Source organism: Cupressus sempervirens, chromosome 1 (assembly GCF_028749045.1).
Source record: "Cupressus sempervirens isolate cs-2001-9-10 chromosome 1, ASM2874904v1, whole genome shotgun sequence".
Lineage (NCBI taxonomy): Eukaryota > Viridiplantae > Streptophyta > Pinopsida > Cupressales > Cupressaceae > Cupressus > Cupressus sempervirens.
The window spans coordinates 629,189,703-629,333,881 of NC_143118.1; the positions used below are offsets into that span (position 1 = coordinate 629,189,703).

General features: G+C 34.5%; 2 protein-coding genes and 1 pseudogene across 2 annotated transcripts; 1 reads left to right on the forward strand and 2 right to left on the reverse strand.

The window, feature by feature from the left end:
• The first annotated feature begins 49,515 nt into the window (after positions 1–49,515).
• LOC149579494 (uncharacterized) lies at positions 49,516–51,148 on the forward strand. Its single transcript, XM_089801922.1, has 4 exons — positions 49,516–49,805; positions 49,980–50,107; positions 50,475–50,771; positions 50,925–51,148. Exons 1-4 carry the CDS (start codon positions 49,516–49,518, stop codon positions 51,146–51,148), a joined length of 939 nt encoding a protein of 312 aa, XP_089658048.1.
• Positions 51,149–60,847: 9,699 nt separating this feature from the next.
• Positions 60,848–61,571, reverse strand: LOC149579495 (V-type proton ATPase subunit D pseudogene; annotated as a pseudogene).
• Positions 61,572–61,914: 343 nt separating this feature from the next.
• LOC149579496 (multiple organellar RNA editing factor 8, chloroplastic/mitochondrial-like) lies at positions 61,915–101,075 on the reverse strand. Its single transcript, XM_089833217.1, has 5 exons — positions 100,581–101,075; positions 63,518–63,615; positions 63,357–63,422; positions 62,445–62,642; positions 61,915–62,321 (listed from the first exon to the last, which is right to left on the reverse strand). The coding sequence occupies exons 1-5, from the start codon at positions 100,934–100,936 to the stop codon at positions 62,314–62,316; spliced, it is 726 nt and encodes a 241-aa protein (XP_089689343.1). The 5' UTR covers positions 100,937–101,075; the 3' UTR covers positions 61,915–62,313.
• Positions 101,076–144,179: the final 43,104 nt, after the last annotated feature.

Sequence of the window (144,179 nt, forward strand, 5' to 3'; positions counted from 1 at the left end):
TAAGCATTAGTTTTGTTTTCCTTTCTATTCATCTTATGTTCTTTCTTGAGAATTTGTCTTATTTTCTTCTTTGATTGTCTTGTGTTTCATTTCCTCTTTGTTCCTGGCGTCATTAAAGAATTGGCATATTCTTCCAACTTTTAGCCCAATGTTTTTGGAGGGGGTACCCTTATAACCTATTATGTATGAGTCACCTGTTAATGCATTATTTTTTTGTTTTTTCTTTAAACATCATCAGAACTACATTGTCTCAAAGAAGGAAAAAACGCAGACACTAAAAAATGGTAAATGCTTGCAACTCCTCTTTTAATGTGTTGTCTGCCTAGTCTTGGTTGTTTCTTTGCATTTTATCATTTTTATTAATTTTTAATTTTATGATTTTATTCTTTATTTTTTATCTTGTCGCCTATTCTTAGTCATGTCGTCGAATTTTATCCTTGCAACTTATTTGACTAAATAATTTTGACAAGTATATAATTAAGGTGTTTTGTCCTTAGGGGACTAATCATTTAATTAACTCCCCTTTGTCCTAGCATGTCTCCCTTGGGCATAAATAAATCAAGTTTGTTCATACTTTTGTCATTTTGTTTCACATTTAAATTTAAGGTGTCTTTTAATATTTTTGTGGGAGTTGGGAAACAAGTCTTAGTAGTCTCTTCTATTATTGTCCTTTATCCCTTATTCTTCACTCATCCTTTCACATTATTTTCCTTGATTCCCCTATACAATCTTGTATGTCAATTGTCCTTGATCATGACCATCAATTTTGAGTTTGGAGTCTAAAAATTAGGCTTTTTTCTCTCATTTTTGGGCAACCACAAATTCTATCATCCTCACCCATATATCGAAATCAATCCTTGCATTTTGGCTATTGTTTGTGAATTTGTCAACAAAGATAAACATATGAAATCAGAGGAGAAATAAAAAGCATTGAGACACCATCAAAACAATACTTTGATTTTTGTATGAACTAATTGTCTTTTTATGCATTTATTTTGATAGTCTTATTGTTTAGTTTAGGATTTCAATTAACATGATTGTTAAAGCATAAAAAGTTGGCTTAATAATGTATATGTACTAATTCCTTTGATTTTTATTGATCTACAACCACCACTCATCTGCATTCATCACACATTAAACATAAAGAGTAGTACAACTATGATATTTTTAAGAAGCAAATTGACCAAACTCGATCAAGACAATATTTTGACTTTTTTCATATATATATATATATATATATATATATATATATAAATTCATTTTTATTTTTATTTTTATTTTTTTTTCTCTAAATGTAGCCTTGTAACAAGTGGTCACCTATGCTTCTCTACATGATGTCACCCTCCTTAGCAATGCAAACATCTCCTAGCTATAAAATATTGACAACAAAGTGTATTCTAAACAAACTAATTATTTGTTTATGCATTTCTTTTCATAGTATTATTGGTTAGTTTGGGATTTGAATTCACATGATTGATATAGATTTCAAAGTTGGCTTAATCATGCATATTTACCAATTCCCTTGATTTTTCTTGATCTACAACCACCACTCATCTATTTTCATCATATATTAACCATGAAGAGTGGTACAATTGTGATGTTTTGAAGAAGAAAATTGGGCGAACTCATTCAAGACAACATTTTGATTTCCATCATTGTCATATATATGTGTGTGTGTGTGTGTGTGTGTGTGTGTGTGTGTGTGTGTGTGTGTGTGTGTGTGTGTATGTATGTATATGTATATGTATGTGTGTGTGTATATATATATATATATATATATATATATATATATATATATATGTATATGTATATGTATATATATATATATGTATATATATGTATATGTATATGTATATATATATGTGTATGTATATATATATATATATATGTGTGTGTGTGTGTGTGTGTGTGTGTGTGTGTATGTATATGTATGTGTGTATATGTATATGTATATGTATATGTATATATATATACATATACATATATATATATGCATATACATATACATATATATATATATATATATGCATATGCATATATATATATATATACATATAAATATATATATATATATACATATACATACATATATATATACATATACATTCATATATATATATATATATATATATATATATATATATATATACATATATATACATATACATATATATACATATACATATATATACACATATATATACATATATACACACACACACACACACACACACACACACACACACACACACACACACATATGTAACCTTTTAACCATTAGTAACCTATGCATCTCTATATGATGCTACCCTCCTTGGCAATGCAAGTATCTCTTGGCTATAAAATATTGGCAACAAAGTGTATGTTAAGAGATATAGGAGGGTGGTCTTTTGTTCTAATTGTTAACTATAATTTGTTCCAAAATTTTGAAAAATGGATCTATATATTTCTAACCCTCTATCATTATTCTTTTGTTCTCCACCATGGTGTCCATGCCATCATAAATTTTTCACAAATATAGAAAATAAATATGTTCTCCATAATGTTGATGACGAGCTCATTGAAGTTAATATATTTTGAATAATTCCACCACTCAACATCAAGGATCAATGTTTTATACTTTTGGTTTATTTCTATGTCTAATTGTGTCCATACACTCATGTAGAGTGTCGATAACCATAGAAGTCATCTTGAGACAATTGCATGAGATGAAAATCATGTTTTGACAACCTAATATGACATAAGAGAACTTATCATATATCATTTTTAAAAAAAGTTAAATAAAAGTAAAAATAAATAAAATAATGTTAAATGACCTTCAACAAATCCAACCTAGAGAGTCTGATTATGGCATATAACATGATGATTAGTCACAAACATTTGAATATCCTTGACCTCTATATAAACTTGTTTGACCCATCATTTTTTTATGTCAATCATATGCATGATTAAATTGAGTGACTAGAATAAACACAATATCCAAGAAATATGATTATATTTGGCCTCCATTATAGACCTAGTTACCATGCAAATTTTTGCATGGTTTTCATGACATGAACAACATTTGTATGTTTGACCACCTTAATTTTTTATATGAGGATATAATAAATGAAACTTATTATTTTTTCTTGGCCCTCACAATCCATTTCCTTCAAAAATATCACCCCTTCAAATGCATTTACAACATAAAATTGACCAATTGCCTTAGTTTTTAGTCTTCTTATCCATGAGAAATGGACACTCCTATTGATGACCATATATCTTTAATGACACTCAAATTTGTCTTTGTTGAAGCTTTTTCCTTTTCCTATAAAGGTAATTCACATCTTTTCTAAGGGTGCATTTGAACACATGAAGCAAAAAATTGTAAGATAATATACCTTAGCTCCTCTAATTCACAAGGTTTATAAAGTGTAAAACAACTAAACTAAAAGAGAGACAAATACTTGTCTATCAAACCCTTGGTTGAATGATGACTACAATTTAACAAAAAGAAAATTGATAGAAGGGATGAGTAAACAAAAAAAAAAAAAAAAACGTATAAAAAGTTATTAAGGTGAAAAGAAACATGTGTGTGAACAAGAAAGATAGAGTTGATTACTTTTTAAAAAATCCAAAAATAATTGGAAATAACTACAACAAAAGAGGAAGCATAGGAAACAACATCACAAGTCTCAATGCCTTTTAAATATGCAAAGATGTTATATGAGTATAGTATGATAATTAAAGGTTCCAAGTAATCAATATCACAATGAGATTTTCAAAATTCAACATATATTCTAAGGCACAAATATATTGGAAGGGGGAATCCCAAGATACTTATGGGGTAAAAGCTAAATAGTTGAAATGGTCCATTCATGTCCTTACACCTCATATCAATTATATATTCAATGATATCAATAAAGAAGGGTTTTCTAAAAATTGGAAAATTGGCATGGTGGTTCTTCTCCACAAGAGTGGTGACATAAGTAATCTATAAAATTATCACACTATCATGATTGATCCCATCCTTGGTAGCATAATTGAAAGTAAAATCAACAAGTAGGAAAAAAAATAAGGTAAAAGAGCTAAGGGGTAGAGTAGTTTCAAACAAAAACATTTCATTATTGATTGCAAGTTACACTTATATTCCTTGTTATAAAAATATGGAATGCCCAAGTTGATGAGGCCTTTTCTTTATTTCTTGAGTTTAAAAAGACCTTTGACATGGTACCACATGAAAGAGTTTGGGATCAATTAGAAGAAATGAAAATTCCTATTAAGCTTAGGCTACAAGTACATAGACTATATGAGTATGTCAAGGCTAAAATAAAAATTATTAATGATATGTCAAATTTCTTTGGCATTAATATGGTGTGAATAAAGGATGACCCATCTCACCAACCTTACTTGGGTCATTTAACGATAAGTTAGAAATATGGTTAAACATGACAAATAGTGATGGGATTCAACTAGCTAAATGTGTGATAAAGTTGCTTTTTTATACAAATGATCTCATCTTAATTGTTAAAATGGCTAATGGTTTGAGGGAACACCTGAAGGTGTTCATACATTTTTTCATGAGATTGGGATGCAAGTGAACATGAGAAAACTAAATTTAGTATCTTCTCTTTGAAAAATAATAAGAGAACACAATGCACTTTTCTTTTCAATGACAATCCTTTTAAAGTAGATAAGTACAGGTATCTTGAAATCAATTACCACGATGAACTCAATTGGGAAACATGTAGAGAAAAGAGAATTTAGGGAGGTTGGATAGCACTATAGTCTTTACAAAATAGATGCAAGAATGTTGAGCTATATTATTGGAATTTAATCAAGAAGATGTTTTTGAATTTGTTGGTTACATGTTAATCCTTTATAGTTGTGAGATTTGGGACAGAAATAGGTTAGGTCAAAAATGGAGGAAAGTAGAAAGAATCCATAAACATTTAATTGCCAATAACCTCAAAATCAAAATTGTTGTCACCTTGGAGATATTATTGGCAGAAACATACATATTTCCTTTAGAAGCTTCAATAATGGTTCACTTGTTAAGCCATCTAAGAAAAATCAAGGTATGAAAAAATATTATTGGCCTAAATTAATCATAGAGGAAAGACCTAATAGATGAAAGAATATAGAGATGATGAAAAATGTCAAATGAATAATAAAATGGGGTGTTAATATGCATGAACGTCTGTATAACATTAAAAATTTGTGAGGGAAAATTTAGAAGTATCATATGGTCAAAATAAAATGGGTACAAAAAAGACTACTATATCAAATAAATATAATCCCATGGGAGATCATTAGGAGAAAGCATACATAGGTGCAAATATTGAATGGAGAATAAAAATCCTTATAGCACAAATTAGGACAAGTTCTTATCATTTAAGGTATAAAATAGGTAAATATATGATACCAAAGGAAGAATGGGAAGAGAAAACATGTTTATTTTGAAATATGGTAATGGTAGAGATAGAGTTGAAGGATTTGAGAAATACAAATCCACAAAGCCCGAAGAATACCTGCATGTAAAAACTACTTAGGGAGAAGAAAAAGACAAGAAGAGGCAAGGGTTTTTCTCTGAAAATATGAAAATTGTATTCTCATAAATGAAAAAAATAAGAGATAATTACAAATGATCTATCCTTATATAAGGAGATCAAAACCCGAAAAAAGGGTAACCTAGAAAGTAAATGCTATTTAATAATTACTAATTAATTATTAAATGAGAATGCATAAGTGCATAAAGTGAAATCTTAAGAAGGGAATAAAAAAAATTAATAAATTAAATTAAATTAATGCTTTACTCTAACACCCCCTATTAAGATGAACAACAATGCAAAAAGAGCAAGGAAACTACAATGCAATGTTGAGAGAAAACTTGGGTCTCGGCAACAAGCCTTGATGATGTACCCAATGACAACCAAATCTCTATGAAATGAAGAAATAGAGAAAACCCAGTAGGAAAAAATCTACTCCAAAAAGAGATAGCATGAAAAAGAAGGAAGGAAAGAATTAATCACTAAGACCCCCAAGGACAACTTCCTTCACCCCAAGCATAGAACACAATTCAAGATGCCATGGGGATGTAGAAGGTTTATTGAAGATGTTTGCAACCTCTTGAGCAGTAGGAATGTACTCCAAGCTAAAAGCATCATCCTAAATTACATGCATAATGAAGTGCATGTGAAGCTCGATGTACTTGGTCCACTGATGCTCAATTGGGTTGTGTAAAATGTGTATAGCACTCTGATTGTCACACCACAGAAAGGTGATACTATTAGGAGGAAATCCAAACTCTGTCATTACCTGTCAAAGCCACAAAACCTCCTAACTAGCCAATACAACTGCCCTATATTCTACCTTTGTAGATGATAATGTGTGAGCATGCTGCCTCTTACAAGACCATGTGATAGGACCCCCTGATGTGTAGTGAATGTTATAATATGTTGTACCCCAAATGTACCTCAAGATAAGTTTGGAATCTTGCCAATGACTCTCATGTGGACTATGGGAGAATCAAGAGACAAGTCTGACTGCCAAGGGAATATTAAGACAAGTGTGTGTGAGGTACAACAAACTACCCACAAGCTGTCTATATAGAGTGGAATCCACTATAGGAGTAGAGCAAGTGGTAGATAAAATAATACCTAACTAAAAAGGTCTGGGAGTAGGCTAGCAATCAAGCATGCCAAATCTCTAAAGCATATCTACTGGAGTATAGCTATCCCATATGAAGATTGAACAACCTGTAGGCCCAAAAAATAGTGTAGAAGTCCAAGATATGTCATCTCAAACTGCTCTCTCAATGCTTGTTTAATACTTTGTATCATGGAGACTGAGCTTCCTATGATGATGAGGTCATCAACATAAGGCACAAGTATCAATAAGTCAGCCCCATGAAATTGAATGTAAACTATAGGATTGGAATGACACCGAGTGAACTATGAAGCAAGAAAGAAGGAATCCATCTTCTCATACCAAGCCCTAGAGGCATGTTGCACACCATATAAATACCTTTGAAGCCTACATACTAATGAAGATTCCTACACAAAACCATGATGCTACTCCATATAGATCTCCTCATGAAGGTCTCTGTTAGCCAATTTTGCCTCCCATTTAGCCCATCATTAATGTTGCAAGGTAGTTATTTCATGTGACATAGCGAGCACTTGCCACGTGGCAAGTGGGTCCTTTCCTTTTATGGGTCACAGTGTGGCTGATCCTTATCATTCTAGGTTGTTGTTAATCAAATGGTGGTCATATTTTCGCATCATTTCTTGGCTCTCTTGCGAAGATACAATGACCGTTAGATTGTAAGGCATCTCATGGGTTGATCATACGGTAGTCCTATTTTTGCATTTCTTCCCTTTGCTCTTGTGAAGATACGATGGTTGTTAGATTTAGATACATCTTTGAAGATTCCTTGCTTCATCTCAGCCATCCTTGGTTATAAAGAAAGATCTTGGATCTACGATTGGGTTTTATTCATCGGTTGGGGATATTTTTTGCAGCACATGAGCTGTCCATATTCAAATGAAGATCTACATCGTTGGTTCACATCTTTTCTAGGAAAAATCAAATTTATTCCACGTGGGTCAACTCTATATTTTTGCGGCGGGTTAACTTGTGTGTTCTCATCCCACATTTTCTTTTACAACAATGCAAAAATATTTATTAAGGCCATGACACATTACCAGGATTGTTTCTCTAATGCTAGTCAACATTTTGGGCCTTGTTCCATGGTGTTAATGCATCTCCATGCCTCTTTATTACATGTAGTGATCAGATCTTTTGGATTTGATTTTCTTGCAGGTGGATGCATTGATTTTGGTTTTCTTCCTGTCATTGTTGAGTCTGGAGTTGTTCCATAATCAGATTTCTTCTAGATTTGTAGTAACTACTAGGTGTAGTGGTTGAGTTTGGTTTAGGGAAAAAAATAATTCAGTTATGCTTGAGCTGTAAAGGAAGATTATGTAACTTTCGTTAAAGGTTGAACCCTCTTTATTTATCTAGCATTGCTCTAGCTTGCTACTATAAATTTCCTTTGCCTCTAAACTATATGACATTCTGCCTTATCTCCTTCATCCATTGATGTATTGTGTAAGAACTATTTGCCTCTCATTGGTGTATTGTGGATATCTGCAATCTTGCATGCCTATATCTCCTTTTGGCCTATGAATGATATATAAGTGAAATATCTACTTCCTTGTGTCATTTATTTGGGTTTTTTGATCTGCATGTGATTGTTTGATTAAAAAAGGTCTAGATGTGTATATCTTTTGATGTCATGATGTTCAAATATGCATATATCGGTAAAGATTGGTTTGAGCATTCTATTTTGGTGCAAAACCCCTTAGGTTACAATAGGTAGATTTGCTTTTATGAATTTCTTCTCCCTTTTCCTCTCCAAGAGTAGTCATCTTGATAGCAAAAGAAGCTAACCTTCTCCAGAGATTCAACCTCATAGTGCAATTCCCACACTTCGAGGTCATTTCCATGTTTCACAAGGTTCTCCTTAGGTAAAAACTTTGGACTAGGGTGCAAACTATTGTGACAATAGTTTTTTGGCATGCTCGGTAGGACATAGATTTCAGCCTCATAAGTCCACTAGTTATCTAGTTGCAATCTTATTCACTAAGAATTTGGGTGTTATTCTTAGTGTCATCAGCCTTTGTAGGTATTTATCTAACACCATGGTGACTCTAGTGAAAATCTCCTAGTTTTAAGATGATATAGTGCTGGTATGTAAAGATCATTCTTGATCTTTTCGTGATTTTTCAAGTTTTCTATGAAATTACAGTTTTTATGAAGCTCTAACCATGGACTCATTTCATAGAAATAGCTACTATCCCCCCCCCAATATTGTGATATTTTTATTCCTCAGCCCTCATATTATCATTTTCAATCTCAGCTCCAAGTTGTTTATAGTCCTTCTGCTGAAAATCATTACTCTTCTCCTACCCCTACTCCATCAGTCCCAACATCCTCATTTACAGAGCTTAAAGATATTTTGTTGAAATCCAAAAGGAGGATGAATGCATGGAATAGGAAAATGGATGAAAGCCATGAGCATGTAGTAGACCTTGATAGGTAGCTTGATGAGGTTGCAAGGCAACAAGAGATTCAAAGATAGTAGGAGGAGATGGCATACCAGGCCTATCTCCAAGAAGGAGAAGAAGAGAGACAGAGACTGAGACATTTTGAGGAGAATCTTGCAAGGCAAGTTGCTACAACAAGAGAGGAAGAAATGAGGCTCTAGTTAGCTCACTTTCAAACCAAGGAAGCAAAGGCAGACCCTTCTCCAAGATATGGCATCCCAAGCTTTAAGAAGCCCCCTCCATTAAAAGAGCCTATTGTTGTAACTTCTCCACTCCCTATGTGAGAAAAATGGTTGCATCATGAACCTTCCACACTTTTCAGTATTTCACTCTTTAAGGGCCGACTGGTTGTATGGACTCCTCATGGTCCAAATAAGGAGTTTTGAGAGAGTGAAAACAAGCCCACAAAACTGCCAAGGGAGGAGTTATAGCCAGCTAAGGATGAAAAAGAGGTAGTTTTTGAGAAGAAAGAAGAGGATCCAATCCTCTTATTTGAAGAGCTTCCTTCTTTTGTTGAGGAAGAAAAAGAAGAAAAGATTGTTCCTTTCTTTGAGGAACAAAACATGGCTTTTGAGCCTTTACAAGAAGATGAGGATCTGCTACTGGACAAGGAAGAAGACCATTTTTGTAGCACAAAGTCCTCCATGATATGGTGTATGGAGAAGAGAACCTCAAGGATAGCCCTATCCTTGAAGAGGAACATGCTGATATGCATGAGGTTGCCCCTCAACCTATGCATTTTATTGCAATAGAGCAAGAGGATTCTGATGAGGAGACTTTTTGGGATGAGCATTAGATGTTTTGTTTATCCTTGGACATGAAATAGTTCGCTCCTTTATCAAATAATCATGAGTTGCAACAACAGCAAGTGGAGACTCACACCATACCAGTAGCTCTAGAGGAAGTGGTTCATGAGCAGCATGAACAAGAGATGGAGATTTTTTCTTCACAAGAAGAGGAGCCATTTCCAAACTAGCAGGATACCATCAATGCAGAGCAAAACAATGTGGTCAAGGTTGATTTCTTAGACCTAAAACCATCAAGAGGATACCTCATAAGGCATCTTGCTCTACAACAAATTAGAAATTTGTCCTTGGTCCTACTCATTCTAGAGCATGAGGAAGGAGATCACAAAGAGGAGCAAGTGTGTTCTGCTCCAAAAAGTAATGCCCCGGTGTTGGAAGGATTCATTATTTTTTGGCATTGAGAAGGAGGTATTCCATGCAGCAGTATGTTTGTTATGCTTGTTGTTATTTTCAACTACCCTCATGCATGGAAAGAAAAATTAGCTTGTGAGAAAGGGCAGATATTTCAATAAGCCAGTCAAAGGCTTTGTTTAATTTTTTTCATTATAAATAGCTTGTGCATAGTAGAGTAGTTTTTGTTTTCGGTTCTTCTTATTTTCCAAGAAGTGAACGAGCACATTTGCTCCTTTTTTGGAGTTATTCTAAGCTTTTCAGAGCTCCCCAAAGTTTTTTGCTTTTTGCTAGTTGCAAAATTTTGTGAAGTTTTAGGTGAAATAACGCATCAATTATTACTAGTGACTCTATGCCCAATGGATTGCTTAAGGCTACTGGTCTATGCTTAGAAAGCAATCATCCCCTCTGAGTCACCAAGAATGTTGGCCAATTTTACCCCCCATTCAGCCCATCATTAATAACTGATCTAAGAGATCTTCAATGGGTTGGATTATTTCATGTGGGTTAACATGCTTTTTGGTCAGGTTAACATCTTGTGTTAACTCATTATCTTCATATGCCGAGCTAGTTCATTTCCTTCATGTGCCTAGTTGGCTCACTTTTCCTTCATGTACCAAGTTGGCTCTCTTTTCCTTCATGTACTGAGTTGGCTCACTTTTCCTTCATGTACCAAGTTGGCTCTCTTTTCCTTTATGTACCGAGTTGGCTCACTTTTCTTTCATGTGTCAAGTTGTGGGTTAATGTATTTTTTGCCAACGTTAACATTTCATGTTAGCCATTTTTTCCATTTTGAAGAATGACTTTTCTTCTCTTTCCAAAATTGTGAAATCATTGTTGCCTCTTCAACCATGAGTTTGGGAAATGTGCCAACAAATGAATTAGTGCCAAGTGGTGGGTCAATTCCTTTAGTGAAATTACTCACTGTCAGATCAAGGATCATCTATAGTTGTCGATATGTCGCTCTGCAAAGTTGCAAGGTAGTTATTTCATATGACATAGCGAGCACTTACCATGTGGCAGGTGGGTCCTTTCCTTTTATGGGTCACGGTGTGGCTAATCCTTATCATGCTAGGTTGTTGTTGATTGGATGGTGGTCATGTTTTCGCATCATTGCTTGGGTCTCTTGTAAAGATATGATGATCATTAGATTGTCAAGCATCTCGTGGGTTGATCGAATGGTGGTCGTATTTTTGCATTGTTGTCCTTTTCTCTTGCAAAGATACATTAGCTATCAGATTTAGATGCATCTTTGAAGATTCCTCACTTTATCTTAGTCATCCATGGTTATAAAGGAAGATCTTGGATCTATGGTTGGGTTTTATTCATCGATTGTGGATTTTTTTGTAGCATCTAAGCTATCCATATTTAATTGAAGATCTACATCGATGGTTTGCATCTTTTCTGGGCAACAAATCAAATTTATTCCACGTAGGTCAACTCTATATTTTTGCAGTAGGTTAACTTGCATGTTATCCCATCCTGCATTTTTATAACAGTGCACAAATATTTATTGCAGCTATGACATGTTACAAGGATTGTTTCTCCAATGCTAACCAACATTTTGGGCCTTGTTTCACGATGTTAATGCATCTCCATGCCTCTTTATTACATGTAGTGATTAGATCCTTTAGATTTGATTTTCCTACAACTAGATGCATTGATTTTTATTTTCTTCCTATCATTGTTGCATCTGGAGTTGTTCCATGATCAGATTTCTTCAAATTTGTAGTAACTACTAGGTGTAGTGGTTGAGTTTAGTTTAGGGTAGATAATATCTCAGTTATGCATGAGCTATAAAGGTCGATTTTGTTAATTTTGTTAAAGGTCGGACCCTCTTTGTTTCTCTAGCATTGCTTTGGCTTAGTATTGTAAATTCCCTTTACCTCTAAACTGTATGAGATTATGTCTTATCTCCTTCAGCCATTGATGTATTGTACAAGAACTATTTACCTCTCATTGGTGTATTATGGATACCTGCAATCTTGCATGATTATATCTCCTTTTGGCCTATGAATGATAGATAAGTGTATTCTCTTCTTCCTTGTGTCATTTATTTGGATTTTCTGATCTGCATGTGATTGTTTCATTAAAACAAATCTGGATGTGTATATCTTTTGGTTTCATGATGGTTCACATGTGCAGATATGGGTAGAGATTAGTTTGAACATTCTATTTTTGTGCATCACCCCTTAGGTTAGAATAGGTAGATTATCTTTTATGCATTCCTTCTCCTTTTTCCTCTTCAAGAGTAGTTATGTGCATCCTGATAGCAAACAAAGCTGACCTTCTCCAGAGATTCGACCTCGAAGCGCAAGTCCCAAACTTGGAGGTCATTTCCATGTTTCACAAGGTTGTCTTTAGGTAAAAACTTCAGACAAGGGTGCAAACTTTTGTGACAAAAATCTCCATGCAAAAAGTCACTCTTCATGTCCATCTAAAATATTGTCCATCCCTGTGAAGCTGCAAGAGAGAATATAAGGCGAATAGAATTCTTCTTGGCAATAAGGGCAAAGGTTTTAGAGTAATCAATATCCTCAATCTATGAAAAAAAATTTACAAAAACACATGCCTTATACCTATCAATAGAACCATTTGCAGCATACTTGGTACGGTACACCCATAGACACCAAACCAACTTTCTTCCTTTCAGAAGAGGACAAAGATCCCATGTGTGGTTCTTCATCAAAGAAGAGTACTCCTCATCCATAGTCCTATCTCACTTTGAATGTCCTATTTCCTATGAAAAAATATGTGGATTGTGTGAAACGGCATGACTTTAGAGGTCACGACCTATGGTCTGAGCACAAGTCCAACAAGGATCAGTAGGATCACCTACCAAAGGTTTAGCTGCATCAATAGTATCACAATCCCACTTGGGCACTTGCAGAACATCTGGTGGAGGTACTGAAGGGGGATCAACATCTAGATCTTCCTCATAGGATGTGTAATCATATAGAGGAGTCAAGGAAGTACTAGGTAGTGAGGAAGAAGCTAGAGATGGAGGATCCATCTGAGGATAATGCTCATCAAACTGAACATCTTATCAAAACAAAACATCTCTAGAATTAGGATCAAACAACCTATATGCCTTCACATCCTCATAGTAGCCAACAAAAATGAGTGGTCGACTCTTCTCCTCCATGGCTTTCCATTGAGAATCTGGCATAAATGCCCAAGCCTCACTACCAAAAATGCAGAAATTAGAAACGTCGGGCTTGACATGAGTCCAAGCCTCATCGGGAGTCAAGTTTCATAATGCCTTGTGAGGCATCTAATTATGAATATAGTTAGCACAATCAATAGCTTCAGCCCAGAATGAAGAACTCATATCTCTACACTAAATCATACAATTGGCCATCTCCCATAAAGTCATGTTCTTTCTCTTTGCAACCCCATTCTACTGAGGTGTATAGGGAATGAAGAACAAATGTTGTAAACCATGCTCAGTGCAAAAATCATTGAAAAACTAATTCACATCTCCCCCCCAATGTCAATGCATATATACCTGAAAAAAGGACCGTACTGCTTCTCCATAAATGTTTTAAAGATTCAAAAGGAATCAAAGACATCAAACTTGTACTTCAAAAAGTACAACCATGTGCATCTAGAGAAGTCATCTATGAAAGTGAGCACATATCAAGCACCTGAAAATGATGGAGTGGAAAATGACATAAGATCACTTTGTATCAACTCCAATGGTGCCTTAACATGTGTGGATCTACCTATCAGAAAATGATCTTTGTGATGTTTTCCAAGTGTACAACCTTGACACACACTGTCAGTACAAGAGATATGAAGAAACTTAATAACTAGCTCCTATGTACTCATCTATTGTAGATATTTGTAGTTGACATGGCCAAAACACTCATTTCAAATTTTTCCCACTATGTCTACATGAGAAGGGAGAGAAAAACTTATAGAATTGGAGCTCTCAAAGCCATCAAACTAATATAAGTGAGACTAAAGATCAACACTCCCTATAGCAATAACCAAGTCAGGATCATGGAGGTCTTAAATAACCACATCATGTGGTGGGAACTCAACTATCTTTCCAGAGCCTGAATGACAAATTTGAAAGATAGATAGGAGGTGAAAAGATATGGCTAGAACCAAAAGAACATCCTTCAATGAACGATCTTCTAAAGAGATGGTTCTTGAACCTGTGACTAAAAGTTGAGAAGAATCACCAACTACAATTTGTGTAGTAACACTCTAAACAAGTGATGTAACCAAATCAGGTGAGTATGTCATATGATGTGAAGCTTCAGAATGAAGAATACAAGAAATTGTAGAAGACAATGCTCATGTAGAAAGAGAAGATCATTTCCCTGTAGGAGGAGGTGGAGGCTTCAGAGAAGTAATACTGGAATGTTGCATGCCCTCCTGTAAAGCCTCAAGACATTTCCAACACCTGGAAACTAGATGTCCTTCCTTGCCACAAAAACTATAAGGATTGCCTATGTACTTCTTAGTCTTGGAGGAAGACTCACCAGACTTAGAAGAATTACCCTTCTGAGAGGGCTTTCAAGTATCTAATTTGGGAGTAGGCTTGGAGGAACTCTCACAACCTACTAAATCTGACTTTTGCTTCAATTTCTACTTTAGGTTTCCTATAGATGTCTAAGCTACCAATGCCTTCGTCTTAAATCCATACATAGTATCCAACCATGTAAGCTTTGATTTCTCTCTAGCCAAGCGATCACAAAAGACCTCAAAAGTAGGCATAGAAAATCTATTACCCAAAGCATCTTTGGTAGAATAGAAGGTAGAAGCAAAAATTTGAAAGTTCCCTTGAAGCTTAGAGAGAATCAGATAAGTGCACTCAGTGGTAGTCTTCATCTTTCCACAACCCTACAATAAGGATCTCTATTGATTAAACTTCATCAAGAAGTCATCAATGGTTAGAAAGGAATCCAATGCAAGAGAGGTAAGCTCTATCTCAATCTGAAGTGTGCTAAACTCATTCACACTACCAAACAATCCATGAAGCTTGGTCTGTATAGCTAGAGGAGTATTGCACCCGTCTAGATGAAACTGTAGATTTTCTAATACCTATAAAGAAATAAATCCTATTGACTCATCCATCATGTTCATGTTTTGTATGACCTCATATGGCCTCTAAAAACTAGTTGCATGACATCTAAACTAAACCAGAACCCTTTTGACTGGAGAAGTTGAGTCATCATTATCTTCCAAGTGTGATAGTTATTAGGAGTCAGCAGTTCTAGATAAGAAGAGGTCTTGTCCATTGTTTCAAAAGGTGTTGAATTTTTTTTTAATGTAGTTCTAGTTTACATAAGTAAATAACATAAAAAAATATAACAAAATACCCCCCAAAATGCAAAAAACCAAACCATGGTAGCTAGAAGGAACGTGTAAATGAGAGAAGAGAAAAAAAAACTTCAGATATGAATCACAAATATCTAGTACAAAATACTGGTGCAATGATAGAGAATATGAAAAGTTGTTGAGAACATCTTTTCAACACTTTTTTTGGAACGAAAAGTAGAGCTATAATGAAGTTATGCCCCCCAGAAGATAGAAGTCATCAAAAAACTTCAAGTGCAAAAAAAGGTATCAAACTAGAAAAAATCTCAAAAATACATGATCTATCATCTTTGTATCCAGACTAGCTTTCTACCACTTCTTTCAAATCAAAAAAAGACCCCTGTATGCTCAAGATATTGCAAAAAAATGAACAAGGCCCACTAAAGCACATTAAAAGAAAAATCTTCTTTTTTTAAATAAATTCAAAAAAAAAACCCAAGCGGAGTAGTGGTGGAGCCTAGGTGAAGGGAGGGTGGCTCAGCTGCAGCAGCAGTGGCAGGTAGGAGGCATCACTAGCGAAGGTGGTTGGCGAGAGTTGCTGCAGTTAGCAAGACCACTGGCAGTTACCACTATTGTTAGCAATTTTGCTTAACCGTGTCAGCCTGAGAGGGATTTTTTTGCAATTTCTTAATTAAAAAAGCATGCCTCAGAGTGTGTGCAGAGGTTGTACAACCCTACTATGCAAAAAAAAATTGCCTCCTGAATCAATGTTATCCAAAATCGACAACCTTTATATGAAAAGGGGGGTTTTGACACCTTCTGAATCCAACTATGAGATCTTGTTGGCCTCAAAGTGCTCCAAAAATTAGAGACCCCCTGTTTTCATAAAAAAAATCTAGAAAATATCAGATCTGTTCTATCAAACCCTTATTCTCCTTTTTCTCCAAATATCGAACAAACTATAGTAGATCTAGCTCTGATACCATGAAAGATTTGACTAATATAAGTCCACAAAGCCTAAAGAATACCTACATGTAAAAACCTATCACAAAGAAAAAAAACAAGAGGAGGCAAGGTTTTTTCTCTAAAAATATGCAAATTATGCTCTCAGAAATGAAAAAGATAAGAGATAATTAAAAATGATCTATCCTTATATAAGGAGATCAAAACTTGAAAAAGGGTAACCCAAAAGGTAAATGCTATTTAATAATTACTAATTTATTATTAAATAAGAATGCATAAGTGCATAAAGTGAAATTTTAAGAAGGGAGTAAGCGAATTTAATAAATGAAATTAAATTAACTCTTTATTTCAAGAAACACAACAAGACAAGACAACAAATCTAGTGATCAAAATTCATTGTCAAAGATCAAACTCAAAGAAGTTTCTAATGGATTAAATTTTTAGTGCCCTATTCTAAGGTGTATTATATTTTAGGGTGGCCCCATAAGCTACTTTTCCCTCATCAACTTTTATAACATATTTATTTTTTCATTCATTCATACTTGAGACTAACATAATCATAAAGATTATTGTAAAGGTACTCACACACTCTCCCACTAGTTATGTGATCTAACAATGTTGGAAGAAATCCCCTTGGCATAAATGCAAAAAGAGAAACTCTCTAACCTCTTTGATTTTTTATTTTTAAGGCCTTACTGAATGGGCCTCTTTTTCATGTAAAATTTTGTGATTTAGATGATGGAGCATTGACATGAAAGAAAGTGGTCTAACCAATTTTCCCAAGCCACTAGGAGACCTCATCAAGCTTTTGTTGGTAATGAAACTATTATTATTTTATTTGTTGTTTCTCATATTGGCTTCATCTTCTTTAATAACTTGCAAGATCAGACCCTGTCTAGCCTCTAACAAATTTTCATTCCTTTTTCATGGATGACAAAGAGAAATAGCTGCATGGCCGAAGATAACCCCCAAACTAAGTTTTTTTTATCATTGTTCTAAAACACCAAAGTGTTTAAGCTCAACAATTTTAAAAGGGTTCTCATAGGTATCTAAACTTGAACTTCCACTTCCAACCAATATGCATAGTTAAAAAACCTAAATTAAAAAGAAAAGTTGGGACATTCTTTAAAATAATTGAAAAAGAGGACATTATGCCACCCTAATATGCATGCAAAGCCTAAAAAGGTGATTCAAATCTTCTTTTCCAAAGTATTTCAAAAACTAGAAAAATATTGAAAAAATCATTGAAACATTTTTAAAATGGAAATTCACTAAACTTTAATTGCTAAATATACCTTTTCCAATAATCCTTGTATCTCTCACTCCTAGTGTTGACCTTAGAAGAAAAATGCAACAATTATAAGACCAAACTGAAATAGTGAAAACTACATGATTTGGTACAAGATAGGTGAGTCTCCAAAGGAGATGACCAAGCCCCCAACAAATACAACACAACAGAAGTACACAAGATATAATTGTAAGAAACCACTTTATTAGTAATAGATATTCAGTTACATCCAACATTCACCATACATTCCAAAGAAGATGGCACAACTTGCATGATAAACTATACCAAATGTCAAGTTGTAAGGCCTTCCTAGTTATGATTAATTACAATTCTAGATTACAGGCTGAAGTTTTATATCCAAGCTTCCTCTAAGTGTCTCCTTGAGAATACTACATCTTGATACCTCCATGCTTATACAAGGACATTACATGTATAGCCATCAGGACAGGCATGTCATCTTTGAGTTCAGAATCTCCATTAATAGGATGTTTATTGGATTATAGAACTAACCCTCAATGAATTAATGACCAAATAAAAAATACATCAAATAACCTTATGAAACATTAGGTATAGATCCAAACTTAACTAATTTCCTACATCCAAGAGCACAGAAGCTAATTCTTAATTATAGAACCACGTCAAATTGAATACCAAGCATTGCATGAAGAGAAACAAAAGAAATCAGCACCTAAGAAGATGAAGCATAACTTATGCTAGTTGTTACAGAGGATTATGTGCACTTAGGTCATGATCCATGATAGGTCCCCAATATGAAGCCAAGACTATAGAATCTAGAAACAACAAACAAGATTTTTTCAATACAAACCATCACACAAAAAACTATAAAATAGAAAACAAATATTTTGGGTGATGTAAGGTTCCCAACAACCCAAGGATGCTCATGCATCAGACATCCAAGGTGACAAAGATATGTAATGTAAAAACTTATTAACATTTGCAAGGAATCATAATATAAATCTCATGATGATTCTTAATCCATAAATCATTTTCATCAATCAACGTAGAAGTATGTCCAAACTTACTCCTGTAGTCAAGTGTCATAAAAAATCTCAGATCTGTTACTATTACTGCAACTATCAGGATCAAAAGAATCATACCTATTTGATTCCTTAATTTGATTAGAAAATTTCTTTATTTTTTATGTTCTCTTAATCACAAGATTAGGTAACTTCAAGACAATCTGTCTAGGAACCTCAACTACGAGTTCTATTGTCTTGAAACTAAAAGTTCTGAAAACACTCAAGTTCTTTGTTTTGACAAAAGCATCATCCTTCAAAGGAATCAAAAAAAATTCTTACCACCCTTTTCAACTATAACAATAGTATTCTTGCAATCATGTATAGATCCTCTATCAAATTTCCAAGGTCTACGAAGTAAAACATGACAAGCACTCATGCCTACTACATCACAGAAGACTTCATCCTCAAAAGGTCCAATACTAAAATTAACAAGACACTATTCTCTAACATGCACACAATAATCATCTTAAAACCAATTCATACCACAAGGAGTAGGATCTTTCAATCTTTGTAAATCATGTTTCCTAACCATGTATTCATAAATAGATTACAAGTATTACCTCCATTCATAATAACTTTACAAAATTTACGTCCACACTTACAAATAGTTTGAAATAAGTTCCTTCTTTGCACTAATTCAATGTCATGTCTTGCCAACATGATTATCCTCATCAAAAGAGATTCTTCAACTTCTGGTGAAGCCAAATCAACATCAAAAGGCTCTATTTTCTATTATTCACGTGCTACTAAGTTTTGTTTGTCAACTTTCACATCTGGACATTCAAAATCTTGGTGTCCATCCTTTCCACATTTCAAACCAAATTTAGTTTTAAGAAATAAGTTTCTTACCCTTATCAACTTTAGTAACTTGCTTATCTTTCTTTCTTCCCAACTTTTCTTCAACTTTCAATGCATATTGATAAGTATCTTTAACTGAACTAAGTTTCAACATACTCAATTCATCTTAAACATTGGATTTCAAACCATTAACATAGCTTGCAACCTTTACCATAGACGATTCACAATGTCTAGATATGATTTATATTTTTTAAAATTCTTTTGCATAAGCCTTCACAATCATATCTTTTTGTTTTAAATTTTGCAACTTCTTAAACAGTTCAATTTCATAGTCTTCAAGAATGAATTTAGCCTTTAATCTAGAAACTATGGGTTTCCATCTACTAATCTTAGGTTCATCATTATCTTCTCTATAATTTTGTTGGTATTTCCACCATAAGGAAACATGACCTTTCAACTTATTATGTGCTAGCCTAACTCTTTATGGATCTACAATATTTTCAAGCTTCAAGTTTATTAATCTGATCTATTAATTCCTTGGGATCTAAAGAACCAGAATAAATTGAAAGTTCTATTCTATGGCTCTTACCCACTTGTGTCGTAGCTTGACACAATCTTTCCTCTTATATAGGGATCTCTACTTTAGTATTTCTTCAACAACCATTCAAGAAATTTTGGATCTCATTCTTCATCTCAGCCTCGAATTCTTCAAACATATTCTCCAACCTCCTAGGATTCATTCTTATAGAAATAATTGTTTTTACTCTCCACAAGGTGTATCTACCTCAAACTTCAAAGATATTTCCACCAACAAGGATCAACATGTTTGTAACAAGATTCCAACAAAACTTGAACAAGTCCTCTGTAATTATGAGCTAGAACTTCAATCTGCTAACTCATAATCAAGGATTCAAGCCTTCACAAGCTCTTCAAGCTTAATCAAGATCAAATAAACAACTATTAGATCCAACCATTTCTAATAAATTACCAATAAGATCAACCTTTTCTAAAACAACCAAATTAGAAACCTGATCAACAATTATCTCCCATTAGATCTAATTAAGTTCTGATGATCAAATCAAACAACCTTCAGCTCTGATACCACTTGATACAGTACAAGGCAGGTGAGTCTCGAAAGGATATGACCAAGCCTGCGAAAAATACAAAACAACACAAGTACACAAGACATAATTGCAACAAACCACTTTATTAACAACAAACATTCAATTACATCCAATGTTCACCATTCATTCCATAGATGATGACATGGCTCACATGATAAAATATACCATATGCTAAGTTGTAAGGCCTTCTTGGTTACAGCTAATTACAATTCCAGATTACTGGCCAAAGTTTTCTATCCAAGCTTCCTCTAAGAATCTCCTTGAGGATACTACACCTTGATAGCTCCATACTACAAGGATATTACATATATATCCATCAGGACACATAGGTTGTCTTTGAGTCAAAAATCTCCAATAATGGGAAACATGTATTACATTATATGACTAACCCTTAATGAATTAATGACCAAATACAATATACATCAAATAATCCTATGCTGCATTGGGTATAGGTCTAAATGTTAATTAACTACCTAGATCCAAGTGTATGTAAGCTAAATCTTAAATATAGAACCATACTCTATTAAATACCAAGATTCGCATGAAGAGCAATAGAGGAAATCAACACCCAAGAAGATGAACCATAACTTTTGCCAGCTATCACATAGGATTATGTGTACTTAGGGTCATTATCTATGATAAGTCCCCAATATGAACCTAAGACCATGAAATTTAGAAACAAAAAATAAGAGTTTGTCAATATAAACCATTAGACATATAATTGTAAAACATAACACAACAAATATATTTTGGGTGATTCAAGATTGCCAACAGCCCAATGATGCTCCTTCATCATTGTAATAAGGGTTAATGAAATGACAAAAAATGAGAAAAGAAGAAGTTTATAGGTCAAATGTAGAGTTGCAAGCAAATTTTTAGAGTTCAATTTTTTTTTATGGTATCTTAGGCCCTTTTGGGAACCCACAACCATTAATGCAAGTAGATGTAGAAAAATTCACCTTAGGTTTGACCTATAGTCCAAGCACCCTAAGAAAACTAGATCCACATAGAAACCAAAACTATAAGAATGCTTTATGACATGTGGGCCCCTCATCTATATGGTAGTTATGAAGTTGGTATGGGATTTTCATTCATATAGTTCATCTCATTCTTCATGGCACCTTTGTCCCTCTCCTCCTTAGAATCAATACAAATGAATCAATGGAATCCTTATAAAAGAGTATGCACATGGTCAAGAAGAAACAACTTGAAAGTGAGCGACGGTGGATCCAATCTTGGTCGAGAATAATGATGTTGGTTGAACATGTTCAATGGCTAGTAGAAATGAAATTTGGAGAGGGAGAGCATGAATGGTCAAAGGAAGATTGATACATGTCCAAAATGGGGAACTAAATAAGTATATTTATATCACAACCCTAACATGAATGAAAAAATCTAGTGTTAATTGCTCCTCTAGCCCAATATTCATGGATTTTCTAGACCCCTATATTGTGTCCCAAGAAAGTGATTGAGTATCAAGCGATCAAGAGTGAATCCATATTCTAAATAGTGAATCACAAGCATTCATCCCTTGGACAACCCAAATTATGAATGGTATTATTTTTATTTATCTTCACTGAGAGGGTTAGAATTTCATGACATGTCTTGGATTATCGGGGTGGGCCCCTACTATTCTATGGTGGAGGAGCTCCATATCCTTTCACCTCCTATTGCTACTATTTTACTGGGGGGAGGGGGAACTATATACAAAAGGCATATTATCATTGGTAAGCTAGTTAATGTTAGGGTGGTCCCTTCTATTCTATGGAGGAGGCCATAGGTTAGGCAGGGTGGGCCCTACCCCTACTATTTTAAGGGAAGATTGATGAATATTGTTCTCTAGGAATGCCTCTCTCAATTATACAAAGTAGGAAAGTGACTGAGTTCCAAGCACTTGAGTACTAATACATGTCAAAGATAATGGTTGTGAGTCTCTCTCAAATGTGAGGGATACGTCTAGTCTTGGAACGGTTGAAGATATTGGTTTAAGAACTACTAACCAAATGATGTGTGGTATTTATGAATCAAGAGTGGCTTTTTCATTTTGAAATAGGAATAAAAGGGGGTATCTAGGAATGAGAAATAGTTGAGTTAGGACGTAAATACTTGACTCACTATTGTGTATAAGATAATGAGGGTGATCCACACTAAATCCAAGTTGGGGAACCTTGTTCTACTAGGGTTTACTTGACTAGGATAAATAAAGCAATTAATTGGTTACCCAACTTTAGAAAAAATGGAAGTCTTTATTCCTCAAGTTAAATTCTAACATTAAGGGTTTGTTTTGTGGCCAAGTCATTCCATTACCTATTTTGATGCAGGAGCATCCCAGGTGTAAGAGCAATCTTGCATCACCCAAATATATTTCCTTTTCATTGTTTCAATATGGGTTGTCTTAATGCAAAGTTGTTGTTTGTGGAGGCTTGCTACTTAGTAAGTCATTCATATGAGCTCAGAATGTTCTAATTTAAGAGGTGAAGGTTCATTTTAGATATCAACTTGTCAATGCAGTTTCATGGCCAGATTGTATGTATTAGTGAAGTTATTGCAGATTTTGAGTTTTTAATTTTGGTATATAAACTTCAGGCTCACCGTTGGAGACCTTAAATTGCCCAGATGAGGCCCAAAACCTTGATAGACGAGTGCTTCACATATTTGAGCCTATAGATCAGGACTTGGGGTTTCCGAAAGTGGTTATAATAGGCAACCAGAGAAATGGTTTGAGAGTTCTAGTCTTCTAAAGTTGGGTCAACCAAAATGTCCAAAATAAATGTCAAAGGTGTATTTGGATAACTTAATATGTATGGTTAGGGTCTTCTAGCCCTAGGTATTAAGTTTGAGTGTCTAGAACTTTTTTGGGTCGCATAAAATTGTCTATTTAAGAAATGGTTGAACATTGTCTACGATAGCTCTAGGTGATATTTCACATTGTTGTCTTGTAGATTACTGTAATGAAGGTGACCATGTGGGTTAGCATATTGTAATTGTGAATTCTATAATTCTGCATTTGTGGCAATAATAAGAAGCTCACATTTTGTTCTCGCAATTGTTGTTGTTTCTTTATTTTTGTTATGTGTACATGGTATTAAAGGGAGAACCCTTCATCAAGTGGTGATAGAGTTGGAGTGCCTAAGTGTGTGGACAAATCACCAACTATGAGGAAATTCACACCAGGACCGTGCTTTGGGCTAAGCGTGTAGGCAAATCACCAATTGTGAGGTAGTTTGCACTAGGGTTTCAGCAGTAGCACAAAAATGCCTCCATGAAGAGAGTGTGGTGGGAGAGTTGTAGGTGTTACACCTAAGGGTTTTAGAGCCCTCTAGAGGCAAATGCAAGCTTTACAAGAACAAATGCATAAAGGAATGAATCTTGTCATAGGTGGTGATGAAAGTGAGGATGAAAGGGAAGAAGGAAATGTTGATCAAGCAATAGAAGATGAAGTTTTAAACCTAGAGGAGCAAAAAAATTTCAAGGCCATTTCTAAGATTAGAAAAAGACCTAAGTTTGATGTTCCCAAATTTCCAAGAAATATGAACCCAAAGCAATTGATCAATTGGATCAATGAATTGGAAGAGTACTTTGAATATGAAGATATTGAAGATCCAGATCGGGTCAAGTTAGCAAAAGCTAAACTAAAGGATCACACAAAGATCTAGTGGTAGGAGGTCCCGTTGGAGTGAAATGGAAGAGGAAAACACAAATCACTAGATGGGATTGAATGATAGCAAAAACGAAGTGATAGTTCATTCCTGTGGATTATGAGCATGATTTGTTGAAGAAAATACAAGGGTTGAAACAAGCAGGAAAATATGTTCAAGAGTATACTGAAGAGTTCTACCGAGTTCTCATTAGAACGGGTCATGCACAAGCTAATAAGGAGAAAGTCACTCATTATCTTAATGGGTTAAGGCCAAGCATTCACAATTAGCTAAGTCTAGTTTGAATGACTAGTATTGAAGAGGCATACCAATTTATCCTAAAAGTTGAGGAGAAGTTAAGAAAAAAATTTGATAAACAAGAATAGTGGAAGAGGTCAGAGTGGAAGAACTGGCAGACGATCTTATGGAGGTCAAAATGATGATCAGAAGAACAAGGATGAAGTTGGAAGAGAAGAAATAATTCTAGTCATTTCCATGATCAAAACAATAGAGATCAGAGAGGAAGAGGTAGAGGAAAAGGATCTAGAAGAGGAGGCTTCCATGGGAAATGTTTTCACTGCGGAGAAGAAGGGCATAGAGAATTTGAGTGTTCCCAATGCCAAGAAAGGAAAGATAGAAAAGAAGAAGGTCAAGCCAGAGTTGCACATGTTGATGAAGATGTTAGATATTTCCATTCTAAAGATACTAAAAGAGGAGAATTCCTAGTTAACAGAAGAGTCCTACTGAGTGGTGAGAATGAACCTGATCAGAGAAGGAGCTTGTTTTGTACAAGGTGTAGATGTGAAGATAAGTGTTGTGATGTGATCATTGATGGTGGAAGTACTAAAAATATGGTACTAAAAAACATGGCCACAAAGTTAAAGCTAAAGAGATAGAAACACTCACGTTCGTATTGTATTTGTTGGGTGCAAGATAACCACAAGGTCATGGTCAATGAGAAATTCTTAGTGAAGTTCAAGATTGGAAGCTACCAAGATGAGGTACTCTGTGATATCATACCTATGGACATATGTCATATGTTGTTGGGTAGGCCATTGCAGTTTGGTAGGCATGTTATACACGATGGGCGAGAAAACACCTACACTCTAACCAAGGATGGAGTGAAAAATAAATTGAATCCATTGAAGGAGAAAGAAGAAAAGGTATGTACTGCTTCCAGAATATGTTTCTTTGATGGAAAAGATTTTCTTCAAGATATGAAGAGTGAGCATATGTGTTTTTCTATAATTCCAAAAGATAGTAAAGAAGAAGTAGAGGAGGTACCTACAGTAGTTGTAGATATGTTGGGAGAGTTTTTTAATATTGTGTCAGATAATGTACCTAATGGATTACCCCCAATGAGGAAGATCATTCACCAGATGGATTTGATTCCAAGATCCAGTTTGCTAAGAAAGGCAACACATAAAATGACACTAGCATAAAGTGAAGAGTTGAATAGACAAGTTCATGAGTTGTTACACAAGGGGTTAATTCAAGAGAGTTAGAATCCATGTGTTGTACCAACAATAATAGCACCAAAGAAGAATGGAGAATGGAGAATGTGCATAGAATCTCACGCTATCAACAAAATCACAATTAGGTACAAATTTATATTGCCAAGGATGGATGATATTGTGGAATGTTTGAAGTGGGCTGAATATTTCACAAAGATAGATATGAAGAGTGGATATCATCATCTTTGTATCAGAGAAGGTGATGAGTGCAAGACTTCTCTCAAGACAAGGGAAGGATTGTAAAAGTGGTTAGCCATACCTTTTGGTCTAACTAATGCACTGAGCACTTTCATGAGGCTCGTGAATGAGAACTGAAGGATTTTATGGGTAAGTTTGTCATTGTTTACCTAGATGATATATTGATCTTTATCAAGACATTGGAGAAGAATTTGATGCATATCCAAAAACTGTTTGATAAGTTGAGGGAAGAAAAGTTATAGATAAACCTAAAGAAGTGCAATTTTTTGAAGGAGGATTTGGTGTACCTAGGATTTGTAGTCTCAATAGAAGGTTTGAAAATGGACCCAAAAAAAGTGAAGGTTATCCTTGAATGGCCTACTCGAAAGAGTACTATAGAGGTAAGATCTTTTCATGGATTGGCTAGTTTTACAGAAATTTCATAAGAGATTTTAGCAATATTTGTGGACCCTTGACTAAAACAATGAGAGGGATAGAAAAGAATTTAAATGGACTATAGGAGCATATAAGAGTTTGAGTTTGTTGAAATAGAAAGTTACAAAGAAGCATGTTTTAGCACTTCCAAATTTTAACAAGGTGTTTCAAGTAGGGTGTGATGCTAGTGCTACTACAATAGGAGTTGTTTTGAGCCAAGAAGGTAGACCTGTTGCTTATTTCAACGAGAAATTGAATAATGCAAAAAGAAAATATTTTGTTTATGATCAGCAATTATATGCTATAGTTCAGGCATTGAAGAAGCGGAGACACTATCTTCTTCCTAAGGAGTTTTTTTATATACTAATCATCAAGCTTTGCAATATTTAAATATTCAAGGAAAATTAAATCAAAGGCATTTGTAGTGGGTTGAGTTTTTGCAGATTTATACATTTTCTTTGAAACAAAGGAGTGGGAAGTCTAACAGAGTTGCAAATGTTCTTAGTAGAAGACAACTTTTACTAATAGAGATGCAAATTAAGGTGGTTACATTCAAGGAACTTAGTAATTTGTATTCAGAGGATCCTGATTTTGGTGAAGCCTGGAGCGCTTCTACAGAACTTGTTGCACTTGACAGGACAAAGTGGTTGGATTACATAATCCTAGATGGTATGTTATTTAAAGGAATCTAGTTGTGCATTCCAAGAAGTTCAATGAGAGAGAATCTCATCAAGGAGAAGCATAGTGGAGGATTGGCTGGACACTTTGGTAGAGATAAGACCATTACTTTGGTTACTAAGAATTATTATTGGCCACAGTTGCAACAAGATGTGAAAAAGTTTGTATAGAATTGTAGAGTATGTCAGATGACAAAAGGAGTAAAGAAGAACATGGGGTTCTATCAGCCATTACCTGTACCAAATAAGTCATGGGAGGATGTCAACATGGATTTTGTTCTTAGATTACCGAGGACTCAATGAGGGCATGATTCTATTTATGTGGTGATTGACAAGTTTTCAAAGATGGCACATTTTGTTCCCTACAGGAAGACTATTGATGTTGTTCATGTGGTAGACTTGTTTTTTAGAGAAGTGGTGAGAATACAAGGTTTGCCAAAGAGTATAGTTTCATATTGTGATGCCAAATTTATTGGGTATTTGTAGCATACATTGTGGAAGAAATTGAAGATAGATTTAAGGTTTATTTCATCACATCATCTACAGACTGATGGAAAGACAAAATTTGTGAATTGTTGTTTGGGAAATTAGCTGAGATATTTTGTTGGAGACAAGCCAAAAGGCTAGGATCTTATTTTTACCACATGCAAAATTTGCATATAATAATTTCGTCAATGGGAGTACTGGTAAATCACCATTCTAGATTGTATATGGGAATAGTCTCATAAATGCTTCTAAATTGAGGCAGTTGGATAAAGGAGAGATAAGTAGTGTTGAAGCAAATGAATTTGTTGAACATTTGAAGAACATCCATGAGGAGGTGAGGAAGCACATTATAAAGATGAATACAAAGTACAAGGCTAAGGCAGATGTGGAAAAGAAGGTACAAAGAATTTTAGATTGTTGATGAACTCATGGTTAATTTGAGAAAGGATTTTTTCCTAGTGGGTACATGTAATAAGCTAAAAATGAAGAAGTTCGGACCATGCAAGATAGTGAAAAGGCATGATTCTAAAAATTTCTATGAAGTGGAGTTGCCTATTGAATTGAATATTTCACTAGTACTCAACATTTCAGATTTGACAGAGTATTATGACAGAGGTGATGAGGATGAAGTTGCAGAAGCACAATAAAGTATTCCGACAGCTAGTTCGGCTAAAAAGGAGATTGAGGAGATATTGGGTAGTCATGTTAGCAAAAGTACAAGGAACAAAACTTATGAAGAATACCTAGTCAAATGGAAAGGGAGGCCAATAGAAGATTCATCATGGCTAGCAAGGGAGGAGGTTAACCATCTTGGTTTTCCTCTGAACACCTAAGACATGACAAGGTGACTTCTCAAATTACCCTGGGTGTCTGTTGCAGGAGCATCCTAGGTTTAAGAAAAGCAATCTTGCATCACCCAAAGATATTTCCTTTTAGTTGTTTCAATAAGGGTTGTCTTAATGCAAAGTTATTATTTGTCAAGGTTTATTACTTAGTAAGTCATTCGTACAAACTTAGAATGTTCTAATTTTAGAGGTGAAGGTTCATTTTAGATATATCAACTTGTCAATGGAATTTCATGGCCAGATTGTATGTATTTGTGAAGTTATCGTAGATTTTTGGTTTGCAATTTTTAGTATATAAATTTCAAGCTCATCATTGGAGGCCTTAAATTGCCCGAATGAGACCTGTAAACTCAATGGATGGGCACATACGCCAATTTTAGCCTATAGATCACGAGCTAGGAATTCTGAAAAGTGGTTATAATAGCCAATCAAAGCAACGATTCAAGAGTTACGATCTTCCAAAGTTGGGCTAACCAAAATGTCCAAAATAAATGTGAAAGGTGTATTTGGCCAACTTAATATGTATTTTTAGGGTCTTTCGGCACTAGGTATTAAGTTTGAGTGTCTAGAACCTTCTCAAGCTGCATAAAATTGCTTATTTAAGAAATGTTTGAACATTGTCTAGGATAGATCTAGGTGATAGTTCGTAGCTTTGTCTTGTAGATTACTGTAATGAAGGCACCCATGTGGGTTAGCATATTGTAATTGTGAATTTTGTGATTCCACATTTGCGGTGATAATAAGAAGTCCACCACATTTTGTTCTCACAATTATTTTTGTTATGTGTTTATCGTATTAAGGGGAGCACCCTTCATCAAATTTACTTTTAATTTTCCTATATATGTTTTGAATAATACTGGTGGGGGATACAGATTGGTTGAGATTCCATTCTTATATATCTTAATCTTAGTTAATTAAGTAACCCTTTAATCCCTTGCTTTTTTATCCAAAGACTTATATGTCCCCTCATTCAAGCCATTTATTCATCATCTTGGGGTTGGGAATGATGAGTGGAATATCCTTTATCTTCCACCCAACTAATGAGAGGGGATATTGACATTGATGGATGTGCTCTTTTTTTCTTTGTATAGGCATGACATAAAAGTCAATGAAGTGCCCTTCCCCTTTTCCATAGTAGGGGTAGAGGATAAATAGGGTATATTTGACTACAAAACCTTATTCATACCTCCCCCAGTGCTACCTACTACGATAGGTGTGTAACTTAGTATTATACATAATATGTATATAAAGTAGACCATGTTACATAGAAATGGATGAGCTCAATGTTAGAAAATAAAGTCCACAAACACAACTTTGGGGGAGGAGGGGGGGGGCAGGGTGGGGGAGGTGAATTAGTTGTGTGCTTAATTAAACTTAATCTTATCATATCCAATTCCAATAAATAATATATGCAACAACCACAAGATGAGAAACATGCACAACAACACAAGATTTGTTAATAAGGGAAATCGTTGATCAAAGGAAAAAGCCTAGTGGGAATGATGCCCACAAGACAATATATTAACATTAAAGTTCCTTACAAAAGGATATGACCCTGTCAATATCCAATTACATACAATCAATACATGTGAGTCCCTATTAGGAGACTTTGAGTCATCGTTAGAAGATTCCAACCCTTTTAGGAGCTGATAGGAAGACAACTAATCCCACTCTCCAAATTGCTTCAGAACTATTACACAATATATATCTCTAGGATAACATATCCAAGTGTGAATTGACCAATACAACAACTTATTTGTCAATATAGTTATTTTGAGGATCTTAACACAATCTTATCATCATCGTATACTTTACTATGATCAAATTCACATCCATAGCATCAATACAATTACAATTACACATAACCACTCTTGAAACCAAGGAAACAACCTTTCCCTTATACTTTGTCCTAATAAATAATTGAGTTATCCTTTAGGCTTCCACAATTTACAATGAGTAATATAGGAGCTCATTAAGATATTATAATGTGTTGTATTACATTTACACATCCCAAAAGAATATAACCAAAACTTGACTCACAAAGAATAAATGACAAGCTATCCTTTAATAACCTTCTCAAGTGAATTCAAGGATATGCTACCTCGAATGCATCATCATGATCATGTCTTCAACCAATATCCAAGCTCACTCAAATAAATTCCATCTTGTTTAACAACTACTATTGATTGACTAGTAAATCATTTCTTGTAAACTACTCTTGTCACCAATCTTCACATTTTTGTTTGTAATTCACACAATCCTTCGCATAGCTTTCTGCTAACATAGACATGGCATCTAGACATGTTCCTGAACATGAAGGTAATCCTGCTTAATTTAATTCTTTATACTATGACCTCGCTAGATAAATCTTCCTCTACAACTCTGAATGTTATAACCAGAACAAATATTAACTAGGGAAATTGTTGATCATAGGGAAAACCCTAGTGGGAATGATGCCCACAAGACAATATGCCAATATTAAAGTTCCTTGCAAAAGGATATGACCTTGTTAGGATCCAATTGCATACAATCAGTACATGTGAGTCCCTATTATGAGACTTTGAGTCCTTATTAGAAGATTCCAACTCTTTTAGGAGTTGTTCCAACCCTTTAGGAGCTGATAGGAAGTCAACTAAACACACAATCCAAATTACTTCAAAATTGTTAAACAAAACATATCTCTAGGATAACATATCCAAGTGTGAACTAACAAATACAAAAACTTCTTTTTCAATATAGTTTCTTTGAGGTTCTCAACACAATATTATCATCATCATCTACTCTACTCTGATCAAATTCCAATCCATAGTTGTTGGAAATAACAATAGGAAAGTGAATTCTAAAGGAGGGGAAGGGGATGGTGAATCAACAGTTCAAAACTTTAACCATAACATATTCACCACACATCCATCTCATAATCAAATATGTAAACTGAAATAACTATCCATGCATTTCATACATAAAAAAATAACATTTCACCTAAGATATTGGTTACGCAAAAACCCTTCAAAGAGAAGGTAAAACTAGGGTGGGGATGACACCCACAAATCTTCACTACTACAGTTCTAAAGTGTACCTAATTAAGGTTACAATTGTTTGATCGTAAACTATGATCTACCCTGTGAAAGGTTTTCCCTGGTAAAGTCTTACAAGGTTGTTAGGTCTCACCCTGTTAAAGGATTTTAACACCCTACTAAAAGTGTTCCTTGTTAGAAGACTTTAACTCACAATAAAGCAAGCACTCGGTTAAGAGATTTACAAGAGTCTGTTAGAACTCAAAACCTATTAAGGCTACTATGTTAGGAGATTTTCTTTGTATCACCTATTAGAATGATTCATCACCATGATCCTTCGGTTAGCATGTTGATCAGATCTTCTCTTTCCTGATGAATCCTTGATCCTTCTGATGAGCTATGTCTTCTCTATCTTTCCTCTACTCTCCTTTATTTTCTCTAACTTATTTTGGAATTCATATCACTATCATAATATCCTTACTCACCATGAATTCTTTCTCTGCACTTAGCATTTGTCCTTCTCCTCTCATACATGCATTGCAAACTCTTTAGGGTTTTCCTCCATAAGAAAACATAGGTGGACTAAGGTTAGATAGGAATCAATGGTTGTGGTTGATCCATATTTTCACTTAAAACATCCTTTTTTCTGATTGGTTGCATGTATTGCATAGGGATTCACAATATACATTCGTACTTATCTTCTAGAATTGCAAAAAGAATGTTAGGTCCGCCCAAAAATGGTTTACATAGAAGATTGTGCCATTACAAACAACTATGCCAAAAAATTATTCACTCAAAACCTAAAGACTCTAATGCTTGGCCATCATTGTATCTTCAATGTTGTAACTCACCTTCTGAATGGCTCGGCATATACTGTTTGCTTGACACCTAAATCACTTAGCATGTATAGACTTGCTTGGCACTTGAATGTCTTGGCGCATACCATCTTCTTGGCACATAATAGTGCTTGGCACTAAGTATATTGCTCGACATGCATTGTCTGACAACTTACGCTCATCTTTCTCTCTATACTCAATTCGCACTATGATTCTACTAGATTATATCTTAAGTCTGTTGTCACCCATTTATCAAAACCAAAATGAAATCAACACATACCATTAATACAATTAAAATTACACAGAACCACTCTTACAACCAAGGAAACAACATTTCCTTTATCCTTTGTCCAAATAAATAATTCAGTTAGCCTTGAGGCTTCCCTAATATAAAATAAATAATATAGGACCTCATTAAGATATTGCAATATGTTTTACATTACATTTACACATCCCAGAAGAATATAACCAAAAAGTCGACTGATAATGAATAAATGATACATCATCCTTCAACAACCTTCACTAAGTGAATCTTAGAATCTGCTACCTCAAATGCATCATTATGATCATGTTTTCGACCAATATCCAAGCCCACTCAACTGAATTCCATCTTGCTTAACAAATACAATTGATTTACAAGTAAATTGTTTCTTGCAAACTGCTCCTAATACTAGTCTTCACATTTTTGTGTATAATTCATGCAATCCTTCACATAACTTTCTACAAAAATAGATATAACATCTAGACATATTCCTAAACATGAAGGAAATCCTTCTTAACTCTTTATACTCTGACCTTACTAAACAAATATCCATTTGTAACTTTGATTGTTATAACCAGAATACATATATGTTGACATAAATGACAAACCAAGTCATGAATGCAACATGTAATCAATCAATCTAAGTGCCAACTACTCAATCATCTCCCCAAACATGCCAAAAATTTCCCCTTTTGGAATACTTCAACATGCATGCTAATAATCTCTCCCCATTTGGCATTAATGGAAACATATGATGAAAAACCATCAACCCAAAATTATAAATTTGAATAATCCTCAAATGACATCAATCTACTATTGAATACTTCTCCCCCAAATGTGTTACTCTCCATCACATGTAGTTACTCTCCCCCATTCATTTATAAGTTTTTTCATGTATACATATTCCTCATTGACATCAATGACAAAGGTCTCATATGCCAATCTAAGAATCTAAAGTGCTCTTATTATTCAATCATCTCCAAAACAATCTGTAAAAAATGTTACGTGCCAATAGACACTATTGAACAAATCTTTTCTCAAGAGTCTTACTAACTCTGGCCAAAGTGGCTAGTCCACCAAAGGAGCATCATCAAACATCCAACCTAGATGTATGAAAATACTCTAATTATATTAGAACGATGCAATCTTGCATCAATTACTCTAAAATAGGTTGGTGATTTATCCCAAGCAAGCCTCTAAGGTACTCAAAAGTATCCTTAACCAATGGCTCATAAAGATATATGATATTTTTTCCTTTATGCTAACATACTCCAATGTGATTACCTTTTCTACTATCTTCTCTCTCAAAAAGTGATACTTTATAGCAATGTGTTTAATCTTTGAACGTAGTAATTGAGTCGTTGGCATACTAATTGTGCTTGTATTATCACAATGAATGATAATAGGTTATGAAAATTCAAGACCAATGTCCTTCAATTTTTTCTTCATCCAAATGATCTAATTACACTTGTTTTTGGTTGCTATGTAGTATGCTTCTGTTGTAAATTACAAAAAGAAGCCATGTTTCTTTCTTAGTCAAGAAAATAATCTTCCTCCCAAGAAGAATGCTCCACCAATGTTACTATTTCTATCATCCATATTACCTACCCAGTTTGTATGAGTGTATGCACATAAGGTGAAATCATGTGATCTGATACCATAATCCATAGTCTAATTTACCCTTCAAATATATAAATATCCTCTTTGCTACTGCTAAGTGTGTCTCTTTAGTATCTTTTTGGAATCTCGCCACAATATTGATTACATTAGCAATATTGTGTCTTGTATGTGTTAGATCTTTTTTGTTTGCATTGCACTAGGATATTCATCTTTGCTTGACAAATTGCATCTCGTGACCATAGGTGTACCAACTAGTTTACAAATTTTCAATCCAAACCTTGTCAATAGATCTTTGATATATTTTATTTGTGATATGAAAATTTCAGCTTTATTTTGAGTTATTTGCAATCCCAAAAAATATTTCATCTCACCAATCATACTCATCTCAAATTCATTCTTTATTTCTTTTGAAAAATTCTTACTAGCCTCATCATTTTCATTCAAGATAATATCATCAAAAAATACTTCAATAATCTATAATCTATCTGAATTTTGTCTTAAGTACATGCTTCTATCTACATTACCTTTCTTGAATGCAAAACTTTACAAATGTTTGTCCAATCTCACAATACCAGTCTCTAGGTGCTTGGTTCAATCCATTTACTGTCATTGTCTTTCTTAATTTTCAAACCATATATTTATCTTTAATTAGTGGAAATCCATCAGGTTGTTCAATGTAAACATCTTCCTTGATTTCTCCATTCAAAAATGTTGACTTGACATCCATCTAATATAGATGTATATGCCAAAAACATTATTCTTACTTCAAGTCTTCCAACAGGGACAAATTTTTCCTCAAAATCAATTCCTTCCTATTTTGAATAACCTAACATACTAACCTTTCTTTTTTTCTTACCACTTCTTATTCATTCATCTTGTTATTGAATACCCATTTAGTCTCAATAACATTCTCATCTTCAGGTCTAGCAACTGTATCTTTTTCTTTTCAATTTGATCAAATTCCTCTCTCATATCTTTTATCCCATACTCATCTTTATATGCATCATCTGCAATCTTAGGTTCTACTTGTGATATCAAACAAATTTCATCTCTTACTTGATTCCTCTTTAAAACTTATTTGTTTGTACTTCCAATTATCTATTTCTCACAGTGATTCCTTGCCACATGTTTTGGTGTTCTTTGTTCAAGTGTTCCTTGTGCTAGTCTTACTTTAGCTCTTAGTTCTTAAATATGAAAATCATTATCAGTTTCATAGAACCATTCATGTTCTGCATCATGATTGTTATCCCTTTCACTAGTACTTGCTTCCTCATCATAATCATTATCAAGTATTCTTTCTTGTATTATGAATTTCTCATCAACTTTCACTGTGCTTTCAACTATTGTTCTCAATCTCTGATTAAAACATCTACATGCCTTGATTTTCAATGAATACCAAATAAACATTCCATCATCACTTCTAGAATTAGACTTCTCCATATCATCATCTCTCTTGATGTAACATTTGCTTCCAAGCAGGTGTATGCCCAAACCAAAATTCATAAGGTTTTTTACTAGAACCTTATCTAATTTGTACTATGTTCATGGTGTATATTGCAGTGTTCATTGCTTCTCTCCAATAGATATGTGATATATTACCTTGAAGCATCATAGCTCTAGTTACTTCACTTACTTATTTGTTCCTTTTTTTAAAATATCTCATTCTATTTGGTGTCTTAGGAGCTAAAAGATGTCTTTTAATCTCGTTGTCTTCAAAAAAGTTATTGTACTAATTTGATGTAAACTCTCCTCTCTCTAATCTCAAGAATCTTATCTTCAATACTGATTCATTCTCTACTCTAGTCTTGAATAATTTGAATTTCTCATAAGCTTTCTATTTCTCTCTAAGAAATGTTACCCAGACTATCCTTATAAAATCATCAACGAAAAGAATAAAGTACCTTTCACCATAAAATGTTCTTATTCTTATAGGACCACATAAATTTGTGCACACAATCTCCATTTTGGTTGATGTAGTGTAAATTTTCTTGTAAAAGAGTTCTTCTATTTAGTCATCACACATTCCTTGCAAACAATTTAGAGGATTTCACAATCTTACGTAAATCTCTTACTACATTTGTAGTACTAATCTTCACAATATTATTAAAGTTTATGTGACATAATCTCTTATGACATAACCATCATCCAGTTTAGAACCAAACATTTCCTCTCAGCAGTAAATATTTTTTTAAAAATTAGCTTTAGTCCTTGTACCTATTCCAATTAGTTTACCATCTTTGTCTTTGATTATGCATGTCTTCTTAGTGAATTGCAAAAGATATCCCTTAACAACAAGCTTCCCAACACTCAACAAGTTATGTTTCAATCCATCAACAAAATATAAATCTTAAGTGTTGGTTTTACCATCAAGTGTAATACATCTTTTCCCCTTAATGGGATATGGTGCATTGTTACCAACTCTTACTATTCCTCCATTATAACTGCTAAATTCAAAAAAATTATTCATATCACGATGCATATGATGTCAACATCCACTATTTATGGTCCAATATGACGACTTCTTTTCTACATGTGATATTAATGTTTTTCTTCTTTTATAGGACTTGCTTCTTTGATTAAAACAAATCCAAACTCATCGTCTTCATCATCACTTTCTAGCAGATTTATTTCTTTGAAATCAATTCATTGTCTTCATAAATAATGAAGCAATATTTTGTAATCTTTGACTTATAGGGATTCTTAGGTTTTACTTTCCTTTCTTTTTTAGGACATTGATATGAAAAATGATCAAATTCTTTACATGTCCAACAAGAAAAATATTTCTTACTTCTAGGTTCTCTTTTCATGAGTAATGCAAGACCTTCATCTATCCATCTTGCATAATTTCACATTCTTTAGCATAGTCTCCACTTGTGCTTGCATTTCTAGTTAAGGTTTTTTTGTCCTTTTGTACACTAGTTCTAAAAGTTGTCTTTGTCCTGGTCTAGTTCTATTTTTTCTTTAGTCTATGTTTAAATTCCTATAGCTTCCCAAACGATATTTCCTTGTTAAAGCTTGATGTGACAATGATGATTTTCTCAATAGCTATTACCTTCGTCTCACAAGCAAGTGGAAAGTGTTTCAAGATTTTCCATACAACTTCATCTTTTGTAATAGTTACATCACTAATTTTAATTCCTCCAACAATCTCTGATATCCTTTGAAAATATGTCCTCATTGATTCATCTTCTTGCATTCTAGCACTCTCTAGCATATCCTTCCAATTTTGTAGTTCACATTTCTTTGCATATTGGTCTCCTTAAAAATATCTTCTAATCTAACCCAAATTTCATGAGCAAGGAGTAAATTACTTACATCACCAAACTATTATTTAGGAAGACCAGTGATCAATGTCTTTCTAGCATACATATTGTACATGAATAGTTCCTTCTATTCAGTAGAACATGATTCTGGATCTTTCTCTTCCACCACAAACTTCTTATCCCTTGTAATCAACTAGTAATCAATTTCCAAGCATAGAAAATGAGTCTTAATTTTCTCCTTTCATTTGTCATAGTTCTCTCCATCAAATTTCAAACTTTCTTTTTGAATGACATAGATCTCCTTAAGTTGTTAAACTTCTTGATCAAGGACTTGATGCTCTTATATACCAATTGTTAAAAAGTAAAGTCCACAAACACAATTGAGAGGGCAGAGGTAGGAGGGTTGAATCAGTTGTATTATTAATTAAACTTGAAGTAATATTATCGTATCCAATTCCCATAAACAATATATGCACAAGATAAGAAACATGCACAACAACACAAGATTTATTAACTACGGAAACCTTTGATCAAAGGGAAAAGTGTGGTGGAAATAATGCCCACAAGATGATGTGCTAATATAAAAGTTACTTGCAAAAGGATATGACTCTATTAGGAGCCAACTGCATACAATCAATACATGCAAGTCCATGTTAAGAGATTTTGAATCCTTGTTAGAAGATTCCAACCCAATTAGGAGTTGTTTCAACCCTATTAGGAGCTAATATTAAGTCAACTAAACCCACTGTCCAAATTGCTTTAGAAATGTTAGACAAAACAAATCTCTAGGATAACATATCCAAGTGTGAACTGACCAATACAACAACTTATTTGTCAATAAAGTTCCTTTGAAGTCTCATCACAATCTTATCATCACTAGCTACTCTACTCTGATCAAATTTGCATCTTAGCATCAAAATAATTACAATTACACATAACCACTCTTACAACCAAGGAAACAACCTTTCCTTGATACCTTGTCCTAATAACTAATTGAGTTGGTCTTGAGGCTTCCACAAAATACAATGAGTAATATAAGACCTTATTAAGTTATTACAATACATGTTACACTATATTTACACATCTCAAAAAGATATAACCAAAAAGTCACCTGATAATGAATAAATCACATGTTATCCTTCAGCAGCCTTCACCAAGTGAATTATAGAATCTGCTACCTTGAATGAACCATCACGAACATGTCTTTAACCAATACCCAAGCCCGTTCAACTAAATTACATCTTGCTTAACATATACAATTGGTTTACCAATAAATTATTTCTTGTGAATTGCTCTTGTGACCAGCCTTCACATTTTCATTTGTAACTCACGGTATCCTTCACATAACTTTTTGTTAACATAGATGTAGCATCTAAAAATATCCCTAAACACAAAGGTGAGCTCTCTTACTTAACTCTTCATACTCTGACCTTACTAAACAAATCTTCATCTGCAACTCTGACTATTATAGCCAAAATACATATATGTTGACATCAATGACAAACTAAGTTATGAATGCAACACATAAGAAATCAATAAAGGTGTCAAGCCTCAATCATCTCCCAAAACATACCAAAAATCTCCCCATTTAGAATACTTCAACATTCACACTAACACCCATATAATAAAAGGTAGAAGGAATAATAGCTTAGGGTGTTTGTGAGGATAGGGTATGATAGGTTTTTTAGCGTAGGACATTTGGATGGTTGTTATGACCTACTATTGAAGGGAAATGAAATTATCCCTACTATTCTAAGGGTTGTTTCTACTCTTTCTCAGTAAACAAAAACTACATCTTGATTTGACACCATGGCTATTGGATATGAATATATCCATTTACGAGGGACCACCCTAAAACATCACACACTAAGGAAAAAAGTAAATTGGAGAAATTTAATCAACTTTGACTATTTAACATTTTTAACTTAGGAATCAAGCATTAGTGTGTGATGTTTCTTCTACCTTTGTCATTGACAATAGTACCTTTAGCACTCACAATTGGGTCTCAATCTTGAAGGGATCTACACTGAGTGTTTACCCTACCCATGGCCCAGGCAATGAAATCCCTACTTTTTAAGGGATAGTGATCACTAGCATCATCAATTAGGGATAGAATTCTATTTGCATATGCTTATAAAGGTTCTAAATTTATATATGTGATTATCTTTCAAGATCGATTGGCAGAATGTAGCTAAACACAATCCCCCATTATTTCAAGGGCACTCTACATGGGCGACAAGTGAAATTAAAACTATTGATGATGATGTCTTTGGTCTTGCATTTCTTGCTACTTCTCTTCTTGTGAGATAGACCTCAATCAACAAAATGATCTATCTACCTCACTTCACTAGCTAATAAATTGGATGATTTACACATGTATTTGGATCCACGACATGGTCAAATGCAACCATTTGTGTTGTTAATGAGACTTGATCAAAATAATCTACTATGGGGTCCTAATCTCCACCATAGAATACAATTTTAGTGCAATCTAAAGTTGTAGGTGTTTTAAGATAGTAGAAGTAATTCTTCTAGGATGCCAGTCTCAATTCATACATGTTGGCCTACTATTCGCCACGACACATTGTCCTTATTATATGAGACAATGTAACTAGATTTAAACAGATCCATCCAAGTATAGAGATATAAGGGACCTAATTTTAAATTCCATGGTACAAGCAAAACACCCCTTAGAATAGTAGGGGATGTTTTCTCTTTTGATGGATGGGTTCTTACTTGTCGGAGCCAAAAATCAAAGTGGGGTAACCCCCACACATTAATAGGGTGAATGCACAAAATTAATCAATTAATCAAGTAGTCAAATGATGTTTTAAGGTTCTTCCTATAGATCAATACCTTAATCGTGTATGAGCATAGATCGGGTGTATAGCTACTTCGTTATATATGTTGGTCATACTCATAGTTTGTACCAAGCTCCTTAGATGTTGATAATTAACACACAAACTATAGATAGAAGTGGAGTGAGATAAAATAATAATAAAAAAAACCATTAACAAATAAAATTTTACAACCATCTTCTATATAAGCCCAAATCCTAAAAAAGAACCATGGAGATCAATTATGTGCTTAGTCATATTATCTCGAAAGCAGGAGAAAGGGTTGAGCTAGATAATGTGCATAAGTGGTGGCAGAATGTGGTTCTCCTCAATTGAGATAGTCAGGGGTCTACTTTAAGGGGTTCATAAATCATTTTATATAATCTGCGAGAAACTTCCACCTCCAACGAATAATCTACCAACTTCCTATAGAATGGTAGGGGTTGATTATTCTATTGAGATGCTTAATTAACCATAGAATTTTAGGGCTTGATTTCAACCTACTAGAATCAAATCTTGATTACCTATAGAATAATCGGCATGCAAGTTAATTAATCAATTCGCTAGCACAACCCCCATAGAATTGTACAAGTTTATGCCCCCTTCACAAATATTAATCTACCCAAGTAGAATTGTATGGCTTGAATTAGCAACTAAACTATTAGAAGGGGGTTAATTAATTAGAGCACAAATTCTTGATATTTTCACCCTACAATTCTAGGGGTATTGTCTATTCTAGCAAGTTGATTAATTCACACCCTAAATTACATGGCATTAGAGAGTTCTTGATGTTTGCTTATTTCCTGCTAGATTAATGGTAAAGGGTATTATTATATATCTTTGATGGGCTTGATAGTAATAAACTATGCAGTCATGGGGAATTATAGTGGTTGGGTGGGAGAACCATATAAATTCTCCACTAATAGTTTAAAATTCTCCAGTCAATTGTAGGACAGAACGTGAGTGTACGTACAAGAAGACACAAGGACTAGGTAATAAAGGGCTATAGGAATGTGGGAGAGATGACAAAAAAAGATAATTGATGAACCAATGTATTTGGTTTCTATTCTACCAAGACAAGCCTTATAATTCTATAACGGAAGTTACTAATTGAGATGCAATTTGTGCCCCGGATGTGCATTCTACCCCAAGCCAAACCTGTCAATTCACTAGAAGCATAAGCATTGGACAAGGTATGAGCAACCAATTCACACTCTTGTATCGAATTCCCCACTTCCATCCTATTGATATGGGTTAACATATAGAATCTCATATTGGTTCACCCTTGCTCACCACCCCAAAACCCATTCTTTTTCACGAGAAGACAAAAGGGGGTAAACCTTGGTTGGTTGGAGCTTGTGTGAATCAAACATTATAGATCAAGTTGTGTCATTTTTGAAAATGGGTAATAATTGTTAATCAGAGCAATTGGCAATGAGTTATGGTCTTCGGAACTTGTGCTGCCTTAAAAAAATTTATCAAAATTCCTTTGAAATTTCTTGAGTTTGTAGACACCTAAATTTGATTACACTATTTTAGTAATCCTATTTAGTTATCTAAAAAGGCATTATTAATTAAATTTCTATTTAATTAATCCTTTGTCATCCCCTAGTTGATTAATTTAATTAATCATCTATAGTCCTAATTGATAAATCAAATAATCTATTATTTATCAATTAAATCCTATTTTTCTATCTAATTCCAAAAATCCCCATTTATTAAAATAAATCTATTTGATAAATGAAATCCTCAAATTCAGAAACCCCTAACCTATCTCTAATCCTCCATTTAGCCTAATCCACCCCATCCACCCATACTAACCAAGCTTAGCCACTAACTCACCCACCCTCATTAATGCCATCCACTTGCACATCTCTAACATTCCTAATCTAATCCTAAACCCAAGCCTAATCCACCCCCTAATGTTGTCACATTCCTTAAACAAGTTTAAGACTTTCCTAATAAAAACCAAAGTCTCCCCTCAAAAAACCCAACCACTAAGTCATGAGTGCTCTTACAAAACATAAAAGACTCTTACAAGCCCACTCATGACTCTTACACCCATCTTCCACACTCTTCCCTCTTCCACACTCATTCCTCTTACATCCCTCTTACATACTCAACCCCACTCATCATGCTTTTAACCAACCCTTTACCCTACCCTCTCACACTCATCCTCCTTGTGACAAGTGTCACCTTCCCATTGGTGCTAATCCCATTGGTGCTAAACAAGCACAATCCATGTGCTCTCCTTTGAGTGCATCCTAGCCCTCCTTAAGCCTTCATCCATCCTTGCATCTAAGCCCTCCATCCCTCTACCCCTTAGCCTATAAATTGAATCCCATCCCAAGCCATTTCATGAACAATCTTTGAGCTAAAGTTACCATGCCCTTTTGAGAGCCAAAAGACATACCCATACCCTTATAATGCCAAATTGAGAGCTCACAAAGCTACCAATTTTCCATTACCCATCTCCATTGAAGCAGCTTTTGAGCATCTTGAGCATACATCCACAGCAAAAGGACACATCTACAGAATCAAGAAAGCATGGAGTGTTTTCTCTTGTGAGGTTTGCACTTCTTGTTTGCTTTCTTTGTCTAAGCATATATGTGAATTTAGTTTTTGGTTTGTGAATGTTTACTTTATTTGTAAATGTTCTTTGCATACTAATTCTTGTTCTACAGAGTTTTGTAAGTTATTAGGACCTCTAGTCTAATGTAATAAAATATGAAGAACAACAAATAATTTAGAGTAGGTTAGCATCAATGTCTAGGGCTAAATTTCTAGAACCTTCTTGGTATTAGAAAATTACCTATATTAAGCTGGTTTGTAGGCTTGTCTATGACAGTTTTGGGATGTTGATGGTGACTTTGGCTTACATAACACAGTAAGCAAAATGCCCATGTGGCCTTGCATGTTTTATTTTTAAAATTTGTAATACCACGTTTTTGGAGATACTAAGAAACCAACTTTTTGTTCTTGAAACTTGCTATTTTTCTATTTATGTTATGTGTTTGTGTTAGTAAGACAAGCATCCTTCATCAAGTAGTATAAAAGCAAGTTTTCCAAAGTGTGCAAACAGATTGTCAATTGTGAGTCAATTTGCACCATAACCATAGTTGTGAGTTTGAATGATAAGCGGGAAAATGTCTCCATGAAGGAACTATGTTGAAAGAGCTAGAGATGTCACCTATGAGGGTTTTAGAGTCCTCTAAAGACAAGTGCTAGCATTGCAAGACGAGATTGGTAGAGGAGAAAATATTGCAAAAGAGATGAAAGAAAGGATAAATTTGAAGAATGGCATGTTGAACAGGAAAGATCATAAGTAGCTAGGGATCCTGAGGAGGGGTGGTTTTTCAAAGCTATTTCCAAGATTAGAATAAGATGCAAGATTGAAATCCCCACATTTTTGGAAAAGCATAACTTGGAGGAGTTGATTGACTAGATCAATGATCTAGAAGAATATTTTGAGTATGAAAATTTTGAAGATCCTTAGAGGGTCAAATTTGTGAAGGCCAAGCTGAAAGGGCATGTGCAGATTTGGTGGCAAGTGGTTCAGTTGGAATGAAATAGAAGAGGAAAGGAGAAAATCACAAGATGGGATTGAATGATGGAGAAATTTAAGAGACAATTCATTCCTATTGATTATGAACTCAATCTACTGAATAAAATACAAAAGTTGAAGCAAATGAGATGATATATCAAGGACTATATAGAAGAATTATATCAAGTTCTCATTAGAGTAGGTCATGCGGAAATGGACAAAGGGAGAATTATCCATTACCTCAATGTGTTAAGGTCAAGTATTCAGGAGGAGTTAAGTCTACTTAAAATGACCATTATTATAGAGCCATACCAGTTTTCCTTAAGGGTGGATGAAAATTTGAACAAGAAGTTTGAAAGCAAGCAAGGTGGAAGAGGTCGTGGCAAAAGATCCAGCGAACGATCTTATGGAGGCCAAATGAAGATCGGAAAAAGAATGATGAGGCAAGCAATACTCAGAATCAAAGACGAAATAATTTGAGGCACTTTTGGGATCATAACAATAGGGATCGAGGAGGAAGAGGAAGAGGGCAAGGACCAAGAAGAGGAGGTTATCATGGAACATTTTTCCATTGTGTTAAAAAAGGGCATCGAGCCTATGAATGTCCCCAACGCCAAGGAAGAACATATAGGAGAGCTCAAGGCCTAGCAAGAGTTGCAAATGTAGAATAAGAAGCCTGGTCTAAGCATTCAAATATTTTTGAGAGGGAAGAAATGCTCATTTTCAAGAGAACCGTAATAAATGAAGAGGAACTGGATTAGAGGAATAGTTTGTTTCATACTGGGTGCAAGTATGAAGATAAGTGTTGTGATGTGATTATCAATAGTGGAATCACTGCAATTTGGTATTAAAGGAGATGGTCACAGAATTAAAGCTCAAAAAAGAGAGACACACACATCCATATTAGATTGTCTTAGTTAAGGATGACCATAAGGTGATGGTCAATGCTTAGTGAAGTTCAAGATTGGGAGCTCCCATGATGAGGTACTATGTGATATCATACCCATGTTGTTGGGGAGGCCATGGTAGTTTGAAAGGTGTGTCATACATGATGGTCATGCAAATAATCTATTATGTGACAAAGAATGGGGTTCGACACAAGGTGAAGCTGATGAGTCCTGATAGTGCCCTGTTTTTGTTAATCTTTTGCCTCATACATTTCCCACTTCTTTGGCATAAAATTCCCTTTTTGCTAAACTATTGATAGGAAATTAGAATATTTAAGTACTTCTCTAAAGAAGGAAGAATAGTTCCTAAAAGGTTATTTAGTTTATGAAAATGATATATTGTGATTGATGCTGCTACAGGAGCTAAGTAAAACAAGGATGCGTAGGAGTGGAGCCAGTCGTTTGAAGTGGATGAACAGTTTGAAAACTATAGTTTTGCTATGATATTTTCAGCAAATAGTTTGAATGTTTAAAACAGAACAGTTTCTGGCTGTATGTTATTTTAACCAGACAGTTTTATAAATTGTTATGTATGGCCAGCAGCCAAAACAAACTATTATCCATGTTTAGGAAACAGGCCAGTGGCCATTCTAGGTAGTTTTTAATATGGTTAAAGATTTTAGGCTATATAAGTGAATGTGAATTAAAAGACATATCATCGATAATCTATAAAAATACTCTGTTCCAGATTACCTCTAAATTCTTAAAGCACGGTTTTCAAGTAGTAGTTGGTGTTTTATCTCTCACCTCGCGAACTAGAGGAGGGCCCCCTCTCGGGAAACTTGGTGAGATTCCAATAGATTACTTTGTAAGTATTTCAGTATTATTGATTGCGTGTGTTTCTCTTAATTTTGATTGCATGCATTTATAATAAGGTTGCCATATATGTTTGCTAATCAAATTCACACAGAGCTTGTTGATTAATCATGAATTCAATTGTTTGATGGAATTATTGATTGCGACAGTCTTATAAAGGAATTGTTTGATGTTAATACATAAATCTGCTATATAATACTATTTGTTCTATTCTTCCTACCGCTCCCATTCAGCCTTGGTACTCGTAATATCATCCTCTGTATTCCCCTTACTGTATCCTTTCAATCGTTAAACCATAATATTTATCATACTCACAACTTTTTGTCGCCATTACAATATCCCCCGTCGCCCTTTATCAACTTCCTGCCCCACCTTGTATTTGAAACCAGCCCGTTGGAAACAACTTCCTATCGCAGTCTAAGCAGATTACATTAGACAAAAACTCTGCAACAAGCATTCATTGAGATTAATTGTTTAAAAGATTGTAATTGATTGTTAATAGCATTTGGGATTAATTAATTGAAGGAGTGTTTAAAGTATTTGTGATTAATTGTTTAAAGTGAGTTGATAATATTCATAGCATTCATAAAGACATTGTGTTTTGTTTCCAGGTGTGAACTTTAGATTAGAATTCATTTGCAAAAGTAGTCTTAGATGTGTGGTAATTTAGATAGTTCAATTTATCGACAAGTATTAATTGCATTCATAAACCTCCTGATTTATTATCTCCACCCCTTGAGCAAACAGTCGTGATATCTCTCGCAAGTCCACGATTCTCGGATTGACATTTCAGGGGTAATTTTTTATTCAACTATATCCATATAAAGGCCATCCAATTGAACCTCAGTTTTACCCAACATTTTTGGCGCCGTTGCCAGGGAGAGATATTAAAGGCGTGAAACTATAATAAATCAAGATAGGAACAGTGAGCCCTTGAGAAATCTTGAGCAATTGTCAACCTTGCTTAGGATAGTACCTTTGGTTTCCACTGCAGTAAATTATTTAGGTGCATGAATAGGCCTATAGATAGTCAAGGTAGATTTGTTAAGAAGGAATCCGTAGGTAGCTCAAAAAATCAAAAATCACAAAAAGAGAAAAATCCATCAACCATTGAAACCAAACCAAGCGGTGAAGTTAAAATCCAGCCATTCTCTCAATTCACCTCTCCTACTATGCCCTCTGAAACTGCTGAACAATTTGTAAAGTCATACAAAATTAGGTGTAGTAAGCCTCCAAAGCCTCAGGAACAACCCTTGAAAACATATTTTATACCTTGGGCAACCAAAGTTTTGGAAGAAGTCATGGCTGACAATGTCGAAAACAACAATGTAGGGGGAAATAACGTTGAAAAAAATAGGAATGAATTGTTCAACATAATACAACCTTCGAATTTCCTATTCAGCCTCCCATTGATGACGCCCCTATGAAAAATATCCCTCACTCAGCACTTCCCATATTTCAAGGGTCAACCTGCGAGGATCCTAATATGTTCCTGTTCGAATTTGATGTCCTTTGTAATAGCTATGATTATCAAAGTGATGCACAAAAATTAAAGCTCTTTCCAGCTACTTTGAAAGATGTTGCATTGCGATGGTTTATGAGTCTTAGGGACATTAGGACATGGAACCAAATGAAAGATGCTTTTCTATCAAAGTATTAGGAGTACTGTAAGACCAAGGAATTATGGGATGAAATCTTTCGCATGACTCAACGAGAAGAAGAGTCAGTTGAAGATTTCTTGGAACGTTTTGCCTTTAGCTTACAACGCTCACGACATCTTGATTTAAATTCAGAAACCATCAAGATGCTTTTCCTAAGAGGAATTCGCGATGAAACCATGGATGCCTTAAATTTAATTGGAAAAGGTGATATTTCTAAAATGTCCTTTGAAGATATTTGTGATATATGTAGGAATTATTCACGATCTCATCGATCTATTCGCGGGAATTCAAGTAAGTTTTCTACTATGGGTAATGCATCAGGTATTTCCAAGCATGAAATTGGTAATTTACTTGAAGATCTTAAAACTGACTTATTAAATCATATGGGCAAACAAATTGATACGTTGTATTCTCGCAAGAAACATGAGGAAGCTGAAAAGGCCTTGGCAGTATATTGTCCAACCTGTCGTAAGAAGCATGGACCAGAAGATTGCCCTTATAATTGAACCCATGTAGCATCACTTGAGGAAGCTAGTAAGACTTCAACGCTACGACCTCTTCGTGAAGGGATGATTCCTATGGAATATACCAAAGAACCAATTTATTATATGGCTCCACGACACCAGTTTTTACCTAAAAGGTTTCCAATGAATATTTTTTCGAACCACCTCAGCAATTCTCTAACCAAGGCCCATGGTATGGAGGTTATCAACAACCCCAACCTTATCAGCAATGGCCCCAAAGCTTTCAGCCTAGTACACAACCATGGCATCAAACATGGAGGCCGCAACCTTCATATCCAACTCCTCCATCATCATATCAACCTTATACGCAATCTTATTTTCCACAACAATCCTTTCCTCCACCACCATTAATAAGCCCCTACCAACAACCTCAACAATTCCTTCCTCCCATACCTCCATCTTCTTCGAACCCACCTTCAAATCCACTACAACCACCTAAACCCACATCCATGCCAACTCAACCAAATTCGAATCCCAATAATAAACCTCCTCAACAAATCTATCATAGTGAAGTGACTAATCTGCCCACCTATCATGTTAACTCAGTTGAGTTGGATGGTCTACACCTTAGATTTGGGAAAGCTCTTAAAGGACCTACTATCACAGAGGTCCCAGATGAACCTGAAGAGGAGCTAGGAAAAGAACCACCCTTTCTTGATCGATTCATTCATAAGCCAGAGCCTAAAGAGCCAACACATCATGAGTTTGATATTTTAAATGAATTATGCAATGTTAACATCAAAGTTCCTCTTTTGCAGGCTCTTAAGGATGTACCAGTATACAACAAGACAATACGAGAATTATGTACCAGACGTCAGAAAAAGAAGGATCCAAAAACTATTCAAGTTATTGGACAACTTGCAGAATTAATGTTGGGGAATATCAGTATTCCAAAATATGCAGATCCTGGCAGTCTTGTTATCCAAGTAAGTATTGGTACAATTATTATTCCTAATACACTTGTGGATTTAGGTGCCGCCATAAATGTAATGACAAATGAAACAAAAATAAAATTATCCTTAGAGGGACTTAGACCTACTCCTACAGTGCTTCAAATGGTTGATCACTCCTTAGTTAGACCAGAAGGGGTTATAGAAGATGTTATTCTTTCCATTGATAGTTGGGATTATCCAATGGATTTCATGATCCTTAAGCCTAAAGATAAGTTGGGGGGATATCCTCTCATTCTTGGAAGACCTTGGCTAGCAGCAGCCAATGCCCACATTAATTGTCGGTCAGGTAACATGATTATTTCTAATAGTGAGCAAACAAAAGAGTTAACCTTATATCCTCTTGCTCAACCATTATTAGATACCGAGGATCCAACCTGGGTTGGCAGTGATTCAGATGACTATGTTCAAGTCCTCACCATTGGGCAAGAATAGTATTTTGAAGATCCAACTGATGAGGCCATTTTAGTAAATTTTCTTAAGAATAGGTATGAGTCTAATGATATCCTAGAAACTCTGGTTTTTCCTTCTCATGCGATTGTTGATTGTCCTTTTGGGAATTTTCCTTTAGTTGGCAATCCTCGATCCATTCAGTAACTTCCTCACATTACATCAACTTCTACCACATCAATGTTTATATAGTCCATTATTATCTTTAGAAAAACTAGAAACATCATCAAGACCTACCTCATCCGAACCTATGGAGGTCCTACCTGGGCGTACCCTTAATATTAATCCACAATTAACACCAGCTCAGGTTAAGGATCTCATAAGTATGCTTAAAGAACATAAAGATTCTTTTGCATGGGAATATCAAGACATGCGCGGTATTTATTCTGACACTTGTACCCATCATATTTATATTGAGGAGGGAAGTCGCCTAGTCCGACAACCGCAGCGCCAACTCAATCCTGCCTTGCGTGATATTGTCAAAGAGGAACTCCAAAAACTTTTGAATGTTGGATTTATTTATCCAATTTCGGATAGCAGGTAGGTATCTCCCTTGGTTTTCATTCCAAAGAAAAATGGTAAGTGGCGTATTTGTGTTGATTATCGAGCTTTAAATAAGGCTACCAAGAAAGATCATTTTCCATTACCTTTTATTGATCAAGTCTTGGATACTCTTGCAGGGAAGCAATTCTTCTCCTTTTTGGATGGATTTAGTGGTTATAACCAAATCCGCATTGCCCCAGAAGATCAGGACAAAACTACTTTTACTTGTCCATGGGGAACCTTTGCGTACAATGTTCTTCCTTTTGGGTATGTAACGCTCTGCGACACTTCAACGTGCAGTATTAAGCATCTGTGCTGATCTAGTTAATGATTGTGTAGAAGTCTATATGGATGACTTTATTGTTCATGGAAATACCTTTGAAGAAGCCAAAGATAACTTAGAGAAAGTGCTTAAGCGATGTATTGATACTAATTTGTCTTTAAGTCATGAGAAATGTCATATGTTGATGACAGAAGGAATTGTCTTAGGTCATTTAATCTCATCAAAAGGTATAGAGGTTGATCCCAAAAAGATCCAAATAATTCAAGATCTCCCCACACCTTCGACACAAAAAGATGTTCGGAGTTTCCTTGGTCATGCCGAATACTATAGGAGATTCATTTAGAACTTTAGTAAAATTGCTTCTCCTTTGTTTGCCTTGTTAGCTAAAGATGTTTTCACTTGGACCCTCGAATGTCAAGAGGCCTTTGAAACCATTAAGAACAAGTTAGTAACTACTCCTGTTCTTAGAGGTCCTAACTGGGGATTACCATTCCATATCCATACTGATGCTTCTGATTTCTCAATGGGAGCAGTACTTGGACAAAAGGAAGACAATCTCTTCTATTCAATCTACTACATTAGCAAGAATTTCACTAGTGCTGAGGTAAACTATACGGTAACTGAAAAAGAATTTTTAGTTGTTGTTTATGCTATTAATAAATTTCGGCACTACATTACTGGTTATAAGGTGTTTGTTCATACTGATCATTCAGCAATTCAATTTTTGATGAATAAACCTGTGGTAACCGGTAGGGTTATTAGATGTTTGCTTTTATTACAAGAATTTGATGTCACTATACTTGATAAGCCTGGTCGAGAAAATGTGGTTGCAGATTTCTTGTCTCGGATACCTCAGTCAGATAATGAAGTTGTTCTTGTTGATGACTCGTTCCCTGATGAACACCTCTTTGCAATCTCTGCAAAAAGTCTGTGGTATGCCGACATTGCCAACTATTTGGTTACATACAAATTTCCACCGCACTTCTCCCCTCGTGAGCGTCGTAAGTTGGTGGGCCTCAGTGGACAGTATACTTGGATTAATGGTCTTCTATTCTGAACCGGCATTGACAATATCATGCGCCGCTGCATTCCTGAGGAAGATGTCTTTGACATTCTTCGTGCTTGTCATACTGAACCTTGCGGAGGACACTTTGCCGCTCGACGAACTGCTCACAAGATTCTAACTACAGGTTATTATTTCCCTACGCTCCATAAGGATTGCAGACGTTATGTTCAACATTGTTACCAATGCCAACGCATGGGTCGTCCTACACGATCAGATGAGATGCCACTTCACCCTCAACTTTCTATTGAGCCTTTTGAAAAATGGGGTCTTGATTTTGTTGGACCTATTAACCCACCTTCCAGAAACAAGGAATATATTCTTGTTTGCACAGATTATCTCACAAAGTGGGTTGAAGTAGTTGCACTAAAACACGCCAGGGATACCAAAGTTGTTGAATTCTTATATTCTGAAATCTTCACTCGCTTTGGTGTTCCACGTGAAATCATTATTGATCAAGGACCTCAGTTCACTTCAGACCTCATTTCTGCATTAATCAAGGAATATGAGATCCGCCACAGAAAATCATCACCTTATCATCCTCAAGCGAATGGACAAGTTGAGGTGACTAATCGAGAACTGGAGAATATCCTTACCAAAACTATTGCACTTCATAAGCACGATTGGGCCACACGACTTCCTGAAGCTGTGTGGGCCTATCGTACTATGTGGAAGACCACCACTAGTCTGACCCCTTATGAATTGGTTTATGGTAAGAAGGTTGTACTTCCTATTGAGTTTGAGATTAAGACTCTTCGAACTGCACTTGAACTCGGATTGAGTCTCTCTGATGCTCAAAAGGAACGACTAACCCAACTCCACTCCCTTGATGACTTACGTCAAGAGGCACTTCTTCATACCGAACTTGTTCAAAATCAACGAACATTGTGGCATGACAAACACATTCGTCAGCGTTCTTTTCAGCATGGTGATTGGGCGCTTTTATACAACTCCTGATTCCAAGATTTCAAAGGTAAATTTCATACAAGGTGGCTTGGACCTTATGAAATTGAACATGTTTATGACAATGGTGCGGTCCAACTCTGCACTGTGGATTCTGAACAAGCTTCTTGTTAATGGTCATCGATTGAAGCTATATAGGAGGCCTCTCTCAAAGGGAACTTTCTTTTTGGAGATTACCAAGGAACTCACCATGGTTCCCTTCGGTCGCCTTCAACATTGATAGTATATGTATATGTATATGTATATGTATATGTATATGTATATGTATATGTATATGTATATGTATATGTATATGTATATGTATGTATGTATGTATGTATGTATGTATGTATGTATTTATTTATTCATTTATTTATTTATATTTATATTTATATATTTATAAATTTAAAAAAGATCCAACAATGAAAACCAAATCTCTGGCATTGTTGGCCAACTACTTGTTGAAAACTGGGTAATCTAGCGACTTGTAGTTGTTAGAATTCCTGGACGTGAAAACTGGTTCGCCAGCGCTTCCAGGCGACACTGGGTTGAAAACCAATTTTTCGGGGGTCTTGTATCGTAATAAATTTATATAGAGAAAAAAACAAAACAAAACAAAACAAAACCAACCTTGATGGTTGCGACAGGAGGTTTCCTTGCTCCTATCGCCCTTTGCTTTTCACGCCCATCCTTCTTGGCTGGATGCGATAGGAGGTTTCTTAGATCCTGTCGCTCTAGCCTTTTCAAATACCTGCCACCACTCTCCTTGCACGTGTCTCTGTTCGTGATCTTCTCTTTTAATGATCGTTCTTTTCAAATCTTTTCGTTGTAGGTTTCACGTGCTTCCTTCATATTTTCACGATGCTCCTTCGATTTTTCGGCATAATTACTCCATATTTGGCTCATGCGGCATGGATATTGCTCAATCATCGTTCCGACAAAGCCAATCCATCATTCTGCTACTTTTCAGGGAGTTTTCTCACCCTTCTTTTTAGTTGTACTTTGTTTTCTATTTTTCTATTTCTAGTTTTAGCGAAAACGAGACGTTTTCTTGCCAAAGTTGGGGGGGGGTGTCGTACCTCTGCATTCCCATTAATTATTGTCGTTCCTGCCACTTTCTCCTTATAATTTATTCACATAGGTTGGAGCCCTATTACCATTATTTTACCTCTGCATTTTCCATTAAAACGACGAATTCTAATCAACCCTCCATTCCTCTCTGTTTGCCCTTTTGAATTCAAATTTTTTTGCTGTCATGGGTGGAAAACGTAAGCAGTTTGAACCAGACTCCATGGACAAGCTACTGGCAGAGAATGAGGCCTACAAGATTTTTCGCCATGCAAGATGGTATCGATTTTTTCGTCGACTGCAGGGTTATGACCTTACCATTGCTGAAGAATTCGCCCATGGCTTTGATCAAGACTCAGTGACAATACGAGGCATCACCTTTCCCGTGACAGTGCAGACAGTGGCCGCTGTAACAGATCTTCCCCAAATTGGTGAATTATATTTTCCCACTACCAGTACACAGGTTACAGAATTAAAGACCGGCAGAACCAATTTTCTGCAGCGCAATGAGTTCGTGGAGGTTGTTAAGGGACAAGGAGCCAGACACAAAACCCTTCCTTCACCATGGGATTGGGTAACCCAATTTATAGGTCAGTATATTACCTGTGAAGGCCACTTTAATTTTGTTCATGCACATCATTTACAACTCATGCTTCATTTGAGGATAGGGCAACTGGTTAATTTTCCTTATTATCTATATTACTCCTTGAAGAGAGCTTGCACTTAGTTTAGAGAAGGTCATGAAAATTCCCTAGCACATCATGGTTTAATCAAGCTACTGGTCATACATGGTCTTCAGCTCGAGGAAACCCCCATAGCATGGGATGCATTTATTGACCCTGCATATAATGCCCTTCAAACCCAGCAAAAAGAAACTGAAACTATGATTGAAGAACAACCCTCTCCAGACCATGACCCAAAAAAAAATCCCTATTGTTGAATCTTTCCAAACACCCAAAAAGGGCCTACACATTTCCTCTAGTACAAAAACACCTAGCCCCTCTCCAATATGACGTAATCCACCACGCTCTGCTAGCCGCTTAGAAAACCTAGCCAATGTTGCTCAAGCTGCTATAGACGCCGAAGTTGAGGTTTTGACCAGTAGCTCTAATAAGAAACAAAAAGAAAAAGCGGGTAGGGAACACCGTTGTCAAACCAGACACACGAAGAAACAGAGGAATGCACCATTCATAGAAAGTTTGTTAAATCCTGCTAATGAAGAAGATAATTCTCACAAAGGTGATACTACTGCAGACCAGTATGACCCTCAAGATGAATTGGAAAATCCTGACACAAACAAGGAAGGAGAAATCCTTGAAAGTCAAGCCAATAAGGAACCTAAATGTGAACCCATAGAACAAATGAGCCCTGATAAAGCTACAGAATCTCCAAAGAACTATCTTGATCAAGACATAAGTCAACAAACACTTGATGCAGGAGGTGAATTTGAACCAGGTGTTGTATGGCAAGATGATATAGTGCAAAATACCATCCAGAGGGCTTATGAACAGGGTGAGGATCATTTAAAGAAAAATGTGCAAGACAACTCTGAAACACCTCAGAAAGAACCCCTTCCGGGAAGTGCTACAGAAAATACAGAGAGTTCTTGTCGCCCGGTGACATCACAGTCTTTGATTGTTCCTGAGATGCCTCCAAAGGATCTATCGGGTGCCTTTAGTCCTCTTCTTGATCCTATTCCATTGACAATGGCAATACCAAGCATTCCTATGGTTACTGTCAATGAATTTCTACATACTTTTATGCAACTTCAGCAGGAGCTTCAACAATTCAGATCCAGGGTCATACAATAGGATAACATTAACAGTCCAGCTATAGTTTCAAAAGAGTCCATGGAGCACCCTGACAGCAATGTTCCACCTGGTTTGTATCTTTTGTTTGCATGAGGACATGCAAATCCTTCAGTTGTGGGGAGATGATGAGACCTGATAGTGCCCTGTTTTTGTTAATCTTTTGCCTCATACATTTCCCACTTCTTTGGCATAAAATTCCCTTTTTGCTAAACTATTGATAGGAAATTAGAATATTTAAGTTCTTCTCTAAAGAGGGAAGAATAGTTCCTAAAAGTTTATTAAGTTTATGAAAATGATATATTGTGATTGATGCTGCTACAGGAGCTAAGTAAAACAAGGATACGTAAGAGTGGAGCTAGCCATTTGAAGTGGACAAACAGTTTGAAAACTATGATATTTTCAGCAAATAGTTTGAATGTTTAAAACAGAACATTTTCTGGCTGTATGTTATTTTAGCTAGACAGTTTTATAAATTGTTATGAATGGCCAACGGCCAAAGCAAACTATTATCCATGTTTAGGAAACAGGCCAGCGGCCATTCTAGGTAGTTTTTAATATGGTTAAAGATTTTAGGCTATATAAGTGAATGTGAATTAAAAGACATATCATTGATAATCTATAAAAATACTCTGTTCTAGATTACCTCTGAATTCTTAAAGCATGGTTTTCAAGTAGTAGTTGGTGTTTTATCTCTCACCTCGAGAACCAGAGGAGGGCCCCCTCTTGGGAAACTTGGTGAGATTCCAGTAGATTACTTTGTAAGTATTTCAGTATTATTGATTGTGTGTGTTTCTCTTAATTTTGATTGCGTGCATTTATAATAAGGTTGTCATATATGTTTGCTAATCAAATTCACACAGAGCTTGTTAATTAATCATGAATTCAATTGTTTGATGGAAATATTGATTGCGACAGTCTTATAAAGGAATTGTTTGATGTTAATACATAAATTTGCTATATAATACTATTTGTTCTGTTCTTCCTACCACTCCCATTCAACCTTGGTACTCATAATATCATCCTCTATATTCCCCTTACTGTATCCTTTCAGTCGTTAAACCATAATATTTATCATACTCACAACTTTCTGTCGCCATTACAATATCCCTCGTCGCCCTTTATCAACTTCCTGCCGCACCTTGTATTTGAAACTAGCCCGTTGGAAACAACTTTCTATCGCAGTCTAAGCAGATTACATTAGACAAAAACTCTGCTACAAGCATTCATTGAGATTAATTGTTTAAAAGATTGTAATTGATTGTTAATAGTATTTGGGATTAATTAATTACAGGAGTGTTAAAAGTATTTGTGATTAATTGCTTAAAGTGAGTTGATAATATTCATAGCATTCATAAAGACATTGTGTTTTGTTTCCAAGTGTGAACTTTAGATTAGAATTCATTTGCAAAAGTAGTCTTAGATGTGTGGTAATTTAGATAGTTCAATTTATCGACAAGTATTAATTGCATTCATAAACCTCCTGATTTATTATCTTCACCCCTTGAGCAAACAGCCGTGATATCTCTCGCAAGTCCACGATTCCCGGATTGACATTTTAGGGGTAATTTTTTATTCAACTATATCCATATAAAGGCCATCCAATTGAACCTCAGTTTTACCCAACAGAAGCTATTAAAGGAAATTGAAGAAAGGGTATATAGTAATGTCATGATTTGCTTAGTTGATGAAAGAAAGTTTTTAGAAGGTATGAGGCATTAACATATGTGTTTTTCCTTAATTCCAAAATCTAGTAAATAGGAAGTAGAAGATGTGCCTGCAGAAGTTGCAGATTTGGTAGGCAAGTTTAAGGATATTGTATCTGATAATGTATCTAATAGGTTCCCGCCTATAAGAAAGATTAGTCATTAGATGAATCTAATTCCAAGAGCCAGCTTTCCAAATAAGGTTGCTCACTGAATGACTCCAATAGAAAATAAAGAATTAAATAGACAAGTACAAGAGTTGTAATAGAAGGGGGGTTGATCCATGAGAGTTTGAGTTCATGTGTTGTACCAACAATATTAGCACCAAAGAAAAATAGAAGATGGAGGATTTGTACAAATTCTCCAGCCATCAATAATATCACTATCAAGTATAGATTTCTCTTGCCAATGATGGATGATATTATGGACTATTTGAGTGGACTAGTGTATTTCACAGAGATAGATTTGAAGAGCAAATATCACCAAATCTAGATCAGTAAGGAGATGAATGGAAGACAACCTTCAAGAAAATTGAGAGTATGGATGAGTGGTTTGTCACGACTTTTGGGCTTACTAATGAACCAAGCACATGCATGCGGCTCATGAATGTGCTTCTGAAAGAATTTCTAAGTAAGTTTGTTATTGTTTATCTAGATGGCATTTTGACCTTCGATAAGACATAGGAAGAGCATATAATGCATAACTGTAGGGTGTTTGAGAAGTTAAGGGAAGACAAATTGTCGATTAATCTAAAAAAGTGCAATTTTGTAAAAGAGTTGGTAAATCTAGGGCTTGTAGTTTCAACATAAGGTCTTAAAATGAACCTAGAGAAGGTGAAGGTTATCCCTGAATTGCCTATTTCAAGAAGTGTGAGTGAGGTAAGAACTTTTCATGGTTTGGGTAGCTTTTTACATAATTTATCAGAAGTTTTAGTAGTATTTGTGGACCCTTATCTAAAACAATGAGGGGATAGGAAATAGTTTAAATGTCATACAGAAACAAACAAGAGTTTTGAATTGTTGAAACAGAAAATTATAGGAAAACCTATTTTAGCACTTTTAGATTTTAATAATGTGTTTCAAGTAGACTATGATGCTTGCGATAACCTTTTTTTGAAGTTGTTTTGAGCTAAGAAGGTAGAATTGTTGCATACTTCAGTAAGAAGTTAAATGATGTCAATAAAAAATTATGTTTATGATCAAAAGTTGTACCAGTTCAAGCATTGAAAAAGTGGAGGCATTATCTTCTTCCTAAGGGGTTTGTTGTATATATTGATCATCAAGCTTTGCAATATTTAAATAATCAATGAAAATTAAAAATTAAGCATTTAAAATGGTCTGAGTTTTTACAAAGTTACACATTTGTTTTGAAACACAAGAGTGGGAGGTCTAATAAGGTTGTAGATGCTCTTAGCAAAAGACAATTTTTTCTTTATAGAGATGTAAATTGAGATTGTTGGGTTCAAAGAACTCAAGAGTTGGTATCCAGAGGATCTTGATTTTTAGCTTGTACAAAAACATGTTACTCAAGATAGAACTAGTTGGTTGAATTTCATCATCCAGGATGGTATGATATTTAGAGGAAGTCAGTTGTGCATTCTGAAGAGTTCTACAAGGGAGAATCTCATCAGGGAGAAGCATAGTGTAAGGTTGACTGGATATTTTGCTCGAGATAATAATATTTCTCTAGTTAGTAAGAATTATTATTGGCCACAGTTGCAGCGAAATGTTAAGAAATTTGTAGAGAGTTACAAGGTATGTCAAATGGAAAAAGAAGCAAAACATAATACATAGTTATATCAACCATTACCAATACCATAGAAATCATGTGAGGATATCACTATGGACTTTGTTCTTGGTTTACCAAAGACTCAACAAGAGCATGATTCTATTTTTCTGGTGGTTGACAAGCTTTCAAAGATGATAAATTTTTCTCTGCAAGAAAAATAATGATATTGTTCATGTGTCAAAATATTTTCCAAAGAAGTTGTAAGACCACATGATCACCCAAAGAGCATAATCTCAGATCGAGACACCAAGTTTGTAGGGAACTTTTGGCACGCATTGTAGAAGAAGATAAAGACAGATTTGAAGTTCAGCGCATCACATCATTCACAAATTGTGGACAAAAGAAGCGAATAAAAGTTTGGGAAATTTTATGCAATGTTTGGACCATGTAGGATACTGAAGAAGTGTGATTTGGGAAATGCCTATGAAGTAGAATTGTCAAGTAAACTGAATATTTCACAAGTATTAAACATTTATGATCTAACATAATATCATGAAAGAGGTGTTGAAGATGAGGTCACATAAACACAATGGAGTGTTCCAACAACTATTTCAACTACACAAAAGATTGAAGATATTTTGAGTGCATGTGTTTGCAGAAGCACAAGAAATGGGACATATGAAGAAAAATTAATCAAATGGATAGGACATATTATAGATTCATAATGGCTGACAAGGGAGGAGGTTTATTGTCTTGGTTTCCTCTGAACAACTGAGACGTGACAAAGTCACTTCTCAAATAACCCCAACTGCTTGACACGGGAGTATCCCGTAAGTAAGGGCAATCTTACATCACCGACTAACTAGAGATTGTGTGAGTCGAGCGTTGTAGATCAAGTTGTCAATTAGAGCAACTAACAATAAGTTATGGTCTCCAGAAGTTGTGCTGCCTAAAATCAAAGAAAATGAAATTCTTTCAACTTTTCATTTGAGTTATACAAGTTATTTGGGTCTCTACTCTAATGTAATAAAATATGAAGAATAATAATATTTTAAGGTTGGTCAACGTGAGACTCTAAGGCTAAATTTCTAGAACCTTTTTGAGCAGTGAAAATTTATCTATATAAAGAAGACCCATAGTGTTGTCTAGGACAATTTTGGGATGTTGGTTGTGGCTTTGGCTTACAAAACAATGTAAGGAAAACGCCCATGTGGCTTTGCATGTCTTATTTCTAAAATGTGCAAGGTTGTACTTTTGGAGATCATAAGAAATGAACTTTTTGTTCTTGCTAATTGTTGTTTCTCTATATTTGTTATGTGTTTGTGTTGAGGGGAGCACCCTTTAAAAGGATTAGAACGAAGCTACAAGAATGAATTATATAAATCAATTCAACAACTATGGCCTATAGATCAAACACAAGATACTTAAATGCTATATGTTAATTCTTTTGATTATCCTAATGTACAATAACCAATTTTCAAATGAATGAATCGGTTCTTTATAGACTACAAGCTCAAGTCCCACTATTTAAACTAATTTACAATAGGACAACAATTGAATGCAAAATCCTCCTCTAAAATAACAATAAAAATTTCAAACATGCCAACCCAAACTCTATTTTATATTATATAAACTTATTGTTAATTGTTAGCACTGAATAACATTGGAGATCAAACATATCTTATGTTCAACACAAAATAAATGATAATGATTTGCAATGTCACATGCAAACACCAACACAAAAAATGGAACTTCTGACCTATAACTGAATAGAAGGTTATTTATTCAAACACAAATGAATTTTGATATACTTTCTAAAAGTATAGACTTCAAAAAACGCAATAATGGAACTCGTACTTTTGTGCTCATGGATATCCATCCTAAACCATGCAAATTAGTAATTATTTTTTTATCACAAACATAATGCATTTTAAAAAGTATAGATACTATATAAACCAACAAAAATACTACTATTTGTATTAGTCTATACTTCAAGTGGTTTATCATGCCCTACATAATGAGTAATTAATATTCTATTCAACCAAGACCCCTTCTATCTGAAACTTCCTTATCCTTGACAAAGAACATTGGAATAGCACAACCTCTTATGCATGTGGAGAGAATAGAATAGCATCTCTTATTTACTATTTCTTTGATTTCTCTCAAAGCAACTTCATGAGTGGTAACCCTTATCTATGTTTTCTCGCGTGACCAAACTTTCCCACATGCAAACCTCTCTTCGACAACTACTACTATAGGCACATTGGAACCTTAGTCACAACCACCACTCATACTTTTGCAACAGTTGTTTAGAATCAAGTGATGGCTTCTTAACAGGGCCTCCCTTTGCTAACTTCATTTTCAATCAAATTTGCTTTGAACCAGTCAGCATGAAATGCCTCTCTCTGCCCTTCATCATGTTGCACCATTCTACTCTCCTATATCTCTTCAAAAAATAATACCCTCATCCTTCTCAGTCCCCATGGATATCATATCATGTGCCTTCCACATGGAAACCCCCTTCAGGAATGCAAAATTCTTAGCTTCTTGATCCTTCACAAAGCTTGGCACTCGCCATCTCCCACTCGTGCTCCCTCTTCTTATACCCCTGAATCTTCTTGAGCCTAAAGAAATCCTCCTCCTCAAGCTCACCAAGCTCTCCCATTATATAATTAAAAGTATTCTGCAGTCTTAGTCATCACATTCTCCAGGGCATTAACCCTCTAATGCACCCTCTAATTGATCGCCTTGGATGTCTCATCCAAAGTTGAAAACAAAATCTGAGCAACAACAGTTCCATGAGAACTTTAATAGCTTTGATATAAGCAAATTGGTAGTGTTAGATCTGCAGTCCTCCACAGGCCAAGTCTGCCATCGTCACTCCTTCCTTTGTAAAATACTCCAATTTGGGCAATTTAACACCAACACATTTTCTTGATGAGCACAGACCTTGACAGTTGCAGATTCCACATTTTCCCCTACTGGCCACAAATAGGGCGGAGGCATATGCTTTCATGGTTTCTTTGACAGAACTGAACAATAAGGGCATCGCTTTTCTTCTTGAGCAGAGCATGCCCTCGTGTAGCACCTACCAACTGGGCTTTCATCGCACCCAGCATCATAATCCATTGGCACCGTGTTCAGCTGCTGCCCCTAACAAGACATATTTCATCACTTTTGTTCGAACAGAGTTCGAATCTAGTGGAGTTGCAGGTATCAGTTCAAATTCTGGTGCCCTGATGGTTCTAGTTCAAATCACTTCCTCTACTCCACATGTGCATCTTCACTAGACTCTAATACCATGTTAATTTTTACGATAAAAAATGAGACAAGGCAGATATAATAGATAAAACAATGGACACAACAAAATATCCTAGAAAAACCTTCCAACTTGAGGGAGAAAAACACAGCCACAACCATATCACTTATATTTAATAAAACAGCATAACACTAAAAATACAATTGCCCAAACACCAGGCTGAACTAGTGGTATAATGATAGTACCCAGTAAGACAATAGTGAATTCTCCTTTGTGTCAAATCACAACGCACAAATAACATCAAATCAGATATAAGAATGTGAATTCTACTTTAATCTATAAACTTGTCTTGATTGTGAAGTGTCTGACTCTTTATTGTCTTGATGTTACAAATTGAAGACCCTTCATTGTCTTGCCATTACAAGGTGAGGTGACTATAGGAGGGAAAGATAATTCATGCAGCTATAACATCAACACACTAATGATTAATGACCAATCAGTTTATACTTACAACTATATCTCTCAAAAGAGGTAATGCATGATATGCACTGCTTCAATATCCTCCTTGGCGATCCCAAATAGTTTGCATAACCTTCAAAATGCCTGACACGAACCCATGGGCAAAGTGCCAATTTGAAGATGTTATCTTTACTCACCTGCTTTAGCATCAACAGTTATCTTTAGTCACTTGTTTTGACATCAACTAAACTATAAGCCAGGTTTTCTAGATACTACTAAAATATGTCCCGATTCATGGCAAGATAAAATTATTCACTTACCTGGTGGTGGGCGTGGACTAAAATTCTGCTGGTAATTCATCTGCCGCATTTCTCTCCGCCTCTCAAAGTTCCTTGATCGGTCAGAGTTTCGTGGCCTATCACTGGATCGTCTCTCATTACAACGTGCATTATTTCTCACCCATTCTTCATGGTACTTTGGATCATATGGAACAGCTTGTCCATTAATAAAAGGCTCTCCTAATCAAAAGGCACAATATACTTTAGACCAAAACCAATATAGATTGTAAAATACATAATAGAAGTTGAGCCTGAAAATTGCAGCAGATAAAGCCATAATAATAAGTTGTTTTCTTACAAAAGCTTAACAAAAGAGTGAGAACCTGAACACACTCCAGATTACATAACTAAAATCATAACTTACACATTTAAAGGAAAAATTTACATTGCAATAGAAACGTGCCACACAGACACTATATTAAAAAGGAACAAAACAAATACTATTACAGTTTTTAAAAGTAAGTATAAATTTTGTCATGCTCACTATTTTCCCTGCACCCAATAGGGCATTAAATTGCATGGGCAACATGCACCCCTCTTCCATCATTGACTCAATTAATACATTATTACTCATTTAGCAGCTAGAGACCTTAACCTTGTTTAGCACATTATTACCCGTGTTACCAATCAATATCTGAACATAGGAAAATTGATTAACCTTGTAGCTAGCTATTATGAGAGAGCAGATCAATGATCAGTGAATGAAAAAATCATACATACATATACAAAAAAAGGCGACCTTACAGCTTGTCAGAAGGCAGATCAATGGACCGCATAAGTTCACACACAAATCTATTGACAGTTATGAGAACATCCAACATGATATTTGAAAGTAAGAGAAATCAAAATGCAACCTAGCTATAAACATAAATCTTGAGTGGTAAAAATCCTTACCTCCGTATGACTTTGATTTCAAGTCTATGTAGGAGTCCGGTAGAACCCAGCTAACATTGGGAACATCTGAAATGCAGCAGAAAATCTCAAGTAAAAAGTCTTGATATAACTGTCAAAAAAGTAGTAAAGATGTATAGAAAAAAAAACATCAAGAAACACACGATTAAGCTTTTGAGAGAGCTCTTCTGATATGTTGCAGCCAAATGCATAGTAATGCTTTGTAGAAACAGAATAAATTTTCATCCTCGCTTCCTCCTCACTGCAAAATAAGCAAAACAGAAAATGCCCACTCAAATTGGATACATGAACCCTTGAAATCAAAGGCTGTCAAAAAAAGCATCTCAACCCATCATATGATACCATATACCTTAATATCCAAAATGCACCAAAATCCAACTATATATTAACCCTTAAGTCAGAACCGTAGACAAAACTTCTAAACCCGATATTGAAAAACCCTATGAAACCCACACACCAAAACCATCCAGTATCTCAAAGCTTACAAAACTAGTCACCAGGAAACTTGTAACCAAACCTTAGTAATCCTAAAATCTCCATCATGGAGATATACATAGGGGAACATGAAACCTTGTTCTTCCATGGAATGAATTATTGCTGCCTACCATTTTGCCTGTAGTAGGCACATTTTGATTCTTGAAGAAACATACATAGAAAAGGTGCTTTGAAACTTGTGTTTAGTACAGAATTAGAAACTTCAATACTGATTAATTGACATTTTTGTATACAGTATTACAGCCGATCCACAGGTATAAAGGAGGGCATTAAGAGTGACCTTCATAGGCAGAGGAGGGTTAAGATCAGTCCAAAACGGCCATTAAAAATAGTCCAGTCGGTAATTGAGGAAGTCGGAGATGTCAGCTTCTAATCAGCAACTCATACCCAATCAGATATTATGCTTTATATGAACGAGGGAGGAAGCACTAATCAATAACAACCAAAGAAGATTGCAGTTTCCAGGAAGAGTACAAAGAAAATATAGGACTGATTTATATGCTGGAAAAGATAGCTCTCTACCTGATTTATATACATGGCAGAAATGTCAGATTGTCACAGATAATTTATAATTGATCCCGAACTATGTTCATGTCTGGAAGAACAATGAAGCTTTCTATTTGTTAATTATCGTGATTTTAGTTTATAATCTTTTAAAAGAATCCATAGCATATGTGTACTTCGGTAGCTTGAATATGGAAGCAATCAAACCAGGCAATATCCATGTTTTCCAAACCACTTAATAAACTTGTATAAGAAACTAAGAAAGGAATGGTGTGACTTAAGATGTCATGTAGAGTGCGTTTCCAGAATTAGGGGGATTGTCTAAGACTTGAGGATCTAAATGTGGAGATCATTCAATGCAAGTTGCTGCAGATTGGGACACAGATATTAAAAGTGATATTAAACATTACAAATTTGATAGACAAATTCCAGAGTCCTAGTGGGGGGCATCATAGGCTTTTACAACTCCATTATCTACTCAAGTATTTTTTGTAACTGAATAGTTTTTGCTTCAGTTATGGATAGTTTATTTAACTGTTTGTTATTGCATACTTATCCAACTAATTGCTCTTCCAAACAAAGCAAATGCATAACCACTAGTTCATCTTCAATTTTTTAGATCTGCAGCCCAATCAGAATCTACACATTATCCAACTCCCTATCATTAGTACCATGATAGGAAAAACAAATTCCACTCTAGTATCTTAAGTTGTGTCCAATGTTCTTTCACTAGCTTCACCATAAACCTGATTAGAAATCTCGTAACTTGGCCAATTTGTCTTGTACAGAATATTGCATTCATAAGACTTTCCATGACACTAGTATATGAAACATCGTGCATGTCTTCCAAAGCCACCACAGACTTTATATATTGATCCAAACTTAACTCTGTATCAACCAGAGGGGTTATACTTACTAGTTTACTTCCATGCATGTCAAACCACAGCAAATTAGTTTCCAATATTTCCTCTGATTTATCTGCAATTTCCTATTAGCCCTATTCTTAAGAATCTCCATACCAAGTATAAATATAGTAGCATCTAAGTGCTTTATTTCAAACTTACTGTACAGTTGAGCTTTGAGGTTCTTTATCGAAATCTTACAATTCTCAATGATGAGCATGTCATTAACATATATAGAACAAAATTAAAATATGACACTTAGCTGATTTGTAATACACATAGCCCTCAACAATACTCCTTGCAAATACCAATTTTAATGTATATAATTCAGACTTGCAAGTCCACATACTTGGTGACTACCTTAAACCTAAGTTACCCTCGTTTGCCCCTGGACCCTACTAGACTAGCCTGGGTACAAACTGGCAAATGGTCCTCATCCAGTTCACTTGCTGGTCCCGGCATGGTTTGAATTACAGGGACCCATTTCGAACTGGCAGGCTGGAAAACAGAGCCCGGGTGAACCATGCCCAAACAGATCGAAGCCGAGCAAACTTGGAATGAATTTCGACGAACTGGGCCCCATGAACATCAATAAAGTGATTTTTTTCACATATTGAATAATGTTTTGACATCCTTAACCCTAAAAGGTGGTAATGTAAGGTTTATAACTTTATGTTGGCTTCTGATTCTCATTTATGGTGTGCATGTACTTTATTTTGTCTTGAGCAAGAGATGGGTTCATTACAATAATAGATAATCGTCTATTATTAATTAATGGTAGTCTATTGTAAATATCTAGTTAGCTTTAGCTTTTTTAGCTTTCTCTGCTAGAATAGAATGTTTCTATTCTTTACGATTGTTTCCTATGGAAACATCATTTTATTCTTTTGTATATAATGACCTTTCAGTCTCTGCTAATAAGATAAGTAAGATTTTTACCAATTACTTTGTAATATGGTATCAGAGCCAATACTTCAAATTTTATTTTATTTTTTTAAATCTATAATTTCTTTCGAAATTATTTGCTCAGATTTTTCGAAATCGTTTCTCTATTTTTTCTTAGAAATTTGTATAGGGTTTCCGTAATTGAGAAAAATTCCTTTGTTATAATGTTGATTGCAGCTAGGTTTTTTGGCTCAGTGAATGCAAAATTTCGGCAACAAATCGAGCCTAGTCTACACACGATCTAATCTCAATCTCTATGAACACGTTGAGTCTGCTCACGCTCAAATCCCAAAAATCGTGATTTTTTGTGATGACAGATCTCGTTTTTCTTGCGTCTAAGTCTGCATTTTCGTGAGTTCTTCACAACTCAACAACCATCTCTATTCACAAGAAGTTCTCTGTGACAAATAAACCAGTTGTTTTCTACCTGCAAACACCATTTTTTTGCAATTTCAACCATTAATGGCTGCCAGCTAGGGTTTTCTTCGAAACCCTAATTTCTGAGCTCCAGTTTTTTTGATTTCAAATTCTTGGTGGGTTTTTCGAGAGTTCAACTGGGTTGTCATCCGATTTTTTTGGGTGCCTCATTTTTCGTGCCTCGATTTTCCAACCAGCAGATCCAGAAAACGACACTATATTCCTTCTAAGTTTTTTGAGCTCTCTTCTAGACCATTCTCTAAATTTTTTGGGTGTTCTGTTTTTTGCCTCAAAGAATGTGCCTTCACAGATTTTTACGTCATTTCATTGAAAAATGTGCCATGGCATCTCTGACAAACATTCTACTTGAGTACAACTCCAAATCCAATGGTCAAAATTATGGCACTTGGAAGAAGTGGATCATCGCAATTTTTGAATATCGGAATAACGATAAACTTGTCCTACGTGTTACAAAGCGTCTGACTTCTCCTGGTCCTAATCAAGATACATGGGATCCAAAAAATCAGGAGGCAGTGATGCTTCTCAAATTATCTATGGCTGATGATCAGCTTTCTCAAATTCCATCCGGCAAGACAACTACCAAGATCTGGACGCATCTCAAAGGTCTTCATGAGACTTCTGACAAAAGCAGAGCTTTCTTTCTGAAGAACACTTTGTTTTCTATTGTCATCGACGAGCGCACCTCGCTCCGGGCACACCTGAATCGGATTCAAGAAATCCATGATCAGTTACTTGCCATCGGTCGCAAGATGGAGGAAAATAATATTGTGGTTATAACTCTTCAGAGTTTACCAAAGTCCTATGAGCATTTTATCGAGACTCAACATCACGTCTTCTGGTGTTGATTTGAAGTTCACTGATATCTGCACACTTCTGCTACAGCAAGATCGGTGTAAACAACAATTCGGTAGCAGTTCCAGCTCCACCTTCATTGAGCAAGCCTTTGCTACGAAATCCTTTCAGAAGGATAAAGGCAAGTTTCAACAGAAGTCTTCTGCTTTAGCATCAGATGGTTCTCGAAAGAACATTCAGTGCAACTACTACCACAAGTTTGGACACATGAAGGTTGAATGTCGGAAATGCTTAGCTACACAATCTAAGCAATCAGGTTCACAACACAAAGCGAACAGTGTGAAGCACACTGAGCAAACAGAGTCTATCTTTTACGCCTTCATGACTAAAAGACTTGCAAATCATGTGAAGTCGTCTATAACTGGTACATTGATTCAGGTGCCTCTCGTTATTTCACTCATCGCAAAGACTGGTTTACTAACTACCAACCTTGTTCAAACTCTATTACTTTTGGTAGCAGAGAAGAGTACATAGTTGTCGGCAAAGGCAACATTCAAATTCAGTCTGTTGGGAGGAATCTCATATTCGTCGATGTGTACTACGTTCCAAGGATGGAACTAAATCTACTTTCAATCAGTCAGTTGCTGCGACATTCACCACACTTGGATGTCACCTTCAGTGCACCATCACTGATCAGGTGACTCAATCTACTGTTGCAATGGGTCTTAAGGATCATGGTCTTTTCAGACTTACTAATTTTGGTGATTCTCGAGACTTAGCTATGGTTGCTCGATGGTCTTCTATCAACATACTTTGGCATCAGCGATATGGGCACTTAAATGTGCATTATCTCTCATAGCTTGCCTCACCCTGACCCGTCATAGCATAGATATTTTTATTTGCATTTTGATATTCGAGACTTTCATATTTTGACAATTATTCGAGACTTAGATGGACAGTGGATTGTTTTATCTATTGATTTTGGTATTTCAATAGTGTTTTACATTTATGATATGCACTAAGAACTTGATATTGTGCATGAAATAATTGAACACATATAGATGCAATTTTATGACAAAATAGTATTAGATTATAATGCGATGCAAAATGTTAATTGGATTATGATAATTTATGATATGCAAATAAATGTTAAATTGATTATGATGATTTATGATATGCAGATGGATGTTAAATTTATTATGATGGTTTATGATATGCAAATTTGAGATTCTAAGATCTTGAATGATTTAAATGAAATGATTAGAAAAGGGAATTTAATTTGAATTGTGTTAATATGGATTTCGTAAAATTTGAAATTATTCATTTATGATATACATTTTATATGACCTCCTTGGACCACTGATGCTCGAGTTTAATGCGCAGGAAGTGGAACCATGGAACTTCTTGGGAGGAACAAGTTCCAAACCTATGTGAACATAGTTTAACCAAGGCCAATCTTTGGAAGATTCAAAAGCCTCGTTGTGAAAGTATTTTGCTTCGAAAATGTAAGTGTGCTTGTATGTGGAAATGTTAATCATAAAGATGCATTAGGGACAAGTCATGGTGATGTGGAATGTGTTTTTCTGTGTCACTTGACACTTGCGAATTTTGTGTGCAATGACATGTCATCTAGGGTTTTGGTTATGGTGGCATTTTACCCTAAAACTAATTACCTTGTTAATGAGTTAGTAAACCCACCTAACAAGGGGTAGGATGGGTCACCATCAAAGGAAATTCGAATTTGGACTTGCCTAGGGTTTTGAGGAGTCATTAGGTGGTCCCAAAGTGTCTTTTATGTTAAAATGAGCTACCCTTATGATAGTATAACAAGTTAGGGACTAATTTTGACCATGTTAGTGCCTAGACAGCCTAGGGGGGCCCTTTACTCATGCATTCTTCTATCAATTCGAAATTGGAGTTGTCACATGTGTTTTCTCCCATGTTCCCACTGAGTCAAATATAGCAAATTTAGAGGGAAACAAGTTTGTAAGAGGAAGTGGCTTGGTGTCTTTGCTAAAATAGTTAGTGGGAAGGCCTTATTAGAGACTCTTGGACAAACTAGTGGGGTGTTCACCCACTCTCTATGTTTAGAGACAGTTAGGGTTTGGAGGGAGCTTAAGGGAGCTCTACAACAACTATCATTGCCTTTAGCTTGGACCAAGGTTGGTGATTCAAACCATGATTCATGTCATTGCCTTTAGCTTGGACCAAGGTTGGTGATTCAAACCATGATTCATGTTATTTTATTTTAGTATTGCATAATGAATCTGCAAGTATGGAGAAATTGTTATGGGTTCATGCAATGTGTTGTGAACCTTGTATTGTAGAATTTGGCATTGTGTTGTGAAGTTGTGAATGTGTATTGTGTTCTTGTAAATTTCTTCGTTCTCTTTCTTGAATTTTCTTGTTTGATTTGGATGTTGAATGTGATCATGGGTGTGAAGGCTTCACTCACCCTTGGGAGGGAAGAGAAGCCTTGGGTGAAGGGATTAGTTGGGCTCAACATTGTAGTTGAGAAAATTTAACTCATGGTGAGGGGTTGATCTTTCTTTCATGGAGTATGGGCTCCATTGAAGCCATATATCTCTGTTGTTTTGGGAGATACAAGGGGTTTTGTGTGTAAAAACGAAGAGATTTTTATGTTAGCCTTGAGAGGCAACACGCAATTGCAATATGTTGTTTGAGTATGGCATCTCCTCCTTGAAGAGTCCACTTTCACCCAATGTGAAATGATTCCAATGGTGAATCAATGTGCAAGCCATAGGAGGGATTTGTTTTGTGTTATGTGATGTGTTTCATGCAATGGCAAGTGATGTGTGTGTGTATCCCGTCAGGACCTTGTTTCCCTGCCCGGTGGGTAGCTTCTTAGAAGCCTAGGACGGAAGGTGAGCCTCCATGGTTCCTAGTTTGTGTGTGCAGCTTTTGGTGAAGATGGATTGCTTGAAGATATTAGGGTTTCACCCTTGACAAAGTTGTAACAAAATTCAAGTGTGTAAAGAGAGACCAATGTTCCATGTCATCTCAAATGAGTTGTGATTTCAAGTCTCCATTGTTATTTCATTGTGATGTAAAAGAGATTTGTTAATCATTGTGTATTGTTGAAATTGTGTAAGGAAAGGTTGAGAGATTGTATATAGCTACTTGCAAGGAAATATTTATTGTAAGTTTTTCCACATTATGTGACTGGATGTAATAGGGAGAAAACTGTGAAATGAAACCCTCTTTCTTTTGATGATCTATAAATGATTTGTTAGGAACATTGCAAAGTTGTTGAGTACAAGTTTTCTTCTGATATAGTTGATTTAATATGGATCATTATATTGCAAAATCATAGGTTATGCATTTAATATAATGGAAGAAAATTACTAGCTCATTGTACATGCATGAATATTAGCTCATTTGGATTCCAAACTTAAGAGACCCTTAGATGAGATAGATGTCATAATAATATACACTTGCAAGTTAGGAGTTAATAGAGAAGTTAGAAATAAATCAATGATAACGCATAAACATAGCCTCCTAAGATATGAGTAGAGAGAAAATAAATCCTAAATGACATAGCTAAAATCTCATAAGAGAAAATTGTTGTAGGAGCATATTATGCTCTCTGGAAAATGTATGGGGTAAGAAAATAAATCCTCCCCCCATAATACAGAGCAATAAAATAATAAACAGAATTTAGAATTTAGTACATCAAATATTAATAGAATAACATATATCCTAAGAGGAAATACTTTAACATAACAAATACGTATTCTATAAGTTGCAAATGGGGACTCATATGAGTCATGTGATTTTTAGGTCACCATCACACCAAATCAAAGAAAAATAATAATAAGAATAATAAAATAAAATAAATGAAGAAGTCAAACTGCACACTATAACCAATCAAGGGAGAAACAAAAAGGGGCTAATCATACCCTAGACCCTACCTCTTCCCCACTTACCTAGGTGGCTATCTTCAAAAAAAAATGCATAAAGTGAAAAGTATAATGGGAATGGTGGACAGTGGGTCTCCACCACCCCTTGCCGCCTACATCTCTTCTTAAAGCTTTAAAAAGCGCTTGGAACATGATGTCCCACTGACATATGTCAATTCCTTCTTATATTAGTTTCCTCCACCTTGAAAAGAACAAACTCAACTTTTACCTTGACTTGCTGTCCTAATCTTTGCATTTAGGCGCAAAAGGAGGTGATGGGACCAAGGTCACATTGCCTTGGAAGGAGGGATAAGGGGGCATGTGACCCCAAGACATGGGAGTTCGCCTGGGAATAAAGGGAGTGAAAGGGTAGACCGAGGTTGGGTGTAAACATGTGAGAATTGCATGTTAAAAGTAAAGTGAGTATATAGGTAATAAGCTATGTTTCAAGTTGTTAACCCAATAATTAAGGAGTATCTGTCTTGTCATTAAACGTATGGAGAAAGGTAAAGTAGGATAGCAGGATAGGTGGTAAGGTGGGTGTTATAAAAAAGGGAGCTAGAAAAAGGTCAGCAAATTATTTCAACATAACTAGAAATATGAGATGTTATTTAGTAGTAAGTACTTGTCATATGTAAAATGTTGTAGTATGTGAGTGGGGAGTTGGTTAGTGGAGAGGGAGATAAGCATGGAGTAATCATTAATTAAATTAGTTGATGTATCAGTGTGGGTCATTAGTATTAATTAATAAATAAGCCTAGTAGTTAATTTTCTTTAACACATAGTTGTATGTCACATATCGATAAGTGTGCATATTAAGTTCACTTAATACCTAGTATATCATACGTAAGATTAACATAGTTTATGTATAGACTAGAAAATACTTAATTATCAAATACAATTGTTTTAAATTTAATGTGATACTGAGAGCAATAATAAACTAATAAATATCAAGTAACTATGTCAAATACCCATAAATATCGATAAGACTAACGACCCAATTATAGGATATCGATGACATTTATAGCATAATTGAGGGAATGTAAGAACCTATTTAAAATGGAAGTTAGCTACGCAAATAAGGTAAAATGAAATAAAATGGGCAAGGAATGTGATAAATTAAGATTATTTATATATATAGGAAGACGACTAGTAATTGGAACATTCAGGACAACATACACTCCTATACATTGGCAACTTTTTTAGGAGTTATTGTAAACTACATTGACAAAAAAAAGATTTGCATCACATGTATGTGTACGTAATATCTTATTTCAAGGTTAGGAAGTGAAATTCAAAATGATAACATCATCAAGCTATCAGGGTATATTTAGATTTTCAACGAATGATATAAAACCAAACGGTTCCCCTTAAAAACTTAAATGGAGCAAGACTCACCCACATCATTAGAACTAATAATCTCTAACCCAATGATCGAACATTCTCGAGAATACATGAAATGCTAGACCCTGGACAACCCATGGTGCGATGAAATATTCCAAGACACAAGACACAAGCATAGGTCTATATATATGTTCACCTTTCAAAAAAAAAAGGTTGTATTTTGCCTTGTAAAATTTAGGGCATGACATCAACAGCTTGGAGTTTGTGTTGCATGCCAGGCTGGGAAGCAACATCGCACACCTTTCACCAATGGTGATTCATGGCGAGCTTCTCAGGTACTTTAGCTTGTTCATTCCAATATCTGCAGTCCTATGGCTACTCCTTTTGTTCTTGGGTCCAAGTATCTTTTGTTGTTTGTTGATGATTTCAATAGAAAAATGTGGGTGTATTTCCTTAAAAAGAAATCAGATGCATTTCTTGTATTTCAGAAGTTTAAACCTTTAGTTGAAAAAGAGACTAGGAAATCTATTATTACTCTTAGATCAAACAATGGGGGGAATTTTGTTCTAATGTTTTCTCTAGCTTCTTGGATACCATAGTTCCAAGAATCACGGCGATTCATGCGTTTCACGCGATTCGGCGATTCGATTCAAGCCAAACGATTTTTTGTGAATCGGTGAATTGAATCAGCGATAAAGGGTTTATGAAATAAGTTACTCACTAAATTTCAAGGGTTTTTTTAATTTTCCGATTCATGGCCGATTCGATTCCGATTCATGGCCGATTCACGATTTGATTCGGCCTTGCCGATTTTGATCCGATTCTGATTCTTGTTACTTTGTTGGATACACATGGCATCAAATGCCTGTTAACCACACCCCACACACCACAACAGAACAATGTAGTTGAACGTCAGAACCAGCCAATCACTGAGATGGCTCAATCCATGCTCGAACACAGACATGTTTCGCAGAAGTTTTGGGCAAAAGCAATTAACGTGATCCCTATACAGACACCTCCTACTTCTCCTGTAGGATCAACTCGATATGTAGATGCTTCGCCTAAGTTTGATCCAGATTTTTCTGATAAGGAACCTGATCAACAAGCATCTCCTGATACTAAATTTGGTCATTCTCATCTCCAGTCTAAGTAGTGGGCTAAGACACTTGTTGATCTTCGTGATGATGAACTTATTGTTAGAAGAACTGTTCGAAAAAAGAGCAAACCTACAGGATATGTTAACTTTGCTCTCATGGCCAACAGTCACTGTGTGTTTGAACCTCAAACATATTCCGAGACTAAAGGAATTCCAGAGTGGGAACAGGCCATTACATCTGAACACCAAAGACACCAGAGCCTACTAAAGAACAACACCTGGGTCCTTTCTGATCTTCCACCGAGGAAGAAACCCATTTGCTACAAATGGGTTTACAAAAACAATAACAAATCGAATAGTATCTTGGATAAGTACAAAGATCATTTAGTGGTGAAGGACTTTTCTCAATGTCAAGGCATTGATTATGAGGAGACCTTTGCTCCTACTGCAAAGATGAGCACCATCAAATTAGTCCTAGCCATGGCAACACAGCTTGGCTGGAAGGTCCATTAGATGGACGTTAAGAGTGCTTTCCTAAATGGTGATCTCCACGAAGAGGTCTACATGATGCAACCTCCTGATTTCAAGGTTGTTGGTAAAGACCATCAAGTTCTCAGAGTGGCAAAAGCTCTCTATAGCTTGAAGCAGGCCACTCAGGCATGGTACATCAAAATCGATAGGTAACTCAGTGATCAAGGTTTCAAGAGGAGTTCTTCAAACTCAAATCTTCAATACTACTAACAGTGACATCATCCTTCTGGTTATTTATGTAGATGATTTGATCATCACTGACAGTTCGGCATCTTTGATTCAGAGAATCAAACAGAATTTATGCTAGTCTTTTGATATGATTGATCTTGGCCTCGTGTATTATTGCCTAGGTGTTGTAGTTTGGCAATAGTCTTCTAGTATATTCATCTCTCAATCCAAATATGCCAGGGATCTCTTAGACAAATTTCGTATGCAGGATTGCAAACCTACATCTACACCTATGGAGAAAGGTCTCAAGTTACCCGCGAAGTCTGATTCTCCTTCGGTTGATGATACTACATACAAGTAACTAGTCGGCAGCCTCATCTACCTCTCTGCTCCTAGGCCTAATATGCGCTTCGCAGTCAACTATATCTCACGCTTTATGACAGTTCGTAAGGCTGATCATTGGATGGCAGCAAAGTGTGTGCTTCGTTATGTGAAGGGCACTTCCAATTATGGACTTCTATACTCTCGATCTTCTAATCCTTAACTCAGTGGGTTCACAGATTCAGATTGGGCGGGCCCTGTTTAGGACAAAAAGTCAACTTTTGGATATGTGTTCAGTTTGGGATCTAGTGCAGTCACATAGACCAGTAAGAAGCACCACGCAATTTCTCTCTCCTCTATAGAGGTCGAATACAGAGTGACTGTTAAGGCAAGATGTGAAGTTGTTTGGCTTCGTCGAATGCTTGGGGATATGCAGATGTCACTAGCAGGACTGACAACTTTATTTGTTGATAACGAGGCGTTATCAAGTTAGCATGAAATCCAGTCTTCCATGAACGAACCAAGCATGTGGATGTTCATTGTCATTACATATGACAACTGGTTGAAGACGGGACTATAGCTTTGCAGTATGTTCCTACCACAGATCACACTACAAACATTCTCACCAAGCCTCTTGGTCCTGATAAGTTTGTCAAATTCAAAGGACAGCTTCGCATTCTAGATAGATTAACCATTAAGGGAGGGTATTATGATAATATATAATCGTCTATTATTAGTTAAAGGTAATCTATGTAGATATCTAGTTAGCTTTAGCTTTTTTAGCTTTCTCTGCTACAATAGAATGCTTCTTTTCTTTATGATGATTTTCTAAGGAAACATCGTTTTATTCTTTTGTACATAATGACCTTTCGATCTCTATTAATAAGATAAGTAAGATTTTTACCAATTACTTTGTAATAGGTTTGAGAGCCTTCTTGAAGTGTTTGTGCCTCATTCCTACACCTTTGCAAGATTACAATTAGTGAAAGAGGTATGTCCTTGTTCCATTTGTTTTTTGATTTTGTTTAAGCATTTTATGTTTTTCATTTATCTTTCATTGTCCATAAGATCTAGCCATTGTTTTCCAAAAAAAGCATTCCCTTTCTTTTAAGTTTTATATTGAATATGTATACAATTTCTTGTCATAGGAAAAGGAAATACAATGGCATCTACCTCTTTCTCAGTAGGCAATACCGAACAAAGAGTAGAACCCTAATCTAATTTTCCTTGTGTAAGTATGTGTGTATTGTAAGACCCCTTCCAAGAGGTGGTGCATTCCATTAGAAATGTCGAAGTTGTAATGTAGAAAGGAATAGTTTATATTTTCGATTGATAGGCCATTTGTGTGGATGCCCTAGAAGAGAAGTCAAGAAATATCTAGGGAAAAAAAATGCACCTGTACCAAATTCTCATGGAAGTAGAAGAGAGCAAAGAATGTAGACAAAATACCATCAACAACACTAGCAAATAAAGTGGAAAAAAGGGGAATGAAGTCCACCAAACAATGTTGTAATAGAAGAGCACCCCTTCTATACTACCTCAGTTGCCCTTGGTTTTGAAAATGAAGCACCCTTTACACACAAAAGAAAGGGACCACTAGAAACTACATTTCAAAATCAGAGTAGGGAAATTACCAACATTGATGTGGCAAGATGCTTGTATGCAAATGGGTTGTCTTTAAATATTGTTTGCTCTCCATATTGGAAGATGTTGAAAAGTGCTAATGAAGCTCCTATAGGGTATCAAGGCCCCAATTTTGAGGGAGTGCAAACCACCTTGTTGAGACAAGAGGTCAACTTGATTGATGACCAATTGAAGCCCATAAAGGATTCATGGATTCACAGAGTGGTAACAATTGTTTCATATGGGTGGAAAGATGCTAAAAATCGTCCATTAATCAATCTCTTCACGTGTCCCCTAAAGGAGCAATGTTTGTGAAATCAATGTATTGTGAGGGGCAAGTAAAAGATGAGTCATTTATTGCTAATATTCTCATTTGTGCCTTTGAACAAGTGGGAAATGTAGGATTGCAGGTTTGTTGGTTGAAGAGATATGTCAGCATATTTTTGGTACACCTTGTGCAGTCCATCGACTCAATCTTATGCTACAAAAACTTGGGTGCAATATGAGTGGATGAAGGAGGTGTATGCAAAGGTTAAGGACATCCAGATGTTCATCACAATCTACCACATGACTCAAGGAATATTCAAAATGTTCTCACGTTTGGAGTTACCAAGGTAAGTGAACTTGACCTCAAGTTAGTAATTTATTTATTTTTAATGTATCTTACAAATTGTGATCTTTTGATTGTGTAATGTGTATTATTTTCTAAAGTATGTATCTATTTTATGTTACAAGTTGTTGAGACATGTTTTGCATCAAATTTAATCATCTTGAGAAGACTAGTGCACATGAAAGAAGCACTTTACAAAATGGTAATCAGCAACAATTGGGCTATATAGAGGCAAAGCAATAGTGAGAGGGCAGTAAAAATAAAGCTTAGGATGTTGGATGACTTATGGTGAGAACGTGTGGAATATCTAATTAAGTTTATTGAGCCAATTATGAGCATGATTAGGTATACTGACACGAATAGGCCTTGTCTTGGAGATATCTATGATGGCATAGACTCAATGCTTGAGAAGATTAAGCAAATTGTAAATGAAAGAGAGCAAGATCCTCAAGAGACCTTCTTCAAACAATTGCAAGCGGTTGTTATAGAACACTGGAAAAAATGACCACTACTCTACATTTGCTTGCCTATGCATTGAAGCCCAAATACTATAGCACCCAATACAGTGGTCTACAAATAAGGCTACCTCCCTATAGAGATTTAAGTGTCTGATTGATACAATGCAAGATTTGAAAGACGCTTTTTTGATGATGATATTAAGATTTGATTACGGATGAGTTCATAGAGTTTGTGAATGCAAAAAGTCTAAGTAATGATGCTCTTCATCATTGGTTTAGGAAGGACGCTCATAGTTGGCGGTACCTTCATGGCAAAAGATTTCACGCGTTGCAGCCCCTTGCAATCAAACTTATATCCCAACTAAGTTTTATTTTAAAAAATAAATATTAGTTTACTTTGTCTTTATAAATAGCTAGTAATTTTTATTTTGTGAGAATCAAGATTAATAATTTTAATTTAATTATTTACTTTGACATGTCTTCATAGGTTGCTACTTCATCTGCATTGGAAAGAAATTGAAACATATATTCTTCCATCCACTCAGTGAAGCACAATAGGTTGCAATCAAAAAGAGCAGAGAACTTTGCTTTTGTGCATTACAACTTGTGTCTCATCTTGGACAAGAGTAAAGAATACAAGAAGGGGAGAAGAAGAGATGGGAAGTAAATGCAAAGCTTGCAGACTTTGATGATTCCACTTCTTGGCTTGCAATTGAAGATTTTGATGCCAATACTATTATTGTTGTTGCTCTATTGCTGAGTCAACTAATGTCAAAGAAGAAGAAGAAATTTTTAATCCATCAATTGAACTTGAAACAATGATACTTGAACTTGTTATGATTAAATTTTAATGTTTTGAACCTTTGATGATGAACTTGAAATATATGATGCTATGATCACAATTCATGATGCTATGACCACAATTCATGATGCTATGATCACAACTTTTAATGTTTATGGTGTTTTTGTTGTTTACCTCATGAATTTATGATTTTGTGTGACATTCAAATTTTGACTCATGCTTCTAGGCTTCATAAATATGTATATATAATTTTTACATGTTTTTGTACAAACGAACCCAAACCCCTTTCCAAAATTTTGTCGTATAGGCAAACCAATTCTTCAAACTTGATCTTAGAACTGAACTCGAACAAATAACTTAACCTTGAACCATACAGAGAACTATTTAACTTAAAAACCATATTCTCTTTACCTCTTACCTCAAACTCTTACCTATTACTAGATTACATTCATAATGCCCCTTCCCTCATTAGCCCCCATTTTGCCCTAAGCTCACAAATGCACAAGGTTAGGATTAGGGTTTACTATATAAGGTTTCTTCTTGAATTCTTGGAACACAATTAGGGTTCATAATCATAATGTCATGGTTAGATATCTTCAGATAAGATAGATAAGGGTTATAGATCCATTTGATAGATTGTTGGAAAGGTACGGTAACTTCATGAGGTGTCTCATAAACCTCCTATTTTAGGCCCAAGAGCGAATATATTATCCCTCTTGGCCTTATGTGGCCCTTGCCATACAAATGAGGTGGTGTAATTATTGTGATGTCCTATCATTTTTCTCCTCCATCTTGCCACTACTAACTTGTCGCTAATGATTGAACACCCATTTACCATGTTAGGGATTGTGAGGAGCATTTAAAACAAGGTGGTGTTCTAACATTTTCACACATCGCCCCATAACATGAGGACCCCCAATTTATTTTTTGGTTTTTAGGCTAGTATTTTAGAGGTCTTAGTGTTAGTCTCCAATCTCTTACCTCTACAAATGAGTTGAGTTGTGGCTTTTCAATCAAGTCTAGGGATATTGTCAAGACAATACTTAAATGTTTTAACTAAGAAGAGTGGACAAGCCACCCTCATAGTGTTTTGGCCAAGTGTTGGTCTTTAACTTAGTGTTAACTTGGTTGGATCTATATTTTGATGCTACAAATGTATTCAGCAGGTCAAGGGAGAAAGAATGCAATTTTCCTTGACCGATTCTGACAACTTTCTATTTTTAGAAATTTGCTTTTCAAAGTACCCTTTGCTTTTTCTATTTTTAGAAAGTGTTGTTTTTAGCATTTCTAGGTCAGAAAGGTCTATTTTTAGACAAATGCTTTTCTACTTTTTGCTTTATTCTGGAAATTGCTTTTTCCTAAGAAGCACCGATATCAAAGACTAAGCAAATGGACAAAATAGCTAAGAAGACTTTCCTCAAATGAATGTCAAATTGGTCAACTAATCAAATCAGCGTGTTAAAAATTAATCATTTCTTCAACAAGTTCTTGAAAACCCTGTGTTAAAAAAGAATGCAAGAAATCAAAGAGGTACCAAGAAGTGATTTCCCTAATAAATGCTTAAAAACACTTAGTGTTGAATTTTAATATGAGAAAGATTGAAGATGAAATCCTTGACTAGATAAAAGCGAAGATGAGATTGCTAGGGAGATAGAAAATAAGGCATTTTTAAAATAAAAAATTGGTGAAAAAAGAAAATAAAGCAGCAAGTCAACCCTTGCAAGGAGACCGCACATCATATATTAAAGGGTATTATTTCAACACAAGTCTCCTTGCAGATTAGCAAAAGAAAGAAGTCAGCTCAAAAACACAGCGAGGAAAGAAATAATCAATTCAAACTCACAGAAGGAAAGGAGAAACACAGAGCTTTTCAAGATCAAATTTATTAATTACTTGCAGAATATCAATTTGTAAACCCTCCTTAAAACTTGCACTGCTAATAATCACTTCGCAGTCACTGATTCACCTCTAAATTTTCTTGAGTTTTCGTAGAAAGAGGGTATTTCTTATGTTAGTGAAAATCTGATTTTAAAAATGTTATCTGCAGATTTCATGGAATTTCCAGTCTTAACTTGTTTCTTTAATTTTTGAAGGCTAAAACACTTAAAATTCATCAATAAAAATCAGAATAGGAGTGTATTCTTCTTCCTTCAATGTTTTTGCAGCTTTAAAATGTCACTAGTTTCATACAGGTACTATGTCAGCACCAAGGAAAAATGGAGATGCAATAAGATAGAACAAGTTAAGGAGGTGCTTAAAGGATTCTATCTTGTGTCACAGATGTCATCTAAATGGAAGATGGTATGAGACACAAATCTCGAACCAATCGACACTGTTCAGTATAGGAAAAGACAATTTGGCACATCTGGTAGAATGCTTTCAACCAACAAACAGCATAATCGAGCGTGGACTTCATCAAGTTGCAGCCTTTCCACCAAAAGTTCAATGCAGTTGTGCAGATGGTTTGAACATGGAACAATCAGAGGAGAATGTAATAGCTCACTAGTTGTCACCCTTATCTGTATTCCAAATGGCTCTTACTCCTTCTGCCTCATGTCAGCAATAAAGCAACAAATCATTCAATAGTTAGTAATGCTTTTGTAATAAATCCTAATTAGGGTTCTATCTTGTGTTCTTGGCAGTTGATCTTGGATCAGTCTGGACCATTGGTTTGTTTTTGGATGCCTATATATCCCCTTCTAATTTCAATTGATAAAGAGATTCATAATATAGGCAGGTAGGTAGTTAGCTCTGGCTCATTACAATAGAAGTAGTCTAAGAGAAGGAGAAAACATTGTTGTAAGACATGGGGAAATAAACAATTGATTTCATTGAAGATGTTAATGTTTGTAGCTACAGGATATATTCTTCTTGCCTGCAATGGACCTGATGTTTTCATTGTTGATGCTCAATTCAGATTTGCCAATCGCAGTTATCTATTGATTCCTTTGTTTAAGTTAAATCACTCTGTTTTCTTCATTCTTCTGAATTAGCCTACCATGGATCCTAGCTGACTCATCACTACCATCTCAGATGTCTTTGTGATTCATCTCATGGTGAATATAACCGTCACCACTCACATATTATAAGTCAATGAACAAGTCACACATAGCATTTATCTCGGGCGAATGTGACGTGTTTGAGTTTCTCTTCATGTTCACATACATTGCTGGAGGAACTCTAATGTCTCTTTAATGCAACTGTCACCAAATCATTTATGGTAACCGTAATGACTCTTCAGTTGCTGGCTCCTCAAATTGATGCTATGTCTAGTTGGCTTCTGATTTGGAGCAGTGACAATTTTTGGTATTAGAAGAATTGGAGTGGGACTCAGCAGAGAAAAAGGTGATTATATTGTTGTCACGGTGAGGAGTATTTTACATCAATAATATTCAGGAGGTGGATATACTGCAACTGTGATTCTCATATATGAATCTGATCATCGTATCTGTGCTTCAGAAAAATTCCATATCTGTTTAGATACTATATGTGATCAGTCCTTGATCATTCTTATTGTGCATATACGTTATTTAGTATCTGTGAGATACTTGGTGTATTGATTGTACTGTAGGAGTTAAGCAAGCTATGCTTGAACTCTCAAGGAGTCAGTAACATCTGAATTGTTTTGATCATCTGTTCAAGCTTAAGATCTTTGTACAGAACTTTTGAGATTTGCATAAAACGATCAATTTCGAGTCTGGTTAGGTTTTTCCCTCGAGTAGGAGGATGATCCCAGGGTAAACCTTTGCATCTCAGGAGTTTATCTGTCTTTGAGTTTCCCTGTTATTTATTTATGATATTCTGGTTCAAGAAAAATTAACACAGTATCAAAGCGGGTCCGAGGAAATGATCCTAACCAAATAGAACAATTGGATTCTAGAAAAGTCTTGATGTCTAATGGTGTTGATGTTGTTCAAAATGAGGGATTCTTATGAGACCGTGTAGCTAAAGAGCCTTGGAGGGTAGAATCTCTGATGAAGCTTCTTACCTGAATGGGTAGGAAGCTATCATGCTCATCTATGCTTTACATATTTGGCATTCATGTCAATGAGCATAGCAGATATCCTGGTGTTCGAATTTCCATTCTGTCTGCACTATAACTATGTGATGCCAAAAGATCTATTGGTGGATTGTGAGGAAATTTTGGCAATAAATAGATAAGTATTTTATGATTAAACCTTTGAATATTGATCATGAATTTTATGTAGTTAATACTAATTCATGTTACCGCACTGGAAATAGTGAATGCTTTTAGCATAGATCAGTATATTTCTCTTCATGACTAGTTTGATTCTATGAACTATTTGCTAATCCCTCAAAAAATGCTTCCAAGACGGATCGCAGAGCAATGGAATGATTAGAGATTACATGTAAATTTGCAAAGTCGTGCAGGCTGTAGAAATGAACATGGGAACACTACTAACAGCCATGGGACTGAATTGATGGCACATAACTTTGTTAAAGAGGAAAACCCTATGCAGATTGTCATTGCGATTAGTTTTTTTGAAGAAAAAGAAAAGAAATTCAGAGGGAGACTATTCAACTGCAAAAAAACAAGATTCAGAAGGAACTTGAGAGGCAAAGGGAGAGTATCAAATACTTTTGCTCAGGATCAACAAGCTCGTGTAGCAATATGATTGCTAAAGCTCATGTTGTTATATTTTTGGTGATCGATTTATCTGATTTATTTCACTGTATACTTAAGCCTTTTGACAGATTTATATATAAAGCTATTATATTTGTGCAATCAATACATCTATTGATTTTGATTAAATCCTTACACAATGGGACCTTGTTTGTCTTTATCCTGACTTACTAGACCGCATGGTATGAGCCCACCCACTTGGTACTTTATGTAAGGATTAAACTTGTTTGTGTAAGGTCTGACTTCTATATATCTGTCCAACGTGGAGGCGATAACGACTGTTAATGTTGTAGCTTCAGTCGGATTAATTTAACCATGAGATACATTGGTATGACTGATTATTATGATTAATAATCATTAGACAATTCGTGTGTGTGTATGTGTGTCTATATGTAATCTTATAATAACTATTGTCTAATTATTAATCTCGAATATTAAATTAATGAATAGACATGTCCCTTCTTGTCTTAAACCATGTATAATCGCAAGAGGTCGCTGCACTTGAAAAACACATACCAAAATATTATGACAGTGCTATTACATTTGCAGTAATCCTCAGAAAAACAACATGGTATCAGAGCCTAGTTTCTTTGAAGAAAGCTTTACCACTTAAAGAAATATCCTAGAGACCTGAATACTAAAAAGAAAGAGATTGCAGAAAAATGCTGGCGAGGAGGACAAGTGCAAGAGACATGGAGGAATGAAATGTGTGGATGCCCTAAGCTTCTAGATCAGATTTAAGCCTGACAGAGGCACTCGGTTATTGTTTTCTAATGAAACATTTAATATATTGGAGATGAAGGAAGGTAAATGTTTTGGTTATAAATTTGATGATTCCTAAAAATGCATGTACCGGGCTATGAACCAGTAATGACATGTAATACAAATGTCAGAAATCATGAAGTACTCCATAGCCTCTCTAATGTCTAAATTGAGAAAAGAATATGTTGTTTTTTGGCTCATTTTAATATAACGCAAACAGAGGCTTGTTCTCTTATAGTGTACAGAATCACTGCAAAAGTCTAGCATATTCAAAGGAAAACCTTCAGGCGAAGAATGTCAATTCAAGCTAGAGTAGCTGATTCGCACAGGAACAGTTACAATATCATGTTCAAGAAGAAATTGCCATGAAAATGCATTGAAAACAACCGCTTGTTGAAATGACTTTAGATATCGAGACTCTTAATGAATTTCCAGAATCATTTGAGCATGATGGTGGATGTATAATGTATTTCAGAAGCCTTAGGGGATATTACCTTGGTAGGGATTGCGAAGGCCTCACTGGGTTACAGTTGCTAACCTTCTATTACAATATATTTTTGGATCATAAAAAAGAAAAATTTACATCGTTGTTGTTCTTGCATACATTGTGTTGGTTCCCAAAACTGCAGATTGGAATCCTACGAGTCTTGCCAACTCAATGCTGGGATATCCAACCGGTTATGGCCAACATGACGGGATTGATCGATATAATCCAAATCCCCTGCGCTTTTTGCTCTACAAGGCCAAGGTGGGTATACTTGTTCTTGAACAAATCACTTGAGTCCAAAATACTTAAAGCAAATTGGTTAAAATGCAAATGCAACAAAAGTTTCCCAAGTGGCAAGGACTATAGAAAACTTTTGACTTCCTCAAATAAGTACAACTTTTAATGATAACTTCAGAATATGAATACTTCGAATTTGTAGACCCTGAATTAAGAACAAAATTAATGATTATGTAAATATAAAGGCACTTGAAATGAAAAGATATTATGAATTACTAAAACAAATAGATATATCAACTTTCAAAGGAAAAATATGGAATAGTTGTCAACATGTGGATTAGGAACTATGAGCAAATTGATGACCAGTGCCATAATTCAAAGGAGGCGATAGAGTCAATATTGCAAGTTTTAACATGCAATTTTATGAAATCTTATATATTAAATCTATAAACAATTTAATTATCAAGATGCGACGAATCAATTATACTTATACATATTCAAACTAGTCTAAATTGCATTTAACTCATATAGAGACAAAATAGACACAAATATGGAAACAATTTGGCATGTCACAATATCTATGATTATCAAACTTGAAAAGCTATAATTGATTCAATCCACTTATCCTAATAATAAATTATTTACAAAAAAATTTTAAAATGATCACGAAGGACAGTCTTTATAATATTTTGATTCTAAAGCTTTAAATAAAATAAAAACTCTTACTGATTATGCCAAAGATAGAATTGCATTGAAGACACTCAGTGATGATGCTCTATTCATTGCAATTCAATCCCAAACAGCATTAAAATTTTGCTCAACATTCCAAGATCCACCAACTTGGTTCAAGAATCTAGTCTTTGCCTATGAAAAATTAATATGTCAAGAGTTCATATATGGTATGCCAAATTTTTGGAAGAATATATGAATTGTGTCTCTCTCCTTTGATTTTCTATCATATATATATTAAACAACAAGAGGCATCGGTTGCCTTTTCAAACCTCGCACCTCTTCCTAACTCATAACCGTTCATCATTTACATAAGGTGTTAGCATAATTTTGTGATTATATGACCAATGGTTTTATATAACATGTGATGACCAAAATTATAATTAAAAACATGGTGTGGGCTTCTCTAGCTTTCTTTGAACGCCTTGCGACAACGCACATCTCCATCTGATTAATAATCAGCAATGTATTATGTATCACCACCTATCCACATTCAATTTAAGATTGCGGGGGTGGTTCAAACTTGATCATTCTTGTGTCTCTTTGGCATGTCATTTATCTGCACAAGTGCATATTTGGAATGGTAGATAATCATTCTCTATTCCTCCGTGATTGAATAGCCAACTACTCTAAACACATATCAAATTGCCATTCAAACTGTCATTTTGCTTTCATATCCATCACACGTCCAAGCACAGTCGGTATGGTTTCAGCGTGTTCTGGAATTTTCCATAAGGAAACAACACATTTCTTCAATCGTTGACCATCCTTCAAGCGCTTTGACATCCTTAGGATGCAACAGACAACAAGCACAAGACTTACGGTGAAATATTTTGTAGTGCCTACCCCTAGTTTATTTTTTATGTTATATTGCCGAATTCTTTCGGGCTAGCTTTCATGGTTATGTGATATGATTTAGTTGAACTTAGATACCTGATTTGGTTAATGCTATTTACATACTTAGATTATATATTTGATGAACTACTTTATACTCTGATATTTCAAGTGTTCATAGTTATTCTATTGATGATAGTGCTTTTGTATATTTCATATAGTGATTTCAGTTGTTTTCATGATGATAACTACATGGATGATTTATATGTGGTTTTATGGTACTTACCCCATACTTGCATGTGTATGGTGTACATGAATGTTTTACTTTATGTTTGACGCATCTGATGTGGTTGAGGGAGGGAATCGTAGTCACCTATTAGTCGGGATCTACACAATGTACCACTCCCTGCCATTGCCTGTTTAGTTTAGATATATATGAATATGTACATGTTCGGCTTTTATGCAGATTGCAAGTACCAGGCATCAACTTCCCTAAGTTGCTAGGATGAGCGTGCCCTATCGTAGTATCTCAATGGTAAAAGAGGGGAGATAGTTCTCAAGTCCAAATACTAAACCTGAGCCAATTGTCCTTAAATATAGGACAAGTATCTGAATTATTTACCTTTCTGAATTCGTCAAAGTGACATGAATTCAAGATTTTTAACCTTTGAGTTTGATTCATAGTTTGTCATTTAGATGAGTTTTCTTATTGAGTTAGTGGGTTTGCTGTAATTTTCGGATATAATTAAATCAACCAAAGATATTATTAAATGATTTAATTAAATAAAAAAAATTATAAAGAAAAATCAATTTTATAAATTTAATTAATTGAGAAATTAATTAAATGGAAGAAATAAATTTAAAGATATAATTAAAAAATGGACTTTAAATAATATTATTCGTTAAATTAATATATATGTTTTCTAAAAACGCCTTATTATTTTAATAAACGAAGTGAGAATAATTTAAATAAAGTTTATTCTAGTTAAAAGCAAAAAAAAGGCACAAGGGAATTAAATAATTTTTTTATAAAAAAAAAGAGGCCTTTGCATGTTCGTAAACCAAAAACCCTAGGAAGAGTTAAACTCTTTGCTAAGAGATTCAAGCCCATTTCTAGACACACACGTTTTGGAGGAGCAATTTTTGGAGATTGAAAGATGGGATATTTCTCAAGGATTTGGGAGACTAGAATTTTTGCAATCATTGAGCTTTAGTCAAATTGTAGCATCAAATTGAGGTAGAAATTCTGTAGAATTCATCATAGAAAATCTCTTGATATACCTCTGTCTTCTTTGTGCCTCTTATATGAATTTTCATCTATAAAAAACATATTTTAAACCAAAACCCTTGTTTTAGAAATAACTGTTCTTCATTATTGAATCATTTGAGAGAAACGAAATTGAAACCCTTATTGAAAAGCTTGAAATTTAGAAAATGGATTCATAGTAGGATACGAAATTAAGGAAAGAATTGTTTACAATAAAATTGACTGGTTACATCTATTTTTTTCATCGCGCGCGCGTGTGTGTGTGCGCGCGTGTGCGTGCATGTGTGCGTGTGTGTGCGTGTGTGCGTGCGCGTGTGTGCGCTTGTGTGCGTGTGCGTGCGTGTGTGCGTGTGTGTGCGTGCGTGTGTGTGTGTGTGTGAAGAAATTACCACAATAATAAAATATTACTATGGTAATTTTTTTTATGAAATTGGGTATGTGAATTTTTTTAGAAAAAATATATAAAATAAAAAAATAATATATTATTAAGGGACGCGGGGCCACCACCCACCCACCTCCCTTTCCTCCCCTTTTTGACAGTGGTCGTAGGATGTGTGTTGCAGGCAGCAACACATACGACAGCCTAACAGCCTCCCCTTATAACAGGTTAAACTTTGGTAAGTTGTTTTTAAATTGTTTTTTTATCATTATTAATTTATTACAAATGTTTCTTTTTAAATTAGTTTTAAATTATTTTATTTATTAAAAAAAAATATTTATCTAAAATAGTTAGTAGTTTAAAATTTAAGTTAATTTATATATATAATGAAGTTTAGTTTAATTAAATTATAGTTACAACTTAATAGTATTAAATTATAATTCTTTTAACGATTGAATTTAATATTTATTAAAGGTAATTATCATTTAATTTATTTTTATATTTGGATCTTTAAAAAAATATTGATTGGAAATCATATGTATAGTGTTGAATAAACTATTTTTATCATTAGACTTTAATAAGCACGCAGTTTATTTGGGAAGGCGTAGACGATTAAGATATAAACTTGAAACTTCTTTTTTTGAATCTAATCTTGAAACCCTTATCAACTAGGAAAACTTCGAAAATGAAAACTTAAAACTTTATTGCGAGTCATTTTTTATGAAATTATATTGAAAACTAAAATTGTTGATTAATTACACTTGTTTTATATACCTATTGAGGTTTTGTGTTTTATCTTGTGAGGCTGCTTCTGGGGAAACCTGGTATTTTGACCAGTTAGGCATGTTTACCAGAGGCTTGGGAAGTGATTAGTCACGATTATTTCACTCCCAACCATTGTGATGCATTTACATGTTTCTGTGGTGAGAACCAATTTTGTTATGTAAGCTCATGTTCTGATTTTTGTGATATAACCTTTGGAGTTGATCAGTTATCTATTGTGCTTTCCAATTGCTTGTATAGGACTGATGTGGTTATTGTGATTTTATGAGATACTATGTTATGAGCTTAGGCTAGGTTATCTATGTGAATGCTGGGAAGTGGTTTGCAATGGAGGTCAGAGCCCTAAAGAGGTTGCTTGGTAACCCATTGTAAGTTGTATTAATAAGTGATAACGTTTCATTAATGGGATTAAAATGAATTAACAAGAGTCAATGTATTACCTCGCTCATGCCTCGAATGCTAGTACAAGCTAGGACGGGAGTAGAGAGGATGTTTGGTTGCGACCTTGCCTCGTTAGTATGCCTTGTCTATTAGAAAGGATACAAATGCCACATAGAGTCACTAGGGAGCCGGAGTCCAAAGAGACTGCCAGGGTAACCTTTGAGTTCACTCGTGATGACACTTGCCCACATACATATTAGGTTTTCTAAGTGTCTCTGTTGCCTCTAGGATTAGATGTTACTTGTGCATTCGGTACCTTTGAGATAGATTGCTATCAGGGTTCCTTGACCTAGATTCTTGTTATGACTTTTCGATTGTTATATGTTTGGGACTTGAGAATATCTCCTAAGCATGGTGGGAGTGGGCCATTTAGGTTCCACGAGGTCGGGTGGAGTGTTTTTTATACCATTGAGATCTGACAGCTAGATGTTGATGCTGGTTATACCTTGTGTAGTTGTCCTATTCTTCTTATCTTGTGATTATATTCTATGGTCATATTCTGGTATATTGTACTTTGATTATTTGAGATCCTATGAGATGTTGTATCTTATCATGATGTATATTCTCTTAGCATTTCATACCTTGTGACTTGTACAGAGGATGATTATGCCATGTGGCACCTTATGTACTTGCATATTCTTTCATGTGATTTCGTACTTATGGTTATTCTATGACAGGGACTTTGTTTCCTTATCAAATTTAATCTTAATAAAATTTGTGTGTGATTCAATGTTACGGAACCCTTGAGAGATGTAATTGTTATTGTATTGCTTATGTATGTATATGAGTTATTGCTTCCACTATGTTATCTCTTGTTTGTTTTAATCTTTAAAACAAATGTTTAGCAAACTTAGTGACATTATAGAATAATTTCTCTTGGGTTCCCTAGCGGGGCATTACATATTTTGTATTTGTAGTATCATTCCAACATCTCAGGCCCGACAGTTCCTCTGCTTCGACCATGATACTCTCTCGCACCTTTCCAACATATTGGGCTTCACACCTGCCAACTCCTCTTTAATCTGGAAAACTCTTATCTCAAATTCATGAGATGATAGGCTCCTATATTGTGCGTTTATGGACCTGCAAAACAAAAAGAAAACATACAATATAATTAGATACAAAATATTCAAATGGCAATTCGTATGATAAATTTTCAGGCTCCATGATCAAGCGTTATGGTAATTGCAATATAAATCATTCTTTGCTCCGTATTACATGTCACCGAGCTGAAGTAATAACAATGAATTGTCATACATCTTTGTAAATATTTACTCACAGCAGAAATATCTTTTGATATCTTTGACTATTATTTATTTCCATTGCTAGACTATACAAGATATATCGTGTACAATGAACATGCTCCAAGTGTATGCTCTTCGCTGCATCACCATCAGCTGATAGGAAGACAACTTTACTGCTCTGCCGTTCTGAATCATGGAAAACCCCTGTAATTATCCCTTGGAGAACTTCAAAGTAAAGAAACTGTAACACCTTCCAGTTCTGGAATCATATTCCTCATGTGCAGATTGCTTTGAATGCTTTTTAATTCACATAACAAGGATCTCATATCTGTTCCATATATTCAAAGTGCCTCATCTCATGCATGGCTACATTCAAAAAATGCAAATTATGCATGGTCTGATGCCCAATCAATGCTAAGCAGAACAAATAGTCTGATGTTTTTCTCATAAATACACCAGAAAATACATTAGTCACTTCCAGATTTCACATGCTTTACCAAGGCTTATTCCACTTTTAAAATCTGCCCTGTCTTCAAGTCAGGTAGAGGGATGTTGATACTTTTGTTCAGATATATCAAATTAATAATTTACAGGATGTTTGTAAAAGCCAGCACAAGATTCAGAACCATTGTAACTTATACCCTCTACCAAGTGTAGTATCCCTGTACCAGGAGGATCATATTAAAAAGCAGTTTTCTAGAGTTTCCATACTTTTCTGTAAAAAGTAATATCATTGCTCTGAATATTTTCATTGGTCCTTTTAAGTTTTTACTCTCTTGTCCCTGAATAGTCTCTAGTTATAGTCAATGTGCGGCCTGAATATGCTTCAGGGTTCAACACATTATCTGAGTAATAATTAAGTCTTAATATCTATATGTATGGCAGGAGCATTGTTGATAAACTGAATACATTGCTCATGCATTCCCCATGAGTCTGGCATATATAGTGACGAAATAGTTATGAATAAACTTCCATATATCACCCTGCTGCAACTGCCTGTATGTTTCTGATTGAATCCTCTATCATTCATTATGCATAGTTGTGATAAAAGTACTGCATCTTCTTTTTTAATCCATCTTTTGGCAGTGATGCTGACACTTGTGATCTGGCTCATTAATGGCATTACATAATCACGAGTTTCCAACACTTTCTTGATTAATACATTGTTTAAGCATAAGTAGCAGGTAAAATCTGAAAATTCTCCCTTTGGCATGATATTTGTGATTCTAAAATTTGCCAAATTTTGACAGTTCCACCACATTGCATGAAAGCTTTCTCAGCTATGAGCTTAGTCAATAAATGTGATATGAAGCGATCTGTAAGGCAATGGACCAACATCCAAAAGGGGAAGACGATCGAACACCATGGCATCCAGCGACTGATGTGTAACCTTCTTAGCAAAGTAATGTAAATTACATATATCTAAATGGGAAGGCTCCAGAGCAAATTAGCTGTGCTGAGTTATTGTATCCAGACAAGAAGGCTCCGTAGCATTCGAGTTCCTCTATGACCGTATGCGGATCTCACTGTAATAATTTCTTGGCTGACATGAGTTATCGAACCCTTAATACATAGCACAGACAGTTTGATATATTATAAAGGGAATAATGCATCGAAAACGGGAGGAACTAATCCCAAACAACATAGTGTTCCTTCGCATAGTATCCAACAACAACTGGAGTCACGTGGATAGCAGTCCCTATCTAGCAGATAGCATGGAGTGCACGTTTAGGGGGCAATGCAAGCCCCACAAGAAGGTAAGATGTAATCATGAGCTTGTTAAGATAAATCCTATCATACCTAGGCACCCCAGCAGCAGTAGATCGGGCAACAAAGTATTAGCAAGTATGTTGGGCATATAAAAATAAACGAAAGCTTAAAGGAGTTTCAGACTTGGGTACAGACCCAATACACATAAGTATCAAGTCATTCATATGCCATGTTGGGATGGAATTTATTAAATACAATATGCAAAATGGGAGAATATAATGGGCGTAGCATTCAAAATGTAAGGAAAGAACATAAGGTGATTGTATACTTGTATCTTTCACAATATACAATGGAAATGATATGTCATGTAACATATCCTTCAGAAAGATGAAAAAAGGGCAAAAATGAATTTTTAAGGGATTGAATATCCTACATGTTTGAGTTCCCATGCGACGTAGACTCTCAAGTTACAAAGGAAAAGGAAGAGAGTAAATAAGGTAAAATGAATTAAGAAATAAGAGTTATCAACAATAAAAGATTTAAGTTAAATTTATTATTGGGTGATTCTTACCTTAAGTCTAACTTTTAATTGCATGATAAGAAAAGAAGAAAAGGGCATCCACGTCAATTTAATAGAAGGAAGATAATCACTTCGAACTGAAGATAAGAGAAGTATTTTCAAATTATTATATTTTGCAAACTACCTTTTTTACTTGTCTAGTCTCTCTCTTATTCATATTTTTATATGTACTATAAGAGCTATTTGCCTCGATCTTTTCCTCTAAGAATGTTCTTGCAGGAAAAGGAGGATTGATATTGATGTTCAGAAGGAGTCTAAATCATTTGTCTAAAGGAGTGGATTGAGGATATATTTCAGTTGATCTTTGAAGATTTTGATCATATCAGATTCAAAGGGAGTATGACAGTTCGTCAAAGACAACTTTGGTTGAGGAGCTCAGATGATTGATTTTCAAAGGGAGTTTGAAAGTCCTTGTGTGTGACTATATGACCTTAAAGGGCCTACTGCCTATGTCCATCATGAGGATGTGACAACTTCCAGATGATCATCGCTTGTATTTGTAGAAGTTATTGAAAGCTGACGATCTTACAATAACTTAATTTTCTATTATGATGGATATCTTATGATGTCTATACAGATCATGGTAGAGTATACTTTGCATGGTGGATGTTTATATGGTGCGCATCATGAGAATGCGTGTGCACATACCTTATAAACATTTTTTAGTACTTGGTGAATATCATGTGTCGATATTCTAGAAGACCAATACTAATGATATCAGATGTGATATCAAACCTTTTTGAGTACTTGGTGAATATAATGTCGATATTGTGGAAGATCAATATTCATGATATCAAATGTAATATTAAACCTTATTGAGTAATTGATGAATATCACATGTTGATATTTTGCAGGCCAATACTCATGATATCAAAATGTTGAATATCTTCTGATCAAAGATATTCTTATATTACATTGTGGTAATATATGGTCGTGTGTTTATCCTCCCTAGCTAAGAGGGAGCGTTAATGTTGTAAGTTCAATCGGAATAATTTAACCATGAGATACATTGGTATGACTGATTATTCTGATTAATAGTCACTAGACAATTAATGTGTGTGTATATATGTATGTAATCTTATAATAATTATTGTCTAATTATTAATCCTAAATACTAAATTAATGAAAAAACATGTCTCGTCTCTTCTTGTCTTAAACCACGTATAAATGCAAGAGGTTGCTGCACTTGAAATACACATAACAAAATATTATGACAATGCTATTATATTTGTAGCGATCCTCAAACAAACAACAACAACAAGTACTGATAGAATGAAGACATTAGTAAATGTTTGATGTGTTTGTTGTTATTTCAGACTGTACCATGTTGTCGACCAGTAATCAAGAACTTTGGTAATCGCAATGTATATGTTCGTTGATGTTCAAACACAAGTCAATGCACCTTTGTATATACTGATTTGGGGAGTCACATCCCTAATGGGAGTGACTCCACCGTGGAGTCGCGTCCTATCGGGTATGTGGCTCCGGAGTCACCATTTGGTTAGTACAAACAACAATAATTTAATTAATAGATTACCGACCAACAGTCAGTCAAGTAAACATGTGATTTAGTTGGTCAAACTAATATTTAGATAGTTGGACAAATATAATGTTATTATTATTGAGTAGTAAATGAATAACTATTACAATTATATGGATGTATGTATGTATGTATGTGTGAATATATACATTACAAATAATTTACTATGCAATAACAATAATTTATATATACATAAATGAAAATAATAGTTACATATATTTCTATTTATTTTCAACAACATTTTATCTAACTGAACTATAACATTAACACTCCCTCTTAGTATAGATGGATAAACAATTTGATCAATATTAAACCATTGATGATATTAAGAATGGCACAATTTTAAGGATATTTTTGATCAAACCATTCTGGTATCACATTTGATATCATGAGTATTGGCCTCCAAAATATTAGCATATGATATTCACCAAATACTCTAGGTAATGGTCTGCTGAATATCAACACATGATATTCACCAAATACCTTCAAAAAACTCATAGACCGTCAAGTAAATGGCATCTAACACTTAGTTGTTCATTTACAAAATATAATTTATCATGATTTGTTTCAACACTTGCATAAAATGTATATCATGATTTAAGTTATTATAAGATCGTCACCTTTAGCTAACTTTTGCAAACAGGAGTGATGATCATTTGAAAATTGTCACTTTCTTATGATGTACACAGGCTCACATAGTTATAACATGACATTTATAAATAATATAGCACAATAATCAATTATTCTGAGACTCTCTCAGAAATTGTAACATGACAAGTTCACTTTGAAAGTATTCCACATTTATTTTGCAATAGGTTAGGTGACAATGATAGAGAATAGAGAACTTCCTCTTAATCCAATATTTCACATGTCGTATGGATGTTTTGAAGTTTTTTAGAATGGACATCTCTCTAAATCTGTATAAGATTTTCTGACTTTGGCAAAGGGTGCTTGATGTTTCAATCTATCAGGGCATTGTACTGTTGAGTGACCATAGTTATCACATCTAAAGCATTGCATTTTAGAGTAGTCTATATGTTTCCTTTTCCCTTTGAACTTAAGTGTCTTCCTTTTATCAACTTGAGTTGTGAGAATCTAAATATCACCTCCAGTAGAAGTATCACCAATTCCTCGAGATATTAACATACACTCCTCTTGTATGCAATCTGCCTTAAGTCGATCAAGTTCAGGAAGCTTGGATTGAGAACATACTCCTTGTCTATAAGTTTCCCATGATGGTGGCAGTCCTTTTAGTGCTATCATGGTTAATTCTTTGTCATCATAGATGTGACCAATTGTAGAGAGTTTGTTCCTCAGCTTTATTATCCTCATAAAATATGAAGCGATGGACTCTCCTTTATTCATCTTAATGTTAGAGATTTTGTCATTTAGTGTGAGAATTCTGCTGGTATTTGCTTTATCTCAAACATCTCTTCAAGTGCTTGAACATTTCATGTGTTGTGTCTAGTTTTGTAATGACGAAAAGTACATGATCCTTAACACCATCAACTAGTAATTTCATAGCCTTAGTATTGTCTTTTTCTCATCTACTCAATTCATCACCCCCTTGGGTGGTTGATCTAATTTTTCAATAAACTGTTTTAGATCATGCTCCTTCAAGATTAACATTATGCACAATTTCCATTCTGAAAAATTTAAGTCACCTTCGAGTTTGTCCTCTAGTCTCATACCATTCACCATTTTGGCAGATGTAGAGTTTAAGAATATTTGAGTGCATTGGATAAATTACTCTAATCAGGATCATCTCTTAGGCCCGCTCTAATACCATGTTAATTTTTTGGTGATCAGATTTATCCAATTTATTTCACTATATACTTAAGCCTTTTGAAAGATTTATACATAAAGGTATTATATATGTGCGATCAATACATATGTTGATTTTGATAAAATCTTTACACAATGGGGACCTTGTTTGTCTTTATCCTAACTTGGTAGACTGCAGGTTATGAGCCAATCCACTTGGTACTTTATAAAGGAGTGTACTTGATTGTGTAAGGTTTGACTTCGGTAAATACTTAATGTGTTCGTTGTTATGGCAGGCTGTACCGTGTTGTCAACCAGTAATCTGGAACTTTGGTAATCACAATGTATTTGTTCATTGATGTTCAAACACGGGGCGATGCACCTTTGCATATACTGATTTGGGGAGTCACATCCCTAATGGGAGTGAATCCACTGTGGAGTCATGTCCCATCAGGTACATGGCAGTCACCATTTGATTAGTACAAACAACCATAATTTAATTTATAGATTACCAACCAACAGTCAGTCAGACAAACATGTGATTTAGTTGGTCAAACTAATACCTAGATAGTCGGACAAATACAATAATATTATTATTAGTGAGTAGTAAATGAATAAATATTACAGTTATGTATGTATGTATGTATGTATGTGACTATATATATATATATATATATATAAAATAAATAATTTATTATGCAATAACAATAATATATATATATATATATATATATATATATATATATATATATATATATACACAAATGAAAATAATAGTTACATTAATTTCTATTTATTTTCAACAAAACTTTTCCAACTGAACTATAACATTAACGCATGTTTGGTCAAACTCGGAACCAATTCTTTTATTATGATAATCAATGCAATGAGAATGTTGCCCCTGCTAAGAGGGAGCCTTTCTTGAGAGAGAGACTCAGCTTCAGTGCTTCTGATATGTGTTGTTAATGGGTACTTCTCCTTGACGGAGAAGTTCAACGAGCAATCTTTTATTAATGAGTTATTCTCTGTAAGGGAGAAGTTTGAGGTGCAATCCCTTGTTAATGAGTTCTTCTTTGTGATGGAGAAGGTCGAGGTGCAATCTCTTGTTGACGAGTTCTTCTTTGTGAGGGAGAAATTCAAGGTGCAATCCCTTGTTAATGAGTTCTTCTCTATGAGAGAGAAGTTAGAGGTGCAATCCCTTGTTAATGAGTTCTTCTCCGTGACGAAGAAGTTCAAGGTGCGATCACTTGTTAATGCATTCTTCTCTGCAACATTAGTTTGAGGTGAAAACCCTTATTCCACCCACAAGGAGTAGCCATGGTGGTTCCACCTTCCTGGGGTAGCCATAGTGGAATTCATGTGTGAGACTCCATGGCTAAGCTCTTGTGTAATTCATCCTCTCGGACTAGTCATGCTGAGATGACGATATCACGTAAAGTGAATCCGTGATAAAGGTTTTTGGTTGACACATATGGTTGTAGCCATTGTATTTATCATGATGACATGAAAATCTGGAATAATATCTACTTTGCTAAGAGGGAGTGTTACATTTGTAGCTACAGGAGATGTTATTCTTACCTATAATGGACTTGATGTCTTCATTCTTGATGCTCAGTTCAGAATTGCTGATCACATTTATCTTTGATTGCTTCCTTTGTTTAAGATCAATCACTCCATTCTCTTCATTGTCTACATTAGCCTATCGTGGATCCTAGTTGACTCATCACTACCAGCTCAAATGCCTTCTCGATTCATCTCATGGTCAATATAACAGTCACCACTCACGGATTCTAGGTCATTGAAAGTCATGCTGAGATGGCGATATCACGTAGAGCAAATCCGTGATAAAGGTTTTTGGTTGACACATATGGTTGTAGCCATTGTATTTATCATGATGACATGAAAATCTGGAATAATATCTACTTTGCTAAGAAGGAGTGTTATATTTGTAGCTACAGGAGATGTTATTCTTACCTATAATGGACTTGTTGTCTTCATTCTTGATGCTCAGTTCAAATTTGCTGATCACATTTATCTTTAATTGCTTCCTTCGTTTAAAATCAATCACTCCATTCTCTTCATTGTCTACATTAGCCTATTGTGGATCCTAGTTGACTCATCACTACCAGCTCAAGTGCTTCTTGATTCATCTCATGGTCAATATAACAGTCACCACTCACGGATTCTAGGTCAATAAATGATCACATTTATCTTTAATTGCTTCCTTTGTTTAAGATCAATCACTCCATTCTCTTCATTGTCTACGTTAGCCTATCGTGGATCCTAGTTGACTCATCACTACCAGCTCAAATGCCTTCTTGATTCATCTCATGGTCAATATAACAATCACCACTCACGGATTCCAGGTCAATAAGAAAATGTGCCATGTATGAGTCTCTCTTCATGTTCATGTACATTGCTAGAGAAACTCTAACATCTCTTCAGTGTTACTGTCACCGATTCATTTATGGTAATGGTAATGACTCCTTAGTTGTCAACTCCTCATATTGATATTATGTCTTGTTGGCTTATGATCTGGAGCAGTGGCTATTTTTAGTATTAGAAAACCTGGAGTGCAACTTCCGCAGAGAAAAAGGTCATTATATTGTTGTGATTGTGAAGAGTATTTTATTTCAGTAATATTCAGAAGGTGTATATACCGCAAATCTCAATATCATGTATGTGTCTGATCATCATATTTGTGCTTCAGCAGAATTCTATATCTGTTTAGATACTATGTGTATGATCAATGCTCGATCATTCTTATCGTGCCTATATTTTATTTAGTGTCTGTGAAATACTTGGTGTAGTGATTTTATTCAAAGTTACCATATTCGCACCTTAGCATGCAAATTTGACATTCAATTCGTAGCTAATTCGAAGTCGGTTCCGGTTCTTGTCAAATTCATCATTTGTTTGATGAATTGCCTGCGGATTATCTTTTTCGGGCAATGGACGAATTTGGGCGAATGTTGAGCAAATTTTGTAGTTGACGGAAGAGTCGGGGAGGAATTTGGAGTGAATTTGACAGTGCAACCAAAAAAGATTGACTTTTTAATGTTTTTATTGTTTTGAAAAGGCGCTTTTTTGGTATAAATATAATCTTATTTATTATCCAACTGACCCAACCCCAAAACACGCCTGCACTTCAGATAGTGGTTTATGAACTTATTTGCTGCAGCATAATTTTACATATATACAAAAAATAAAAATTCTTGTGCAGACGAACCCAAACCCAGCCCCAAAAAAATTTGATTGAATTTCGAACCCAAATGTCAAAGCCGCATCTGAACCAAAATCTGAACTGGCAACTTAGATTTTATTGTAGGAGTTACTTGAACTCTAAAGTTGTTAGTAATATCTGATAGCAGCTTCTTAGTGATCATTTGTTTTTAATTTCTCTAACTGGATTGTTAGAGATTGTAGCTACAGGAGACACTTGTTGCAGCTACAGGAGACACTTTTTCCTGTGATAATTGCTTCTGTGTTATGTTTGAGCTATTCCTGTACCTAAAATTGCTCCAGTGTTGATTCTGTGACATTAGCTATGTATTCTCTGCTATTGGGCACTATGAGATGTTGAAGAGTCTTTATATTCTCTGCTAATGTGAAACGTTGTCTAAATTCTTCTGACAAAGTTATTCTCCAACGATGATTAATCTTTTCTCTCGATTTTTTCGGTTTTTTTTATTGCATTGCTCAACTCAGTGACAGCACAGCAGGTAAATAAAGTTGAAAGATCACCGCTCATTTAAAACAACAATTTCCTCCTCCTTTGGTAAGCCTTATTTGTTGTAACGGTCATTGATGGCAGACATAGCAGTGTGCTTGTTGAGTCACTCATCAGTATGATGTGTCACTGCCATGCAGGAGATGAGTCAGGTTTGCCGTCGGTTCTTATATATGGCAATCATTCATTCAAGGGTCTCCTATTCATTCAAATCGTTATCAGTTTTGAACAGCTTCAATTATGAAGACTCTGATCTGTACAGGTGTATCGACATGAGAATGTGAAAGATGTGGCTCGAGCATTTTCAGAATCCCGATAAACGTCAGATTTAATCATTGGTGTGTTATTATGTAGCGTTATATTTTCTCTGTGTGACAATCTGATATAATAAGCAGTCCGTGCTTCACGATATATCGTGTGTCGTCAATAATCTGTGGTGTCATATCGGTTATGCGTAAACAATCGAATTCTAAACTCTAAAACCTTAGACCCTAGAACCGAAAGCTTGTTTAGAGACACTGAAATCCACTTTGATAACATGAAATCCTAGACTCCCAAACTTGATGACTATGCATTATCCTGATAGTCTAATACTAATGCAAAACTTGGACTGCAGAACCCTTTTTTAATGTTTGGAAATACAATTCTTTAAACCCTGGTCTCCGAAACCCACATGGATAAACCAAAAATCTACATTCCAATTCGTAACGACATGCAATATCATCTAGGAGCCACCATAAACCTTTTAACTTTAGACTACAACATGGGTTTCGTAATCTGCCCGAAATTTACCAATAATCCATAAAACTCCAATGTATAATGATCAAACAGAGATATAGAAGCCCACCTACATTCCTAAAACCCTGGACTCCACTACAAAGACATATTTTAACTGCACTTGAATCTGGTTTTAGATCATTGAGCCCTAGAATCCGAAGCTCACAAAATGCGCTAAAATCCACCAAAAACCCCTAAAATTACTACACCAAAATTTCAAACCGTCAAAACACATCTCCAAAGCCCTAAGTAAATACATCAAATGAACTGAAAAAACAGAGATACAAAGCCAAAAACCCGGTAACAGTCACTATTGAAAATTTGAGAAATGGGAAAAGAGTTCCTTGCCTTCCAACAACATGGGCCAGAGTCTTGATATAGAGATCGATAATTTCATCTCTGGTCATGTTTTCCCGGGGAAGCTCCACAACGATGAACCAATGCTCGTAATCACAACCATCCTGCAAAACGGTCTCCTGGGGAGGCTTCTTGCTGAAGTCGGGAACACGGTCAGTAAACGATGACGTTGCCAACGAGCGGCAAACACTGTTTCTGAGCTTTTGCTGAGAAGGAAGTTGCGGGATCGGGCCTGCTCCAAGAAAACGCCCTCTGCGAAAAGGTGAAGGCGGCTCTACTCTGCCTCTGCCTCGTATGGTCTGAATGAACGCCCTGCCTGAATACACCAGAGCCCTGCTGCGCAACATTTTTACGACTTTTGAAATTACAACTCAAATTTTCAATTAAACGACCAATTCGAGCTTAATATGGTCGATTTTATTTCAAACAAAAAATGATAAACGTGATGAAAACTGAACACCTTTTCACTCGATCAACTGAAAGTGTGGGGGGAGATAGTATGGCTAATTCAAATATAAACAAGAGTTCTGTGGGAGCAGGAGTCCCTGCCTATTGGCATAAGACGAAAGAAACGTGAATAATTTGGGGATAGTATATTCAACCTGTGAGAAATTAGTATATTTGGAAATTTGCAAATGAGAGAATATATATGGTTTCAAATTGTGTCTGTTATGTGCCGCTATAACTTTACGTAGATAGTATATGAAATGTCAGGAATATTAGCTCTAATGAAACAAAAACAAAAGTTATCTTTAAAACTAATACTAAATTTAAATAGGAGAAGAATTTGTAAGAAATTAAATAGTCAGAAACTATATTTTAAATACATTATCTTATACATGTTATTTTTAAAAATGTGGTACTTTGAATTCTAATCAATATTGAGGTAATTCTTAATACAGATATTAATGATATAATATTATATATATTTTAGTTGTGAATTTAAGCATTTTTTTTTTTTTCTCTTTCTTGTCAAATATTCAATATTTTTTGTTATGATGTTTTTGCTATTACATCTTTATAAGATGTTAACATATGATTTGGTTTAGAATATAAAAATTTCATCAATAAGCTATCTCAAGGATAGAAATGATCAATTCAAATGTAGAATTGAGCTTTAAATACCACATTATAAAAAGTCTACATAAAATGTGTGAGAAATTAATTCTTAATAATTAATAAAAAATAAAATAGTAAAAAGTTAAATGTAAAACTCATAATCGAAAAAATGAACACAAGAATGTAGAAACTTCTTACAAGACATGTTATGCGTTGATCAAATAATTTGAGTTAGTAGGTCCATAATGCCCCTCCAATAGAATCTATGAAAGAAAGTTATCAAATGATGAAATGGAATCTACGTGATTCATTTACTGATGCCGGTATGAAGGACATTTTTTTAACATGATGCAAATATCCAAGCTAGATAAGTAGGCAATTTCGGCGTCAATTTTGATTGGAAGTGAAATATTTCCTTTTGTAACAGGGGTCATGCTACAATGTCATGGCAACAATTCCTCTGGTTTTGGATACAAGCCCTCTATTCATAAGTTGCAATCTGTTCACTTCTATGGAATATACCTTTATTGAGATCTAATTCCATGTTAATGTCCAAACCAATAAACGTCATGTCTAGCAAGACCCAAATAGCTGATACGAAATGCAGCAGAAATCTTAAAATCTGATCATAATCACTAACCGAAAACTGAGTATCCAATTTGCATATAGTTGCTAACTACCAAGGATTTAAGTATATCGACAAGTCATATTAGAGGCCATATGATTAAGGACGTATATTGTATTGTATTGATGTTGCAATATTTATGGTGTTTGATGTGCTTGAATAATAATGCTAAGATGCTTGGACAAATATTGAAATGGATCTTTAATTACTTGAAATATATAAGAGTTTTGTCCTAACATACAACACCTTGACACACAAGTTAAAAAAAATTGAACTCAAATTAAAACATACCAGTTAATTAGAAAACTTAACAAGAATCCAACTTCAAATACAAATTTTGAAAACTGAAAAAACTTTTTCTTACAAATGTGAATGGAAAAGCTTCTTTTATTAGCATATTTAGAAACACCATGTCAGATAACAACACTCAGATAACACTCATGAATGGTCCATTCATTATTATTATAGATGAGAACTTTTTCGTTTTATAATATAATACAATATGGCAGAACAATAAGGAGACAACATTCTGAACTTTGGCACAACATTGATTCATCACATCCCTTCGTTGTCAAATAGGTTTCAGCATAATAATCCTCATCTAAATTTACCCTAAAGCATAAAACGGCTCAAAAAAGATTGATTAACATTGGTTCCACTTCCTCCATTCTTTGGATCATCTTCTTCATCTTTGAGTTTCATGTTGTCGACAATGTCTTTAACAATGCTTATGAAGGGAGTAGCACCAATGCCTAATCTCAGAAGCAGTAGGACATCATATTTTTTGTAGTCTTGTGCGGGAGCACCATACAGGCCATCTATTAATAATCTTGGGAATCTATGTACATTCACATATTGTAAGGTCATGATCTCCTTTGATAATCGCTCAAAAAATGTTTCTATATTAGTTTTTGTGGACTAGTCACAGAGATGGATTCGAAAAACATGGGAAAAATTGTTTACCTTGGACTGTTTTCTCCTTGCATTAAATCAGGTCTCAGTAGACCATTTTGCCACCCATAGGAGGCTCACAAACCTGTTTGCAGAGAATGCATAATCTGATTCAAATCAAGTTTTTATAAAATTCAAGCAGTTGATGTAGGAAAGGAATTCGTAACTAAAAATGAATTTTGCCAAATCAGAGAGGATAAGAAGAAATTGCTTGATTTTTTATACCTCTAAGAAAACATTTTTAAGTTTTCTAGTCCAATCACCCAAGGTTCAAATATGCACATTCAAATAATTGTCTCCTCAAGTTGATGTAATTGAGAAGGGATGTCTGCTAAGCTATCTTTATTAGCAACAGGTTAAGAAATAATTATATTGTTGCTTAATGAGTATGAATAAGGTATAAGATTAGCATTCAAATTGTGATATTGAAGGGCAGTTGACGAACATATAGTGCCCACTTTTGTACCTGAAACCTTGAGGTTTTGACATTTGCAGAGCCAGCACATTGCCTAGATAAATGGCTATCTGTACCAAGTGTAAACACTCTTTTAGTATTAGCAACAGAGATTATCAAATTCTTGAAAACTAACATAGATGAAAAAACTAATCGAGCAATAATGATACCTTGATCATTTTAATAGATTTATTTCCTGATCTAAATGCTCTAACTATTCGATCTGCACCATATACTAACAAAATTGCAACAGACCAATTGAAAAAAAATAGTAAGTCAACATAACTTAATTTTAAAATAAATTAGAATTTGATCTATTTCTAAGGTTATATAAATTATTAAGAGGTCTACTGGAAATTTTGTGCCTATAAAAGCACCCTATCTCATTTCTTGCGATGTTCTACAATCATAACTTAGTACTTGGTATTGTATGCATAGTAATTGCTCGCACTACCCAAAGATGCCCTGCAAACATGAAATTTCACAAATATCAACATATCTTGCATTGGAAGGAAAAACAACAAAGAAAATACTAAAATTATAACAACAATACTAGAACTCTTTAAGGCATTGTAGCCATGGCTTCCCATAACTAATAAATTTGGTTCAACTTTCTTTGCTTCCTCATATATTACATTTGTCGCATCCCCAATACTAAGTCTACTTTCCACAGGCACCTGAAAAACCCAAATGGAAAAACAGAAACAAATACAAGCTCATGCTGAGAATCAAATCTATTTGGTAGTAACATAGTTAGTAGAATGGCAAGAATATAGCCTACATTTTTCGCAATGCAGATGCATTTGGCTTTGTCTAATACATTTTCAATCATGTTTTCCTAGAACTTCTCCATGGACTGCATGATATCAGATGTGTATATGTAATCTAAGAACAATAATAATAGCATTTAACATCCTATTCAAAACTATAAAAGAACTAACTACCTTTTTTGGGTATGCATATGTGTGGATAGGACATAATCGGGGATTTCTCTCAATGTTCTTTAATTCATATAATGATATGTGTTTTGGGTAGGGTTGCTAAAACTCTTGTTGTTTCGTCAAGGGCCATACACTGATAGTCATCCAAATTTTAATACACCCAAGACAAATCTGAGGGAAATTAAAAGGTGGGTTTTCCCTAATCAGTGGAAAAGTTTGTCAGAAAACATAATACAAGAGGATTTGTTAAAAACAAATGCAAAATTTTATTGCATACACCTTATTGACGATCTTCTACCTGGAACTCTATGACAACTTATTCCTTCAATCAATGACATTGACTTGAACAAGGCCAAGCATATACAGCAACCTCATGATACGAAGGAAAAGATAGAAATAGATGCACTTCTCCATTAAGTTACAACCCTTGTTAGAATTGCTTTAGAATAACTAAGAGGGGGGGGGTAAGGCGGGGGGGTGAATCAATTATTCAAGGTCTAGATGTCCCTTTCAAATCTTTTCACTAAGTGTGGTAAATCCATTCAATTGTTCAATCATTCAAACTTTAACTTGTCTAATTAGCAAGTTACTGTAAATCATCATGCAAGTATAACACACAGGAAATCAACACATGACACAGTGATTTACGTGGAAACCCAATTTGGGAAAACCACTAGTAACATGCTACTCAATTCTCACCCTTTTGAAGTGATGCCCTATGAAAGGCTTGCCCTGTTAAAGGCTTACAACACACACTATTAAATGTGATCTCGTTAGAGGATTTAACCACCCTATTAGATGTGGGCCTGGTAAAAGGACTTTAGAACATTCACTTGGAATGTCACCCTGTTAAAGGATTTACAAATGGTTGTTAGGCCAACCTAAGTCCATAGGATTTTCGAATCTAATACAATTGCTAGAGAGTATTAGAAAATCTTGACCTAACTACAACATACAACTTATCTTGCAGATTTCAGATCACTTCTCTGCTCGTATCCTTGCCTGGGCTTCTATCTCTACAACTCTTAACTATTTACCTTTTCTTTCAAGCTTTGTCTTTTCGAGTCTCCATACTCAATGTACTAGTGCAATCATCTCTTCATGACCACTTGTAGAAGTAGAGCCTATGTGCTCTTCCTTCTCCTTCTTGACACTCTTTCAATCACTTCATAGATTTGACACTTCTGCAGCAACAGTATCAGCAGCTCTCTTCTTCTTGGTTTATGCCTTCTTAAATAGAAGTCTTGGAGTTCCTTTTCCTGCTCAATTCATCTTTTTCTTCAATTTCAATTTGCATGGATTAGGTAGGATTCATTGCATCTAACCCATATTTTGTTTCCTCTAGAAGCTTCTCGAATAATCAATTAGAATTCACCCAAAAATGATTTACATAAGATTTTGTGCCAATAACTCATCATCCTTATCCTCCAACTTGTTCACAAAATTCAATGTAACCACTAAGTCAGCTTGGATTTGGCGAGTCTTCGTTATTTGAAATAATGCAGCAGCTCGACACTATTGAAATACTGGTGCTCGGCACATACTATGTTACTCGGCATCAACTATGTTTTTCCTGATGCTCGGCACCTGAAGATTACTCGGCACCAACTAAAAAAAATTCCTGATGCTCAGCACCTGATCTTTTACTCGGCACTTGAAGATCACTCAGCACTAACTAAAAATGTTTGTTACTCAACTTCTACTAAGAATTTGCTCAGCTTATTTTGATGATCAAGGTTAAAGCTTTGCAGTCAACTTTGTTACAACTCTTTTTTCAATATGTCTAAATGTGACCATCCTCTGTATCTTTGACTATGTTATCAATACACTACTTAACCATTGTCTTAGTTGATCCTTGCACTTCATTACAACATCATAACTCAACCTTTCCCTTAGGTGCTCTTGTTACATCTTGTTAATCAAATCCTCTTCATCAATCAACTAAGTGATAGTGCTTGAATCTTATAAGAAAATATCATTCCTACAAATAGCAAGTTTGACATCAATGGAAAAAAAATGATTGAAACATTTTTACAACAATCTCCCTCTTTGATCTTCAACAACAATGAGCTTTTCAATCAGATTTCCAATAGCCTTGTGCTCTACTAAAGAAGGTATAATGGAAGATGACAACCAGTGGCATATCAATGGAGGATCTATATCATCTACTGGAGTCAGATGTTAAAGTCAGAAGAGAAACATGTAGACATCAAATAACTATAAATGAACTTATTCCAGATAAAACTGGTACACCATAAATGATCGATCTGTGTAAGTTGAACTTTAAACCATGAAAATAAAAATCTTACTCTAGTTATTGGATTTCCAGAGTTTGTAAAGGTCAGTGTGCTCTATTCCAAGTTCATGTGTCTGAAATTTATTGGTACCAGTACACCAAATAATACTCCATCATGAATAAATTATAAGGGAAAAATATGTATTAGATCATAGAGTATGAACTAAACTGTTGTTGGTATCAATATAGAGTACAAGAATGATACTACATCATGTATGAATCACAAGGAAAATAAAATATATTAGATCATAGCATATGAACTAAAATGTTGATACAAATAAATTTAGCAGCAATTGTCTGAAATTTATCTGTGTGATTATCTCAAACGATACTCCATGAGATCCATGACCTATATGAGAATGAAAAAACTGGAAGAAAAAACTATAATAGACCAAAAAATATGACCTAGATAGAATGTTAATATGAATAGTTGCACACAATCCATACTTAAAAATAACTCTAATCAAATCATCACACCATAAAAGATCTTAATTTAAATCAATCTGGAGTTGGAAATCTATAAAATAACTCAAGGCAAATAACCATGAAAACTGTGAATTTGAATCAGGTTGAGGTTTGAGAGTTCACAACAAATCACCACATCATCAAAGCATTCTATCTAAACTAATCTAATCTATAATAACTAACTATATAATTGATAGAAAATCACTATACGATGAAAGATTTTAACATTAGTCTGGTATTTATAACCTAATTAAAATTAAATCAAGTCCCCAAACTATTCAGGGTTTAAATTTGAACGAGTCTCAGATAAGCATGCTAACTATAGCTACCGGAAGAACAATGCACCATGAAACCTGCCAATCTTAACAAGGTGAGGAGCTTTAGAGATATAACATTGACCTGCAATAAATTACTCCATGAAAGTTTTCAAAAGAATCAGATTGAGCTTTGAAAGCTAACCATAATTCACAGAAAATCACCACAACCATCAAATGTTTTGAATCTGAAAAGTTGATCAAAGAACAATTATTCTTATAAAACAACCACCTAATGAAATCAATGAATTGATTAGTCTAAACATTAAACCTGAATTAGAATTCTAATCATTTTAACTTCCTATTTGACTTGGAATAATGCTTGAAAGAAGATTACTAGAGAGACATAACGCTAACATTACAAGAAGAGGTAAAATAAACTATTAACAAGAGTAGTATATAAATTCGTCTCGGTACTTTAATTAGGAAGTAAAGTTTGAATGTAGTCAACATTTTTCTGTTGACAGTAAAATTGTACACTTCATATGTTTGACTGAAAGTTATTTCTGTATGCCTCAACATAGGCCACCAAAATTGCGAAGTCTATGTTTGTGACTCAAAATTATCTATGTAATATATATTGTTGATCGACTTGTTTTAATTGAGGCAAAAATTTGTCACATAGCACTCATATCTGTTGAAAATATTGGCTGGAACATATTTCTGAGTTCTTTAGTCCATTCGATGTGACAAGGTAGATTGAAGCCTTGCAAAGATTTTAAAAATGTGGCACGTAGTCTATAAACCTGAGTTGACCTACAAAACATTCCAAAGTGGGGCTTCATTTAGTGGATAAGCGGGTAAGGGAAATAAATAATTGACAAAGCAAAAGGAAAAGGAAGATGAATTAGTTGTAGCTTACATTGGTGTTTTCTCCTATAATGGAGATGATACTGTCATTCATTGCAATAGAAAAGGTGCCCTGTATTTTGAATGTTCAAAGCAGGGACACGACTATCGAGAGCTTTTTCTTGTAGGTGTCGAATGTTATGCTTGCAAGCTGTGGCAAGTGCTCTTGAAGCAATTTCTCAATAATGGTACACTCAACAATGCTAGTGTCAGTTTCTATTGTGCAGTGCAAAAAAGGTGCATAGGTGAAGGATGTGATTTGGCCACATGCAAGACACTGAGTAGTTGTCTGGGCTGAGGATGGCGACAATCAAGTTGGCTAGTTACATTTCGTGCAAAATAGCTGGTATGGTTGCAGATAAGCATTTTTTGGCCAGAGTGTTCCTATGACATAGCAGAGTGGGGGAAAATTTTATATTAGCTGGAAATGTCTTATAAGTGGAATATGATTAGAAGATCAGTGGTTAGATGGTATGGTTTTGTTAGCTACTTGGATGTTGCAAGAGAGTATGTTTTGTAAAGCCTTAATTATACTTTCATCATTCAAGCTATCAATGTATGTTGATGGTGTTGTTTTAAGGCTGTTTGTGCCTCTAGGGCGACCACGAATGACATTTTTCAGGAGGAGGAGCAGTGTTGTGGTAGAAAGCAGGATTTGTTGTACTATTGTAAAAGCTTGGACGTGGAATTCAGGAATAGTGACATGTAATTTAAATGAATGTGTCAGTCAGCAAGGGAGGTAACTGTACATTGAAAGGAATTGAAAAGCAAGTGCATATGTAGAAATGGGAAAAGAAGATTACAATAGATGTATCTGATATAGATTCTCCATCTTTGATGTGAAGCTCGTACTCCTTTGGTGCTTTCTTGTGAGTTGCGACTATAACACCTAACATGCCAATTGAATAGTTGTTAGGTGACTAAATTAGTTGACATATTCTTATGTCAGGCATTAGTTTTTGGTGGCTGCAGACTTGGTCAATTGTCTCAACAGTTGAATGTAATAGTCTGCATCACCTCTTTCGTATTATGTCTTCTTTTTCAGAGAGAAACCTTTTATGCAGACACTTGCACCAAGCAAGAGCTTTGCCATAAATCTGTCAACTAATTGGTTGGTTATGTTGATTGTTATGGTCATGTGACGATCACTGTCAACAAGATCAGCGTGCACTATAGGAGCTTTTGTTGGGCTTGTTGGATTCTTGGCATACGCAGGTCCATACGTAACGAGGACATCACCTTCGAAAATAGTACCAGTTTGTGTTGCATAGATATCCGCAATGGTGGATACATTGTTTTCTTCTATGCTGAGTCTATGAAGAGATTAGGTTAGTATTCTCCAGACTTCAATTGTATCGTCATGAAGCATATATTTTGAAGAGAAGACAAATATTTATACCTTTCCCCCAGGTCTGTATCATGAGATTTTTTGCCATACAGTACAAGGTTTTGCTGTCCATGTGAGGATGTGAACAGAGGTCTATAAAATATAAAAAGAAGACTTAGCACGAAGACTAAATATGTATAGAAAGTAAGTAGATGCATGGAAAGGTATCTAGTGGTTTGTATATTAGTACATTACCTTTTGGTGGAAGATGAATTCTATTTTTGAAGCTTGTTCGTATCATTGCTCTTGGCAGCTTCATCTGTGTCGCTTTTGGGTGGATCCATTGAATATATGTACATGAAGTAAACTGTTGAAGAGAAATTCTATTGTTGATGTTTAAGTTGGTTTCCCAATATTTTTTCCTCTTCGATAATGGCTGGAATTTTTGAGTATACATAGAATTAAAATTACTTAAACTTGTGTCATGGTAGAAGATTATATCATTAACAAACTATCTTTTATGTAAATAAAAGACTTCAATCCAAACTAAAGTTACTCCTACTCTAACAGAACTAGTCTATGATGGATGCACTGCAAACAGAAATCCCTACGATACATATATCAAGATACTGGAATTTGAGTAAAGATGACAATGGAAATGAGTGCTTTTTAAGTCTATAGGGATGGCTTCTAATTTGAGATTTTAGGTACTACAAGGAAGTGGGCTACTAATAGATGATGTACGAATAAAGAGAAAGGCGCCAAGATGTAGGGTCATGTTGGTTGTTTCCAACCATACAGTAATAATAATGAATAATTAGTTGACGACTGATGACAGATTTTTCGGCTTGGAAAGAATAAAATTGGTCTTGAGAAAAAATATTTGTCTTTAAAAATTCACAATATACACAGTACTTACCTTTGATAGAAGCATGGTTTTCCATCTTTGTTGTTGTTTTATTGCTACTTGTTTTGCAGCCTTGTTGTGGACTACCACTTCTATTCTCTATGCGATCGAGCTACTGATTCAAAACACTTATGAAAGCTTTATATTGTTACTTTCTTTTGGTTGGTTAATGTCTCTTCCTGTTAGTTCATCTTGGTTATCCATTTCTACATGCAGGTGTTCGATGGTGTAATAGGCTTCCACGCTACCATCGTTTGCGGAGAATAGCAGTATGAGCCTGGAAGTAATGAAAGCAGTATGCAGTAGCCTTCATATGGTACCAAAACGAGGATTGCTCCACTGTATATAGGAGGTGGATCCTACCAATGGCCTTATCTTCATATTTATCGTGGCTAAGCCTAACCTAAATATTTGTATTGGGGACAAATATTAGTAGTTACATAACACTTTTGACATAAAGGAGTGTGAAGAGATTGTATGAGGGAACCTTGTGCAAGAAATTAGAAAGTTGTAAGAGATATTCATTTTCTAATGCATGAGTAAAGAATGTAACCAAATGTGTGAGGGTAAACATGAGCTTTGTAATTTAGAAGTGGACTTGTAGAGAAACTGCAAGATGATCTGACCAATATGTATCCAGGAGAACAAATTTTGTAGAGTCTTGATTTATATTACGGATCCAGAAGTGATGTAGTAAAGTACCTGCAAATGTTGTTGCTTTGTCAATGATTAAAGAGAAGTTGTATTGTTGCATGAGCTCTGCAAGCATTTGTTTTTTTTAACTAGTTTGTAGCATGACGATGTTGAAGTCTCTTGTAATGATAGCTTTTGACGTTGGTGGCAATGAGGTGAACGTATTAAGCATTAGGCTCGATATGTCATTGATAGGTGCACCCGATCTAATATAAGCATTAGTAATTCAGATGACATGGCCAATATGCAATATATCAATTGTAAATGACTCCAAATAGTTTGTTACAAAACAATTTGTACTAAGTATTATAGTTTTTTTCATACAACAAGTCATAATACCATGAATAGCAAATGAAGAGTAGCAATTGTATAGTTCATGTAGCATTGGGAGATGTGCATCGGTCTTATATCTTGTTTCTTGGAGGCATAATACATTTTCTTTGACCAAGTCATGGTCGTGAGTGATTTCATCTACATGTAATGGAAGGCTGCGAGTATTTAATGAGCATATGATAAGATGGAGTGTTGATAGAAGGGGGAGGCTATGTTGAATTTTCTATTCTGCTTTATTTTGAAACCATTCCATTTCCTTGTCGACCTTTGGCGAGACTTTAAAATTTTGATGTTGTAGTTTATGTATCAAATATAATGTCTCAATTGTTCGTACACGGGAAAGGGCTGTGTAGGTTAGACCATGCTGGTATACTTTTTGAGGATCAAAGACGAGTCCATCCATTATCAGACCCTGTGCCCTATGGATAGTGTGTGCATATGCTAGTTGAAGAGGGAATTGTTTCTGTGTGATAAATTTAGTAGAAGTTTTCATTTTCTTAGCTATTCTCATAATTGGGGTCCAAGAAGGTGAAATAGAACTTGTATATAAGTGTTGCATTTTCTTGCGTCATGATATGCCAATTGTAGTGTCATTGAATTTAATCCATAGAATGTCTTCGTCATTTGTTGTATGTAGTTGGAATACTCCATCAACACCATTGTCTAGTCCATCTTGTGTGTCAAGGTTAGCAGCTATTAGCTCGACTAGAATGCCTGACTTTAGATAGAGGACAACAGGCAATGATGATTTATGAACCTAGGGATGGAAATTGTCAGTGTGTCCCTCTATTTCATCAAGAGCCTCAAGCATATAAATTGTACCATGCAAGAGGTCCAACATCCGTCTATTATGTTTAGAAATAGTGGAGTTTCTGTGGAACAAGTACAAGAATTTAGGGTCATTAGGAGCTATCTTGTAACATGTTATATTCAAGTAGCTAAGATCTGCATCATTTTGTTGACTAGTTCTCACATGGTTGAGCACATATGTGAAGTGTTTGTTTGTTTGTCTTACGACAGTGTTCAATTCAAAGCATAAGACATTTTCCACCCAAAATGTGTATGGCATTTGTTCATCGTTTATTGTTGGCTGTTCAAAAATCTAATTATTGCATACGGGTTGTGCTTGATACAAGTCACCACAAAATATGATGTTAACATTACCAAATGGTTTTGTTGGTGTATGTTTGATTCGGCGAAGTCTTCTATCAATATAATATAGCATTTGTGAACCAATCAATGACACCTCATCAATGAGAAATACCTTGAGTTGATCTAATTTTTTGCTTAAGCTATCAAGAGTGTTTGAGTCCAATGGCAACATCTTTGAAGAATTGCATGGTAGGTGAAAGATAGAATGTGTAGTTATGTCGCTTGCATTGAATGCAGCTTTCCCTGTGGAGGCAACAATAATGCCTTTGGGCTTGTACGGGTCAATGTCTAGTTCCTTGTTGTAGATCTAAATAATTGCTTGGAAGAGGACTTTAGTTGTAAATGTTTTACCAGTTCCAGCCCCTCCTGTTAAGAAAAATTATTGGGGTTTGTCAAATGCCAATCTCTTTTGCATAAGAACATCTTTCACTATTGATTGTTGCTCTTCATTCAGTTGTCTTCGTAAGATGAAGTATTCTTCATTGGAAGAACGAATGGGTGGGGAACTTCTGAGAATAGTAAGCATCTACTGGCATGCATGTTTTGTGAGGCTTCTTAGATGTTTCATGTCAGACACAATGTCACATTTCTCGATTTCAGTATTGGTCTTTGTCTATGCATGGTCAATGTTGAAGTCTTGTGTGAGGTTATTGTTTTTAGTAGCTTTTGTTGCAGCTTCATCAATGTCACCCCATTTGTTGTCTATTGGTTAAGTGAACTTTTTTTTAGTCCTAGCGATTTATACTTTGTGTGTGTCGAATGTTGTAGCCCATGATGTGTGCCGGGTCAACAATGAGGCTTCACTAGTTTTGAAGGGGACATAAAGCATGAGTTTTTCTCGACAAAATTTTTCATAATCAGTGTGTGGGTTATATCGCACATAGCGTATGATGCATGGTCTTTCTCTTTTGTTAGGCTTTGATGGGTTGTTTGGGTAAAAAGCTGTATATTTTGCAAGAGACATTTGTTTAAGAAAGTTTGGTCATTCTATGTACTTGTCTATTGCATATGCATACATGATATTTTTGGAGTCGTCCTTTTCTCTTGCTAATAGCTTGGGACTTTTAAGCATACCAATCCTCATTTTCGGTGGAGAGGTGTTGATGAATACGGTACTTCTCGAGCTTCTTTGTAATGGTAAGGACAATGCAATATGGATTGCTTAACGGCTAGACATTTGTTGGTAATTTAGCAATGCTTTTCCTAATTTGTATATGAAGTGTGCCTTCTCATTGTACACATAGGTGCATTATTTTCGTATTTGGTTAAATGCTCGCAACAATGTTTTATCTTGCTTTGTCATGTATGAGGAACAATATGATGCAACAACATATACATCAAGGATAAAATTTTGTGTTTATATTTGCATACCATAGTGTAGGTACTTCTTTAGCAAATGAATTTATCCATATGTTAGTTGGATGCCTTTTGAGGAAGACAGTGTTTCAGGACAACGATGCTTGCAAGATGAGAATGTAATTGGCTTCTTCAAGTTGGAATTCATCAAGGAAATTGTGAAATGTAATTTGCTTTGTGTAATGTTTGGTTTCTAATTGTTTGAAGAAAAGTTTTGATATATCTATAAGCGTAGGATCAACATTCAACAACGGCTCCAATATTGTTGTCTGTCTCATTGGAGGAAAGGGAAAGCTAAATCTACAGTTAGATGCTTTATGTTTTTTGCATGTTTTTGTGTGGTGGTGAGTTTGCATCTTGATAAGATGTGGATCTAATAATGTAGAGTAAGATGAAATGTACTTGTTAATGAAGTCCTCTATGTTAATATTGTTGCAATGTCCAAAGACAGGCGCATTTTGGATCCATAACATGAAGTGGACATGTTCATTGCCTTAGTTCTGGAATTCACTCACATAGAAGAAATTAGATACTTTTAGGAATAAAGAATCATTTTTCAGCATCATTTTTCGGAATGCATTGACCCTGTGATTGAAATAGCAACTGCAAATTATTGGGTTTTTTCTTATTTCAAAGTCCAAGTCTTTATCTTCCACGGATTCATTTTGGCTTCGTTGTTGTGTATTAGGGATATGCTGGAATGTATTGCATAGTGGCTGCCATAAGTGTTCAACGCTTGTTAATGTAACGAAAAAGGTTGAAGGACCAAGTTGTCGAATCATAGCAAAGATATTTTTCCTTGTATTGTGTAAGTAGTCGGGAGATGTACGAATACTTTTGAGTGATTTGAAGCCTATTGGAGATCTCAAAATTTTTTCTAAGTTCTTAGGGTCTCGCACATCCCTTGCATTTAGTTTCTTACCTTTTAATTTAGCCTTTCTTATTCAAACCCATGCTACTGATGATATCTATTGGATTATTATTTTGATAGCTTTGAAGAAAATATTTGTTATATGTGTTGAGAAGTCGTTGTCTTTATGCATAAGCTCCCACCTAGCAATTTGTTGGTAGGTGATTTTTTTAGTTATTTCTTTTGCTCGTGGCGATCCAAAAAACAATGTTGGGAAGTTCATTTCTTCTGAGTAGGTATCTTGGAAAATGCCTAAAGTTTTGAAGCCTTCTATCGGTACAATTTCAACAATAGTCGAACCAAGATCATCGATTGCATGCGATTCATTAAACCAATGTATAAGTGATTCAGGTTCAGGTTCGTCTTCATCTTCAGGGGTATTATCATGGGCATCTATTTCGTCATCTATGACAGTATCTGTTTGTTGTTACATCTTCTTATTTTCAAATAGAAGTTGCCAGTCTTTGTTGATAGAGATTTTTTCCTTGGTATATAAGGGTCTTTTTGACAAGATTGTTAACGCATTCATCACATGAGCAGGTCTCACATTTCCTTCTACATATGCATTTTCATAGTGCAATTTGCACTTAAGTCTAACTACAATAGTATTTGTCTCATCAATGTCTCTAGGCAATGCATGTTTCACCTTATCAAAATCAACAGGAACATTGATTATTGTACCATTCAAGCTGTATTGTGCTCTTTTATATCCCAATTGTCTGATCTGGGCAAGAGCAATACACAAGGAGACAAGCCTTTCTTCTAGAGTAGTCAAGGTTTGTATTACATGGTTTGCTTTATTTCGGCTAATGTTCCATGGAGCAGCATAATCAGGGATATTGTCATTTAGAATGGCATGCAGACAATGTTTGCATACGAGATCGTTTGTAGCAATTATCTTTGTAGCCGGTTGAAGAGAGAGCATAGAAAAAGCGTTGACAAATGCATCAATGACTTTGTGGGTGTCTTTGTTGAAGTAGTACATTTCACATATTGTGCATGCTTTAGTTGGTGTATCATTGATTTCATGTAGATATTGTCAAATCGATTTCTGTTGTGTTTTGTTTGGTGAAATTTGTTGAAGGGAGTATGTAGCTGGATGTCTTCTGAGTGGCTTGCAGAAAACATATTTTTTCCCTAGCTGTTGTCGTTATCCCTTCTTGTTTGATGACCTTCTCAAGGGCAATTGATTGGTTCCTATTCATGTTTGTTGGTGGTTGATTGCTATTGCGAATTGTAGCTTTCAAATGTCTAAGTGAACAACAAATCTTAACGTTGGTGCCAAGTATAGGTGTGCAAGTAGGAGCCTCTAATGTGTTCACATAGGACAATTTTTGTTTCCTTGTTTGAGATGCAATTTTGCCATCTTTGACAAGAATATGTTCAGTTGATTTGGTCTTATTCAAAAGTTGGTCCTTCCATCTAAGTGGTGCGTAATGGCAATGGCTTATCGTATCCTTCAAACAGATCAAGTCAATAGATGTTTTTGGTTCAATACAGTTGCACTAAGCGTGCACCTTAGATAACGAATTTGGTTGCCATATGTTGATTGCAATGTTAAACATGTGTGAAAGCCATAGCAAGCACGTTGCACAGCCTTCCAAGTTGCTTTTGGCACATTCTGGTCCTACATCTCGAACTAGTGTGTGTGCTTGGGATAGTAATTAGTTATCTGAGATGGAAGATTCACTATTCATTTGGAAACAATGCAATGCATATTTGTCCTTAATTTTCAATGCATTGGCCAATGACTGAGCCATGAATAATCGCAACGCAATGGCATCGAACTAGTTGTTGACCAAAAAGGCTATAGCTGCAAACATGCTTTCACCATACAGAGAAGTAAAATCAAGTGATGTTTGAGACCAATTAAAGCTAACTCTTCTTCAGTTATGTCTCCAATATTTGGTATGGGGGACGATAAAGCTAACATTTGTTGTCCATACTTGGTATTACGTTGTATGTACTTAGTCTTGAGAAGATAGGTTCATAGTGCCCAGCCAATGGAGTGATATCATGGAAAAGGATTGATATTGTAGAATGAGGTGCATCTTTGTTGAAATGGAGGTATGGTTTTTTGCATGTCAATGACCAAATACATATGGGGATGTCAAGCCAAAGAGACAACCAATGGATACAAAATGTGTCACCCGAGAGGCCTGATTCACCTAGCGAGTTGATTTCAGATGCAGAGAGCCACATTCTTCGCAAGTATGTGGCCTGGTCAGTTACTTTATGCAAATCATAGAGCAGTGAAGGATGAAGCTCATGCAAAAAATATTTTTTCACTATAGCGAAACCATGGTGGAGCAATTGCAAGAAATAGTCGATAAGTCCATTACGAAGTTCAACACATGTATATTGACAATGAATCAATACTTGTATTTATCAAATAAACAATCACCAATGATGTAGTTAAAGGATCTGATTCGAAAGCAATGTACATTGTCAAGAGCATCATCGATTGATGTAGCTTGAGATTCGGTACTTGATTTGCATTTGTTTAGTATCAATAGACTTCCTAATGCCTGGCCTGGTGTAATTGATCTAGCTAAACTTGTGTTCACCATTTGATGGATGAAGGAAAGATAAAGTAAGTTCATGTTGAAGATAAGGATGAGCTAAGACAAGCTTCCTACGTCAGTTGCCTATAGAAAGCAAGGAAAACATGTTGTCAACTCTACAAGTGAAAAGACAACATGCTTACTTTTCGAGCAAAAATATTTACAAAAAGCTATGCTATGGGAAAGGTTCTGATCCATTCAAGAAAAGACATGCTAGTCTGCAATCATGTGTAAAGAAGACAATCTCGACAAGATGAAATTCTTTAACATTCATGCATTTACAGAAGCTACGTCCAATGAATTCTATAAGATGTATGATATGTATCTTATAGATGCACTATTCTGATATGGGAGGATAGAATGAGGCATAGTTCTAGTCATTTATACACAATGTAATCTTAATTTTAGTTTTTTGAAGATGCCTATAGATTGATGCTTGTTAACTGGAATGTAGATGATTATTTAAACTGGCACGAGACACTGACACATTGTATAGTGTTCCAGGCACTAACATATTGTGTGAATCTTAGGAACAAGAATATAAAGGAGCATATGGTAAATAATGAAGGAATAAAACTATTTCACACAATTAAAGTTATTAACATCTTTGTGTGCACGTATATGAACAAGAATAGCATAATATTTAAACAATATACATATCCTCCTCTAAGGAAACCAAATTATGATCTTGACATATTTAGTAACTACTCTTCTAATAGCTTTATTAGAAGTCTATGTTATGATCGACTGTGCAACTTCTTTTAAGTTCAAGTATATTTGCATCGCACATGTTCAAGTTGAAATATTCTGCAAAACTAAGATAGAAAGAGGGTGAGGCACATCCAAGTAGTTGGAAAAGCTTTTTAGAACCTAGGATCTTTATTAGTCCATGGCGAAGAAGTGGGTAAAGATTGTGGTAGGAATGGAAAATTTCATAAGGTATAGAACCATGTGACACTATTAAAGTTATTATCCTCTTTGTGCCTAGATATATCAACATTGATACCTTAATATCAAAACAGTATTCATGTCATGACGTCAGGGAAGCAAACTATGATTGTAACATCTGTAGTAGCCACTCTTTGACTAGGTCTTATGGAAGCCTATCTTATATTTGAAATCGCAGCTTCTTTTAAGGTCAAGCATATTTACATCGGACATGTCAAAGTTCATATATTATGCAAACTTGAGATAAAAAAAGGGCCATCGAAAGCCAAGGAGATGGAAAAGCTTTTCACAACCTAGGATCGTTATCAGCCCATGGGGAAGAAGCAGGTAAAGATTACGAAAGGAATGAAAGACATCAAAAGCAAGGAAATAAAAAGCTAGAGGAAAATAAAAGGCCATAGGATATGATGCTACATGTACATTTATTGGTCACGAAATTCGTGATCGGCTAGTTAGAGAAGATAGCTTCAAGTTGAAAGACGAGCTAGATGGAGGGGGGGGAAAAACTATATGCATAGTCATATAACATGAGAGAAGGAAACTAGATATAACTCTAGATAGAGTTCTTCAGATATTATAACCAGGCATCAACCCTGGGAGGAGAAGACTTTACGACTAACATTGAGAGCAATAATTATGTGCTCAAATTTTTTTTGAATTCAGCAAAGGAGAAGGTAGAACATCTCATCTATCATGGTATATTCAATTTATTTCAAATCTTCTTGGAATGTGGCCTCTCTCTCTCTCTCTCTCTCTCTCTCTCTCTCTCTCTCTCTCTCTCTCTCTCTCTCTCTCTCTCTCTCTCTCTCTCTCTCTCTCTCTCTCTCTCTCTCTCTCTCTCTCTCTCTCTCTCTCTCTCTCTCTCTTTCTATATATATATGCATCTCCATCGATGTTTATCCATATTTGTATCCCTTGTCTCTATCTTGTTATTTCTTTGTCTCTCTCCACTCCTGTGTAACTTCCCCTCTATACTTATTTATTTTTAAATTTAAATTTTGTCTCTAATATACACTATCTATTTATCTACCTTTATATCTCTATCACTCTTAAACATAAACACTCCTTCTTTCTCCCTTCCCATCTTTATCTTATCTTCCTCCTTTCTTTTTCTTTCGTAATTGTTTGTCTATATCATATTTAATATATCTATCTTTGATCTACTATATATATATATATATATATAGACATTTCTTTGACTTGTGTGGTTCTAATTTATGTAATATTAAGTCATGTGGTTTTGATTTATGTGAGTTATATAAATCTAGAGGTTTAGAAATAGGGAATTGTTGGATCTTAGACTGTTAAATACTGTTGACCTTATTGTCAAATCATTTTGCTATTAGTGACTTAACACTTAGTTAGTTGATTTCATTAATATCGAGCTCTACAGTTGCTACCAAACTTACCATACTTCTAGCAATGTTAGCCAAGTGTTCAGTTGCTATAGAGCTAATCAGTCATACTTTAGTTCTTGATGAGCTTCATAGTATCTACTGATCATTGAGATAGTTTTCAGTATTACCCAAGTGTAGCAAAGTCTATCGAGCTTTCTAGTGTAAGTGACAAAGATCTTAGTGTTAATCGAGCTCTATAATGTTAACCAAGCATATCAATATCTACCAAGATCGCAATGTTAATGACGAGAATGAAGTTAGTGTTGATTGAGTCATGTTGTGTCAACCAAGCATTTTAGTATCTACTAATTTCTTGCTACTTGAAGTGATCAGTACGGACCGAGCTTCAACATCAACTAAGTGCCACAGTCTTTTGAGTGTTGACAATGTTTGTTGAGTATCAGAACATCATTGAGTTTGTCTTTAGAACCCAAGTTACAGCAATAGGCCAACTTTGTGAATTATGATGAATTTGGTATTATAGTAGACTCCAGAAGATAATAAAGTAGATTGGTATATATGTAATGTATTGTATCATATCCAATAAATAAATCAATAAAAAAAAGCAATACGAGAACAAGTAAGAAGCATATGAGTGTGAATTGAAGAAGGCTACAAGCAGTATAAGGGATAGCAGAGACTTATCTATCACAATAAGGTGATAATTGTAATTCAAGGAATCTCATTTAGCAAATCAAAGTTGCAAATCAAAGATCAACCACTAATTCATCCTAACAGGTGCTTCAGTCAAATCCTTTAATAGGGTGGACTTAATAGTCTTATGCCAAATCTCCTAACATAGTGCATACTTCATGTATGTTTGCAAAATCCTTTTACAAGCTGGACCTAACAGTCATTATTGCTCCTAATAGGGAAAATCATCAAAAGTGATCAATTGTAAGCCTTAACAAACCAATTTTATACTATAGTACTAAAGCTTGTGAGTATCATCCCCACCCCAAATTTACTTTCTATTTGGAAAGTTTTCGGGTTATTAAATATCATGTAAAAGTATAATGAATTTTTTATTGCTTTCATTCTTTCATGCATGTAAATAGATCTAATTTTATAGTGATGTTTTAATTGGTGAATTAAGTTTAAAGTTTTATTGGTTACTAATTCACTCCTCCCCTCTTAGTTACCTTGTCTACCTTGTATTTTAAACAATTGGTATTGGAGCTCATTTGGTTCTCACATCAGAAGTTTAACAACTTGAGGAAAGATCAGAAGCAATGGAGGTACACATGCTAGAAAAAACTATTGAGATGAGAAGTTGGATCTACAATTGACGGTGTTTTGGAATCCGAGCATAAACATTTGGAGATGAAGGGTTTACTGCACATTATGCATATGTTGAGAGATTTCCAAGGGAAATGGATCAGATACATCTTGAGCAAAGTCCACGACATACATTTGTGGTTGGATCACCCTGTCCAGATCACAAAGAAGAAGATGCATAAAATTACTGGGTTGTCGATGTTGAACAAGGCAAAGACCATGAAAACCCTAGGTTGGGTCAAACTGATAAAGAAAACTCTTTCTAAGTGAAGTGTAGAGGCATGAAGTTAAATGGAGTGACTAACATGGAAATCAAGTTTGGCATACATGTGATTGATCACAAGATATATAGCTCGAGTAGATTGAACAAAAATTCCTTGTGAAGTTGTTGACCTGACACTTAAGGTGGTGAAGAAAAATTGATCCTTTGACCTTGTCAAGCTACTGTTGAGTCAATTAGGCAAGAACATAGAGAGTATCTGAGTCCCCAAGAACAATCATTGTAAGTTCAGTTCTCTTTTGATGTGTTTATTTTTCTATATGCAAAAGTATTTCCCTTCAAAAGGAACTATGGTATGGAAGAAAGATACACCTGTATTGTATCAAATAAATGAGTTCATAATGGAAATGGGTGAAAATTTTGAAAGTATAATGCATGCCTACTTTGAAACCTTCTAAGAGAAAATGCAAAGTAGATATAGGATACCAAAGAAGTTGGTAGAAGACTATGAGCAGGACATTTGTTTTCGGGTTGTCTGTGACAAGCTTCACATCCAAGTAGTTAGGCCAAGAGTGTAGTGCCTACCCCTAGTTTGCATTTTTGCTATTATTGCCGAACTCTTTTACACCAGTTTTATGCTTGACGATTAGTAGCATTGTTTTGAGATTATTAGATATTGTTTCATATTCAGTTGATTTATGACGAGATTATGTGGTACTCTATACTTCATGTATGCATGATGAATATTACAGTATTTTTAGTTATTGATGATGTCTAGTTAGATGGATTATCAAATGTGTTTTCTTATGGATACTTACCCCATACTGCATGTGTACGGTGTGTGTGTATGTTTTCTTTATGTATGGTGTTTCTGATGTGGTTAAGGAAGGGAGTCATAGTCACTTGTTATTCAGGATCTACACAATGCACCACTTCCTGCCATTGCCTATTTAGCTTAGTATATATGTGTTTGTACATGCATGGATTTTATGCAGATTACAGGTACCGAGTATTGACTTCCCTGAATTGTCAGGATGAGCGTACCCTATCACATTATTTCAATGGTAAGAGAGGGGAGATAAATTTTTAAATCCAAATCCTAAACCTTTAAGCCATCTGTCTTAGAAAATTAGGACAAGTATCTAAGTTGATTACCTTTAGAATGCATCATATGACATTAATTCATGATTATAACCCTTTAGTTTGATATTGTACATGTTTTTCTATGATGGATTTTTGTATTTTGTTTTATATATCTTTGGTGATTTTTCTATTAATTAAGTCTAATTAAAAAATTAAATTAATGAGTTAATTTAATGGAAAATTATTATGGTATTTTAATATTTAATTAATTGGGAAATTAATTGCCAATAGTGGCATGTTGTGATGGTTAAGTTGTTGTGTTGTTATCCTTGCCATCAAGGTTCAAATCTCATGGGGATGAGGTCCCCCGTTTGTGGCCTCACTGGTTCATAGCTCCAGGTCAAAGCGTTTACCCTCTTAACAAAAATAAATAAATTTGAGAAATTAATTAAATAAAAAGAATTAAATTTAAAGATAAAATTTATAAGTTTAGTTTTAGAATGTGATAATATTTATTTAATTTAATAATAATATATTTAGAATTCATTTTTAAATAAATGCTAAATACTATTATTATTTAAGTTAATAAATATTTTATCAATTAACGTTTCAAAAATAAATTAAAAGGTGAAAAAAAAGATATTAATTTATTAAAAGTTTTAAGATTGCATGATGTGTGCATGAGATTAAAATTTAATAAATTAATTAAATAAGAGAAGTCGAGTGAAAATTAAATAAAGCTATTTTATAATTCATAAACGTGCATGGAAAAGATAAATAAAAGATAAAGAAACGTTAATAAAGAGTTGAAGTTTGATGAGCAACGAGTTCTCTCAGGTGATCGCACAATTAATGCCCCAATTTTAGGACAGAACTACATATCACAATTTGATGGTTCATTTTCAAAAGGACCACAAAATTGGGAAGAGGAAAGAATTTTGGAAGAGAGAAGGTTTTGAGAGAATAAATTTCTCTCACAATCTTTTTGGGTGTAGCGATTAGCATTAGAGTCCAGGTAGATTCTTGAGATTATTGGCATAGTTTATTACACTTTCTCATTTCCTGTCTTCATCGTGTCTATCAAATGGTTATCTAAATAATTCTTGTCATGAATGCTTCAGTATTGTGAAATTCTAGTGTGTATATTTAGTCTTCTATATATGGGAAAATCAAAAGATTAATATTATCCTTCTTTAGTAGATTTAAAAATGGAAATTGAACGGGGAAGGGTTTTGTATTAAATTCAAAATTTTCAAGTGAGAATTTGATCGGTTGGTCATATTCCCTCTATCAGATTAAGGTTGGAACTATATATATATATATATATATATATATATATATATATATATATATATATATATATATATAGTTCCAACCTTAATCTGATAGAGGAAATAAAAAGGGTATTTTTTGCAATTATCTTTATAAATTTTAAATAAATTTAAATTTAAAAAAATTGGAAACTCATAACATTTATGTTCTTGACTTTCAATTTATGTCTATACATTATAACTTTTATGTTTTTCGATGGATTTAGAGATGTTGATATTTTGTCTTAGAGTATTTTAGGGGATCTATTTCAATATTGGCTAAAAAGATGAATGTTGGATCAATATGGTTTTTAGTTTATTATTAAATCATAATCATATTGCTCTAAGTGATTGAAAGTAGTATGTGTTATGCTTATTATAGCACCTTGTTATCTCGGATATTATTGTTGTAGTGTTTTCGGTAGAGTCAAATCCTCCTACAGGGGAAAGGGTCCAATGGGACTCGCACAATGAGTTCTTTAGTTTTTCCATTCTTGTAGGCATCCAAGAGTAAGCCTAAGTCTAGGGAGGTGGATGTAGTGCCTGCCCCTAGTTTGCATTTTTGCTATTATTGCCGAAATCTTCTAGGCCAGTTTTATGCTTGATGATTAGTAGCATTTTTTTTGAGATTATTAGATATTTTTTCAGATTTAGTTGATTTATGATGAGATTACATGGTACTCTATACTTCATGTATGCATGATGAATATTACAGTATTTTCAGTTATTGATGATGACTATTCAAATGGATAATATGTGTTTTCTTATGGATACTTACCACATATTGCATTTGTATGGTGTGCCTGTATGTTTTTTTTATGTATAATGTTTCTGATGTGGTTAAGGGAGTCGTAGTCACCTGCTAGTCGGGATATACACGATGCACCACTTCCTACCATTCCCTGTTTAGCTTAATATATATATGTGTTTATACATGTGTGTTTTATGTAGATTGCAGGTACTAGATATCGACTTCCCTGAATTGCCAGGATGAGCATACCTTATCGCATTATCTCAATGGTAAGAGAAGGGAGATAAATTCTTAAGTCTAGATCCTAAACCTTTGAGCCATTTGTCCTGAAAAATTAGGACGAGTATATGAGTTGATTACCTTTCAAATGCATCGTATGACATTAATTCGTGATTATAACCCTTTAGTTTGATCTTGTATGTGTTTTTCTATGGTGGGTTTTCATATTTTGTTTTACAAGTCTTTGGTGATTTTTCTATTAAGTCTAATTAAAAGATTAAATTAATGAGTTAATTTAATGAAAAATTATTATGGTATTTTAATATTTAATTATATTTAATTAATCAAGAAATTAATTAAATAAAAAATTAAATTTAAAGATAAAAGTTATAAGTTTAGTTTTAGAACATGATAATATTTATTTGATATAATAATAATATATTTAGAGTTTATTTTTAAATAAATGCTAAATATTATTATTATTTAAGTTAATAAATATTTTATCAATTAACATTTTGAAAATAAATTAAAAAGTGAGAAAAAAAAGATATTAATTTATTAAAAGTTTGAAGATTGCATGATGTGTGCATGAGATTAAAATTTAATAAATTAATTAAATAAGAGAAGTCAAATGAAAATTAAATAAACCTATTTTATAATTCATAAACGTGCATGGAAAAGATAAAGAAAAGTTAATAAAGAGTTGAAGTCTGGTGAGCAAGGAGTTCTCTCGGGTGATTGCACAATTAGTGCCCCGATTTTAGGAGAGAATTCCATATCACAATTTGAGCATTTTTGAAAGGACCATGAAATTGGGAAGAGGAAAGAATTTCAGAAGAGATAAGGTTTTGAGAGAAGAAATTTCTCTCACAATATTTTTGGGCATAGCAATTAGCATCAGAGTCCAAGTAGATTCTTGAGATTATTTGCACATTTTATTACGCTTTCTCCTTTCCTGTCTTCATTGTGTATGTTGAATGGTTATTTGAATAATTCTTGTGATGAATGTTTCAGTATTGTGAAATTCTAGTATGTACATTTAATCTTCTGTATACAGGAAAATCAAAAGATTAATATTATCCTTCTTCAATAGATTTAAAATTGGAAATTGAACAGGGAAGGATTTTATATTAAATTCAAAGTTTTCAGTTGAGAATTCGACCAATTGGTCATATTTCCTCTATCAGATTAAGGTTGGAACTGTTATATATATATATATATATATATATATATATATATATATATATATATATATATATATATATATATATATATATATATATATATATATATATATATATATATATATATATATATATATATATATATATATATATATATATATATATATAATGGTATTGTTTGCAATTATCTTTATAAATTTTAAATAATTTAAATTTTAAAATAAAAATTTGTGGCCCACCTCCCATCACACATGGTCGATGGCAGTCGTACTTGCTGTCGCAGGTACTGCAATAGCAGGGAGGGGCCGCATGGCCCTCCTTTAAAGTCAGTGGGTTTTTAAAAGAAACACACAGATTTTCTTTTTTATTTTTATTTTTAATTTACAAATTTTAGTATTAATTTTATTTATTAATAAATTTTAATATTATTTTCATTACTCATTAATAATATTTATTATTAAGTGTTTTAATAATAATTGTATTATTATTTAATAATGATTATTAATAAAGTTTTAATTATTAATTGTTATTAATTTTGAATTACTATTTAATAAATAAATTTTATTAACTATATACTTTTTTTATAATTATTTAAAATATAATTATTTTATTTGTATTAATTAATCTAATCAAATTTAATTTAATTTATATCATTATTATTCTGGATTATGAACAAGAAAAATGGCACAACTCGGCAATCGCACGAAAAAAGCAGAGTAGAAATTTGGTAGCCAAAATAATCTAAGAAAACCTAATTCATCGCACTATTCTATAAGTAGGAATAAAGAATTAGGCGCCTTCCAATCTTTCAGAGGCATCAGAGGTCCCCCACACACAGAATATGTGGTATTAATTGCAAACAAGTTTTCCATTTTGGAAAAATCAAAAGAAAACCGACATCTCTGTGAATTGAATTTGCACCAAGTAGAATTTAATGGAAGGAGAGCCTTGTCAAAGATTTCCCAAGCCATATTCTCAACTGATTATGCAGGTATCTTTCATCGGCAATAGATTTTTACTATTGATAGTTTGGAAAACCAATTTAAGGTTTTCCATCTAACAAAATATGCTCAACCCTATTGGAAGCAGCTTCAACATACATTAGAATTTGATAGGTGGTCTGTAGCCCCATTTTGTTGCAATTGGTCTACTGTGGATGAGTCTCATATCCTTTCTTTGCCCGCCTATATTCCTCCTCATAAGCGATCAACAGTAGAGGTTCATGCGAAACCATCATACTTTAAGGGAAATCTAGACTCCAAGGCATCTCCTGTATGCAAAGATAATTTCATCTTTATTCAGAATGAAGCATTTGAAAGCGCTTGGTGTAAATGTTAGAAAGTGGGAGTTTTTGTGGTGTGGAATGGCCCTAAGGAAGACTTACTTCATCTTTCACACTGGTTAGAAGAAAATTGTTGTAACCAAGTAAGTATTTCTTATTTTTTGGATATATGCCTATATTTACATTGTAAAAATGAAATTATTAAGAAAGAATTCATTAGTGTCTTTGAATGTTTTTTTAATGGTCATAGTGTCAAATTCATTGAATGGAGTCCAAATTTTAAGGTGGGGGGGTTAGATATTAGTTGCCCAATTTGGTTCAATATTCAGTCCTTACCACCTGAGTTGAATCAAATTGAGATTCTCAGATCGATAGGATCCGCAATAGGAGAGTCCTCAGGGTTTGATGCTTCTTTTCAGTATTACAATAATGTGAAACTGCTTATTAGAACAAAGTTGAATCATCCAATTCAGATGCATAAGAAATTAATTACAAAAAGGATAGCTTATGATCTTGATTTGCAAAGATTTGAAGGGGAGATTTCATAAATTTTTAAACTAGAGGGCAACAAGAAAACTAGTTTTGAATCTTCACCACTCACTTCATATTTTTAGATTATGTTTCCTAAGATTAGAAGTCAAGGGAAAAGATTGAGAATTAGATCCTCATATATGATTACATCTACATAGTATGAGATCAAAAATGATCTTCGTAGTATTGATAAGGATAATGATGGAAAAGATAAGAATAGCACTGAAGCAAAGGTAAGAATTAGATCTATTATAGTGGTTGACCACGAAAAGAATTTTGATTTGACACAGATTAAGGATGAAACAACTAAACAAAAATCTAAAAGAAAGCAAAAAATCAAGAAGAGTAATTCAGGGCAAAATATCTTAGCTGATGATGGTAAAGACACAAGATTTAGTGAGACACAAACCAAAAGGATTCAAGAACAGTCAACCTCCAATGTTAGGGGATTAAACTCTTCAAGTCCCTTGGGAAACGAATAGCAGGACATAAAATCTACTCCTAACAATGCTACAAATATTTAGTTAAATCTAAAGGGAATGAAAGACCTAAACAAAGACGTATCAGCTCCAAATCCAAACAAGGTATCATAGATTCCATGAAAAGATAATATAGAGGAATTGGAGAATGATTTTCTTTTTGATTCAAGTGCAGATAGAGATGAATGTATCAAATGCATGAAGGAAGACATTCATATGGAATAGGACCAGATGTGGGCAACATAAGACAGAGACATAAATCCCAACGAAAAGGTATCTATCAAAAAATCTAAGTTTTGGCAGACTCCACCTGCTACTGTAAGTTCTCCTTTCACTCCAACAGGCAATCTAATAGATAAGAGTAGCAACACAAAGAGGATAGACAGTACCCTGTTAAAAGAGGTAGAGAATTTTTTAAATAAGGATAGTAGTATGGATCCAATAATAGAGTCATTAAAATTAGAAGATAAGCACCTAGGACAACTAGCTGATGAGTTAGTCCAAGTATTCTGCTTTGAAAATATTTATAGTAGTATAGAGACTTAGAAAGAAGAGTTAATTAAGAGAATCTTGAAATTAGGTGCTAGTAACTATACTGCTAAAGACTTAAGAAGAGATCTTCTTAATATAGAATTGGAGGATAATACCAAGGGTTAGTTACAAATAAGTGAAAAGATTACAGTGGCAGAGCATAAAGATAAAGGGATTGGAGAAGATAACAGGGGAGGTTTACACTCAGAAGGTGGTGATTAGTTAAGAACAATTAATCAGATCATAAGGGAACTTGAATCTGAAGAAATGAAAGGACAAATTGCTAATAAGACTCCTATTATCCAAAATGCAGAGAATAATTTAGAACACTTAGGGATTCAGATGAATCAAGAAGGTTTGAACTCCGCTAATTTTGGCAGAGTAAAAGGTAAAAGAGGTAGGAAATCATTGAAGAAACTTAGGGAAGTAGATGGACTTAGCAGAGAATAGATTAAAATAGATCAACTACTGAATAATGGGAAGGGGAAGGGCCTTCCCAAAGAACAATGAAGATTACTACGTGGAATGTTAGGGGCTTAAATGCTCCTAGCAAAAAATGGTTGTTAAAGCAAAATCTTAAAACCTTTGAATCAGAAATTATTTTAATTTAGGAAACAAAATTAAATAAGGCAGAAGGTCTAAAATTAAATAAGATGCTAGGTATTTGGGAGTCCATTTTTCAAGAGCCTATAGGTGCATCAGGTGGGCTAGGTTTAACTTGGAACTCTAGGAAGGCAGGCATTAATTTTTTTAATTGTAGCAACAACTGGATAAGTGTTAGTGTTTAGAGTCTTAAATCAAATTTGAACTTCATTCTTATTAATGTTTATGGTCTGACTAGTCAGATGGGGAAAAAAACTATCTGGGATGAGATCAACTCTTTCATTTATAGTTTTCAAGATAAAACCTTTTTAGTAGGTGATTTTAACACTATTCTGAATCTAGAGGAGAAAGTTGGTGGTATCCAACATCTTTCTCAATCATCATTAGATTTTAAATCATGGTTTAGCAAGCATAATATGATAGATACTCCAATCAACAATGAGAATTTTACATGGAATAATAGAAGGAAAGATTTTGCGTTCATTGCTGAAAAACTAGATAGGTTTTTTATTATAGGCGATGTAGATGATTATAATATAAATTTTGAATCATCCATTTTGCCAATTGCTGGGTTTGACCACTTACCTATCCAATTCAAATTCAGCGAGCCATCGAGACCATCTAGGAACCCATTTAAATGCGAAAAAATGTGGTTCCAAGATCCTAATTTTATCAAGAATATTAAAGAATGGTGGGTGCAAGATAAGTTTGAAGGCTCCAAGATGTTTATTTTCATTTCTAAAATGAAAATGCTAAAAGAAAGGATCCTAAGATGGAATAATGATCATTTTAATAACATCTTTAAAGAAAAAATAGAAATAGAAGACAAGTTAAGGAGTCTAAATCTAGAAACTATTAAAAAAGGTATGAATAACGAGAGTTCCTTGTTAGAAAAAGAACTTCTTGCTAGATAGGAGGACGTTTTATCCAAAGAAGAAATTTTCTAGAGACAAAAATCACGCAAAAAATGGTTAGATGAAGGGAATCAGAACACAATTTTTTTTCACAATTCCACCCTCTATAATAGGTCTAAGAATAAAATAACAAGTATAAAAAATGATTTGGGTACAAAAGCTGAGAAGCCTAGTGAAATTGCAAATACCTTTGTAACACATTTCCAGAATGTTTTAAATAATTATGAAGGATCTAATAAAATGGCTCAAGTGAAGATGCTTAGATTCATCCTAAAATTAATTTCTTCTAGAGACAATAAGGCTCTAAACAAACCCATTACTTTAGAAGAAGTGAAAACAATTGTTTTTAAAATGAATCCAGATAAATCTCTTGGTCCTGACAGTTTTCAGGCATTCTTCTTTCAAAAGTGTTGAGATATTATCGAGGTAGATCTATGGAAAGCAATTGAAGCATCAAGAAACGATGGAGCCTTTCTTTTAGAAATCAATTATCCTTTTCTCTCTTTGATTCCTAAAAAGAATGACCCCGAGACACCTGGCAATTTCAGGCCTATTGCTTTATGTAACACGGTCTATAAGATCTTCTTCAAGATTCTAGCTAATAGGCTTAAGAGATTTCTCCCAAAGTTAATCTCAGAGGAACAAACTAGCTTTGTCCCGGGACATTCTATTTTGGATGGTATTCTTAACATTCAAGAAACCATTCATTCTGCTTCAAAAAATAAAGAGGCTTGCATATTTATGAAATTGGATATACAAAAAGCATATGATATGGTAGATTGGTGTTTCCTCTATAAAGTTCTTGAAGCCTTTGGATTTTCTCATCAATGGATTAATCTCATATTTAAATTTATTTTTTCTCCCGAAATCTCCATGCTTATCAATGGGATGCTTGAAGGCTTTTTTGAAATTTCTAGGGGTATTAAACAAGGGGACTTGTTATCCCCTTCCCTCTTTATTATAATGGCGAAAGCTTTTGGGAGAGCTATATCTGATGCTTATTTTAACCAAAGAATCTCTGGCATTACTGTATCTAGGAATGTTTCTAATATCATGCATCAACAATACGCTGATGACATGATTTTTCTTGTTAAAAGTACAGTGGCAAAGGCTGTAGGATTTAAAGCTATCATTAAATCATACGTGGATGCTTCAGGTCAAAAAGTGAATGAATGCAAATCAGAGATCTATTTTTTAAACATGAATACAATAATGGAAGATCAGATTTGTAAGATTATGGGCTACAAAAAAGGTCAGTTTCCTTGTAAATACATGGGTATTGCTTTAGAAAAAGGTTCGAAAACTAGTAAGGTCTGGCTCGACACACTCGACAAGCTAGACTTTAGGATAGGAAGTTGGAAAGATAAATGGCTCTCAAAGGTAGGAAAGGCTACTAAAATTAGATTGGTTATTTTAGCTATCCCTACCTTCCCTTTGTCCGGTCTTCCTCTTTCCAAAAGTTCCCTCTTAAAATTTGAAACCAAACTAAGAAATTTTCTTTGGAAAGACTGTGAAGAAGATAAGAAATTGGCACTTATCAAATGGGAGAATGTTTGTAGACCAAAGGATATGGGAGGATTAGGGATTAAGAATCTTCAATGGCAAAATGAAGCTTTAGGTGCAAAATAGATTTGGCATCTTTATAAAGAAAGAGACCATAAGTGGGCTAAGATATTTCACAACAAATATCTTAATCTAGATGATCCTTTTTCGTTATTTAGAATGAAAAATCTTCCTAGAGGGTTTGAAAGTTGGAATTTTATGTCTAAATGTCATCATTTAATTTGAAAATTTCTCACCTGGGATATGGGTCTAGGGGATGAAGCTTTATTCTGGGAGGATTATTGGGATGGACATCCTCTGATTACGTTGAGTCCCTATTCTGAGGATCTCAAAAATAAATTAGTCTCTCTCTAGGGTGCTAAAGTCTGTAATTATAAAACCAAAATATCTAAGGAAGGTTCTATTAAATGGGTGTGGAAATCACTGGATGGGTTGGGGCTAGATCCTTTGACAAGCAAGGCCTACGATAATTTATTGTTGGATAGGAAGATTAAGCAATTGGAAAGGAAAGAAAAACTTATTTGGGTTGGGTTGAATGACAGAAGGTACAATGTGAAAAATGGATACAAAACATTAATATAATCTCATTGTTGGGATAGAATTGAAATACCTCTTAAGCTTTGTTGGGATGCGGCATGTCTTCCCAAGGCATGTTTCTTTTTATGGCTTGCTATTCAAAATAGCATCTTGATAGCCGATAGATTATCCAAGTTTGGTGTCCCTAGTCCATGTTGGTGTGTATTATGTAAGAGAACATTGAAGGTATGGATCATCTTTTATATAGATGTCCTTTCTTCTAGACTTGTTGGGAATGGCGTAGATCCTGGTTGGGGTGGTCAACACCCTTAACAATATATTTTCTAAACTTTCTTATGGTGTGGCCTACCAACATGGTTAAGAGTGTCTACAATAAGTTGTCGAACATTTTTCCTTCTATCGTGTCATGGGAGATCTGAAAAGAAAGAAATAGATGCATCTTTCACGGATCATAACTGAAATTAGAAGAGTTGTTACTAAAAATTGAGGCTAGTATTGTGGAAGTAACAAACTCTCATCTTAGGAATCCATGAAAGAGGAAGGAACCTTCTCAATTTGGGATGGTCACATGAAGAAGAATTGGACCAACTTGATTAATCCACCTCTAGTGTATCTTAAGAAAAGCAAGGAAGCAAGGGATAGGTGCAAATGGGCTAAAAGGATGGTTTAAACTCAACTTTGACAGTGCAGCTAGAGGTAATCATGGTACAACGGGAATTGGTTGTATCATTAATGATGACACTGGTAAGTGGATAGTAAATAAAGCTATGTCTATTCCACCAAGCTCTAATAATCTAGCTGAACTGGAAGCCTTGGACAAAGGTTTACAACTGTGTCATGAGTTAAGGTTGACTAGGATTATCATTGAAGGTGACTCTCAGATCATCTTGAATGTGGTTAGGAAGTGAGTCACCCCCAATTGGGTTATGAATTCTAAATTAGGCAAAGTGTTACTATGGCTAGATCAGTTAGTTGATATTCAAATTTGTCATATTTTTTGAGAAGGCAATCATATGGTAGATTATTTAACTAATAAAGGTGTTGACGGGGAAAATTTTCAAGTTTATAATGTCATGTAATGTATGTGCACACTGATTCATTCTATTTCTTTTGGTCCTTTTATTATTTTTCTATTCTTATCACTTTTTTCCAATTTCTTTTATTTTGGCTTATTTTATGTTTTTTAATCTTTATTATTTATGTCCTTCCTTGATTGTGATTGATCTTGGTTGGGGTGTCGATCTTGTCTATGTTTCTTCACTCCTTTGTTAGTGTGATGTCTTTAGAATTACTCATTTCTTTTATCATTAATTTGAGTGGCTTAATTTTCATCTATTTATCTCTATGGCTCGGTTTCTTGGTCGGCATGATAATGAGGGCACCTAACCCGTGATTCAGTTGCTCTGCCATAATTGATTTAGGTGATAACAACCTGGACTTCTCGAGGGTTCATTCACCTGTCCTTTTCATTTAAGTTTTTTTCTTTGCCCACTGGTTTGTTTGTGTCCTGTGCAAATGGAGTCTTTTGTTTATGTCTTTCATACTTTCGAATCCCGCACATGGCTTTTTGTGGTAATGTCAAACTTGAACGTTAGAGTTAGATTCTGAAACCTATGGATCATATGTCATGAATTGCGGTTAGCAGACTAATTGGGGAAGGTGTATTCAATTACAAGTTTACCTAGAGAATTGATAGTGATATAATTGGTTCATTTATCGGTTGTATGGTGAGAGCAAGGGTAGATTCTAATGCTATCATCTGACTCTGTTGCAGCATCTTTGACCCTACATGGAGGAAAGAGCTTAAGCAAGCTATTCGTAACATTGATGGGAAGATGAGAATTCCACTTCCAGAGAAGTACATGGAGCTCCCGCCAGAGTCACCAAAGTTAGAAGTGGCTTATCGCTGTCCATCCTTAGTCATTTGGAAAAATTTGGCTTTCTACAAAAAATGGCCTAAAATGGAGGCCAATATCCATTTTCTCCTTCACTGGAGGGGCATTATTGAAGAGGTAAATAGAGAATGGCTTCTTAATTACCTGGACACCTTCAATGCCTACATCTAGCCTAGGGTTTCATTTGAAGATTTGGATGCCCTCAAGTTTCGCACTCCAAATGTAGAAAGACAAGTAGGGCAAAATTTGACTTCGAGTTTCCTCCAAATTTTGACATAAAGAAGCCTAATGATATTTCTAATGTCATAATGGTCTACTAGAAATAGGGTCTTGTAGATTTAGTTATTTATCCGCATATATTGATTATTTTTTGAGGCACATATGGTAGTAGGGTGGTATTTTCACTAGTATTTGATTACTATGTTTGGTTTTGTATTTAACTGTATAGTTCATTTGGACATTTGTAGTTATTTTTTATTAGGGCATTTGGTACTTTTATAGTTTTCTATTGGAGGAATCCTCAAATTTCCTAGTTTTGTTATGGGTAATTGTGATAATATTAATTATAGATAAATGGTTTATCGACAACTTTAGCCTTATAATCTTCGGTCTATTTTCTCTAATTTCTATTTGGATTATGCATAATCGTCATGATTTTATATATATGGTATTTTAAAACTATATTTGGATGAATGCTGGTTCTTAATTTGGTTAGCTATTCTTTTATGTCTCTAGTGTGTTTTTTAGAGATCCAATTGTGTTTTTAATAACATAATAATTACTGTTCGGTGGCTGGGTTGCAATTTTTTGGTTAAGTATGGTGACATTTGGAGTGGGTTCCTAGTTAATTTATTCATAAAATTTTAAGCTATTGTGTCCAATTTGTGGATATATTGGGTTAGCTATCTTTCGTATCAGCAATATGTAGATGAATTTTGGTAAATCCTTGCTCTTTTTATCGGTTTTAGCTTCATATCAATTTGGTAGTAAGTCTTCTGCTTCAGGATTCAAAGGTTATGGCCTTTATTGGTTTTGGTTTGTTCCTGATCAGCTTGATTGGTGGCTCATCTCTTTGTTGTATTTTGCTTTGATTCGCTCGATTTTATATTGTTTAGATGATAAGCTTTGGGTTCTTATATTCTCCAATTCATTTCAGAGAATCTAGGTAATTGTATGTATTTGGTTGTATGGTTTTTCTGAAGGTCTGTGTGTTAAGCTGCTTCTAATATTATTTGACATTTGATGAGTAGGTTAAAGTACTAATATAGGAATTGACATCAGAGTATGTCTCTTGGTTTGCAAGTTTTCTTTGCCAACTAAAACTTGTTCGTTGTCCTTATCTCTAGCATTATATACATTATGGTGGGATTATGTTCGAGCTCTTTTGAAGTAGGCTCCGTCTTTAGATTTGTCAATCCCATTTAGATACTAATCAGTTAGCTGTTATTTTTTGGATGTTCATATTTTTGGTTGATCAATACAGTAGGATATAGTGATCTCTTATGGTAGCCTTTTATCTATATCTATGTTATATTTAGCTAACCATGTTGCTTATCAAGAGAAAAGGAGGGTGTTTGTTTTGATCAATTGGAACACAGGTTCTCTGCAAGGCTTTGCTTCTATTAAGCAAGTATATCAGTTTCAGACAAATAAGCAATTCAATTGTAATTTAATTTGATGTAATTATATGGAATATTCTCCTTATTCGATGTAATTAAATATTATTAAGTATGATGAGATTTGACTAGGGTATGCCCCTTTTAAGTTGTAATAATAAAGGACATTTGTCTAAGTCTAGACTGGAGGTTTTCTTCTCCATTATTTCCTACTAGTGCCCATTCAAACGAAGAAAGTTATTGTAGTTTCTATTTTAATTAATAAAAGTATCAAGGCCTTGGCCATTTATCGATAATTTTTTTTAATAAAAAAATTAATTTTATTTATTTATTTAATAATGAAAGTTATTTAAATCAGAATGAAGATTTATTTAATTATTAATAATTCTATTTTTTTATAAAATTGCAAATTATTTTATTTTAAATCAATGTCATTATTTTAGTAATTTAAATAAATAAATAATTATCCTTTGATTATTTTTAGAAAATTAATTTAAAATATAATGGGAGGGTAATTCTATATTTTATTCAAACAAATGAATAGGTTGACTTGTAGGGTAAACTGAGAATCTTTTACTTGAAACGTACTTTGAAACGAAAACTGAAACCTTACATTTAACTTGACAATATGTTTTCAAAATCAAGCCAATCTATGAGACTACTCTATTTTATGTGTGTTGTTTGTGTTTTGGGTTTGGGTTGACTAGAGTGTTGATCAGTTTTAGGATGTCTACCAAAGGCTTGGGAGTTATGTGATTGTGATGTTATGAGGAATTGATCTTGATCTTTTAAACACAACCATGGTAATGTGTTTGGTATGCTCTATGATGAGTTAAATTTATTGTTTGTTATTGTTTTTCAGTGTTCTTGAGTAAAGTTGAGGTGAATGTATGACATACTTGACTTAACCATTTTGAGTCTTCGATTAGTTATTTTTGGGATGCTTTCCAGTTGCTCGTAGAGAATTGATGTCTTATTATGAATTATCATTTGATGCTTTCCAGTCACTTGTATAGGATTGAGGTGATATACTATGATTCTTTGATTTGTACTTTTATGAGCCTAGGGTAGGTAATATGTATGTTAAGTTGGGAAGTGGCTTGCAATGAAGGTTGAGGCCCAAAGTGGCTGCCAAGGTAACCCATTGTAAGTAGTTTAATAAGTGATAATATTTCATTAAATGAGTTTAAAATGAATTAATAACATATTGGTACCACATAAAGTCACTAAGGGGCTAGAGGATTAAAAGACTTGTTAGGTAACCTTAGAGTTGACTCGCTAGTATGCCTTGTTAGTACAAAAGGATACTAGTGTGACATAGAGTCACTAGGGGGCCAGAGGATTAAAAGACTAGTCGGGTAACCCTAGAGTTGGTTCGCGCGAAGACACTTTCCCAATAGTAATATAGATTTCTTATGTGTCTTTGTTTGCCACTAGGTCTAGATGCCGAATTATCTTGGAACCTTTGAGTTAGATTACTTTTAGGGTTTCTTGGACTTAGAAACTACATGTGATATTTGGATTGATATCCTATTTGGGACTTGAGACTTTCTCCTCAGCGCAGTGGGAGTGGGCCTTTTTGGGTTATCACGTGGTCAGGTGGTAGTGCTTTTTACTCTTACTATTGAGATTCATCCATTGATGCCATGGCTGGAGTTCTTTGTCTACTTTTCCTTTCATTTTATCTTTGTGTATTATGATGGATGGTTATATCTTTATGATGGATGAATTTTACTTATTGTACTGTATTTATTTTATGGATCCAAATGGATGATGTAATCTAATTTTATAATTGTATATTCTTTTAGCCTTTCATACCATGTGACATGTGTAGTGGATGATTGAGCATTCCAAATTTTATTGCTAAGTGGTGTTTGGAACAAATGTATATTATTTAAATGGACTTTAGACTTTTAATTATTCTTTCATGTGGATGTGTTATTTATTAGACTTAGTATTAATTAAAATCTAAATGTGACTCAATGTCTTGGGATCCTTAAAAGTTGTAATTTGTTATGTTTGCTTCTATATGATTGTATGTTATTGCTTCCACTACTTTATGATTGATGTGTCTGTTATTCTTTCTTTAAAAAAAATGTTTGGAAAACTTAGTAAAACTTTAAGTTAATTCTTTTGGATCCCTTGGTGAGTCGTTACATTTGGTATCAGAGCCTAGGTTCTACATTGGGAGCTCTAGGTATATTGGAATGCCACTAGTTGTTAACTAGTTGAACTAAAATAAAATTTAAAACTGTTATGTATATCTATTTCAAATTGAAACATGAACTAGTTGAACTAAAAAAGAAATTAAACTTTTAGTTGTACACTTTTAAAACTTGAACCTGAACAGTTTGAACAAAAAAATAAAATTGAATCAGTGGAACTTTTAACATTGAACTTGGAAACTCATAACATTTATGTTGTTGACTTTCAATTTATGTCTATACATTATAACTTTTATGTTTTTCGATGGATTTAGAGATGTTGATAGTTTATCTTAGAGAATTTTAGGGGATCTATTTTAGTATTGGCTAAAAAGATGAATGTTGGATCAATATGATTTTCAATTTATTATTAAACCAAAATCATATTGCTCTGTTTTCGATTTATTATTAAACTAGAATCATATTGCTCTAAGTGATTGAAAGTAGTATGTTTTATGGTTATTATAGCACCTTGTTATCTCAAATATTATTGTTGTAGTGTTCTTAGTAGAGTCAAATGCTCCTACAAGAGAAAGGGTCCAATCGGACCCACTCAGTGAGTTCTTTAGTTTTCCCATTCTTGTAGGCATCCAAGAGTAAGCCTAAGTCTAGGGGGGTGGATGTAGTGCCTGCCATAGTTTGCATTTTTGCTATTAATGTTGAACTCTTTTAGGCCAATTTTATGCTTGATGATTAGTAGCATTGTTTTGAGATTATCAGATATTTTTTCAAATTCAGTTGATTTATGATGAGATTATGTGGTAATCTATGCTTCATGTATGCATGATGAATATTATAGTATTTTCAGTTATTGATGATGACGAGTTAGATGGATTATCATATGTGCTTTCTTATGGATACTTACCCCATACTGCATGTGTACGGTGTGCATCTATGTTTTCTTTATGTATGGTGTTTCTGATGTGGTTAAGGAAAGGAGTTGTAGTCACTTGCTAGTCGAGATCTATACGATGCACCACTTCCTGCCATGATTTATGATAAGATTATGTGGTACTCTATACTTCATATATGCATGATGAATATTATAGTATTTTTAGTTATTGATGATGACTAGTTAGATGGATTATCATATGTTCTTTCTTATGGATACTTACCCCATACTACATGTGTATGGTGCACATGTATGTTTTCTTTATGTATGGTATTTTTGATGTGGTTAAGGAAGGGAGTCGTAGTCACCTGTTAGTCGAGATCTATACGATGCACCACTTCCTTCCATTGCCTATTTAGCTTAGTATATATGTGTTTGTACATGCATGGATTTTATGCAGATTATAGGTACCAGGTATCAACTTCCCTGAATTGCCAAGATGAGTGTACCCTATCACATTATCTCAATGGTAAGAGAGGGGAGATAAATTCTTAGGTCCAAATCCTAAACCTTTAAGCCATTTGTCTTAGAAAATTAGACAAGTATTTGAGTTGATTACCTTTTGAATGCGTCATATGAAATTAATTTGGATTATAACCCTTTAGTTTGATCTTGTATGTGTTTTTCTATGATGGGTTTTCGTATTTTGTTTTATAAGTCTTTGGTGATTTTTCTATTAATTAAGTCAAATTGAAAGATTAAATTAATGAGTTAATTTAGTAAAAAATTATTATGGTATTTTAATATTTAATTATATTTAATTAATTAAGAAATTAATTAAATAAATAAAATTAAATTCAAAGATAAAAGTTATAATTTTAGTTTTAGAACGTGATAATATTTCTTTAATTCAATAATAATATATTTAAAGTTCATTTTTAAATAAATGCTAAATACTATTATTATTTAAGTTCATAAATATTTTATCAATTAATGTTTCAAAAATAAATTAAAAGTGAAAAAAGATATTAATTTATTAAAAGTTTTAAGATTGCATGATGTGTGCATAAGATTAAAATTTAATAAATTGATTAAATAAGAAAAGTCAAGTGAAAATTAAATAAAGCTATTTTATAATTCATAAACGTGCATGGAAAAGATAAAAAAAAGTTAATAAAGAGTTGAAGTTTGGTAAGCAAAGAGTTCTCTTGGGTGATCGCACAATTAGTGCCTCGATTTTAAGAGAAAACTCCATATCACAATTTGAGGGTTCATTTTCGAAAGGACTGCAAAATTGGGAAGATGAAAGAATTTTGAAAGAGAGAAGCTTTTGAGAGAAGAAATTTCTCTCACAATCTTTTTGGGCGTAGCGATTAGCATCAGAGTCTACGTAGATTCCTAAGATTATTCGCACAGTTTATTATGCTTTCTCCTTTCCTGTCTTCATCATGTCTGTCGAATGATTATTTGAATAATTCTTGTGATGAATGTTTCAGTATTGTGAAATTCTAGTATGTATATTTAATCTTCTATATATAGGAAAATCAAAAGATTAATATTATCTTTCTTCAATAGATTTAAAAATGGAAATTGAATGGGGAAGGGTTTTGTATTAAATTCGAAATTTTCAATTGAGAATTTGATCGGTTGGTCGTATTTCCTTTATTAGATTAAGGTTGGAACTGTTATTTAAAAATAATAATAATAAATAAATAAATATATATATATTCATATTAATCAAAAGGGTATTGTTTGCAATTATCTTTATAAATTTTAAATAAATTAAAATTAAAAAAATTTGGGGGGGAGGCGGGCCCACCACCCCCCACCTCCCATCACCCATGGCCAACGACAGCCGTACCTACTCTCGCGTGTACTGCGATAGTTGTGGCAGGCCTTGCGATAGCAGGGAGGGTCTGCATGACCCTCCTTTAAAGCCGGCGGGCTTTTAAAAGAAACGTAGGGATTTTCTTTTTTAATTGTTTTTTTTTAATTTACAAATTTTAGTATTAATTTTATTTATTATTAAGTGTTTTAATCATAATTATATTATTATTTAATAATGATTATTAATAAATTTTTAATTAGTAATTGTTATTAATTTTGAATTACTATTTAATAATAATTTTTTTTTTTTTTTTTTTTAAAGAGGGGTAAACGTTTTGACTTGGAGCTATGAACCAGTGAGGCCACAAACAAGGGACCTCATCACCATTAGATTTGAACCTTGATGGCAAGGATAACAACTCAATAACTTAACTATCACAATATGCCACTATTGGCTATTTAATAAATAAATTTTATTAACTGTATACATTTTTTATAATTATTTAAACTATAATTATTTTATTTGTATTAATTAATCTAATCAAATTTAATTTAATTTATTTATTTAATAATGAAAGTTATTCAAATAAGAATGACAATTTATTTAATTATTAATAATTCTAATTTTTAATAAAATTTCAAATTATTTTATTTTAAATCAATGCAATAATTTTAGTAATTTAAATAAATAAATAATTATCCTTTGATTATTTTTAGAAAATTGACTTAACATATAATGGAAGGGAAATTCTATATTTTATTTGAACAAATGAACGGGTTGACTTGTAGGGTAAACAAAGAATCTTTTACTTGAAATGAAAATTTTAACCTTGCATTTAACTTGACAATATGTTTTCAAAATCAAACCAATCTATGAGACTACTCTGTTTTATGTATGTTGTTTGTGTTTTGGGTTTGAGTTGACTAGAGTGTTGATCAATTTAGGACGTCTACTAGAGGCTTGGGAGTTATGTGATTGTGATGTTATGAGGAATTGATCTTGATCTTTTAAAACCAAACATGGTAATGTGTTTGGTATGCTCTATGACGAGTTGAATTTATTATTCGTTATTGTTTTTCAGAGTTCTTGCGTGAAGCTGAGGTGAATATATGACATACTTGACATAACCATTTTGAGTCTCCAATTAGTTATTGTTAGGATGCTTTCTAGTTGCTCGTAGAGAACTGATGTGTTATTGTGAATTATCATTTGATGCTTTCTAGTCACTTGTATAGGATTGAGGTAATATACTATGATTCTTTGATTTATACTTTTATGAGCCTAGGGTAGGTAATTTATATGTTAAGTTGGGAAGTGGCTTGCAATGGAGGTCGGGGCCCAAAGTGGCTGCTAGGGTAACCCATTGTAAGTAGTTTAATAAGTGATAGCATTTTATTAAATGGGTTTAAAATGAATCAATAAGATATTGGTACCACAGAAAGTCACTAAGGGGCCGAAGGATTAAAAGACTAGCCGGATAACCTTAGAGATGACTCATTAGTATGTCTTGTCAGTAGGAAAGGATACTAGTGCCCCATAGAGTCACTAGGAGGCCGAAGGATTAAAAGACTAACTAGGTAACCCTAGAGTTGGTTCGTGTGATGACACTTGCCCACTAGCAATATAGATTTCCTATGTCTTTGTTTGCCTATGGGTCTAGATGTCGAATTATCTTGGAACCTTTGAGTTAGATTACTTTTAGGGTTTCCTGGACTTAGAGACTACTTGAGATATTTGGATTGATATCTTGTTTGGGACTTGAAACTATCTCCTCGGCATGGTGGGAGTGGGCCTTTTTGAGTTACCATGCAGTCGGGTGGTAGTGCTTTTTACTCTTACCATTGAGATCTGTCTGTTGATGTCGTGGCTGGAGTTCTTTGTCTGCTTTTCTTTTCATTCTATCTTTGTGTATTATGATGGATGACTTTTATTTATTGTACTATATTTGTTTTATGGATATGAAAGGATGATGTAATCTACTTTTATAATTGTATATTCTTTTAGCCTTTCATAACCTGTGACATGTACAGTGGATGATTGAGCATTCTGAATTTTATTGCCAAGTGGCATTCAAAACAAATGTATATTATTTAAAAGGACTTTGGACTTTTAATTATTCTTTCATGTGGATGTGTTATTTATTAGACTTAATATTAATTAAAATTTAAATGTGACTCAACATCTTGGGATCCTTAAGGAATGTAATATGTTATGTTTGCTTCTATATGATTGTATGTTATTGCTTTCGCTACTTTATGATTGATGTGTATGTTATTATTTCTTTAAAAAAATGTTTGGCAAAATTAGTAAAACTTTATGTTAATTCTTTTGGATCCCTTGGTGGGGTGTTACATCTAGCATCAGAGCCCAAGTTCTACATTGGGAGCTCTGGGTATATTGGAATGCCACTAGTTGTTAACTAGCTGAACTAAAACAAAATTTAAAATTGTTATGTATATCTATTTCAAACTAAAACTTGAACTAGTTGAACTAAAAAAGAACTTAAACTTTTAGTTGTACACTTTCAAAGTTGAACCTAAATAGTTTGAACAAAAAATAAATAAATTTTTGGAGCAATGGAACTTTTAACGTTGAGCTTGGAAACTCATAACATTTATGTTCTTGACTTTTGATTTATGTCTATACATTATAACTTTTATTTTTTCGAATGAATTTAGAGATGTTGATATTTTATCTGAGTATTTTAGGGAATCTATTTCAGTATTGGCTAAAAAGATAAATGTTGGATCAATATGGTTTTCAATTTATTAAACCATAATCATATTGCTCTAAGTGATTGAAAGTAGTATGTTTTTATGGTTATTATAGAACCTTGTTATCTCAAATATTATTGTTGTAGTGTTCTCAGTAGAGTCAAATCCTCCTACAGGGGGAAAGGGTCCAATGGGACCCGCACAGTGAGTTCTTTAGTTTTTCCATTCTTGTAGGCATCCAGGAGTAAACCTAAGTCTTGGGAGGGTGGGGGTGGGGTGGATATAGTGCCTGCCCCTAGTTTGCATTTTTTGCTATTATTGCTGAACTCTTTTAGGCCAATTTTTTGCTTGATGATTCGTAGCATTGTTTTGAAATTATCAGATATTGTTTCAAATTTAGTTGATTTATGATGAGATTACATGGTACTCTATACTTCATGTATGCATGATGAATATTATAGTATTTTTAGTTATT

Excerpts from the sequence above, each read along its gene's own strand:
- LOC149579494 (XM_089801922.1), top strand. The coding sequence starts at position 49,516 with ATGGAGGTCCTACCTGGGCGTACCCTTAATATTAATCCACAATTAACA. Across the intron at positions 49,806-49,979 it reads TATCCAATTTCGGATAGCAG|TGGTTATAACCAAATCCGCA; the intron begins GTAGGTATCTCC and ends GGATGGATTTAG. Across the intron at positions 50,772-50,924 it reads ATTTCGGCACTACATTACTG|ATTTCTTGTCTCGGATACCT; the intron begins GTTATAAGGTGT and ends ATGTGGTTGCAG.
- LOC149579496 (XM_089833217.1), bottom strand. The coding sequence starts at position 100,936 with ATGTTGCGCAGCAGGGCTCTGGTGTATTCAGGCAGGGCGTTCATTCAG. Across the intron at positions 63,616-100,580 it reads CTGGCCCATGTTGTTGGAAG|TGAGGAGGAAGCGAGGATGA; the intron begins GCAAGGAACTCT and ends CTTATTTTGCAG. Across the intron at positions 63,423-63,517 it reads GCTCTCTCAAAAGCTTAATC|ATGTTCCCAATGTTAGCTGG; the intron begins GTGTGTTTCTTG and ends GCTGCATTTCAG.